At 40.3% G+C, this 120,550-nt stretch overlaps 3 protein-coding genes across 3 annotated transcripts; 2 read left to right on the top strand and 1 right to left on the bottom strand.

Moving 5' to 3' along the window:
• Window positions 1–28,758: 28,758 nt before the first annotated feature.
• Window positions 28,759–39,349, bottom strand: usp31 (ubiquitin specific peptidase 31). Its single transcript, XM_070923451.1, has 16 exons — window positions 38,825–39,349; window positions 38,550–38,684; window positions 38,029–38,123; window positions 37,843–37,935; window positions 37,189–37,324; window positions 36,702–36,849; window positions 36,426–36,606; window positions 36,100–36,211; window positions 35,860–35,954; window positions 34,826–34,903; window positions 33,607–33,736; window positions 33,058–33,177; window positions 32,308–32,533; window positions 32,020–32,178; window positions 31,578–31,730; window positions 28,759–30,251 (listed from the first exon to the last, which is right to left on the bottom strand). The coding sequence occupies exons 1-16, from the start codon at window positions 39,347–39,349 to the stop codon at window positions 28,759–28,761; spliced, it is 3,879 nt and encodes a 1,292-aa protein (XP_070779552.1).
• A 13,598-nt stretch (window positions 39,350–52,947) lies between these two features.
• On the top strand, window positions 52,948–75,374 carry baiap3 (BAI1 associated protein 3). Its single transcript, XM_070923239.1, has 33 exons — window positions 52,948–53,084; window positions 60,573–60,660; window positions 61,801–61,884; window positions 62,053–62,160; window positions 62,737–62,796; window positions 64,099–64,165; window positions 64,420–64,633; window positions 64,874–64,918; window positions 65,482–65,559; window positions 66,266–66,371; window positions 66,475–66,582; window positions 66,662–66,754; window positions 67,585–67,688; window positions 67,779–67,896; window positions 68,068–68,192; window positions 69,246–69,336; window positions 69,770–69,826; window positions 69,923–70,020; window positions 70,157–70,208; window positions 70,302–70,453; window positions 70,609–70,732; window positions 70,930–71,070; window positions 71,218–71,313; window positions 71,584–71,799; window positions 72,339–72,407; window positions 72,508–72,587; window positions 73,364–73,472; window positions 73,943–74,014; window positions 74,107–74,190; window positions 74,476–74,596; window positions 74,674–74,797; window positions 74,877–75,082; window positions 75,271–75,374. The coding sequence occupies exons 1-33, from the start codon at window positions 52,948–52,950 to the stop codon at window positions 75,372–75,374; spliced, it is 3,531 nt and encodes a 1,176-aa protein (XP_070779340.1).
• A 31,943-nt stretch (window positions 75,375–107,317) lies between these two features.
• On the top strand, window positions 107,318–113,991 carry gpr146 (G protein-coupled receptor 146). Its single transcript, XM_070923981.1, has 2 exons — window positions 107,318–107,377; window positions 112,652–113,991. Exon 2 carries the CDS (start codon window positions 112,692–112,694, stop codon window positions 113,691–113,693), a length of 1,002 nt encoding a protein of 333 aa, XP_070780082.1. The 5' UTR covers window positions 107,318–107,377; window positions 112,652–112,691; the 3' UTR covers window positions 113,694–113,991.
• The last annotated feature ends 6,559 nt before the right edge of the window (window positions 113,992–120,550 follow it).

The following is a 120,550-nucleotide window of genomic DNA, read 5'->3' as shown; positions in this document are numbered from 1 at the left end:
AAGTCCTTATTTAACTGAGGGAACGTGTCCGACGGCGTGTTCAGGAGAGCACAACACAATAAGGAGCTCTGCCAAATGATCACCACTTGCCCAAACTTTTACCACTTCTGTCATTCTTGCCAAATCCCAGAGCCTGCAAGCCTCAGCTAGAAGCAGCTCAAGCACACAGATCCTGAAACATTTAAAATCCCAGCAGGTGGTGAAAATGAATAGCACTTCACACTGAACACTGAGAGTTCACTTAACTGCTACGGTGAAAAAAGCATAAGTAAACAGGTAATCTGAATACCATTACCAAGAGTCACTTAGCTGTCATGCACTTGTTCACAAGTTCCACATACAGGTGCAGATATTTTCTAGTTGAAATGCCACATTTTCCTGAACGCCTCAGGTGCACGAGCCTCTGTGGACATGATAAGATAACAAAAGGTTTGCAGAGACTTACAGTATTGAAACCCTCATCGTCTCTGTGTTACAGCAGTGTATTACAAGACAAATGCTTCTGTTTGGCTTTTTGATTGATACCGCACATTTGTGTTGCTTATTCAGACGTAATTATTAATGTAAGGTTGGGATTTATGAAGGCGTCTCTAATGAAATGGAACCATAAAGCTGTCATGATTGTTTTCAGGGTGTGAAAAAAATGCCAATCAGTGTCGTAAACATGGATGGAGGACGTGCTCTGTTGATATAATGTCTCATTGACCCTTAATGTGTGAGCATTTTGGAAAAAAATGGTGAATCATGCTTGAATATAACTCTCTGTAATTGTGGAACTAATGGCCTTACTTTGGAGAACAGGAGACAATAATCAGAGCAAATGCAAAACCAGTGAGATTGCTTCTGCCTGCCCGGGAGAGATTCTCAGAGGGAAATGATCATAGATTGTAGCGAAGCTCTTTGCAATCACACTAGCTCTGGTTTAGTGTAATGTGACTTATCAAAGCATTTCCATTGTGTCATTACTTTGATGCTTTCAGAGAAAATGGGCTCATTCAGTCAGCAGCAGTCTGAGTCCTCCTCTTGTCTTTTACCGTCTCCCCTTACAGCAGCCCTGAACTCCCAACCCACATGCTAAATATTTTAAGATATTTGCTGCTCACTCCAGCCGGCTCTCTGCTCTGATTACTCTGTTTGAGTCTATAAGTCTTTAGGTGAGGAAGGAGAGTCCACATGTATGTTTCTGCAAAAAGGAAACAGCTAGCCTGGCTCTGTCCAAAGGTAACAAAATCCAACAACCACTGCTTCAAAAGCTCAAAAAAGTGTAAAAACAACAATTTGCTGTTTTACAGGAGATTATTGTTGTTTTTGTTTTTATTATTGTTGTCAGACAACCAGCAGAAACTCCAGGAAGTCACTGCTTCCAGCCAACAAATGTTGTTAGTCATTTGTCACCGTTTGACGCTTCAGTTTTTGTACGGATTAAACAAACGAGATAAAACATTAGTGAGCTTTAGAGGTGATGATAGGTGGATTTTGTTATCGTTGGGCAGAGCCAGGCTAGCTGTTTCCACCTGTTTACAGTATTTGTGCTAAGTGAAGCAAACAAATTTAGCGAAACACAAATGCTAACTTTCCACAAACTTTGAAACTTATGACTGGTGGAGGCAAGTTTAGAATATGTATATCAACTTTATGACTCAGCGGAATTTGTGTTCTTCTCTGTTTATGTTTTACATAAAGACAGACAATTAAAACAAACAAGGAAAAAATTAAATGAACGCAAAGAAAAGTAGACGAACGAATAGTACAAAGAAATAATAATTCTAGTACAGTTTGGGCAAAGTTCAAGTTTAATACAGAAAAGTGCAGCAGAGAAAATTAATCAATCCAGGGCACAGGGGGAGTTTTTAATTTAGATTTAAAAGTGGCTGAAGTTGGAAAGTTGAGACTCATTTAAGATCATCAGGAAGTTGGTTATACTACCCAATTCAAGGAGAGAGAACTTGAAGAGTGAAGCGTCACTAAATGACATTTTGAGCTGTCAGCGTGGATCTACTGCGTGCCTTCTAAAGAGGGAATAAGATTAATCCAGGGTTTGGTCTCAGTATTATTTAAATTAAGTCCTGCATCGGGTCTGGAATTTTCCATTGTTGCATTTCTGGTCACAACACAATCATTGATTTTACAGGAGACACTTTACCTTCGGCAATGTCAAACGTTTTGTTGTCAGGAAATTATTACCACCCCAAAGATGGGTGATCTGTCATCCTAGACACGCGGATCTTTCAAAACGACATGCTAGGGGAGAGAAAACCTGAAAATGGTGTGTTAATGCACCTTGAAAACAACACTCTACCAGCCTGTCATCTTCTCACTAAATTAGAGAAAATCACTCACTGAACATTCACCTCAGTTTGAACAGTTCTCTTCTTGTGGAAGTACAGTAATTTACATCTGAATGACTTCACACGCACCCTCGAAATCTGAGAAAGAAAGGTAAAAGACGTAACGAGGCTCATCTGCTCTGTCGGCCTGTAAAATGGGCACAGCTTAATGGCTTGTGATTAGCAGAGACGCTCTAAAGCTGTAGTAAGGCAACAAAAGAATCAATCTGAAATGCATGACAAGTTGCACTACACAGGTTCAAAATGCAAAAGGATTATTAATGTTTACTGACATAACTGGGACTTACAGTGAGCTCCACTCGAATTGTCAGCCTTTGTGTCTTTCAGCATCAAAACTGTTTGACTACTGAATCATTAAAACAGGTCCATCAACAATATTCAGTCTGAATCAATTTAGCTAAAAGACCTTGCTTTATAAACCCAGAGCAAGAAAACCATGGCAAGTATATAGTCAATATCAAGGGCTTTAAGAAGCGGACACTGGCACGTTTTCATCTTCAGAGGAAATGTAATCCTCTGAAATGACTCTGACATCAAAGTTCAGACTGCAGTCATTCATTTAGGACATGTTCAGTTACAGTGAATAGCTGAGCAATTACAGAGACCTTTGTGAACTCTTCAGTAAATAAATGTTGCACAGAAAGAGACCGAAAACAGCCGACAGTATAGAGCCGCAGCTTTGCACTGGATTTTCCTGAGACAGATTTTTATAATGTTACCATTGCACTTGTGTGTTGGTGTTGATTTTGAATACATTTCCACTTTCTGTGTTATCTGTAAGTGTCGAGTGATGACTTACCACAAAAGTGTCAAGAACAAGTATGTGCAACTCTGTTTGCTGATTTTTTTTTTCTGTTTCTTGAAGTCTTACTGGTGCTTTGACACAGACCGAGATCATTGTTCGACTTTGAAGTGAATGTCTTTTTCTTTTATACACGCCAACGCTTCCACACTTCTTCAAGGAGCCGAAGCTGAAGGTTTCCGAATGTGTTTTTCTCTCACTCAAAATAAATGACTTGTGTGCTGCATCCGGCAGCAAGAATCAGAACAGAAGAATGTTCTGATGCCGCTTCAAAGTTCAAGGCCTACACGGGAGTTTTTGCCTGTTTTAGGTCATTAAAGTACAAATCACATAATTATTATTACTGTCAACTATTTTCCGAGATTGTATATATTTCTTACTTTTCAGACAGCCAGTGGTCTCAGTTTAAGTTAGTTTGGTATGAAAATAAACTTTTGAGATGGAGTTTAAATAATTTGAGCTTGAAGGTTCATGTTTTTGTCAAAGTTACATTGTTAAGCAGATGAAAGCATGCAGGTTGTCATATCTGTTGGATTTCCGTTCATTTTAGATGATTCCGCACCTTACAGTTCATGTCCAGTGAAGAGGTTCAGTGCAGGAAGTAATGTGCCCTTTATGTAGAAAGGCGGAAAGGAAGGATGTGGTGGTTGGTAGTGGATGGTCATGTGGTGCATCTGACTTTTAAGCAGGAGAGCAGAGAGCGGTCTATGTTGCGTCCAACATAGACCAACATTTGAATTTTTAATTAAAAAACATTTAAATGAATGTTAAATAATGTCATTGAACCTAATCCAGAGTCCAATAGCACAGTTCTTGTCTGGTGACAGGGTTGTGATTTTTACATGGTGCTAGCACAAACTGATTTTTTTCCTTCAAAATTACATTTGAATTTTATGAATGTTCTCACCCACAGCCCCCAGTGTACAGTAAGTGCAATCACCAACATTACAAGCAATTAAGAAACATGAGCAAAGGTGAAGTTCATTGTGCTTTAACAGAATTTATAGGACAATGATGTTAAAAAGAGGTTCTGACAAAAAACATTGGAGCAAAGCACTGAGATAAAATGTGTTTTCTTTTTTTCCAAACTAAAAACACACTAGAGCAAATAAAGGGGGATGATGTGGGTGGACAGGTGTGATTCATGGGGCCAAGCAAATACAGTGTGTCTTAGCTGCTTGTTAAATGTTCTGAAAATGGATAGTGGCCTTTCAAAAACCCCAGAACTCTGTCATGCATTCTTGCACTGAGGAGAGTTGAGCCTCTTTGCCAAAGACTCCCAAGACAAAACGATACGTCAGAACTGTGGCCCGACATGATTCATCATGTAAAGGTCACACATATTGCTGCATGGAGGACCAGATGAGCATCCAGAGAGAGAGCCCATGTCAAGACGACAGGAGCCGCGATTTAACTCTGAGTCTCAGTTTGGTATAGATTATTACAAAACACTACTCGGTCTTAAAGCCCATATTTCACACTTTAATGTACGGCCTTATCCCGCTCTTTAAAAAGGCTGAGTGTGTAATTTCCCCATTTGGTGACCTTGAGCTGGCCTGCCAACTCAGTCACAGATAACACACCAAGTTTACCCTCAGCTTAATGGGTTACCAACTGAAATGCTGACAGTGTCATTATTCGGCTCACTCTCACACAAAATATGAAAAGGGCTACATCAGAAGCATCCCTTGAGACAAGGCGTCATGTGAAGGATCAGTTCACCAAAAATACAAAAAACATCATTTACATGGTTATGTGGAGTGCTACAGTATCTAATCACGCTGGTAGTTTTGGTGTGAGGTTTCTGCTGTCACCTCAACACAACACAGCAAACAGCAGCTGGCAAAAATGTTTTTATATCTGGGGAGAGATTTATGTTTTCAAAATTACGTCTGATAACCCACAGACCTGATCATAAACAATTGCATTAAGAACTATTTCCAACCAAAGCACGTCTACCAACTGTCTACTTCCTGGTGGCGAGGATGCTAACGTGCGTTGATGATGACACTTTCCAAACATCACACCAACACTGTCTGAGAGGAGAGACAGACGTGAGTAAAATATGAATCTTAACGGAATTAGTTTGCAAATTGGTGCGCAAATATAGACATTTGAAGGACACAAAATGTTATATTTTAGCCATTTAGCTGACATTCGTAATGAGAGGACTAACTGGTAAAATATATATAAACAAAGCAGTATGCAAAGAACTTGTCTACCTATATCAGCCATGTTATCGATAGCATAAGTAGGGATATATATTGTTGCATATTCACAAATAGATCTCACATACACTTCTTACCAGACGGCTTATACTGCAGGAAAAAAGTCCACATATATTATGTTTTTATCTCAGGAATCAGAATGTAAGTATTGCATACGAGAATGAACAGCACAGTGTTTGTAATTTGCCATCCTTGTGGTTCTTCGTATTATTCAAAATAGATTAGAGCGTGATAATGCACTGCAGGGGTTATAAAATGCCACTGAATCAGCAATGTTTGAAATCAGGAGCCTTCAGCAGAACTGCCATAAACTTCAAAGGGTATCAGCGCAGCACTGTAGTTTTTGATCATTGGAGACAATTGATCTTTAGTGTTCAAAGAACATTTTCGCTTCAGGCTTCCCTAAGAAACATTTCAAACAACCTGCCACGAAGTGTGTGATTGTAATATCAATGCCATGAAAGACGCAAATAACTCCCCCCGATAGTACAGTACAGTATGTGCTGGGATGTGTCTGTTGTCCTACAGTTACTAAGCCGTTTCCTGTACAGTAGCAGTCAGTCCCAGACTGTCTGTGGATTCAATCAGTTGGATGGATGCTTGGCAACACCTGCAGGTACAGTTAAGGCAGTAAAGGCTTTATTTGTATGTATAAGCTTACCGGTCTGCTCCACTGAAATTCATGCATTTAGAATAAAGTCAAGCTTTGGGACAATTTGTGTTTTTAAAATCCTCTTCCATACACTATGGGCGGACTGATCCTTTCTCAGGCAACTCAGCAACATACACAGGAGTTCCTGACCGACTCAGTCCGCTACATATATGAGTGAAATAATGCTACATGTGTTTGTGTAAGAAATATGTTTAACAAACCTTCATAAATGCTCTCATACACAGTGCTTCTGGACAGGCCGCTTTGTCTGTAATTTAGCAACAACAGGTGGAGCACACCTTCAAAATTATTCTTCCGGTGAAATCCTGCTGTTAAAAACCCACATTTGTTTTTGCTGCAGAGGCTGTGAACTGAGAAGGCATTTCAGACAAATTTGAAAAAAAGAGCCCTCATGACTCTTGAAGGAATAACGCATCCCTCATTTCTCCACAGCTCTCATTAACATCCGTAAGTATCTGTTTAAACAACAGGAAGAGAGAGTTGATTCTGTAAATCACAGTCACACCAAACTGTGTGAAAGTGAGAGCGTAACAGTGTGTGAGAGTTATTTCAGCGTCCTGTGTGAGAGGAAAGTTTGGTGTCAACTGAAGTTTTTCAAGAGTTCCCTACCTTAACTCTACCACTGACTGATTTGATTTTCAAGTATGTAAAATTGTCCATCCTTTTTATCCTAAACATATTATATTGCAAGTAACATACCACACTCTGAAATGCACATTTTAGATGAAGAGACCATGATTTATTTATTTGTCTGGTGAAGTAGAACAATACAAAAACAATTGACTGAGTGAATGGTGAAATTGTCGTCCCTTATTGGCTACTTTCCCCTGTAGTTTGAACCAGTCCAGTGATGTTTTTTGATCGTTTTAAGCCAGTTAGTAACCTCTGTGCACTAGCTGGTGGTAGATGACAGTGTCATCAGTGGCAACAGCGGCCTTGACTGGGGTGAGTGAGTGAGTTATAGTATCTTCAGAAAGAGTTTCAAGTCAGGGTCAGACCTCGCTCAGTCCAGATAGGAACTCTAGTTCCTCCACAGAGGTCACTGAACGCCACACAGTCAGCAGAGTCTGTGTCCTTTTTGGCATTGAGTTGGGCTTCGTTTGGAGGCTCCGTTGTGCCTGAACCTTGAGTCGCCTCATGTCCAGAAACAAAGAGCTTCTGGCAAAACTCCCTGACAGTTTGACCATCACTCTTCAACATGTTCAGAAAATGGGACGGGCTGGAGGAGTTGTAAATCCACTCCACAGTCTGTGCACCAAACCTTTGCTCCAGTTGGTGTGAATGAAAATGTCTCAAGTTGAATGAAAGCTTTAGCCAGACCTCTCAGAAACCAAAGACACTGTCTTATCATTTAGCTCAATTAGGGGACTGAATGGTATATTAATATTGGAAAGAAGGTGTTTTCTGGACACACAAAAGCAACACAAAGAGACATAAAGAGGTCCATAAAGAGTGGACTGGTCCTTGGTTTTAAATGAATATCTGGTCGATGCAGATCCAGTGAAGACGAGCTAATCTGAGGGTAATTGAATATTTATGTGTCACACAAACTGGCCTGGAGGAACAATCAGAAGGCTCTGCTGCAGGAATCAGATATCAGCCCTCTGACTGCACACCAGCCACACACAGGCTGCTCATTTGTGCTGGCTTCACACTTCTGATTGCACAAGTGGTGTGACTTGCAGCGTGCATGATGAATTTATGTGTTACCAGTGTATCCTCACAAAAATCACTGGCATCCTTCCTGCTGAGAGGAGGGAGGGCTGCCGACTCCCACGGAGAGGAATCCAGAGGCCGAGAGGACAGAGAGTGCTGCGAGGACGTGAGTGAACGGGGCGCTTTATTATGTACCGTGAGACCCCAGACGGGCCGGAGAGCACAAAAAGTGGCCATGATACTGAGTGACGATTCCTGATACTTATCCTCCAGCCCCCGTACTCTCCATACCGGGAATGGTGGGCAGACATTTTAACAAGCATGTAAGCTGCAACTAGGAGAGGAGTGGAATATCTTTTTTCTCTTATTGAGCACCTGTCGATTCTTCTCTGAAAAACATCTTATTGATTGGAGAAAAAAACAAGAGTGGAGAAAATAATCATCCACATCAAACATCCATCACTCCAGAAAATGAACGTCTCAGGAAGCTGATGGGAATTCAACATCCAAGGTCACTTTCTGTTCAAAGAAGTTTGTTTTTCCACCAGTGAAGAAGAACTCTGCTGGCTAGCTGCTCACTGATGAAGATTTCCTCTTTGCAACTATAATCAAACTGAATTCATACTTATTTTAATTTTCAATTTCCAGAGGCTAATGGTCATGATTGAGCTTAATCGACCAACAAAACGAGCAACACTGAAGCATTTCAGGCTTCATAGTTGCATTTAATTCAAGTGAGATTTTAAATTCCTCAATTAACCTCCCACTCATTCAGTCTTTAGTAAATCACTATACAGCAAATGGGCCTTGAAACGGTTTTATCATCATTAGTAGAGATATATTTCACTTTATACAGAAGCTGGAGTCAAATACTAAAGACACAAGCAGCATATAAGCAGTTCATGCAATATATTATTATTAATGATTTGTTTATTAAACCATAAATACTGTAAACTAACTAAACAAACTGCTCTTCAGTTGACCAAGAGTTTGAAATAATGGCCACCCAACAAGCATTCATGGAACAACACCGATATAAGCATTTCAGTTGTTGATAGTTGTCATAATGTAAAATATGGCCTCATAGGAGAAGTTATAATTGTTGACAAATATTGTCCATTCAAATAAACACTTAAAATGTCCTCATGTCTGCTATGTCTGCTGCCACATTATAGTGTATTAAATAAAACCATTTATTACATTTGCATATACTGCTTATAAATGCTAAATTACAGCTAAGCGTTACCAAAATAATCACTAAATAAATGGTAAAACACAATCAAGAGGAGCATGCAAAAACAATGTCATTTAGAGTTTAGAGAAAGTATCCGCCTGTAAATGAACGGAGCACCACCTTTCCTCCAGTGTTTCCTGTCTGCAGAAGCATGAAGAAACCGTCTCACACCATGAGGCATGAACCCTCATTGAAACCAATGACAGTGAAATTCTCTGACTGCTGCTTCAGGCGATGTGGGCAGACCCTTCACAGGTAGTAAAAACACTGCCTGCACGCCACAAATATCATTATTACAATTGCGATTATGAATGTAATGTTTTGCTTTGGTATCCATTTACAGTAATTATTACTGATTAACCTGTGTGGCTGCAGGCAGTGTGTGTGGTTTGACAATCATTAGCAGGAGCAGGAGATATTTATTCTGTATTGTTATTTTGTAAAGGCTTGGTCTAATGCTTGACAGGCATTACGTCTCTTTTTAGGAGTGCAGACGATGAGAAAACACTTCTTTCTTCCACGGGACGTCTCGCTCTAGTGTAGCGTTAAAGAACAGCAACAGTCTGGTAAATAACATGTCCAAGTGACACGCTGTTCGATGGCGGGGCGTCGAGCGAAGGCGGATGGGCCGCTGCCCTCAGAAACACTCGAGCGAGTCCTCACCTCAGCGCTGTCAGATTGGACCTGAAAACAAACATGAATCGAGAAACTGAGGCAAACAGTCTCACAGAAGTTTGTTAGGTAGACTTGGGTCTCCTTTTCATTGATTTTTAATCAAGAGTTTGTGTCTTATTATGACGGGATGAGAGATGGGTATTGTACAGAGGATTTGTTTGAACTGACATGTCCAAGAGGTGTAAACCGGCTTGTTTGATGTTCAGAACAGCCTGCAGAAGGATATTATATGTTCTACTGCGAGACTAATACTGCGAGACTGACTAATTGCTGGCTATAAGTGGAGTGTTTGCAGGATTGAATACAGTCTGTTTTCTCGCTGTAATTGATAGATTCATGATCATTACCTTTAATATATCTTACCTTAAGCTGGGGACATAAGGTTTGGACATTTACACATCAGCCAATTGTACTGTGAAAAAAACATCCTGAGAATATTTAAAGACACAGCTGAGATTCCTGCTGCAGTCTGCGTCCTATTGCAAGAAACAAACTCAAACAAAGACATTTTAAACAATCGGCAGATGCATAAAGCATCAACAGCTTATTGGAGAGGCTGTAAAACTTTCCTAATGGTACAGCAAACTTCCTCCAGCTTGGCAGATAAAAAGATGTACAGCAGCTTCTAATTCACATCACAACCTCGTCCAAACTGGCTGCTCTCCTTATTCATTATTGAGTATGATGGGCACCGCTTTAATGAACTATGAGCTATGTAAAGTTTTTTTACTACATGCAAACCGAACAAAAGGCAAATCGCTGCCTACAGAAAATAATCAAATAGCTTCTGCTGAACCAACACAGTCAGACGATAGAAGCTGTTTCACTGTGAAATGATAAAAATAATCCTGAACCTCTGCAGAAAGGAGAGAAGATCAATAACAATCAAGACTCTGATTAGACGAAAGGGCCTATCTTGTTTGGACTGCCTTACATCAGATCTTTGGAGTATTCGAGCCTGTGTGTTACCAATGTTTGAACAAATAAAACCAGACATGTTGACTCTCTGTCAGCGGTAACTGAAATAAAGTCTCTCTGCCTTCAAACAAAGGTTTTCTCATCTAAACCTCCACGCTCACTGGGGAAATGGTATTTTTCATTATTTAGTGAGCTTTTTCTGGTGTTGAGGTGTAGTATTTTATAAATCAGTCATATAGCAAGAGAGAGTATGTGGGTAAAAGTGTAGGTATCTCACACGCTCACCTGTCCTCTATACAGCAGAGTGTGAGGATCAGTTCATCCATAGCTGCTGAGCGAGGAATATTCTCAGAGATCCAGGACAACTTTAAAGATGGTGGCAGATCAGCCGAGAACTGCAGATGAGAGATGAAAGAAGGAGGGAGAGATAGAGAGGGAGGACTGGAGGAGAGACAGGAAGAGATAGAGTGAGGCGAGAAGTTAATATTTCCCACACGACATATCCTGCATATCATCCAAGTGAAATAACAGCAAGCCCATCAATGCAAATGCGCACAATTACCGCAAGTGTTGAACTACTTGATATTTTAACCATGTCACAGGGATTTTCAGCGTGAACCTGAGACTGTGGTAGAAGCCTGAGAATAACCAGCTGCTGTCTCGTGAAAGGATAATAATCTTCGTAATATTAAAAACGCATTCATTATTCTGCGTAGTGGAGCAGGAGAATCTGGCCTTAAACAGGCTTGCTACTGAGCAACTGATTCCCAATTCAAATGAAAAAAAAAAAAGCTCCCTGCAGTCTTTCCTAATGTATGAAAAGTGTTTTGAAAACTGCTCAGTGATTTCAGTGTATTTACCGTCCTGTCCTCATTAGCATTCTTTTGCACTCCTTAAGCTGTGGGTCATTAAAAGACCTAACGGTAAATCTTACAGCACATTGTGTTCTTCAACAGATTTAAATAAATAAATTGCTGCAATTAAACATAAACACCAGTTCGACTTCAGTCCCCAAGCTCCGAGCCATATGTCATGCTACATTCATCTATTTGGCTCGTGTGCGAACAGAAAATAGATACTGTATTACCATGTGCGGCCATATTGTTCTCAGCAGCACACACTGACCTCCATGTGCTCAATATCAGGGTTTATATTTCAACAATATCTAGCTGCCGACTCAGATATCTACAGTGTGATGAGGTGTTAAATGCCGTAATAGGAAGACAAAATCTGATTAATTAAAAATGACACAAACATCTGCTTTTCTAATAAAGAATATACATGAATACAAACCTGATTATAGAAGCACAGCAGTAACGTGTCTCCTTGGAGCCATGCTGCTGTCATCTCAGGATCATTCTTTGTGCTTATATTTGATCATGAAAATATTGCTATAAAGGCGCCTTTGTTGTGGTGATAATCATAAAGAAGCGAGCATACACTGTTTCAAAACATATTTCTCTGCTTTCTTTCTGGAAACAACATAATAAAACCAGTGGTGATTTATGACACCATAAACTACCTTGAAACAGACTAAACAAGGGTTTATAATCATTGCCTATGGAGTTAGATAGCAGAACAGTCAGCAAGCATAATATCTTAAACTAAGGTATTTCCACTTATGCATAAACCAGGATCCCAAAAGATGCCGTAAATCATTCCCACAGCCTCTTCAGTTCCCCTCAATGACAACCGATTGTGTTCAATTCCCTCCTTTCTTCATTATTGAAAGACCTGAGAACAGGACCAACCTGACAGCAGACCAATCTCTGAAGCCTCCATACAACACCCTCCCCTGCCACTTCCTGCCCCTAAATTAAGATTAATTATAGAACAGGCCAATATGATGAAATGGGAAATTATATGCTCCCAGGAACCAGGCTCTATAGATGCTCTGTCTCAGTTAGTGGAACAGCTTTTAGATTGCACTCACATATCCTTATGCTGAGCACAGCAGGCCTGGGATTGACTGTCTGGCTGTATTCTGTGGGCTTGACAACATGTGGCAGAGGGGTCTCAGGATATGATGGCACTGATTAAAGCCTCTTTTGTTGCATGTCAGGTGGCATTGAATTCCTCTTATCTTTCTAATCAGTCGTCATGCAGAGTGAGACAACACACCACACCCCTCTGCGTGATGTGATGCACATCTGGACATCTAACATACTGTACAATGCAGATGTGACTGGCAGCATTTTACATTTTGAGTCTTATAGATCACTCAGATATGTGGATTTGCTCTTGCTGGAAGGATGCACCACTTCGCTGTTATGTCAGAGCCTTTATTAAACCTGTAAATTATTTTTTCGGCCCACGTAGGGACGGCAGAAACAAGTTGTGAACACAGCATGGACATAACATCAAATTTTACAATGAATTGGAGACTTTGCTGGCAAACAATTGTTTGTTTACCATTTAACATGTAAACAGTATTCAAATGTTGTAGCTGGTCAAAGTGGAGCTGATTATAACTACTGCATACACCGTCGCACTGTCGCACTGCTGAAACAATTAGTTAATTAATCAATTAGTAGTATTCAGTTAGTATATAAAGACTAAACAATCAATGAAGATAGTCAATAAATTAATAGATAATGAAAATCTTCATTAGTTTTGGATGATTTTGTTTTGGATTTAAACTCTTCCTCAATAAATGTGATGAGAGAAATACAGAATGTTTGTTTCTGAATTGTAATGGAGTAGACATATTAAGTAGCATCTCAAGTACAAAAAAAGTTTTCACCACTGGCTTTCAATCATCTAAGGTGGAAAGTTTTGTTCAGGGCTTTTCTGTCTGTGTAACTGTCTTCCATGGAAACATAACTTCACTTTGTACTTCTATTTTTTGGTCGTTTTATTTAAGTTTTACATTTGAAGATAACTGTCGTAAATCTTGCATCACATTGTACAACAGGATTAGCTGCATGTTTTTCATGTTCTTTAAAGTCAGTTTTCAGGCATTTAGCTGGTGCTTTTATTCAGACTGCTACAGTCCAAGTTCAGAATGATCATCTCACCACAAAACTGCTTTTGGTCAACAACTCTGTTTCTTTGTTTGCACTACAGAATTTCCTACTTACATTTGACAAGTAGCAGCACTGATACGTATGAATACAAGCATAACATTTCTCTTTTTTTTCACATACTATATATATCACCAGCAGCTACTGACTGCAGACTTTCTTTTCCTTGCAGTCGTTACGGTACGAGCATCAAAGGCCCTCCATGTATTAGAGGAAAAGCTTTGACCAGCATGGACCGACTCAGCCACACGACCCCCCGCTGTGAACATCACCAAAGGAAAAATCATGCTGAGAAAGCCAAGGGGGGGCAGGGGAAGGAGTAGCACCTGGCATGTTATGTAATGTAAAGACCTCATTGTTCAACATGCCGCTCTGTGTGTTGTGCTCTGCAATGTGTGAAGCATTATGTCCTGGACTGTTTTCAATTCTCTCACCAAGGATGGATGATGGGCAGCTGGTGGCTGCAACATGCTTCTAAACTATTTCACACATGCCAGAATCTGACACAGTTTTAATACATTCAGCTCTGAAGAAAGAAGAATCCGCACACTTGTGAACAAGGCAACCATTTAGAAATAAGTATCCTAATATCAGTAAACATTTGACAAAAGGAAATCTAAGTGGGACCAAATACCCGTGCTATGTTGTGCAGGTGCACATGGGAAATGCAGTTCTTCCTCCAAGATGGGATCCAATCTTGGGAACTAGAAATGTATTGCACTGCATTTCCCATGTGCACTTATGCAACATAGTACTTTTTTATTGCTTGAATTTGCTTGAATTGAAGTGTAACGAGCATTCATGGCTACTTATTTGATTATTGGTTTGCACCTTAATATGATCAGAAAACTTAAATTCTAAGAAACTGGCTGCAGAAAATAGCTGCAAGAGTAAAATTCAGCTTAGTTACTCAATGGAATATAAAACTATTTGTACCAGCGGTGGCACCACTGCAATCAAGTACCTGAGTATATTATAAGGTTCTGAATTTTTTTAGATGTTTTCCTCAGAAATCACATCAGAAAGTGTTTTTTTACATTCATTAAAAACACATTACATTAAAAATGATTTAGGTAATGGGTTTTTTTGATAAATGCTGCAGGTTTTTGACCCACGCTTTTATCATTTTCATTCCATCATAGGTGGAGTGAAGTGGAGAACCAACTATTGCCAACTTCTAACATCGATATCTAGACACTGACATTCAGTGCAGACAGCCGAGTGCCCTACAGATATCAATCAATAGCCTGCTGATTCAGAACAGTAGGTTTCTTACCAATTTCACAATATTCTGCTTCTGGCTTCCACCTCTTTGCATAATAGACTTTCTTTGTTGTTGTGATATTTGTTTTGAGAACTGATTTATATAAGTAAGTACTGTAGATCAAAGTGAGAGCTTCCTGGGTTAGGTTTGCAGGATTATAAAAGTACTTTATGAATTTGGTTAGAAAGGCAGGAGGAAATATATAACATAGGCATGATAAGAATATCAATATATTACAGAGGAGTAGTCAACGAACACAGCCACAACAAGTTAGAGGACAGAGCTCATGAAGTGTTGTGCAGATCCTCAGAATAAAGTGAGAATCACGAGCTTCACCCCCCTCTTTCTGCAGAAAGAGCTTATTTTGCAAGTTAGCACCAGAAACATCTGAGAAGAAGCCTGTATTTTGGGTAAAATTGTACACAGGTGACAGAAAAGCCATTTGCACAGTTTTTAGTGCCATGTCGCTCCAATTATTCTAACAAGCACTTTCATTGGACGACCAAGAACAGTTCATCACCATCATTGAAATTTTAAATACCCTGACAACAACAGCAATATATATATATATATAATTAATCTCGTCATATTTAAAGCATTAACACCCCAACATGCACCGTTGCTTGAAAGGACACTCCACCTAGTACACCTCACTATATCAAACTCCATCGATTCCTGCTCACTGCTACGTTCTAAAGAGATTTACAAAAGTGATTATAAATTAAACATTGCCGTGAGTCTCCCAGCACCTCTTGGTGTTGTTCAGCTGATATATTCATTCATTCTCTGGCCTTCAATATTTTCAGGACTCGAAAGGCGCTGTCAATGTCACAAATCTCACCAATACTGTTGGTGCACGCTAATCAACAACATAACCCCATCCTGACTCACTGCTCCGGCATTAATGGCGGATGTTGAGTAGAATTAAGAAGAATGGCCCCATGTCAGCACCAGATATATGTATCAATCATCTGATGATAAACGATGCGGCAGAGGGAAACTGAACGGGTTCTGCTTCTGTGTAAGAGCTGATAACTCTCTCCAAACGTATCTCGTCCTTCTCTAGAATGTCAGAGTGGACCTGTTTCAGAGACAACATAACGCAATGATTAAATTCCTGCCTTCAGCCACAGAAACTCAACACTCAGGAGGATAACGTGAGCCAAGGTCATTGCATTCACATTCCAAAGCAAGGCTCCTCGGGTCTGTTTGCTTGTTGTTGTTGTTTTTCCTCCAAGCTCTCAGTGAAGAAATATGAAAACGTGGAAGGGGAAGGGATGCTGGAGAAGGATCGGTTGGAGAACTATGAACGCGGTGGACTGTAATCTATTACAATGACGTTCCCAAGGATCAAAAGCAATGAGCTGCTGACTGTTTAATAAACTGCAAGCTTACGCTGCAGTATGACCTTAACTATGATTTATTACTGTCACTGGATCTTCTATAAAAATAAAAGAGGCACCTGAAGGGACTGCTGGATTTCAGACACACTAAATTGCTGTAAATTGCCTCCACATTACATGTTAAGACTTTTTGTGGAGTTAATTTTGGTCTGTTTTCTTTCCCTTTATTTTACCACCAATTAAAAATGCATGAAAATAAGAGTTTTAAGATCCTCGTGAGTTGCCATGGGGGATTTCAAGTTTACATACTCAAGGCACAGTTTGATATTTTATTCATTAATGCGTTTCCTTACATCATAATTATAGAGGTAGACTTAAACAGCTTGCCTCAAAGTCACGGCTGACATTTCTTGCTTGATGAGGAGCAAACCGCAGTGAATGTTCTCCACCTCTTGAGGGCTTCATCTCGTCTCTTTCAGCAACATGAACTCTTTAGGACACTCTTGCTCTATAGAGAAGATAAAAGGTGTCATAATGAGGTCAGGAATCTGTAGAATGAGAGGTAATACATTTCTTATCACCAGGGAGGAACATTTTCCACATCTTAAATAAAATAAAAAAAAACTCCAATATGAAATTCTGTTTTATGTCATCCACTGAGAATCTGAAAATGTTTGTTTTAACCAAAACTATGTATCATTTAATTATGCATTTTCATCTCAGGATCTATGTCTCAAGACTTTCTGGTTATTACAAAGGTGGAATTAGCGTTGTTATTTGCATTTTAAATAGCAGAATTAAAAAGCAAAGGCGGTGCTTATCACTGGAGAAAGGCTGTTTGGAAGGCCAGCCAGAGACTGGTGGGAATTGAAGGAGAGAGCTTGATACACAACACACACACACACACACACACACAGCAGCAGCAGCAGCAGGTCTCTAGTTTAGGGTGCTGCTCTGGTTAAAGCAGACGCTTGGCTGACTCATTACAGCGCTGTGAGTACACTCATTAGTCCGTTTCTGTGGGCACTGAAAGCAGCTGAAAAGTGCCTTTAAATGGTCACCAAAATGTACTGTGTACTAAAGTGCTCATATTATTCTTCAGAGTATTGGACGATCTATAATTCATTCTGCTGTTCTGCTTGTTATTCTCATTGGTGAAAAGAAGAGTCTGGGGAATGTGATAGGGCCTCCTCTTACTGTTAATTAGCAGAGCGTTAACATGACACAAGGCCATTAGGTGGCTGGGAAATTTGACTCATTGCGATATCGCTGAAATTCAATCTGTAGCTCACTTCTCCTTTTTTCATTCTTTCACCAGGGAAATGGTACCCAAAGGTCAAAAAGAGGCAACGAGGCAGGCAGCGCTTCAAATGTTTAAGACCCTCTGAGATCGCTCCAGTGTGTATTCATGGTCGTGTTTAATTGAGGGGTTTCAATGATGCATGGAAACTTCATAACAGCATAAATAAGCACATCTCGGTACACAGAGGCACTTTGTTCCTGCATTCATCCACATTAAACCAACACACAGAATTCACCAGAGATTGTTATGTAAAGTAAAGCACTTTTAAATTTATCTTTATGTCAGCCACATCTCTCCTCTCCAAGTGTGCGAAAATGGTGCTGCGGGAAAGTAATGATGAATCCCATTCAAACTGAATTAAGCTACCAACTCACTCCCCTTCAGCGCTCTAGATTATGTTTGTGATGTAAATTTGTGAGTGGAGACACAGGATTTACATCAGGGTCATTAAGAAATGCAGATGCTTCCGTGTTTTAGTGGCACATTATGATGGAAGGAACTTGCTTTTTTCCCGATATTGAAACGATCATTTGCCAGATTCACGGACATTCCTGCCTTCATGCGCAATAAATAACGTTTGTGCTCTTGACAAGTATCATCAAATGTCTATTTCAGTTTGTTTTTATAATGCAGTAACTGCAGGTAATAATAATAAAAACATTTATGTGGATCTTAGTACCTCCACAGGCTCAACTATCATCCGCTGTCAGATTCCGCTTTTCACATCTTAAGAGGATTCTCTGTATCGTAAGGGGGTGAAAAGAAAAAGAAATAAAACCACATGATAAAGTGTTACTTTTAGAGATTTGACAGGTAATAAAGAATCCCAGACCAAGCTTAACAAATACATTAGGCCATTTTCCTAAGCCCAGGGACATATTAGTGCAGTTGGAGAATATTCATTCATAAATAAATAATGGTGAAACAGCTTATGGGGGCATCTGGCTTTATATTCGTATTAGCTGCTGTGCTCATGAAACCATGTATCATGATAAAGAGGATTCATGAGCACTGAAGCCTCTCTAAAATATGGTTCTGTCAAGCCTTTTGTTCCTGTAGAAAAGCATAACATAAAGAGCCATGCACTGTCTCTTTTTCTATTAATCCCATAATGTGTAGGTTTCTTTGCAAAAACGTAGATATAATTTACATTCACAACGTCCTCTGTCAGGGTAAGAAACTGCAAACAGCACGAGAATATTCTCATGTTGGAAACTCTCAGAAATACAGTTTGTAAACGATTTTATACTTGGAAGGCCAGTGTGTGCATACTTGTGTGTTACCTTGACAGTTTTGGCTCTACTGTCTTCCTCATAAACCGTCCAACAGGTGTTCAAATAACACTAATGGCTGGAAATTGCAAGACAGTGACTTTGGGTGCTGTCTGGAAGCTTTTTCAGCTCCATATACCAGGTGTAGGAGAGCTGGTAAGGCCCATTATCCCCGTTTACAGTCCACTGGGTCCATTTTCATTTTCTGTTGCTTCCTTAATCCAGCAGTGGCACTTGTTGCTGTCAGATGTGACAGTTCTGGACCCCTCTCAGTCTATAATGTGGTTTCGCTCTCTTGCAAATTATCTTCAGGTTTTCTTGACTGGCTTGTTGTTTATGGCTTGTTGCCTTTATGCACTAATATTTGATTAAATTTCTATGTTCCAAAAAGTCTGAAAAGGTCTCACAAACAAGGCTACTTCTTCTTGTTATTATTTACTTTACTCTATTTCTCCAGTATAATCCACTCAGTATCAATACTGCTTCCCAGAGAGTCCTGCGTCAAGGTTCATGAATCTGAAGAAATGGTTCACGAACATAATCCTCACGTTGTATTGGTATTCCATAAATGTATGCATATATATATATATACTGTACATATATATGAAGCACTCATGTAGGTTGACCTGCTCACTGACAGGTTCAGGCATGTTATATCCCGCCTTGATGGAAATGTGGCCAAACAGAATCACACTGAAAGCACACTGAAGGAGCTGTCAGTAGAAATCATAGGGTCATTACAACCTGTCTGATTCTGATCCGACAACCATAACAACAGGGAATGGGATTCTTAATACATACTGAAAGCTAATGCTGTAAAATGCCTGGGATTCACAGCCATGCCAACACAATGATCCACACTGCTGAGCTTAGAAAACACACATATAATATTTATATATTTATATTTTTATATGTTGTAATGATTTCACATGTTATGAGATGAGTGTTTCTGTGATTAATTCCATTTTCAGCAACAAGCTACTTGCTGAAATAATTAATAATATTTGTTGTAAGAGATGCACCGCACCTCTCTAAGCATCTGAAGACTATGAAACAATGTGCAGACCCCCACCACACACACACACACACACACACACACACACACACATACACATACACACACCCTAAAGTGGAGCGTGACCCAAAATATCAACTTCTAAAATCGTTATTGTGATAGTGGACAAATCATTTTTTATAAGCATGTTATTTTCATAAGAGAAGAGAAATTGGTGCGACACCGTAACAGCACTGTGATTGGATGTCCATGTGTGTTCGCATCTATATTAAAATCAACTCACCGTTCAGATGGCTCTGATCACAATCAGGAAGAGTGAGGATTTCTCTCAGTTTTAATCTTGTGTATTTGCTTTGTCTGAAACACTAGATAAAGAAGGAAAGGAAATGACAGCAGAGAGTAATAAAGATTCAATAAAGAAAACAAGGAACAAAAAAAAGAAGGAAAAAACAGGTTCCCATTTTCTTTAAAATTTCACTCATCTTGAACCATTGATGGGTCCCCAGGTGCTCAGATCTGTGTCTGCAGGTACTGAGTACCATTCAGCAGTCCCGATGACAGGGAGTACATGGCCTTCAGCAGCCAAAAGACCACACACACACACACACACACACACACACACACACTTCACTGAGAGATACATCACATCTGCAGCCGCCCCACCTCCACTCCGCTCCGCTGGATCACTGCTCATGTTGTCCAACACTGTTCCGCCTGGGAGAGATCTCCACTGTCAATCTCCAAGCTGTCAGCCACGCTGACCCACCGGACCCCGGACGAATCCTGCAATAGAAATCAAACAGCCCTTCCCCTCTGTAGTGAGAGTCTGTTGCTGTCTTGTCCTGCTTTGAACGTTACCCTGCGAAGGTCGATTGAGGGGTCTGGGGGAAAAAGGGATAACAAACAACGGTGTGAAAGTGAATGTGAAATGAAGCTCAGCAGCAGATAGTAGGAAACAGGAAACTAATTGGCTGCTACAAGGAGGAACATGACAAATGAATGCTGATAGTGTGCAGCAGGTTTGCTATTGGTACATTATTTCCCACTTTACTATGAATGTTAAAAAAAACAACAGAATATTGCAGTCTTCAAGAAAATGATTTAAAACAGTCTCCGCCGTTGGCTGCAGTTGAACACAACCCACCTTCCTCTTTACGGATTAAAAAGATTTACAGTTAACAGGCGGCATCACTGTTCACTGTTGCCGTTATTCTTATCTTAAATGTGAGACCTCAGTAGCTGTGAGGCCTAGACACTTCATAATCTGTTGTTACAGACAGGTTCATGTTGGTGACCTTTAGCTGTGCCAGCACATGCATATTATGCTTAGGGTCTGGCACCTCGCTGCAAGTACCTCTCTGTCTCTGTCTTCCCCTGGTTCTTCCCTTGAATCCCAACCGCCTTTTCTTGCCTTCTAAAATCAATTATTATTGATTTTTCTGCACTCTCTGGGGTGGAGTCAAAAGAGGGGACAAAGGAGATAAAACCACAGGCGAATTGCTAAAGTAACTCCACTGTACCGTGTGGGACTGATATTATCACTAGAGAGGAGTCAGACGCTGGTTTGACTCCATTTAAAAGCACTGGAGAATAAAAGTAAACTGCATCCTCTGCTTACCAGGAAATTTCAAATGATTCATGAGGTGAATCTCAGCCAAGAGCGGACTGGCTGTCCTGTTTCATGGCATAAACCAACATGCTGATGTCAATCAAACAGACGTAGAGAGAGTGGGACTAAAATACTTTAAACTTTGGGCAAAGATAAGTTTATATTAGTACCGATTTGAAATCAGCTGGGTGGTGATGAAGGCAGATGCTACAACATTCTGGCCATTTTGCCCCCTAAATATATTTCCAGATGATCTGGTCCTACATGTTAATGCATTAATAATAAAAATCCTCTTATGTAAATGTAAATCTCTGATATTTGTGAATTCTACGTGAGTACTATTACTTTTGATATACTTTTACTTGTGTTACTTATGTAAAACATTGAGAATGCAGGACTTTTACTTGTAATGGAGTGTTTTAACATTGTAATATTATTAATTATAATAGTAATTATTACCTAAGTAAAGGATGTGAGGGCTCCTTCACCACCATTCGCTGGTTTCAGCTTCAAAATAAGTAATTTAAAGCACTGTTGAGCACCTCTCCCGTTTTTATTTCCTGGCTGGTTGAAAGAAATTAATCTATCTGATCAGATTTGTTCAAAAGTAATAGACAAGTCCTAGAATCTAATCTTGATCCAGCTAAGAAGAATGTGCAATTCTTATTTCTTATTAAAAATATTACTAATCTAACAATTTTTCAACTGAACAAATCAAATGTCACTGTCGTTGACGTTAACCAAAGGTGCTAAAGTATTATGACAATGGACTCCCCTCTTTGAGTACAAACTGAGGACAGACATGCTTGCATCTGCACATCCCGTCTCCTGCACCCCCTATATCTTTATTCTGCAGCCGGGAAAAGCTTGAAATAATAATCCTGTCCAGAAAGTTAGAGCTGCTCATGTATTGCTCAGCCTTGAGGTCTCAGATAATACACATTCTCTGCAGCAGTGAGACAATGAGCAGCAGATTTGTATGCTCACACACTTGCTTGCCCAACCCCAACTGGATCTAAACTGGATAAAAGAGGGATCTTTGAACATCAAAATAAAAACGCCTTCAAAATGTGTCTCATGGTGCTGCAGTAGAACTTGTGACAGACGCGAGAATACAAACCCTTTCATGGAGACACACTGTGTCAATAGACAGACTCTTGCATATTTGAAAGCTGCACAATTGATTGGTCACACTCATTACTGACTCAAGGTGAGATCAGCGGCTTCTCTGACATGAATCAATCTGATGTTGTGAAATAGTTATACATAACTTTAATGTTAATTTCACTTTATTTATTTTTTTATTGCTGAATCAGTGAGTATCTATAGACTAATGAAATCCAAGAGCTGCCTGTTCAGCTTGTATGTTGAGTCAAGCTGAGGGACAATTTGTTAGAGAAAAGCTCCCTCTAGTGTCGGAACAAATACAAACCTTAACAAGACATCACTATAACTGTTTCAATATTTTTAATCAGATGTTTTCATTTTGGACTTGCATGGGTAAACCAACAAAGTATATACACATTTGTCCATATGGAGAAATAAAAAAAAAAAAAACATCAAAAGTGCATACATGATAACAAAAGATAAATAAATTAACACAGAAGACTTTGACACAGTCTAATGAAGTTGAAACTACTGAATGTCAAAACACGTATAAAAAATAAAAAAATTAAGAATAAATGAAATGCTGGAACAGAGGCCCTTATGTAAAATGAAATAAAGGCCAGTTCAGACAATGCAGATGTCAATAACAACCTCACCAACCTGGTACAACAACAAAAAATACAGTAAAACGGCCTTAATAAGTAAAAAAAAAAAAAAAAACTATTTTCAATGAACGCCACTCACTCTGTTTTATACAATTCTTTAGGAATGATGAAAAAAATCTAAAGTAAAAGACTAAAAAGGTCAAAGGGGAGATGTGCTATGTATTTAGCACTATAGTGTTCTTTGTTTACTTAAAAAAAATAATGAGACTCATGACATTCATTCATTCATTACACCTTGGTTTCTGCATCATCCAAAGAAAGACACAAACTATTCATTACAATATGTTTCGCTTAAGGCTTCTGCAAAGTTTCAGTTTCATCTGTTCGTAGTGTTTTCGTCTGAATAATGCCCTCAAAAGCCTCATCTACTGTATGCTTATTTTGAGTTCTTTAATATTAAAGGACAAATGCTGTAAGGTCCATGCAGCTATATTGCTGTAGTACTACTGTAGTAATACAGTATCTTAAGTCTGTGGCTCAAATGTAGGATTTTGGTATTTCTGTTTCAGTGGTATTGCAACTTTGATTCAGTGGTAAAAATGTTGCAGATAATGGCATTAATTAATGGTTTCACCTTGAAAAAGTGGAACTTTGTGCGACTCTGTTAACAACAACAAAACAGCTGTGTCACAACAATAACTCAATGCAGGATCCTCTAATCTTAATTAACTTCTGCAGGGGACTCCATGCATTTTAATAACTACAGTGATTGATGTTTTCTACCCGCTACCAGTTATCAGAAACAAATAGTGGTGCTGCTTTAAAGCTTGTTTGGAAGATGCTGTTTGTTTGCTGATAAACTAAAAAAATAATAAAAATCACATCATGATTGAAATTATTGATGCCGCATAAATACTAACTGAACATTTACATTTTAATGTCGTTCATTACATACTGTAATACAAAACTACAAATTAACTATCTTTCTTTATTGCATTTAGCTATATATATTGATTTGAGTTGCCTTTATATTAGAGACTGCCCACATCTTTGATGCAGCTAAGAACATTTCAACAGGGGTTCACTAACTGTTATCACTGAAGTGAATTAATGGAAGGCCTTTACACAATACATACATACACACATACATGAGGCTATTTAGTAACCACATAGATTATCACATCCATAGTGTTGTCTCTGCTGATGTACAACAGTACACATTAAACATCTCGTCAATAAAAAGACAGTAACCTACCAGTTTGGTAGGAGCACCCAGAGAGCACAGATCAGCAGAATATAAAATAATAATGAGGAAAAAAACATTAAATGGTAGAATGCTAAAAGCAATTATGGCATTAAATAAATTTTTAAGTAGGCAAGATTTTTTAAGTTTCATCCTTTTAACTGTACAGATGAAATATTCTGTAATTTACAATTTCTAAATATTGGAGTGGTGTGCAAATAAAGCAATGGAGTACACCAGCCATGCTCTGCCTTCTCCGCAGACTTTTGCATAGTTAATGAAATACATGCGTTAGCGTTTTCATGCAATACTGCATTCCTTAATCATTCTCAATTCTGTACATTGACAACAAAACACAGACAATAACTGCAGTGAAGAAAGCTAGAGAGGAAAATCAATTCTGTAAAGATGATTCATTTTCTCTTACATTTACATTGATTTCTGACATCTTGTTTCAACAGGTATGTATTTGGATTAATTGGATATATATATACTCATATGGATTACAGTACTTGTCTGGTATTCAATGGCCTTTTGAGCTCTCAAAAGTCAGCCATGTTGCACTTTTTGGTAATTCAAACCTCAGCTTCCTTAATCAAACAATGAGATGAATATTGGATTATTGCTCTACTACTAGTATGTTGGCCAAGGCATAATAAAACAAAAAAAAGTCATTTTTTAATGATTGGAAGCTACTGAAAAGTTTCATCTTTGTCACTGAATGACAGCAGGTTCCTGTGACATCACACAGGACCAAAGTGATACTGTAGACATTCAAATAGTACATTGTACAGCTCTGCGATATACTAGAGACTTCTTTAAAGAGTTACTATTACTACTAGCTACTGCATGAGCTCACTTACATGTAAAGGTAAAAAAACAAACAGTAATGTAGGCAATGTGGTGGCTATAAACACAAGTGTTATGGTTGAATGAAAAATGGTTGGAAAACAAGAGAACAGGCTGCAGCTTTCAGATTCTGTGCAGAAAAAGAATTCTTTCATTTGCATCATAAAAAGTTTGGTTGGATACAAAATGATCTCAAATTCTGACCCTTATTTAAATATTATATGCAATATACAGTATGACTCACATTGTCTCCTGGTCCTTGTTTGCAATGCCCCAAATCCAATAAACTTCCTATTTAGCAAAAGGATGAATGGACAAACTCAAAAAGAGACAGTGAAAGCCCAAATGACATAAAATTGTCCTGCTTTTGTCTAAAGTGCCACGCAAAGGTTCCTGATAGATTACAATGTAAAGTAGAAAAGAGCAGCTAAAGGAATACCACCACATTTAAACAGCAGTGTGTTATTTCTACGGCCAATGACAGGTTGAACACAGAAGCCACTCTCTATTCTAATGGTAGGACATTAAAAAGGTCCCACAAAGGTTTCGGGGACTGGGCTGCTGGTCAGCTTGTGAAAGTGATGAGTAAACAGAATCACAGCACTACAGTAACACCTACAGTAAGGACAGCACACAATGTGAAGTCAGTCAAAGGACACGAAGATAAAAAAATATCCTGATACAGAGAAGAATTTTAGTGTCATTCATGTTACTCACTTAACAGGTAAACTGACTTTTCCTCTACACGTTTTGGAGAGAAATGTATTCAGAAACTTAGTGAACTAAAGGCAGGAGTACACAAATACATCATGTATGTTTGCCCTGTGTTTTGTCGTTTCTATGTCCTCATTAGTATTCTCAACAGATCGCTGCTGAATGTAAATAAAACATTGCTGGGTAGAATTTGGGTTAAAAGTGTAACCATATAGCAATTTTACCTAATGCCAATAGTGAATTGATGAACAGCTTGTTGTGAATATTTAGTTACAAATAATAATAAAACAAGCTGTAGCAATCAACAGCTACTTTTGCAAAAGTCACCAGAAGAACATGACGCAACTGTGGCCTTCCAGCCAGGCACATTAAGGCTGCTGACCTGCTCAAACCCTGCACAGGCCATTTAAATAACATACAGAAATCTTTCAATTGAGTGGTACTTCCTGTGAAACCATCTGAGAACCAATGTAAACCTGGTAGATGCTACAGAGAAACAGTAGAAATACTGTAAATCTATAATTCTAATAATGTTTAAAGTAAAAACGACTTGCTAATGGTTGGACTTTAATGGCATAACCACATTCATTCATTAAAAACATACACTATGCTGGTATCTAATGTATGAATATTGCAATTGCAGATGGGCTATTTCTACAAATCAAGCTGATTGTTCAAAACAAGACCAGCGAGCTTCATGACAGCTGCAGTGATAATATGCTGCTTCTGCTGCTGCCATTTTACTGCAAAAGAAATATACCACTCAATGTCTGATAGTCAAGCCTACATATCCATATCCATTGGACAACAACTGCTCAGAGACAATATAAATGTATTTCTATGATAAATCAAATGGCTCATTGTCAAAATTCTGTTCCAGCCTGATGAAGAAAAAAAAAATGGCAAAGTATTGTCTTCTCCAATGAGGTACCACAGGTTATTTTAATGCTGCCAACAGGTTTCTGGTTCACTGAAGTGCGTGGTCACAGTTCTGAACATCAGCATTTGAAAACATGCTCATTTAAGAAGTATCAGTGCCAGAGGAGCGTGGGTCTGTTACAGCACCAGGTGTAGTAAAGGGGTGATTTCTTAAAATGACCCCTGAAACGTTGAGATGAATGTACCCTTTTACCATTTCAAGTCTAAGGCCTGACTCTACTTTACGATATGTCTTGAAATCATGAACAAACATATCAAAAATGAGATAATTACATTGTTAAGTTAGTGTGTATTTATATATATATATATATATATATATATATATATATATATATATATATATATATGTCTGTTCTGGGTAAAAGAAAACTACTTTATCTATACAAAGTGCGAACAATACAACATTCCTACTCAGTGATGCATACAGTAGTAGACTACAATGTTGCCAAAGGCAATTATTTGTTTCCATGTACAGTATAGAAAGGCGCTTAAGATCATTTTCATCTTGCTCATGGAAAGGAAAAAATGGGTTATATACTAAATACTTATCAATATCTGTACAGACACATATATATACTGTATGTTTTTATATATTTTGATTTTAAAGGGTTTCATTCCAAAACACATCATCACTTTGAGAAAAAGTAGTTAACTTCAATAAGCATTTGATAAAATACATTTCTATCGAAAAAGTACTTGTATTAAACAAAAATAAAGTTTTAAAATATTGGAAAACTTTGCAATGCGTGTACCGATTCTAATTCTTTCTCATCTCAAATCCTTTTCTGTTTTGGTCCAGAGCCTGCCATCCCCTCTGTATTTCTATTCTTTCAATGATAATGATTTAATAATCAGGTAGTTTAAAATTGTCTCTTACTTTTCAGCTATGTACCAATATCAGTACATATAGGCTACTAATGTCTTTTCCTCCACAAAAACTACCCGCAGTACTCCCATTAACCAACCCATAAGGTGTATGGAGAAAGTGTTAGAAAAACAGATTGCAGGTTTTACTTAAAACAATGAATGAAAATTGTTACGAATGCTTAGCCACAATTATTTCGGAATGAAACTCTTTTGTATGTGTGTGTGTGCGCGTGTGTGAGCGTATCAACTCAGTTTCAGCATTCGTCCGGAGACTATTTTTGATGTTACGGTTTTGTTCCCACTGCTATTGATTTCAAAATGTTTTTAGACCAGGAGCTTTAAGCATCAGCAGGCAGCTTGTTTCTATCTTAATTGCAAGAATGTGTCTACAGTTCAAAGTGTCACTCTATAAGACACATTATGCATTGTTGTTGCATACAAGGTGAAAATGTTTCTTACCCCCTTAATATCTTTGAATGTACACGCTGCTGCATTCAGGTTTTGCCAGCAATCTAAACTTAATGTTTGCAGTGATGCAAAGCTGTAACAAGCCTCTTCCCTGAAGGAAAGATAATTGGATTTCAAGATTCCAATTGGGAATTCTGTCAGCTGTCATAAAGGCCTCCAGTACACACGATCAAATAGGATATATTGCACAGCTGAATGCATATGGCATGCTCACGTACCCTCCATGCCAGAAAAAACATCTAATGTGTCAAGGGATCACCCTTCACCCATTTTCTCACTCGCATTAAAATCATATTTAATGCTCAAAGGTGTAATTAGAAACAATTTGTATTTATAAAATAGAACTGGCAGCATACCAGGCCATACCAGTGTTTGGCACCCAAATATGCAGATGATGTTAAGTACTTTACTTTTTATCCAGTACAGCTAAAAATACTCTTAAGCTGGCGGCCAATATCCAAAGCTCAGAGCCAGTATGTGCATCTGATTCCAGTGTACAAAACCATAACATCAAAAAATGTCTCTTTACAAACTGGTGCTCACTGAAACTTAGGCACAAAAAATAGCTGCATTATGTAAGTTCAAACTAACTACTATGGATATATCATTGAGGCCTCTGTGTTGTACGTGCAGGAGATTGCATGCTTGATGACAGCTTTCGGGAAGAAGCCATCCGTTCAAGAGGCTTCTTCCCGTTTGTGGGAGACTTGAGACTTACTTCAGAAGTGGAAGACTTGGATTTGCCAACGTTTAATAGAGTGCGACTGAGAGAGCTGGGGGGCTTGGAAGACGCCTTTGTCTCTGGCTTTGTCTCACCTCCATGAGTCTCAACAGCTTTCTGTGAAAACACAGCGTCTCCCGTCTTTCCATTATCACCACCCATGTCCTTGGCTTGTCCATTCTGCTTGCATGTCCTCTCTGAGGCCTTTTTGGCAAGCAAGGTGCTCTTTCCTAAATCAGCCGACCGGCGGCTTTCCCTTTGTCGGAGGGCACTCCTGAAGAAAGACAATCCTTTTTCCTCAGGTTTGCTGCTGCGCTGCAGGTCTCTGGTGGATACACTGGGAGAGCGCAGGCTTGTGACAGAAGAGCTGCTGCTGGAGCTCCTCACAAATCTCCTCTCAGGCCGGTTGCTTTCTCCACTCTTGGACAGTGAAGAGCGGGCTACCAAGCTGCCTCGGAGACTGTCGACCAGGGGGCTAGTGTGCATAGAATCTCTGCTATAGCTCCTTTCTACCAGCTTTTTCCGACTACACGTGGAGCTTTTCTCAGTGACACTGGAATTCTTCTTTGCAGTTGGCGATGGAGAAGCTGAGGACTGAGGTGTGGAGCGAACGCATGGCTTATGTTGTGGCGTTGCCTCTGGAGGTTGAGTTGTCTCCTTTGTTTTGGAGGGAGTTCCACTGGGTGTAGAGGTGCTTTTCTTGGCATTTACACTCTTTTCTTTAGTATTGCTCATCTTTTTGCCTTTCACGGGTGTGCTGGAGAACGTCTCAGAAGCGGAGGCCTTAAGGGTGGAGCACAAACGTTTTTTAGAGGTTTTCTCTTGCTCCACTTTGCTGGAACTCTTCGTGGAGCCTGAGCTTTCTGCCTTTGAGGCAAATCCTCCAATACTGCTCTTGCGTTTCTGTTCTTTGGAGGGAGTAGCTTGGGTGGGTAGAATGTTTTGGTCTATAGCTGTTATCTGGTTGTTGTTTTCAGTTGGCTCATTTTTGGTGCTCTTCTTTTCCACTGGAGTGGGAGCTCTGCAGTACATCATGTCGAGGAACCTTTTATTGTTGTCCTGGTCACTTAAGTTGCTCTCCATCATAGACAGGGGAGACCTGCTGCCAAAGTAGCGTTCATGTCTACTATAGCTGCCAAAACAGGAAGTGGAAACTTTGTCATCACAGGCCTCTCCTATCCTCTCTAGAGGAGGAGAACATCGAGAGTCGAGGGAGAAACGTGAGGGCGAGTTGGATCGCATGTGCAGCTTCGCAGAGAGAGACCAAGAAGGTTTTATCCCACTGTCGCTGAAGGCTAAAGGGCTAGCAATGGAAGACCTGGAGGACAAGCTCTGACGCTGAATGCTCCTCACAAAAGGGCGGACCGAGAATCCTCCTAAAAACAAGGACACATTTTAGAAAGAAGTGTATTTTTTGTCCTGAGAAAATTGAAAATGAAAAATAATAAGAAAACCTGTCATAAGCCTCTTTTTTCCCATAGATTGGGTTTTACTGATTAAAAGGGGGCATCAAGCAGCAAAAGTCAAATATTGTTTTTATGTAGACATTAACAATCAATAGTTGTTTTGATTCACACCTTTGACTGCATCAGTGGATCAACCGCAGCAGCAGTGTTGTCTTTTACTCGCTCATGTGTTGACTGACTAAATTATATTTACCAACTACACTTTGTAATATGTGCCAAGATATATTTGAGCAGCTTTACATTAACAAGTGTATAAATAAATACACTTGTTAATAGTGACCACAAATGACTTAATAATAAAATAATCACATCTATTATGATAAGTATTGATGCCAAGATTAAATGTTTAGGGATTCAAACGTATCGTATTCTTCTATTCAACCAATGTTTTATTACTAACATCATTTGGAAGCATTATCCATAGTGAGATCTGTGAAAGTTGTAGTTAAATACCAGTTTGCCCGGCCAACATATTTGGGGACTATGCCGACCCTATATTCTGGAGGGTTGAACAGAGCCTACATTTATATTAACCACTAACAGCAGTCCGGGCCAACATCTGTCCCAATTTGGATTCACTCAGCATGTGAGGTTTCCCACAGTACAGAGCTCTGTCAGGCATGTCGTCTTGCTCGGCCCAGTCAGATGAGACACATGTCACTTTCTGCCTTGTCCCTGCAATATTCTCCCTCTTTAAAATGTAACAATGGATTTTTGGAATTTCGGCATTAGTAAGTTCATGTGGGAAAGTTCCTGACTACAAAGAACTCTGAGAAACCATGGTGGTATCTTGGGTTTCCTGTGCAAGGAGTATGGCACTTTGTACAAAGGTTTGTGTTGCTCATTTCAAAAGGTGGAATACACTGAGACACAATGAAAGCAAAGCTGTCTCTTTGAAGCCGTTTCCTTTCGTCATTTGGGTCCATAACTCATGGTTTGCCACATGTATTCTTTTTTATTACTGGTTTTGGTGTTCTGATTTTAAAAAGGCCTCATCTGGTGGGTGGATGGAGTTACCAACGGCATTATTCTAACGTAGTATTACAGCTAAAAACTTCAAACAAACTCTTACATTGTGCTTCTGTTAGAACCTGAAATTATCTAAAATGTGAGTCAGAAGACAGCAACAGTTCATGTGCATGTAATGAAAATGTACATAAGGCAGCACCACAAAGAACTACAACCTGACACCTGTAAAATCAAATAAATGAAGACAAATGTAAAGCATTGTCTCACCATCATCTTCACTGCGTTCTCCTGGAAACTCTACTGACTCAGCTAGTGATGCCAGAGAGGTGCGTCTGGATGAGGCTCCAGAGGCCAAGCTAGCAGGCCTACTGCCAGGTAACCTGTTGACCCAGTGGTCACACAGGGATGAACTGGTGGAACCTGCGTAAAAGACAATAAAAACTATAGTTTCTTTTAAAGGTTTAGAGCCACGGTGAAGCATATAATCTAGTTAGTTTCCTGGTAGTGTGGTAGGGACATGCACATCAAAACGACAACGGCTATAAACCAGAGAAAGGCTTTACTCGAAGATGTTTACATTGGTTGCTTTTGTGGTATACGTTTGTACATATGTTCCTGCAAATATTGCAATTAAACTACACTTTACTTTCACACTAGTCTTCACCACAATTCGACACACAGCAGATATTAGACAAACACAAATACTGACCAGCAACAGAGCTGTTGGCCGACCAGGAGGGAATAGCTGTCCTCCGCTGGTAGAACAGTATATAGGCCGTCTGCTGACACACATCATCGTCAGCTACTGGTGAAACCTCACTGTCATCAAAGCAGTACCACTGACCATCAATGGAGTTCTTACAGTAGGCTGTGAGAGCAAAGCAAAGGGAAGAATAGATCAAGATGGATGACGAACACATAACTTTACAGTCTAATTCTGTATCCTGATAATTCTCACATACAACCTTTGAACTAGAAAAATTGTGTACAGCATTACCTGTATAGTGGCCTCCGTGCATGTTCCCATGGTGGTTGCACACAGCATACAGGTCATACAGGTAGTCATCTGGGTTTCTTCCCAGGCCGTATGGCCGTCTCCATGGCGACCAATGGGAAGGTAAACTCCAGCTGCTCTGGCTTCTCTTAACCACATGAGGCGCCATGTCCATGCCCATCAGCGGGAACTTCACCATGTTCTGCATCTTCACCCTCCGGTCGCCCTCCTGAAACAGAAGCCAAGACGAACTGATCAGCATTTAAGGAACAACCCCGGCCTACCAGCCTGCTGCAGCCTACAGCACCTGTGGTAGGTTTATACGTTATCCGTTTTCAGGCAGAACCACGGAGTGTCCTTTTATTTGTGCTTTCATGAAAAGTAAAAGTAGCTACAACCATTGGGGACTTGATTAGTTATTTTGATTGCCAGCCAGCTCTTTTCTTACATTGAAGATCCATTTAGTCAAACCAACAAAGGATGCATGCTTCACAAAATACAAACAACAACACCTGCACTGAGGCAGGGTATCATTTAAAATGTTTCAATATTGGTGCAGACATCTGACATTGTTTCAGTACTGATATACCGTAAGTGCCTATCCTTAACGACAATTAACATTAAGTCCAACACAAACACAGATAAAGAAAAGCAACAACTTCATGCAAAATAATGATACTTGATACTCAGAAAGTAGATCAAGTTTCACACTTATTTTTTCTATTTGAAAAGTGTTTGATTGAGATGAAATACCTGTCTGAACCTCTTGAGATGCAGTATGAGCACATCCGGCAGCGTCCACAGGCTGAGCTTAATGCGGCCCTGCTGCAGCTGCTTGCAGTGGGGACAGCGCCAGGCATCGTCTGGGGCCAGCTGAAACACACACAGCCCCGGCAGCAGCCATCAAGGACAAGCTCCAACCACACTGCATATAAAATAGGCCTCACACAGGATGAGGCCCTGAGTTTTTCTCTCTATTCTCCTCTAGAGCAATCGCAGGCAAGTCAAACCACAATGAATATGTAGGTCTGCGCTCAGGACTTAAGAACTTACTTTGGAACTTATTCCAAACATAGCATTAGAGGTCAAATACACAGTAAAACCACTGAGTGAAAGGCTTTTTGAACTTCAGCAGCAGAATAATAAACCGGTAGGGAGGAGACAAATGTGAGGCTACACTTCAAAATATACTTACCAATGACATGTGCCAAGGCAAATCTAGGATTATTTTCTAATGTCAAACTACTCACGGTGTGTATTTGTGTATGAGTGCCCCGGCTATGTGTGCGGCCAACATGTTACCTGCTCCTCCTTAGTGTAGAGCTGAAAGCACTGAGCTAGGGTGCAGGCCTGCGGCTGATGATGATGTTCCCTGTGCAGATACACACTCTCAGCATCAGGAATGTACTCCTCCTCAGTGTGTCCAAACAGACTGTGGGAACATGAAGCACAGTCATCCATTCATTCAATAGCAAAGTCATGTGAAGATCATCATCCATCATCTGCCTTGAGACTCTGGTCAAACTGCTCTCTATGTCAAAGTGTTTGTTTGTTTGTGTGTGTGTGTGTGTGTGTGTGTGTGTGTGTGTGTGTGTGTGTGTGTGTTGATTGTGTAGGCAGAACTTCAGGCTCTGGTGTTTACTTTAAAACCACAACTGTTTCAAATTAGCAAGTTTATTTTTCAAAAGCAAATAATGTGATTAATACGCTTTAGGGAGACATAGTGGGAGGCACCTACATTCAACGGCTCAAAATAGGTTTGGACCTGTAAAATAGCCCGTGTTAAGTTCGAGGTGTTGCTTAACTTGGCAGTTAGTCTTTTTAGATATCTGGCACAATGCGACGACTGTCACCATCAATTTTACTGAAATGTTGCCTCACCTTCAACTGCAAAGCTGTGTTCTTAACTGACACATGAAGGTGCAGTGATGTGTGGGCGAGCTTATTTTTGTGACAGTGGCAAGCTGTTGCCTTCTAAGCCAATGAGCAGCCACATTAAGTTGAGAAACAGGTATGAGGATTGGATGACCTCATTGACCAATAAAGGATTCAAAACTTGGCAATTTCAGTTTGGGCCTTCAAATGCTTTCAGGTCACACTGTTGATTGTTTTTTATAAGTAACATCTCATCTCTGTCATGGCTGACACATACCACTGCAAGAAGTATTCAACTTAAAAACAGATCAATCGGTCATCTAAATTGTGCTTTCTACATAATTGCCAACACAGAGAAGCTTGTTAGCCTGCCCGCTAATGAATGGCTTTCAATAAAATTACAGTAAATTACACATTCAATGTCATGTCTACAAGGCAAGTCATCAAAATGAGTGGCTAAACCCGTTCTTCCAAATCAACACCATACTTTAATCAAATGTCATTTGGTGTATGCATGTCTCCCAAACAGTCCAGTTTTTTGTTCCCAATGAAGATTACAGCAAGCAAATGTCAAAATGTCTGAGCAGCAGACTAAAACACACTGTAGATAAAACAGACAACACACTCTTGCAGTTTTTTCACTCACTAGTCCTTGGTCTCTTTGTCCCACTCTACCACAATCTTCACATGTGGTGGCCCCCCTTGTCCACAGGACTTGTACGCTCTGTGGTGGAAACAACAATAGTGAGAAACAAACGAAGTCATTGTCAGGCAGATTTCATTCATGAATGGGATTTTATACCCCTTCATTTATGTCTCTGTAGGTTAATGTGAAAAGCTTTTCTGGGCAAAGTTGTGTGCCACATAATACATTTGCCCAAACATAAAAATGTGGTCAGTGTGAAGGAATTTTCGGTTAATCTAATGTGACTGTAAAAAAAGAAATCATTTAGTTTCTCACATAAGTTGAAAGTTGAAATATATTTCATGCACCTCTTCAGAGCAACAATGTTGTGACTTGTTTTATTGTTGCAATCTTAAGTAGCCAAACATGCTAAACTGCCATTTTAACAAACAGTCAAACTCATGTCAGGGCATGTCACCTCAGCAGGCTGAGAGGAACAGAACTGACGGGGCATTGAGAGCAGATTAAAGAACGAGATGATGTAATTTTGGCCCGTCTTCACCTTTGTGTGCAAATGTTTATACTGTGTTTGCTTTGATTTCAGCCTAGCTCACTTTCTCTGAAATCAATGCTGAGAAAACGCTCTCGGTTTCTAATATCTGCATTTCCTTGGCTGAATTCCATTAAGCGAAACGTCTGGCTGACTTGCTTCGCAGGAAGATGCAAACAAGTAAATATCTTCCAAACATTTGATTCAATGCCAATATGCAAATTCAAATGGGCTGTCGTAAAGAAATATAGTATTTTATAAGTCTGTGTATATCTGCCTACTAACATTCAAATCATATGACAGTTTTTCCTCCTTTTCAACATGAATGGCTGTGAAAGGCATAATGTCATATACTGTATGCACATTTACTTGCTGCATTAAAGACTTTAAAATCACACAATTACATATCATTCAAAACAAACCACAATAAACATTTTTTGGTGGTAAGACTCAGCCCTAATTAAGCCGAAAACAGATATTGTATAAAACAGACAGCACAACTGACCTGTCCACAGTTTGGTGACACAGTGGTCGCTCATCTTGAGGAAGGAGGTAGGTGATGCCAACAACGCCAACCACCCGAAGACTGAAAGGTCCAACCTACACACAGAGACACCACTGTCATTACCTCTGTGAGACTTGGTACATCTGGCTTACTTATTTTTAAACCGGCTAATCATGTGCAGCATCAACGTATTTATTGTACGTTCAATATTTAAGGCAAACTGCTGGTTCCCCTTCTCACCTGAATGTAGACCCCAGGCCTCAAGAGATGACGCATTTTCTCCAGGATCTCTTTCTGTAGAGCATCCCAGGTCACAGTGCGCTCCATGTATAGTACAAAAGGGAGTCCAAACCTAAAACCACATAATGTGCAGGGTTTTGTTAGTGGTTATCAATTTCACCAGAAGTTTTGAACAACAACAATAGCCCATTAACCAATTACTGCCATTATATCGGTTATAATGATACCCCAGTCTTTAGTATCTACAAGAACATGAGAAAAGGCAAGACAGAGAAAGGGGACAAGTTAGCATCACAGAACATAAAATACTCTTGTGATTGTAGTACCTCTTTCCTTGGTGGCCGGTACAAGCTCTGTTACACACCAGGAGGATTATTTTTTCTGGTCCCAGGTTTTTATTGGGCGACGCAGTTAAAGGAGTCATGGCCCCCTGCATGAAAGACGGAGTCCTGCTGATTTCTGTCCCATACTTCAAGTTGTTATGATTCAGGTTTGCCAGAAGACTTCCTGTGACAGACACAAACAGGTCTCCATAGATTCCCTTCTATTCACTTAATGTGAAAATAAGCAAAATATTTGCAGAAATATGAAGTATGATTTACCTCTTTTTGTGCGTATGTTTTCCAGTTTGAAGGTCTCTGGTGTCTCAAAGGCAAATATGGAATCACTCTCTTGAATGATGTCAAGATCATCATCATCATCACAAAATGAACGATGAAAACCATCATAGTACATTTCGGTCAAAACAAACTGAAAAAGAAAAAAGGAGTACATTCAAAAATTTGTACCACTAATAGTTTCATCACAATATCACTCGTTATCCTGCTTCAGCCCTCATTTATATTTTCATCCTGCCAGCTTAAATTAGTGTTAGCACTCAGTTGTTGCAGCCCTGAGGACAACTGTGTTTAAAAATGTCTTACTCTCCAACTGTATATTGTCCTTTTCATAAAAAAAACTGGGTTTATGATAAACTACAGTTCAGAGCCAGAGGTAGAACTGGCTTTAGGAACAGTGAGCTAACATTGTGTGACTGTAACATAGTCTCACTGTGTCAGACCCTGAGCTGATAAGAGACAGGAATAGCACCTGGTCCATTGGGATCTTGGTCTCACGTGACACAGCATCTCTGAGGCGATAGACAGTGCTGTTGAGGGGAACAGCAACTCCAATCCTCATACAGTGAGAGTACTTCCCCTGGTAGACAACCGTCACATACAGGGGCCTGGCAAAAACAGATAACACAAATAAAACTTCTGACATACTGTCTTAACATACTTAACTAGGTAAGCAGCCATGGTCCACATTTATTATAGTGTAAAGATTTTGGATTATTTCCAAAATCCACACAATCCACACAATCCACATTTTGACTATGAGATTTATTTAGACAACCCTAAAATGAACCCATTGTTGTTTTGGTTTGAAACTTTAAAGTGCACACGTTTGCTGCTCCTCCTGCACCCTCAACCCGCCACACACTCCTCTAACACACCAGGTTACATTCCTTCTTCTGTAACCACTGTAAGGTGTCATGCCTTAGACGGTAGAAAAACAGGTAGAACAAACATACCGCAAGCTTTTTGAAGGCTTTATTGCACCAATACATGTTTACTTTAGTAATGCACAAGAGATTACTGTATAAACCACAACAATCATCTCGTAACGTGTAAAAACCTGTCAACAGATCACTGTTAACTGATCACACCCAGTGCTGTAGCACAGCTGAAGAGAGTAACTCACCGCGTGTGTGGCAGTGGGATTGGTAAGGAGATGCAGAGGAAGGGATCAAACGTATTGCTCTGCTTTTGGCAATGTGGACAGGTGAGAGAAGACCTGTTGGGAAAAAAATGAAATCTCTTAATATGGCAGAAATATAAAGTGGCCATACTGGAAAAACATGGAACTTTAGCTGGACATAAAGCTTACCTGTACTGAGCCTGAAACAGTTCTTGTACAAACGACCCAGCAGAGAGGGGAGGAGATGGCCCCTCTATGCTTTGGTCATCTTCTTCAATGGGTGGCTGAACAAACACAGACAGGCTTTATTAGTCAGATTTATCAGTAAATAATATCAGTCTATCAGTGTTCATAAGCTATTGTGAATGCTGTACAGCCTTCATGTTTTCCAAGGAAAAAAGAGGAAACAAGACCAGGCAAGCCTTGCTTAGCAGGACTGTGAATTCAGCTCACATGTAAGATACACTGAGTGACAGAATCATTTAAATACCTGTGAGTTATAATGCAATGTAACAAAATAGCCCTGCAACAAAAACTGGAACACCTGTTTTCAGCTTTCCATAAGACTATATGGCGGAGCAACAAAAGGGGAAATGTCCAGTTATCTATGGAGCTTCAGGTCTGTAATGGTAGACCTCATACATTCAGTGTTTTTTAAAAGAACACCAAACTATGGCCGTATCAACCCCCCACAAGTCCTCCAAATTCACCTTTATAGCAGGCCTGATGTTGGGGTTGACTGTGTTGAGGTCCTCGTGTACTCTGTCCAGCAGCCACAGTAGAAACTCTTGAGCATCGTGCTGAGCATTCCCTTTGAACTGGGTGGCATTTTTTGACACAGCATTCTGCAACAAACAGCACAGCCCAAAGGTTACAATGCATGCAAGACTTACATTTGTTGGTCGTGAAGTTTCCTTAGCTGCAGATCCTAAACATCAGTTGTGTAGCAGTGTTGTGGATGAAGAATAATGAATAATGAATTTACCTTAAAATCTCTGCTATGCTGGGGAGTATACTCAAACGTCCATAAAGCCCGCACAAGTCCTGACAGTTGCTCTGTAACCTCTCCTTTTGCCAGAGGACCCTTCTTCTGCAGATGTACGCCATTTGTCTTGGGTTTGTCCTCGTCCAGCTCCTCGTCTTTATAGTGCTCCAACACGAGGTACTCAGCAAAGAGTTCAGTGTTACTGAGGCACTGCAGAATTGCATTCATGAAGCAGGTATTCCCGTGGTTTTTGAGACCTGACACTCCAGGAACTCTCTCTCCACACAGAAAGCCCCCGAGGTCCCCATCATCCATGGGCACATCTTTACTTCCAGATTTAAAAGTGGAAAATCCTCCATCATCTTTGTCATCCTCTGTCTGCACTTCAGATCCAAAGTGGGATAACGCTGTCAGTGTCCTCAGGACTCTGCTCATAAAACTGCCCACAGAGCGCACAGAGCCTCGCCTGAACAGCTTCTTGCTGAAGCTCGACTTCTTGTCCTTGGTTGCAGCTTTACAAGACATGATTTCTCTTTCACAGACGTACAACTCAGACAGATATGTTGTGTGGAACGAGAGCCATCTCACTGGCTGCTATCTGCTGCTCCATCTCAAAACATGTAGACAGCAATCACGCCAACTAGTTATCGTTAAAGTTTACGCTGCTGCCAGCATTAAGTGCGCTAGCTTAATAATAACATTTTAAATGAAGCGTCTTCTTCCAAAGCATGCAGCGGCAGATGTTTGATTTCACTTGTCTAATAACGTTAGCATATCGTGCACTACAACCTTGCCTAAAACACTGGCTAAGGCCAATTACGTAATGAGTAACATAAACATTGCTCAGGTCAGTTGTTTATGCCTGCAACTTGCTCCAGAGTTACCTTGTTTTTGCGGTTTACTGCCCCGCAGCAATGAACCAACCTCGGTTATGCTGAGAACGAAGACATCAGTGTTAGCAAAATTAGCTGACGCTACCGTTAGCTACAATAACAACAAGAGCACCAGAAACAGCCACAGTCCCTTTCGGCCGAGATGTCCATGTCCAACAGAAACTGATAAACCGCCATTGTGAGCAGGTACTGGCAGTTGAAGTGGAGAATGTGCCCCAAATGTGGTTAACCTCACATTTGTCACATATTTGGAGGCACAAGCTACCAAAGAGCAGAATCGTTTTACTTCTTCTTCTTCTTCTGTTCTTTTTCTTGTTGTTTGTGTTGGCACCTTGTAAGTTATTTTACAACCACATTATCGCCACCTACTGGAATGGAGGTAGAGCAGCAGCCTGGCAGTAAAAAAAAATGTTTGTTTCTTTTAAGTAGTTTGAATATAGATCTAGTCAGCCATTTTAATTGCTAATGATTCAATTGCACATACTGGTGAAACAAACAAATGTTCTCTTTTAAACAGCTACATTACTTTAAGGAAGGAAATCTGCAGCACTTGCTCACCGGAATCAGGACAATCTGTGAATATGAAGAACATATCCACAAAGAATGTATCAGTATAACTTTAAACTATTCTCCACACAAATAGACTCAAATATATCCTATTATTTCCAGCTGCAGATAGCATGCATGTATTCTGCCTTTGCACTGCATTACCTATCAATAGATGAATTCTAATATATATATATATATATATATATATACCATACTCTCAATATTCACGTGAGCATGCTGTTGTGAGAGGGAAGGTTAACCCAGTACACAAACTTTAGGCTGACTCTCCTCATCATTAGTGGAATTTCTATCATTTCAACTTATATTGCAGAAACCCATGATTTAAATGCACCACTATCAAGTAGACTACACATTCATAGGTGATACAGCACCTATAGTGACAGAAGCATACAGCTGAATCTACTGAGTGAAGCTGTGGAGGATAAGCAGACATCACTGTGTGTGTGTGTGTGTGTGTGTGTGTGTGTGTGTGTGTAGATTTTCTTTCAATTTAGCTCATGTATGTATGAATGAGGTGATAAGGTGGCTTGGGGAGACATTTACAAAAGATGTGAGATTTAATCATGGATGGTCATGATAAAAGACCATGCATGTGTCAAAACAATTAATAATTAAAAGCAAAAAAATAATGTAACAATTAAGAATTGTCACTGCTCCTTGTCAGTTCACTCTTCTGCCTGAGGGAGGCACAATGAGCATGGGAAGAAGAAAAGAGACATCAGCGACAGGATGTGTCTATATGTATATATACTGTATATGTATATGTTCAAAGACGTGTCTAAATATAGAATACCTCATTGCAGTGGTTTTAGAGGGTGATGTGTGCATATTTTTGCATGTGTGAGGGTTTTTCTTATGGTCATGCTACAGTGATGTGTGTGTACAGTGTGCATATATTTGTATGTCTTAAGAGAGTGACTTGGTGATAAAGTGTAAATGCACTACTTTATTTGTATGTCCGTGTTTTTGCATGTCTTAAGTATGAAACAAAATGGTCCAAATATTGCTGCCCTAATGGCCGGGTATGTTTGATTAACTTGAGAGTGTGAGAGTAGAAACACTGTGAGTCAGTGATTTTCCTTTTCAGGTAAGTGGGTGGAGAAGTTGGATGAAGATAGAAGAGAGAAAGGGAAATGCAGCCCCGAATATCACAAAGACAATTGTCAAATGAAGCTAATGTGGAAAAAACATAGACTTTGCACTTGTCTTTTACAATCTACTCAAGGTATAAAATCTTATTGATGTAGATAAAAAACAAATGATCAAGTAAGTGATAATCCCAAACATTAAGGAAGAGTCGTGTCATGATGGGCTTGTTGCTCCACAACAATAGTTCGGATGCCTAAACTAACACAATCTTTCAAGTGTCCATGTTTCCAGTTCAACATACACGGCATGCAACATATTTTGAATATGCCCATAATGTCAAGACTTTCAACATCATATGCTGCTGTTGTATTATTGTTAGTTTCATCACTGTGTAACGGCTCAATTGAAGAAAGTTTGCGTGTTGTTAAAGCATCGTTGTTACGCTCATCATGTCAGTAACTACACAGCACATTTTCTGGAGATAATAAGCTTTGATTTTTGAGTGACAGTTGGTTTGTGTTGTCAAGTGCTGATGAGCTGCTTGTTCTCACTGATGGAGTGAGCTGTATACTGTAAACACTAAGTAACACTGATTCATTGTGTAAAAATAAACCTCTGTCAGATGTCATTGAGCGCTCCAACAGTTTTCAAAACAAGTAGAAGAAAACATAATGTGCAGAAATCAGACTGCACATGAGCTGAACGCAGGCAGCTCAAAGTGGTCATGAGTGTGAATGTTGTGCTTTACTTTGTTTTGGAAACATAGAAGTAACTACTGCAGGAGTGATGCATGACAGTGATTTGTGTGCCCCCAGAAACGCATCCAGATGCATTTGTTATATATAGCTGTGTGCCAAACACTGAGGGTACAGCACACTCACACTACTCACCACTGGGTGGCTGTACTTGCATTTCAAACTCCCTGTCTGTTCTGGTCATATGAACTGTTGCTTTGGAGATTTAGAAACAAAAACACAAACAAAGTGGGTCAAATCTGAGTGGGTCATTCTCTGAATCCAGTTTGATGATCAGAACTGGAAACGTGATGCTGCAAGTCTGGAGCTGAACTCAGATTCGAATGGCAGGATCAGCAGAATGTATTGATCTGTAATCTGGGTGGTAAATGCTGGTGAACATGCAGTAACTTGACATTGACTGGCATTGCATTTTTCATAGGATGGAGTCTGTCAAAGTAGTGATAAATAATTGAAATAAATTAATAAAAAACTGCAGAAATAACCCAACTACATAAAATAAACATTACAATAATTACAAAATATAATTTCCAATATATCTACTGTAATTGTTCCATTATGTCACGGCTGCAGGACGTTAATCAGACTGAGTGTCGGACTTGAAAGTCAGTTTTGCTTTTCTTCTTGGTTATAACTAAATCCTTCACTTGTTATTTACCATCGACACTTCAGGCAGTTGGGGGCCAGCTGGGGAAGTTCTCCAATGATGTGTCCATGGAAACAAGGCAAAGGATCACATGTGTCTTATCACTCAACACGGGAAAAGCCTTCTGTTCAATTTTGCTGAGATTTTGAGATGATGTCAAAACATCTCAAAATCAGAGAAGACGTCTACCTTTTGTTATTCCTCATTAGTGAATTAGAGGAGGTCTCTGATGTAATTCTCCAGACTCAAGCTTTAGTCTCCCTGTCAGTCTGTTTCTGCGTTATTTGTGTATGTGTCAGTCACACAGGAAAATCCCCTCTCTTAACATGCTTTGGTAAGAAAACATCAAACAAAGTCGAAAAACAAACAACTCAAGCCCTAAACATTGGCCGTTATCCAGTACGAACCCACCAAAGGATCAAGTATTAATTAGTGTTGGCTTTGAGCTTAAAAACAGTGGATGTAAGATTCATTTTGAACACTGAACTGCAGCTTTTATCTTCTTGAATGACAAAGTGTTTGCCCAACACACAGCTGGAGTGTTGCGCTATTGTTTTGACTTTCACAGGAATGTGAAGTAGCTCCAAAATGGCTTTTAAACCTTCAGAGCAGTCAGCAGGGATTTGCAATACTACGCTACATTATTTCCATGCAGATTTGATTTTATGTTACCGGAGTATTATAAACAAATTTCACTCTTAGCAATTGATTTAAATTGTTCATGACATAATTAAAGCCTCAGAATTGGCTCTTGTGTCGATTATTGTAGGTAAACAGTGATAAGGAAACTCCCTAAGCGCAGGACGCAGACGAAGCTTTGACTTTGTTGATGCTGATGAAGGGTTCCATTCATGAACTGCCAGTCCTGCAGTATGAGATGGTGCCTGATTGCAGCTTCTGTTATAATGGCCATGTGTGAAATTATTTCTATGCTTAGAGAGAGGCACCTCTTCATCACAAGCATATAATTAATGTTCCTGTGTCTATTTAAAGCATTTGTGCACATGCCCTTCCGTTCATATGTCCTAACGTGTAAACAGACGAGTGAGAAAATGCCTCCGATACAAGGGCTTCACAGTGCTGTTCATCATCTGCTCAGCCTTATTTACATGTGCTGCCAATATCACTGTAAGAGTGTCAGCGAAGCAGTGACAGAACATATTGTCAAAACAGATGTCAGTGCCATGAGGGAGTTTAGCACAAGTAGCATAAAGGAATGAGGTTTTGTTTCTATGATTTAGATATTAATCCCTTGCTCAATCTTGTATTAATCCATTGGAAATTATGGTTCTCATCTCCAATGGCCAATGTAGTTATGAGGAGGATTTCAAATAAGCCATGTACCATTTTCTGCTTAGTACTGTGGTAACATGGAGACCCACATCCAAAGGTATTTACCGTGGTTTTATTGCTACATGTGTCAGCTGTGTAGAGCAGTACAATATATCGGTGTCATTTTTAATGTTTTGTTATATAAATAAAATAAATAGTAAGCACAGTAAAACAATGAATGCTTAACCTTGCTTTCAATCATTGTTAATAAGAATAATGAAGTAGGGAAGTTATATTACATCCAGCCAGAACTAAATGTACCATTTACATGTTGTCACATTGTGAAAAACGGGAAATATTTTTTGTTTGTTTTTCTGTTAGGGATAGACACTGAGACAAAGTGCACTGTATGTAAACCTTGTGATGGCTTTTTGGTCTCCTCAGCAGCTCACTAACATATTTAGATGCTTCAGTGTTAACAGAATTAAAGCCCCGGATGAGCTCATTAGGCAGAGCAGAGTAAAAGTACATGAATCCCAGGCTGACTGACAGCTGAACCTGCTCCCCCTCATCGCTGAGAGGATTCTTCTCGGCGACACCCCTCAGCAACAGTCAAATGATGCCTTCAGGTGCTCACTGTAAACTCCCTGTCATTTCATTGAAGTGTCTCAGAAAGTAATAACCAACTGTACTGAGCAACCCAGGCAGGGAAGGAGAAATAACTTTGCAGTTATTTTGATGAAATAACAGTCAAGTGAAATTATGAAACCTTTCTACAAAAGAGAAGATGTCTTTCTTTTTAATTGAATTATAATACAACAAAGGGACATAATGTGAACAAGTCTCTTTAAATGTTAACATCTGGCCAGCTGGTCTAATTATCATTGTTCAGCTTACGGACAGAATACAAAGTCTGTGCTCTGTAAGAAATGCACTTTTAAAAGTAAAGCCACCTACCAAATATGCACTCCCAAAATCTTTCAGTTATCAAAAAGTTATTTGACATAATTTACATCACTGCAATTTTCTGCTCATCGTAAATTAGTAAAAATGATTTTTACTGTCGCTTACATTCATTAATTGTCATAAATTTAAGTTACCATTTATTACACTGAGTATCAAACTCTAGCGAGTGATTTGAATAAAACACATCAGGTCCAGTCCAGTCACTTAACTTCATTAAGTGCATTTAGAAACAGCACATTTTGACCAACTATGCTGTCGGCTACAAATAGGCTGGACTGTATGTTTATGTAAAGTGTAAACACAGCAACAAGCAGTCTACACACAAGTATACACTAACATTTTAAAATATGGCTTTAACATTCAGTTGTCCTCACAGCTCCTCTCTCTTCACATCAGAAGGCTTTTCTTTATAAAAAAAAAAATCACAATTTAGCATTTAGCCTAAACCTGTCTTGTCTCGTGCGATCAACTCGAAATTGCGATATTTCCGACAGTAGTCGAGGTCAGTGAAGTCCCGCTGCACTTCCTATGGCCATATTTGGGTGTGCATCGGTGGCGCGTGAGCTCAGGAAGGCATTTCGAAGGACCAAAATGAGCTTTTGTCTGTCGTCTATCACAAGAAAAACATCCAAACGTTGTTTTCACCTGAGTTGATTTGCGTCGCGTTCACAGAAGAAAACAGCGTCCTGCTGCGGTGACACGAGCTTTGATTCTCAGGAACTCTGACTCACGCAGCAGAAAAACATTTCACACTGGACAACTGTCAGGAGACACAGGTAAACTGGATGATTTATCATTTAACAGCATGCAACATCACCTCTTTGGTTTAGAATAACTGAAGCAATAACAGGCACCAGCTTTGCTGACTCTGCTCTCAGTGTTCAGGAGGTTGCTTGATTGGCACCTGTTGATCTGAATTTCCATGTAGTTGAAAATAATTTGAAATGAGCCTTTTCTTGACGGTGGATAAAGTTCTGCTGATGCCCACAAAGCATCAATGTATGAATGAACATATGACATATGGTGGAGCTCGTGAGGATTTATAACTCACCAATCAGATCTGCCAGAAGTTCCCCTTCTGTTCACCATAAAGATCTTAAAGACAGAAACCGGATCACTGGCTCAAGTTGTCTCTGTGTGAAACCAGATTTAGGCAGACAGGGCTGACACACGTTCTGGAAATCCATTTCAGTAAAATGTTAGATCACGTTGGCTTTACCTGAACTTGACAGGTGGTAAAGGTTGCATGGTTTCACGTGGTAGTTGATTTATTGTTTCACCATTTTGTGTGTGTGTTTTTGTTGAGGTATTAGGTTATGCAACCTAATACTCACATTTCAAAAGCTAGAAACGCCCCACACCCGTCAAGAATCAAAACACACACTCACACACACATATAGATGCAACAGAGCAGCATCACATCAGATGAAGCATAACGTTGGCATGTTATTTTACTTGTGAGCAATGGTTACAAACATCTGGAAAGCACTTTTTGAAACATTTGTAGGCTTGTGTTAGAAGATGTGTTTTACTCTGCTCTCCAGATTTCCCTAAAATAACAAGCTACATCTGTCATGAGAATAAAGGCAGGTTTAGACCTCTTGATCTTGGTGTGTTTTTAACCCTTTTAGCAGCTTGCTGAGCTTCATACTGTGTATAAATCAATATTGTGATTGTGAAGCCCCCCCCCCCCCCCCCCCCACACACACACACACACACACACACACACACACTCAGACATCTCAGCTAGAATTATCTTTTCCCTCAGTGACAGCAACAGCAATTCAGAGCCTGTAATTTACCTGTGCTTTTAATATTGCCAATGATTAAATGTGTAGCAGATTAAAAGGGTAATAAAAAGGATTATGTTCCGTTATTCATCAACTGCGTGAAACTGCAGTCTAATAGAAAGAAGCTGGTCGGTGCAGAACAGAATCATTGTGAACGTCTGAATCCTGCAGATGTGACCTTTGCCAGTTTTGTTCGTAGTTGAAATGATGTGTCTCTGTGTGGCTTCGCTCCTCTCTCCTGAAGAAGCTGCCCGCCGCAGGTCATAACTCCACTCTTAGACTAATCGTTATGAGTCCACTGGTCATTAATTAATCATTACCTCTTATTATTATACAGTAGATAAGTGAACCGGTCTGTTTTCCTCTCGCCACACATTCAAAGAGACATCATAAAGAGGTTATGGTAATTCTGTACAAATATAGTAGTCAATTGTTCAGTTCGGAAGTACGCCATTAATTACAGCATGTGTGAGCAGTTGTATGACTTCAGAGCATCACTTGTGTTGTAGCGCAGTGTCTTGTAGATGCAGATTGATGTTTTTGCGTAAACTATGGAGGTGGCATTATTGCCTCTGCATAAAGACTCAATGGCTGCTATTTTTGACAGCAGTGTTGCTGCTGGAGTGAGTGTTTTCAGGGTGACAAAGGACGTATTATCTCTGGTATAATAAGCAAGCGTTTGTGCCATTGTTTTAAGTTTTATATTTTGTGCGTGGCTGTCAGTGGTTTCTGCTGCCTGGCTGTGGTGCAGACGCCCTTTACAAAAGCTCACAACTGTCAATTCCTGGGATTTTCTCCGGCAATCAATTTCCAAGCCGAAGTGCCTGTCATGTGCCTTGACAACACAGACACTGGGAGCTTTTGGGAATAGACGGCTGGATGCACTGTGTTTCTTTGGGCCAGAGCCTGCTGGATTATAGATTATGTGTTATCTACAGGTGCATACAGTATAGATCACAGTGATGTCAACACTTTTCCACATCCAATCCACTGGGAGGCTTGTTAAAGAAATGGCAGTTTGATCCATTTAGCCTTTTTCTGTCCCTGAGGGCCAGTCACATAATAACATTGATGGCCAACGATGAGGCTCTTCATTCTGTCTTAAAGGTTATCATCTTCCTGCTTTTTAACATCAGCGAGACTACAGAATAATCTACTTACAGTTATGATATGAAAGTGTCTCCCCTCAGGCTCATGTGGTTAAATTAAGCCCTGAGGAATATGGAGGTCAAAATGTGCCGTCGTGTTTGAAGACGGTTAATATTTTCATTTCAGGAGGAATGTAATGAATTCAATTTAAGCTCCTAATTACATTGATTATAAGACAAATAAATGTCGAAAATCTTAATCCCCTCTCCCTTTCTGTCCCCCCCCCCATCAACGACTCTCTATAAAAGGAAGCTTTCACGCTCAAACAGACACACGGCAAAAGACTAATGACTTAGAAAGATGTGTTATACAATACAACACAAGGACTAATCTTGAGGTGTCTGTTTGAAGCTGCTAATGACCAACGGGTGCTGAACACATTGTAAACCTTGTTACTGTATTGACCTGCTACTGTGTCTCTTGCTGCCAAACAGGAAAGGAATGAGAAGTACGAACAGTAGGAACAATAGTTAGAATGTACAAGCTCATGAGTCACATTGAAATATTACCCACGACTCTGGACTGACTGACACTGTCGGGTTAAACAGGGACTGACATTGGCAGATTGAGATACTATGTTGGGGACAAGGTGTTATTTGCACCTGGAGGACACAGTTCTGTGAGGGGACACTGTGAAAAGATTGTAGCCTGTTGTGACTACTACACTTGTCAGTATGAACTGTGTATATGTGATGCTCTCCATGATTTGCTGCGTCAACGTGAGCACATTATAACATCAAGGGACTTTTCTTTCAGCCTTTGTAGAATTCCATTTACCTGTATTTACAAGCTCCTTTTCCTCTGCTGTTACCATAGAGACGCTCCATCCCTATCAGCAAAGTGCCTTTGGCTGCCGGGCTCATTGGCTCTCACAGGAGAGAGACACTGGTGAGCAAGTGTTTCCCTGGCACGACTTCGGCACCAATGTAGCGAGAAAGGCATTTACTTGGCTTTGACGGTGTTTCCTTGGCAGCCGGCGCCCCACCGACGGTGGCATGTCGACCTGTTTTGTCACTACGGGTTGACGGCTGAGACAGAGTGAAATCCAGTTGGGAGAGATCCACTCTTGTAATTGAAATGAGTTCACCTGGGAGACAGCTGCTCTGCGGGGCCTGTTAGCTGTCAACAGTCCCTGCTCACCAGCCTGCATGTAGTGGATATGATGTGATGCCTGAGCAGCTTTTTCTGTCTGTGACACCGTAATTTGAAGTTGGAAAACATTTTTCCTGTTTACCACGGCGAGAAAACATGCCTCAGATATTTCAGCAGCGTAGCCTTTCAAAGACATCAGCATAACACCGTTCAGTAGAAGTGCCCCCTTAAGTAGAGCATAAAACGGTGACCACTTTCTCACCTTGCAAAGCTGCAGCTTCTGACGTTCAGTCACACAATGCACTTAAATGCAGCGTTGTGTTAGAAGTCAACCTGGAGGCCTGAGACATTGGGACTTTCCATGATTGGAATATTGTATAAAATCTATAGTATGGATAAGAAATAAAACTGCCTGATTAACCCTGGTGATTTCTTGACATTTCCTGTGGCAGGAGTGATGTCCCACAGACCCAACTGATCTGTTTGTACAAAAATAATAATAATTACAAAATCATCAAATTTCTTTCTTTTAGATATGTATTTTTTCTTTTCCTCTGCACTCATTAAAAGTGGTAAAAGTGGATCTGTACATTTCATGAATGTGACGAAATACTAGAGGCAAGTTATTACACAAAATAAGGAACTATTTAATGTTTTATATGTTTAATGGGCTATGCATGAACAAATACAATATTCATTTTGTCATTCACAGACAACAAAATGAACAGTATACTACTTAGTGAAGTTACTTCAGTCGAGAGAGCAGAGAGGTCGAACTCCCTGTCAGACCTCTTATGAACAAACATCAGTAAAACAAATGCAAATAGACCTATTTGACCCCAAATAGAAGTAACATGTCATTTTCTGTAGCATACCTCTGAAACATGTCATCAGTTCAAAATCATATTTATATAAAATGTCATGTTATATAAAAGTCATGAAGCATCGAGTGTTTTTTAATCTGTTGAAGGACAACAGGTCAACAGAGCAGCTACGATTCTTTCATAACTGTGAGATATTTTGCAAATCTGGAGACACACGATCAGATCAGACAGATCAAGAGTTTTAACCTAACCTCTTATTTCAATGGCAGAGGTGAAGACAGTCATGCTGATTTGTATTCCTGTGAATAAACATAAGTATCTACACTCAGCCATTATACTTATGTTGTTTCTTTATGACATATTTCCAGTTCAGCTACAATGGAGACTGACAGCTGAAAGTATCAACTACTCTAAGATTCACATATAGGAGCATATAGAAAATCACTATCTGAAGTAAACATTGAGGTGTTTCCCACTGGAGCACATTGGAAATGACACATTGATGATATCTGACAGAGAAGGACTATCGACACTTCAGTCTAATAGAGTAAAGTGTGGATACTCCAAGTGGATAACAGGTGTCAGCCTCCTGGATCGATGGCGTACTGTCCTCTGGCTCAGCCAATGATTCAACTTGTACCATGAATTTCTGGCCCACTCCGAGCTGGAGGGCTGACCGCTCTCTGTGCAATTGACCTGGAGCACTGAATGATAGCAGTCACACAGGCAAATGTGTTTCATTTTCTGGATCCATTTGGTGTAAGTACTGTAATTCAAAACGGGCAACCTTCAACTGTGCCATCCCAAAAAAAAAAAGCATCAGCTCAGAATATCTGTCCGCAAGCACACTGAGCTAATTGTCCTCTCGTGCAGTTTGGTAATAACAGTGACTATTGTGTCTTTTGCCGGCTGGAAAATCAGAACAAGCTCCCAGCCCACGGTTCATTGCTTCTTTTTCACATAGATGTACAGACACTGGCTGTCAACTATTGAAAAGAGTGTCTGACTGTCTGAGTCTGTCTGACTGTCTTCTGAAACAACTTCTCCATCAATCAAACCCTCCCTCTTGTGCCCTTGTCATTCCTCTTTTTTTTTGAGTGTTCTGTCTCTTCCTTCTTCGCTGCTGTTCATCGTTTGCTCTGACTGCTGGAGGCTCACAAAAAGACTCTCAGTCATCCAGGTGGAGCCGGTATCACAGTCCCAGTTATGTGATCCTCGCATCACAGTTAAAATGCAGTAAATTGGACAAGCGGGGACAAAAGTGACTGGATTCTGTAAAGACACTCTTTGATTTGACAATCAGCTTCACTCTCTTCCTCAGTTGCTAGGCAGATGTGTGAGCCTCAAGTGTTTTGTTGTAGAAACTACTGACATTTATGTGATTAATGACCTTGCAATCAGATCATTTTCATGCTTTTTTTTTATGTGAAATGAATAGTGAAATTAAACTGTAAGCAGTCTTGCTGCCACAGTGGCTTGAAGTGTTACGTTGTGCAGCTAATAAATGTATTCTGTTCCTGTGAGGGTTTAGTGAGCGACTTCATTATTGAACCGCAGGTATTTATAGACGCCCAACCTTCTGTCGAGATTTAAAGGATTAACGCCTAATAAAGGGCAGATATACAGCCGATACAGTACATAATGAGGTTCAGAGTCGGACTTTTGACACAAAAAGCTCATAAGAGACATTGCACTTAAAGATAGTATTCATGCCAATTATGTGGCTCTTGAGTTAATCAGTATATTCCCATTAAACCTTAAGTTTATATTTTGGCTTCCTGAGCCTACAGACTCAGACTGCAGACTCTGCTTCGGTCATAGTTATTAGGCTAAACTGAGCTGATATAAAAGCTTGAAATTGATGCTGCTATTGCAAAGAAACGATAAAGTCTGCTTACTTTACGTTTTCTTTATCTTTTTTTTCACACTTTTACTTGTGGAAAATGCCAACATGCACAGTTTCATTAAATATCCCTAAACAGAGCAGTTTATTTTATTCTTCAGCTCTTCTTCTGTGGGGAGCACTGACTGTGCACAATATTGTTATGAGGTCATACAATTCAGTTATATTTTAAAGACACCATGAAGCCAAAATGAGAGTTCACTTTATGGCGAGTGGCCCTGAGAAAGACTCACTCAGTCTCAGCGAATTGCTTAGCAACACAGTGCCAATCTCTCCAAGGTCACCAGATAGGCTCATTTTTCTAAATTCATATTCACGATAACCTCAGTATACATTTCCCTACAAACACTTAGATAACACTTGTGCAAGTGAAAAGTTGTAAGAAAGAAATGATTTTATGTAATGTTAAAGTTATTACTGAATGTGCTTCTCATTATACCTCTCTGGCTTTGTCCATTATTAGACTACTTCTCTGTAAACTTCTTAACTAAAATCAGCCCAACATTTAGCCATCTGCAAGCCCACATTACAGCACTTTACATTGCATTACACTTTCCCTACGAAAGAAATCTGTACATATATAATATTCTCTGTTTTCACATCATCTGGCTTTGACTGAGCTTTTTTTTGCAACATTAGATCCTCCTATAGGTTTTACCCTGCAGATGTTCCAGGTCTGCGATTAAGACATTCAGGAAAACATAGCTTTTACTTGGCTCTCTTCTCTTCCCATTTTATTTTAACCGTTTTTATGACATTGCTATGATGGGGCTCTTGTGGCTCTCAGCTCTGCGAGGCTTCTTGATTTGCATATTCTGTGAAAAGTGTGGTCCCAATAATAAAGGTGGATTGACACTGAACTGACCAGACTAAAAAGGTGGAAGATAAATTGCCCACCCTGCGGCATCAGTCACAGAAATAGAATACACCTTCTGCTAAGGAAGCGTATAATTATGTTTAAAGAGTGGGGGGGTTATGCAGCTGATGAGACCAAAATAATCCCCTGAAACAACCGTTTTTATAAATATGATCCCACAGCTGGAATTAAATGTATTTCCACTCACTTCCCTGGAGTAGAGGCTGTGAATAACAAACACTGACAATCGGGGGTCGCACCAGAGTCACAGTGTCTTGATGTTTGCTCTTTGTGTGTCTCTTCTGGCAGTGAAAGATCATGACGACGCTGCTGGACCTGAAGAGTAGCGTGCTGAGGCAGGTGCAGAGGAGCCAGTCTCTGAGGAGCCGGAGGGAGCCGCCGCCGCCCACCGCCGGCAGCCCCCTCACACACTGTCCTGACCCCTTACCTCGCAGGTGAGTCACACACTTGCACTTGACTTCAAGTACCGTAGCCGGATTCCTGTTATTTTGAAGGCTCTTCATGGATGTGGCATTTGTGGAATTTTGCAGACTATTTTTTTGTACTTGTCATTCAGAATTTACCTGAAGAACATTTAGCAATTTAAATCCGTCTGGACACACTGGGTGGCAGAAGCATACAGCCTGAACTTTGTGTCTCATGAGGGTTGTGATGCACTCTACTGCATTACCGTCAGACACAAATTAAGCCTTGCTTGAGTTTGAGCAACAAGCAGGAGGCAGGCTGTTTATCCGTATATTACTGTTTCTAGAAAATTACAGTTTCTAGCTACAGTTAATATTTCTTTCACTGTTGCCGTTTTTTTTTAGCTCGGAAATATAATGGCAGCCTTTCAGAAACAGCGGTACAAGCTCATAAGCAATAATTCATGTCTGTTTGTCATTTGTTTTCACTGGCCGTCCAGCTGAAGCCACAGGTCATCATCTCTTGACAGAGTGTTTTAATGTGGTTGGCATTTATTCCAGAGTTGTGACTTGCTGTGAGCGAGCCACGAACAAGCTGCCTTTCCCCCAAGGACACATCAACCACACTATTACATGCACAGTCAGGCTCTGACTGGGATCACAAATGCTGCTTTCTTGTATATCAGTTTACACCACATGGTTCTGCACCCCAGTACAGCACACTACTGCTTTACTTGAGTGATAAAGACATCTTGCTGCAGCATAAATCAGGAGAGCAAATCGCCTCATATTTTAGTTTCTGTATGTATGTGTTTTGTGTGAATTCATTATACATGAAAGTTACATGTACTGTATATGGGTTTAGATGAGTGTGTGTGTGTGTGTGTGTGTGTGTGTGTGTGTGTGTGTGTGTGTGTGTGTGTGTGTGTGTGTGTGTGTGTGTGTGTGTGTGTGTGTGTGTGTGTGTGTGTGTGTGTGTGTGTGTGTGTGTGTGTGTGTGTACATGCATCTATGTGTCAATACATGTATTTTTGTACGTATGTCAAACATCAAAAGTACAGCAAGACATCGTCCTCCACATACACAGCCAATAGTGAAAACAATCATGACATTGTATACATACCAATTAGCTGTATAGCAGGAAGAAATAAAGAACCCACTTTTGCCACAAGCCTTTTTTCCTGATAAATAAGACAATTTAGTCGATCAAAAGAAAACAAATCTGCTACGATTTTAATTATCGATGAATCTTTTCAGTCACTTTTCAAGCAAAAATGCCAAATATTTGACCGTTGCAGCTTCCCAAATGTGAGGATTTGCTGCCTTTCCTCATCTTAAATTCTAGTAAGATGAATATCTTTAGGTTCTGCACAGTTGATAAAACAAACAACAGACAAAAGAAGCAAGCTGAAGATGTTGCCTTGGGCTTTGGGAAATTGTGATGACTATTTTTCAATATTTTCTGACATTTTATAGACTAAACAATTCATTCATTAATCAAGAGCGTTAAATAAATCCACATTTTATCTTCCAAACATGCGGTCCAGATGGTGAAATAGATCTCAGCTGGGCATATGAAAGTGTAGATAAATGGTATGAAACATCATTCTTTCTACTGTATTTATATTTGATCATAATAAATGTACACAGTTCTGATTTACTCCAGCCATTATACTGATTTACTTTCTTTTGCATTTATAGACAATACATTTGTAAAACAAACTGCTCACTGTGTGACCCATTGATTTATGTGTTGTTATTATTTGTTACGTGTTTTTATGTAAATACTTGTACATATACATATGTATGTCTGTATATATTTGTATTTATGTCCCTATGCTGTATATTGCATGCATGTACGTATTTATATGTAGATATGTATTTTATATATATGTGTATAGTTTGCTACATGTACTGTATGTATTCTTATTTTTGTTTTCTGTCATATGTTTAAGGTTTCCTTTATAATATAATGTCTTGATTGATGTCATGTGTTCCCATTAGCTTGACAGCACTGTGTTCTTGGGGGCATGAAGAATAAACAGCGTAAACCTTAGTGCATTTCGTACCTTGGTCTTGATCTTGTCTGATCCCCCCCAAAGCTTTATTCCTTTTTTTTTTATTCCCGTTACATGTTTTTTTATTTTTTGTCCTTGCCCGCCTCGTAGCAACAAATAAAGTGGCACAGGTATAATCAGTCATCTGATTTTTTTTCCGGTCTTATTTAGCAGCATTATCTGAAGCCAAAGGTAATAGTATGAACTGTGTTACTATAGCAACCTAAACACAGGCTGCTGCCACTATGTGAACTTATACTTGTAATGACGACCGTCTCTATTTTTAACGTGGAAGATAACCTCAGATGCCGTGTTGAACACAAAGACTAATTCTACCCACAGAGGACTTTTTGGACCCTTTCTTATGTATGCTTTCATTTAATGCATATTATTCATTCTGTCTATAGAGTATTTTTAATATTTTTAATGCAATTTAATGTAAAATTGAACCAATAGACCCTAGTTGTGTTCTTCATTAAAGAGTGATTTGAACTGTGAGTATCTCACCTTTTTCTCATTTCCCATGCCAGCTCCCTGGTGCTACAGCCTTCCCACTGAGCCTCAGCCGTGCACATACCCAGAGCCCTCATCATTAGAGGCAGGCTGTTGATCTTTGTTATCCATTCAGACTGCTGCTGCCCTGCCAGCACTCTCACTTTAATTGAGAATTTGCAAATGAGGCCGGTGGATTTGAGTTGCTCCGTCCACAGTCGTTGACCCAGTAGTACAGTCGGCTGTCAGAGCTGAGCTCTCAGAGCAGAGTGGCACATTGGAGGTGAACTTTTTAATTCAGTCCAGCAAATTATGTTTTTACCTCTGTGAGCTGGTTGTTAAGTCTGTGGCAATGCACAAGACACTGTCGGAGATGAGCTTGACCGGGCGTTATGCAGCGTAAGAACCCACAGGGATTTCATATTTAAAATTAGATTTTGTTTTATTATTGCTTATTTCACTGTTCACTTCCATCTCTGTCAACAGCAGCGGACTTCCCTGTGTTTTGAAGTGTGAGCTCGCTGCAGCATCATTAATGGATGTGACTCCTCAGTGTCAATGTATTGAGGCTCTCAATTTTAATTTCTGCAGAATAACGCAATCAATTAAGAATGACATTAAACGTTAACTTCTAACGCACATGTAATTACAGTAATTACTGACAGACAAACATTTAGCATACGTACACAACAGACCTTTTAAAGGATGAAGCTGGTGTTATTCTATATTTTTCTTATTGTCAAGAAATCCCATGAAAACACAAAAACCAACAATGTGTTAAATGTGTAAATATTTGCCTGATCTGGGGTCAAATTTATAAAACAGTGCGTAGGATCCATACTAAAAGTGTACGTAGTGTTGGCGTGTGGCAAAAAAAAAATCGGATTTATAAAACCATACGTTCGCTCACCTGCAGCCACAGTCTACCTGTAAATGTGCACAGGTTGATCGGCCTCACATCCCGCCCTCTACACGCCCACATTCAACCGTAAATGGTCAATGCAAAGCACCACGTGAATATTGCATATAAATGCATATAAATGAGCCTGCTGATCAAAGGTAGGTCTGGGTGAATCATGGCAGTCCATGTGCAGGTGATGAAGATGAGCCGGGTGAGGTGACTGGAGAAGGCGGAGTGTTTGTGGAGCCAGCGCGGTGTCTTGATTTAAGATTTGAGTTGCTTATATCTTTTCAAAGTGAAAGGTGTTTATGGAATAGTTATGGCTTACTACAAGCATAAGTACAAATAACACTGCTGATTTCAGTGTTTGTGGATCTATAATTTACGTTTGATATTAAGTGAAATTAAATGTGCGAGAGGCATCATTATACAGTCTGGCTTCAATTCACCAACTGTCTGTGTCGTCAATTTCCTGTCTCCAAAATGTTCGTACGCATGGGTCAGAGTTTACTTGCAGGTGTGAACACTCTCATTTTTATAGATCACAACTTTTGCATGGGAAGTGGCGTACGCCTCTTTCAGGCCCCGTTTTGTGCGAATGCAGCGGTCATAAATGAGACCCCTGGTCTATATCACTCAGCCCCAAGTCTGTTTGTTCCTATCGAAGGTGTTTTTAAAAATCTTTAAAAACTGATGCTGTGTAATTTAGTTTCCTAAAAAGAGTCCTTTTTTCCCTTTTTCCTAAAACAGATGGGCACTGTAGTTTTTTAGCAAACGTTACTCATTGTTGAATTGTTGGGGACTGTTTTTAGTCGCGGATTGATACACATTTGGTGCTCTTGTCTACCTGCACCCCTCATCACAGGTTTCAGATGTCTATTAGTTTTGAGGAGTTGTGTGATTTCTTCCCCCTAAACATCTCAGATTGTGCTGTTTGTGTTTTTCAAGCCTCTAACAACTATTCAAAGATCAGAGAAGCGTTCCAAATAATTAATACAAATACTGAGCATTTACAGCACAAGAGTGGTTTATGTATGATTGACTTTAAGTGAACTATAGTGCCTGCGTTCATTGTAATGAAGGAACATGTCACCCAGTGCAACAGTGTGACTCACTGATGTGTTTTCAATAGTTTTTAAACAGCAACGGAGTTCTGCGGTACAGAGGAATAAGATGTATCTGTCTTCTGCTACACGGACAATATTTCAGTCGACTATAAGAAAAAATATATCATCAGCCTCATATTTTAACAGACAACCGCTAATGTAGTTAAGGTCATCAATGCTGTACATTTAATCCCTGAGGAATACCCACAACACTGGTATGACTCCCACTATATGACCTAATACTGTCAGGAGTGAGTTTTTTTTTGTTTGATGTACATATAAGGAACATAAATCAGGCATTATCTGTCTTGTAGTCATGCAAGAGCTTTCAGTTAGAGTCACCTGTTTAGAAATGGGTCATATCCTCAGTTAGCTATTCACCCGCACAGTGAAGAAGTAAAAACTGTGAAACACAATCGTAAAGCACCCCAGACAACCCAAGTTGAAAACAATTTCACACCAGGCCACTGTTCTGTCTGTCAGTAGTTTCACAAGTTATTGAACGAAGAGATTCCATCAGATCATATCTCTACGTGAGAGTCTTTTCAGCCGCAATGTTTTGTTGCTTAATCAAATGTGTAATTAAGTCTTGTGTGTAGTATTGAGGGGGATCCTTGTCATGGAGATCCTCGGTCCTGATAGGAGCCGCAGGCTGATATTATGCACTGACAACCGTGATGAATCAGATTTAAAAAAATCATCTTATTTTATTAGAATGCATACAGACATCACATTGTCTTTCATGCTGCAGACAACAGGGATGTCTGCACTATTAATTACTATGTAGGCACTGCCATATTGTATTGAAGTTTGAAGTGAGGGGTTGCTGTCAACTTCACACTCCCAATTAGTCACATTTAAACCAATTCTGGCAGTGAGAGGAAGTTCAGAGTTTTTATTTATGTTTTCCTTCTGATTTACTCGCCAGACAGGAGATTGAATGAATTCTGAAAATATATTAGAATAAAATGACAGTAAAAGAAAAAAAGGACTTGTTTCCTAGCAACATCAAATCAGTTTGTTATTCTGGTGGCGCACGTGTGTGCGTGAGAGAGAGAGAGAGAGAAAGGTTGAAAGATATCAGCATCATTTTTTTGTGTATCAAATCAGAATTGACTGGATTTGCATCATTTGGGCATTATTTCTGCTCATAAACACGTCATCCCAAAGCTCGGAACAAAAGATCCTAGACTGTCTGGACAGATCCTCAAGCTGTTTCCCTGATGGAAATACGAGAGTGCGCGGGACGATTGAAGATGGATGTGGAGAGAATTGAGTGTCTCATAACATAACATGTATTACAATCAAATGAAGCTTGTTTGTACTATACGTGCAAATGAAAACTGTACGCTCCAAAAAGCAAAGCCTCCCCATCTCCTGTCAGCGGAACAGGAGTCATTCTCAGATTGTCGACTCGTTTTGTGGTTTCAGGCTTTCAAACACTGACTGAGGAGTTTCAGATAAGAATAACAACTTGTTTCTGATCAGCATTTGACAAAATCAACAAGCACACCAGTGAGCCTGAAAACTGTCTTAGTTGCAAAATAGTTTTAATGCTAATACATGAAAGGTTAAAGTCCACCCTTGTGTGAAAATACAGGGACTTTATGTAGAGCTGAGGAACTGTTACTGGATTAGTCTATCGACAGAAAATGATCAAATAATCAAAAGTCTTTTAGTTTTAGTTAAAATGCCCAAAAATCACTGGTTCAAGCTTCTAAGATATGAATATATATTTTCTTAGTTTTTTATGATAGTAAACTGAATATCTTTGGGTTTTGGACTGTTGGTCAAACAAAACAAGCAATCATGACAAAGATGTCAACTTAGGCTTTGCTAAATTGTGATTGGGAATTTTATGGACCAAAAGATTAATCGATTTGTCGAGACAATAATTGACAGATTAAAGGATAAGGAAAATAATTGTTACCCTACTACAAAGCAAGACTTAAAAAGGCTGGTGGTGTGTGGTGTGGTATAGTTTCTACTCGAAATAGGACCTTCTTTGAAGAATATATTGTGTTTTATGGTTAGTTTGGCATCGATAAAAGATTTCAGCCGTTTTAACTCAATAAATCCATCCTCCAAGCTTTACTGGGTTTGACGCCAGTGGAAACCTGACCAACTCTCCCAGCATGGCTGCCATTAGTCCTCATCAATACCTCAGGGGTTTGCCATCCGCTCCCCCACCATGGTGAGAGTCAGTGGGTGCTGGGATGGGCTGCCACACGCCTGCTGTGATGCGATGACGCTAATAAAGGAGCGTGACAGGGCCTCTGTGGACGGCTCTTCTGTATAATGTGACGGGATTGGCTGAGAGACGAGGAAGGAGAGAGAGGCTGGGGGGGGGGGGGGGTGAGGAGTTCTGGGCAGACGGCATGGCTCTGCTAGAAGGAGGAAGATGCCCAGTGAAAGATTTGGGAGGGGTGAGAGTTGAGGGGGTGAAGGGGGTGGGGGGGATTCCCAAGGTGTTCAGGCAGCTACTCCCTCCCTGAATGTGCCTGTATCACCATGACAACTGGGGCCAGCAGGAGTCCGGGGATTCACTCACACCTGGAGGAAGCAGAAAACATAATTTGCATTTTTGCACACATCCCCGCTCATCATAATAGATTAACATGGTTCATGCAGAGTGCAGACATGTTGGTTTGCTGAGAGCTTTGGTCCCGACCTGCTTTGCTTTTTAGTGCATCAGATAAGACGGCGTTTGATAGCTAATAAGGAGCTGAACTGCAGGCGATGGAGTCCAGTAGTTCAACATGAAAAGGAATCTTTATTTGCAAGCGGTGCAGTGTGATCCCACCAATGTCACTGAATCCCTCTTTGTTTTTAATTACGAGGATGTATCTGTTTACCATACAACGCATTTCACCTCACTTTTTCTCATAAATTAACATATTTTCCAAGTAATTCATCTCTATTTTTAGAGATGAATTGTCAATCTGCTACCTCTTCTTGGCAGGGTTTCCGAGGAGAGCGTGGAGTTCTTTGAGCGGGTGAATGCCATCCTTCAGAAACAGGAGAACATGCTGCGGGCTGCCCAGGCTGAGGTAACCCCGACCCAACTTCCACCTTTCCATCTGTTACATGTTTGAAGCACATTGGCGTAGTGAGTAGGCCTCAGTGCTGTCATTTAGCCCACCGTCGTGGCCAGTATGACGTTTGCAGACAGAAGGGCCGGGTTGAGTTGGATGCTCAGAAGACTGGAGGCTCAGCAGTGACAAGCTGGTGGAGATGACAATGTTCAGCTCCTCCTGCTGCCACTGCTAACAAGGCAATGATGCTGTATTATCATCTTTGCTGAGAGCAAATGTCTTCATTTCCAAATTGCTGTACGACAAGGCAGTAAAAAAGAAGCTAAGAGCAAAACACAGGGATAATATCATCTTCTGAGGACTGAAATTGTTGTCTGTTTTCCTTATTGTGGATGTCTAAATCTGGAATGAGTCTTGATGAAGTGGCTCTGAAGGCAGCAGTGGTGGCTTGTACTTTACTTGAACGTGTCTATTCTATGCTGCTTTATATTTCTACTACATTGCAGAGGGAAATATTTAACGTTTTACTGCACCACATTTATTTGACAGCTTTAGTGTCCAGTTACTTCTCATAAAGAACATGATAAGCTTATAAAATACAATGCATTAGAAAGGCAAAAAATCTGCGTCAAGTTGGGACCCTTTGTCACGTTTTAGATCAAGGAGTGAATTCCCCTCTAAACATCTAAATGGTTTCATGTATTTCAGGCCCAATGATGTAAAAACATCCAATATTTCACAAAAAGTGCAAAAAATGAATCCAAATGTGTTATTTCTTCTTTCCTACCCCATTAATCATCTCACGTAATAACAATCTAATAATGTCAGATATGATAGTCACACAGGTTACTTTTACTTTTGATACTATGATTGATATATTATGCTCTTAATACTTCTGTACTTAAGTAGGATTTTGAATGCAGGACTTTAACTTGTAATGGAGTATTTTTACATTGTCGTTGTTGTACTTTTACTTAAGTAAAAGTTCTGAGTACTTCTTCCACCACTGGAAGCCAAACAAAAGGAAATCAGTGGAAAGGTTACTCCTTCCAAGTGATGATTGAGGTTCTACTGTCAATAAGTCCAGTTCTTACTCAACACATCCTTCAGAAAAGCAGGTTTTGTTTTGGCTGAACTGTTTCCGTCCCCTCACAGTGCCAAAGAGGGGCCTGCACGGTGCCGCCGCCTCAAGAGCACGTGGACCAGGCGTTCATCCCCGACAGGATCAGCAGGACGGAGGTGCGTCAGCTCAGCTTCTCTGTTTTCATCGTATTTCAGCAGGGACTAAATGTAAAAAGTCTCAATAACTGCGTTTGATGTGCAGCAGAGCAGAAAGCATGAAGGCAAAGGAGCGTGAGCTTTTTATGTTTGAAGGGTTGTTATTAAGTAGAGTGTGTTTTCATGTAGCTGGACCTACTTTATGAGGAAGCTGTGTACACGGTGGTCAACCGGGTGGGAGTGCCTTCACCAGAACATGTGAAAAGTGACGAAGAGCTGTTTGCTTATCTGCTAAAGGTATCTATCTATCTATCTATCTGTCTGTCTGTCTGTCTGTCTGTCTATCTATCTATCTATCTATCTATCTATCTATCTATCTATCTATCTATCTATCTATCTATCTATCTATCTATCTGTCTGTCTGTCTGTCTGTCTGACCCTAAAACTGACTCTATTTCCTGAGCTCCATTAAATGTTCTCATTATATCTCTGTTAGTAACACTGATGATAGCCACATAGAGAGTGTTATTTGTTATGAGCAGGCTGTACGAATCTGAGCAGATGCTCTTGGCTCAAACCTGATTAAACATCAAAGCCCAGTCACACTGTGTGCTGATATTCGGCTGTGATATTACATCTATTCAGATGATACCACGCTAAGGATTGTAGCTTCTTTTATGTCTTCTTTTTTCAAGATGTGTTGTGTTCCTAGCTGGTCAGGTGCTGGCAGAGGCTCTGACTGAACCAAATATTATATAAAGGAATTTCCATGGTGTTGTAGTGGATTTTTTGTCAGCTTTAGAAAGCACCGTTTCATCTGTTCAGTTCTTATATTTTGAAAGGCTGTTTTTATTGTCTGACCATCTCTCCAAGGTGTTTGATATGGGGGAAGAGGAACATGACATCATTCTCCAAAAAGTCCAAGAATCCAAGGTGAAACACTTTGTACGTTATTCGCTGTCCCTTCAGATGCAGTCATAACAATAGCCTTCAGATATACCGTGGCAGTGGAAGCTGACAGCTGTTATTCAGCCATTTTCTATAGAGGAAGAAAAAAATTTGCCACTAATCATGTACATTTCCAGTCTGCACTGACATAATATTATTGCATTGTTGACTATATATATAAGTTTTCATGTAAAATAGTTCCTATTTTGTGTCCATTAGATTTCACACAAGTGTAAAACAGAGTGGAGGCTCATCAAGATGAGAACAATGATAACTGAAGGAGCATACCAGTATTTGTGCAAGATTTAGCCACTTGACTTAAGTTTATGTACACTTTGCTGAATACTTTTGAATGCATGCTGTACAATTTAAGATTTGTATGTATTTTTCCCTCTCTTCCAAACAACCTTTGGTTCAGTAATTTCAGGATAAAAAATAGTTAACTCTTGTTTGTTAACTTGCTTGTTTCATCTTTAAAATTGTAATTATATTGTACATTAGGTACAGATTGAACCATATGCTCTGCGAAAGTACAGGATTCAAGCAAATTTAAAGTCTCCAAATATAGTCATATTGTGTAATACAGAAATAAATGGAAAGCATTTGGTGCATGCAACAATAGAAAACATACTTACATGGTTTGCAAAAGTATACAGTATTTGACTTTGTGGTAAATGTGCTAAAACATGCAAAACCTCTGGTAGAGTCCTTTAAGTTATTATCTTCTTCAGTTAATAAAACACACAGTAGAATGAACTCCTCTGTGGCCACAAAGTGCAGATTTAGAGGCATCACTAAATCCTCTGTTGTGCAGCGGCTGTGTTTTAGTACATTTACTGATGTTTTCTCATGCTCATAGTTTGAAAAGTGCAGTGGTAATAAGGTGAAAGCATGGCCAGGAGGGCCACAGCTGGAGCGCACTGATGGAGAGTTGTGAGATGAAAGACCTGTTACTCTTAAAAGCTCCATTTTGTATGATTTTGTGTCTTTTATTTGACGCCCAGGGACCTTTCAAATATCTCTGTTAAGAACTGTGAGCCCTTGTTATAGACTGCTGAAAATGTGGTGACCAGAGTGAAAATATTTTTCCATTTAAATATTCTCATATTCACATTTGGATGTTCACCTTGTGACCCATTAAGCCGGTATATAAGATATCTGATGACTTTTTACATTCTTAGATTCAGGAGAGTCAAGTTAAAGAAATACATTGTGATGTACTCAACGCATGACCTTGATTTGTTGCATTTACAGTTTCTTACTGAACAGACGTTTCTTTTTTCACAGCGAGCCAGTTTTTCCTTGAGGGTCTCTGTTATGAAAGCAAAAAATCTGATGGCCAAGGATGCAAATGGTGAGACATCGCAAACATTAAATTTTTCTATTGGAAAACAAAACAAGCCCATTGTCAACCTGTCGCACTTATTACACTAAGGAGAACTTTGCCAAAACACAACACTGATTTAATCACAAATGAGCCCAAGCCGGCTGTAACAGCATCATCAGGGTGATATACCTTGATTGTAGAACTCCTTCACTTGTCTGGGTGATACAAGCAGTTTCATGTGTCTGATAACCTTTTCTGTGTGTCACTCTGCGGCCTGCCAGGGTACAGCGACCCCTACTGCATGCTGGGAATCCTGGTGGGCCAGAGCCCGCGGGAGGTGGAGGAGAAGAAGGAGAGAAAGTTCAGCTTCAGGAAGAGAAAGGAGAAGCTGGAGAAACGCTCCAGCACCAAGGAGGTGTTACCTGCCAAGTGTATCCAGGTGACTGAGGTCAAACCAGAGACCCTCAACCCGGTGTGGGACGAGCACTTTGTGTTGTGAGTACAGGAGTTTTACTTCATCAGAGTCCTGGACATGGTGATATGTGTGACATGCAGGATTCACAGTTTCATTTGTTTCACACTAACCCCAAAGCTGTTAGTTATGTGACCAGTGCAGCACAGTGTCATCGCTGTGGAAGGACCGCTAAAGGATGGAGGTGTTTATTGTCAGTATTTACTCATGGAGACGACAATTCAATTAATGACCGTCCTGTTTTTGGGTTGTTTCTTTCACAGTGAAATAGATGACGTCCACAATGACCTCTTACATCTTGACATATGGTAAGATTAGTGCGCAGCAACACCATGAATTCCTTCACCATGCCAGAGGGACAAAGATGCTTTTTTTCTAACGATTTTTATTATATTAGATTAGATTAGTCTAAATGTTTTTTTCTTGCATCACAGATAACAAATGAAATGCATATACTGTATATGCAAACAGAAAACACACACAAAAGAGTCATCCAACAGATGTTTTTAGTTGTGGTACTCACAACTCACTCATTTTAAGCAAATAAAAGGTCTTTTTGGTTGGATGAAAAAATGATTTGTTTTGGTTTGATCATACTTGACAATTTTATCCATTATGTCCTTACGTATGAAGATTGAGCCACGTTGCGTACCAGGTCGAGGAGTCATTATTCAGCTGTTATAGAAACTTGACTGACTCTTGACTCCAATAAAAGTTGAGTAGGATAATGATTTTGTTGAACTACAATGGGTCTTGATTGTAGATCTCCTTCACTTCTCTGTTCTGTCAATCGTTGTGCAAAGATAATGCAACATGTTCTTGCTGGAGATGAGAGGTTGTAATAACCTCTGAATTATCCTCTTTTCTTCAGGGATCATGACGATGACGTGTCTGTTGCTGAGGCCTGCAAAAAGCTCAATGAAGTCAGCGGACTCCGAGGAATGGGAAGGTAGAAGAAACTATGTTGTGTCATCCTGAATTACTGTTAATGTAATGATGTAACTGTCTTAGATACATCTTTGGTCAGAAATGCTGGATATTCTTTTAGCAGTGTTGTTAGTGTTTTTTTGAAGGGATGAAGTGCAACTGACGCACTAATTACGATTTTGTGCACAATATAAGTTGGTAATTAGTTCATTCATGGCAGTGAATAAATTAGTCATTCAACCTGTAACTCAAAGGATCATTTCCATCTGAATTAAGCCAAAAGTTGCCTACATTTGTTGAAAAATACTGACACCTGCATGATAATTTCAGGGGATCATTTGGTATTTGTCCTTTAACCTTAAAGAAAGGCTGACATACAGGAAAGCCCTGTGCCAATAACACTGTGCACACAGTGAACACAGAGAGATCAGCCGGGTCATGGAGAGACTTATAAATAGCAGACATGTCTAATGAAAACCTGGGAATATAATAATCCTATGGGGGAACATGTGCAATTTCCATTTGAACAAAATCTGAGTAATAACCAACTTTCATTAGGAAATGTAACTCATTCTGCCGATGCTGTAATTGTAGGTCACAGTGGATAAAAGCATTGGCTAAACGCCTAAAAAAACTGTTAGATTATAGCTCTCCCAGTACAATTGAACATGGATTCAAACTGTGACAAACAAGACTCCTTTCCTACTTGCACTCCGCTTTTTCTTCAGGTATTTTAAGCAGATAGCAAAGTCAGTGCGGGCCAATGGATCCGCAGCATCAGGCTCGGAGGAGAACGCCGATGACTTCCTTGGCTGCATCAACATCCCTTTAAATGTGAGCTTTCAAAGTGTAAAAGTTCAAAACAAGCTCTCACTAGTCAGAGGTGTCGAGCCACTGTGACGAATCAAACACAAACTGGCTGGTTTCCTTCTTGCAGGAGATCCCAGTTGTCGGCTATGACACCTGGTTTAAGCTGGAGCCTCGATCGAGTACGTCTAAAGTTCAGGGAGAATGTCACCTGATCCTGAAGGTCTTCACCAGCCAGGTCTGTACGGTATAACACTAATTCAGTATACAGTTTACACCTCTAGCATGACTTTTAATGTCTCTTTTTTTTCTGTCAGAGAGACACAGCTTTGTCTAAGAAAGACTCAAATGTCTCCATTCACAAGAAACTGCTGTGTCAGATTGTGGAGTATGAGCACGCTCATGTTAAGGTGAGTTTCTTCCAGATATTCATTCAAAGCAACCTTTATAATGACTTATAACAACCTTCATAATGAAGCTGTTGGTGATTTGTGGCAGTGAGAGAGTGGCAGTACTCTCATGCAACAGCTTTTATTAAGCCTCTGCACTGGCGATAGGTTTTCTGTCTGTCTGTCCCATTCTTGTGAGTGCAGTGTCTCAGGAACGCCTTGAGGGAATTTCTTCCAATTTGACCCAAAGGTCCACTTGGATTCAAGGATGGACTGATTAGAATTTGGTGGTCAAAGATCAAAGATCACTGTGACCTCACAAAACACGTTTTTGGCCGTAACTCAAGAATTGATGCGGAAATTATTACAAAATTTCACACAAATGTTTAATGGAATACAACAATGAAGTGATGACATTTTTTACTCAACAGGTCAAAGGTCAGCTTCACTGACATCATAATGTCCTGGAAAAACGCTTTTTTGTCCCGAGCCCTCCTAGCAGAGCTAGGACTCAAGACCTCAGTATTTCTAAGATCCTGGCTACGGCCCTGAATATGACGAAAGTGTTTTGAAAGGACAGACAGAACATTTCAGCCAGACAGAACCACCACTTCATGTGGGTGAACTCTGATTCCAGTCTGGATTTGTTTGTAAAAAAAGATCCTGATTTGGGCTGCTAATTTTAACCATCTGTGATTTACATTACATTTACTTACTAAGTTAATTAATAGTTTATATTTTGCATTATTCGTTGACTGTCTGCCATTTTGTAAAACAAAGTTTTTGATGATTTCTCTTGTGACACTTGTCAAAATATGATTGAACTGACCATCTACCACATGTAATTCTAGAGAGAGCCCTACAACTGGAACGGGCAGGTCTGTCCCCCAGCATGGACTGTGCTGACTCACCATGCTGTGCAAACCGATCTCTCACCTCTCCAACAGGCCATTATGTGAGTATTAATGGAGGAATAAAATTGATCAAATCAAATATGAAAGCTTTAGTATCAGGTAAAAGGTGCATGTTTTGTTTTTTAACACAGTCGCTGGCAGTGCTACAGCAGCCACCATCGGACCCAGAGGGTGTGCTACTCCCTGCTGCTGCGCCTCCTGAGGACCATCGATGCAGAGTGGGACCCCGCCGCTGTGAGGGGCGACCTGGTAGGTTCTCCGCCATTGGCCTCTCAGTAGGAAAAAACCTTTCATCATCTGGAAACAGTCACCTCATTAGCTCAGCTTGTCACTGACATTCATCAAGGTTTTTGGTTAAGCCAAAAATGTCTCACAGCCAGTGTACTTGAAGCTATAACTGAGGGCCCTTCCTGTGTCCAGGAGAGGCAGCTGTCAGACAGCTTCAGGCTGTACACAGAGCACTGCCTGTGCCTGATGAAGAACATGCGTCAGGTTTTCCCCTGCACCAGCGCTGCTGCCATTACACGCTACGAGCTCATGCTGAGGTAAAGTCCCACTGCCATTACATCAAATCACGCACTCGCCTGTGCTGCCATACCAGGAACACGCTCAACATCTCACCCCAACAGACACAGCGACCAGTCAGTCACCCAAACTCTGCAGAGGCTCCTTACTCAAACAGAAATATCTTAATCATTCCTCATTACTCATTAAAAAAAAATTGTTCCCAACCACAAATTTTATTGTATAAAATCTGAAAAGTAGCTGTTATTCTTGATGATGTTATGAAGGCACTCAGCAAATTATAATAATTATAGATTTAGATTATAGATTTTAATATTGTTTGTGTACATGTGGAACTTTTAGCTTCAGGAAATCACCAAATCATAAGCATTCATCCTTTTGAGAACATGAATATCCACAGTGAGCTTCATGGAAATTTTTAGACACATTGTCATCAACCAATGTTTTGGCCATGGGGTGTCCATAAAATCATGAGAAACAATCCATGGAAGACCATGGATATCTGCACTAAATTTAATGACAATCTGGTCGGTATTGCAGAGATATTCTGCTCTGAGTCAAAGTCTTGGACAGACCATCCTTTGGCCTTAGCTTCGAGTTACCATGGCACAAAAGAAGGAAGTTAAAGCAGGGAAATACACCAAATTAGAGAGGCTGTTCCACATAAACGCCAGCCAGGAAAATCAGCTAATTATTGAAGTTCATGTTGCTGTGTCGCACTAATTTGGAGGAGAGTGTTTTTTTATAGAAACTTCCCCAGTAAGCCAGCTCTGCCCAGTGATCAACACCTCGAGGGAGATCTTTTCTACACCTCTCAGAAACACACACACACACACACACACGCACACACACAGAGTGACTCACCTAACAGTTAAAGTTGCATCTCTCCTCTCCTGCAGAGATAATGCAGGATCCTTCATACAATTAGAGTGGAAAGAATGATGTGAGATTGTAGCTTTTGTGCTTATTTAATTCTCAGAACAATATCTTAGTGTAAAATGTGAAACCAGCATTTACGTGACCTGAAAGCAGTCTTGTATTGTAATTGGCTTTTCCCTGTCTGTGTATGCCAGGGGGATTGGCTATATGCAAAACATGCGGGCGTTTAAGACTGTATGTCCTCTTCGAAATGAACTGCATTTGGACATCACCACTGCTGTCAAGGTAACAATGAATGTGCAATAAAAAAAACATTTGTTTTACAGTAAGTTCACTTACAGGCACCCTGTGGAGTTTTTGACCCCTAGAGGTGCAGTACTGTAGATGAAGGTCTTGATGGGCAGGTCCCTGCATAGTTTGTAATGCATGAAAGCAGCATGCACGCAAAGACGCGCATGAACATCATGAAAACAGGGCTGACCTGACATTTCTGCCAATTACAAAGTAGCAGTTGGTGTTATTGTTGGTGTTAAAGCAGAAAGTACCCAGAAAAGAGGAAGACATTGGTTGTGAATGGAGCATTTTATGTAGTCGTAAATTTATTCAACCCTATAAGTTTTAAGGATACAAAATCTGAATGTAAACAACATCAAATACTCCACAGGACACCTTTAATTCAAACATTTATCCTCCTGAATTTGTGTAATTATCTAAACAGAAAGGGACTGCGGAGTGGTACGAGAGCTTAATTGCACGATATAAACCAGAGGACGGGGTAAGTGTATACTGATTAATATAAGTTTTAACTTTTACTGACTGTGACTTGAGAATTGATATTCAGGGTGTTGTTCATTGTGTATTGATGATGTAGACTCTGGAGGACCAGCTGAAGAAGCTGGTTCAGGTGGTCGATGCTGTGTGTGCAGACGTACAGAGAGCCCAGAACATGTACAACAAACTCTTCTACAGGTGAATATCAATGCTGTGCGTCTCATCAAGAAATAAACAGTGTAGAAAATGTTATGCTACCTGGCACAGAAACATTCATTTGCATTAGTTACTGTTGGACTGATTTCATTTAATCCTTGTTTGTTTGTTCTCACAGTGCAGTGAAAGTAGATTTCTTCAGCATATCATACAGGCAGCTGGAGAAACAGGTCATTGAAACAGATTTCTTTGATTTATTTAGTATTGTTGTTGCTTATTTTGACCCAGGTACTAAAACACAGTCGAATTCTTCCATCCATCAGGTAGCTGATGATGTAAACGTAGCGATGGAGCGAGTTTGTGGGACTCTGGAGCAGGAGAGCTCCAGACTGACTCAGACAATGGGAGAGACCATCTTTGAGCTCTTCATGTCCTTGAAAATCCTCAAAGGCTTTCGGGAGTTTCTGCCTCTCAAGTTGGTTATCAGTTCGACTCTAATGACTTTTCATATAGCAGCGTAAAAGGCCCTGGCTGGTGGTTATTTGTTTGAAATGTCAGCAAGAAGATGAGACTTCAACCTTTTCTTCAGCTTTGAATTTATTAACAAAGACGTGTGTTCTTCTCTAACAGGGATGCTAAAATGTTGGCCTTGACAGGCTTTCATAACTGGTTCAAGTCCTCGATTCATAAGTGGCTGCAGATCGTTCATGACAGATCCTGTGACAGAATTCGTAAAGCCGTGGAAACAGACAAGGTGAGAGGCTTCTGCCCTCCACATTATGATATTTATATATTGGCTTATAACAATTATACAGTGTGTAGTAAAGCATTTATTAACTGTTAATAAAATGCTTTACAACAACTCCACAGTGTGTTGAAGCATGTTCCCTGTTTTATTCACATACTTTGCACTATGCATGTTATGTGTTGCACGTTGTGCTTTGTGAGCAGCTCGAGCCGCTGCAGCAGGCCAGACACAGCTCCTCAGCAGTGGAAGTGGCAACATGCTTCAGCCAGGTACGCGAGATCTGGCTCCAGCTGGCCTGGCCAGACTCTGCGGGGGCCTTCATCTTCATCACTCGTTTGACAGACGTGAGTGTGACTTCCAGTGTTGCCACACTCCTGTACATCCTACACACATAAAAAAAAACATGACTCTGAGCAGAGTCACATACATACACATAGGATTAATAAAAGGTCTCACTGTAACTAACAGGACTGGTATTTTATCTGTCACAGAATTTCTGCAGCGAGGCTGTGTGCTACTCAGAGATGATAACACGCAAGATTGAGAGGAACCAGCTGGGCCGAGACCACAAGAGCTTCACAGTGCAGGTAACGCCTGTAGCAAGACAGAACTAGGGGAGGGCACACAATGACGTGGGTAGTAAATGTCAGCAAGTGTTCTCCCTGGCAACACAAAGGGCTCAGCAGGAGATCAGATATGTTTACACAAAAAAAAAAGCAGTTGCCTCTTGTCGTCGTCAATCATTTACACTCGCAACCCGTCCCTCCACTTCTCCGTAGCCCTGCTTCTTTTCCTTCTTTGTTTCTCCACCTCCACCCTCTGTTTCTCCTCTTCTGCTCCTCCTCGCTTTCTGCTAGCTCTGCATTGCCCTGAACAACATGGAGCATGTGCGTGTTTTCCTGGGTCACCTGCCCCGTGACCTGGACTGGCAAGGTGTGGAGCGGGCCATGGAGGAGTCCTGCGGGGTGGAGGGGAAGGAGCAGGTTTACAAGGCTCTCAATGGGCAGCTGTTCAACATGGACCTGGACCTGCAGAGAGAAGCCAAGCGTCTCATCACACTACTCACCGACAAGGTGCCGCACACAGAGCAGGAATACCTGCAGATCAACTACACTGTATGAGACATGGTGCACATGAATAGTGATGCCTGTGAAAACCTTGTAACTGTTGGTCATTTTCATGCTTTAAAGGGAATTGATTAACCTCGACAGGGTGAGGTTTCTACAAGCAGTGACTTAATGAAATATGGTCAAAAACTGTTTGTTTTTGAAGAATTGACATATTGAAGGTATAGGAAATTATACTATTAGAACGACTGTTCCAAAATCACTTCTGTGTAACTTCTACTATACCTGAATTCATGTGTAACTTGGAATTTGTACACCCAATTTGGCCACAATGGGCTTTCGGTAATATTAGTAACTTCATGACGCATTGCTGCTGTTGAGTGTGGAGTGCAGAGGACACAATGGGCTGGGTTTTTTTGCATGGGTCAAAAATACACTGCGTCATTTTATATATTTCTGTACCTGTATATGCATTATGCACATGTGTACATACTTATATGCATGTGTACCTGCATGCAGAATTATATGAGAATATTTCTGTGCAGATGCTGCCTGAGCTGCGAAGGTACATCCAGCACATCAGCCTGTCTCCAGACTCCATCAACAATGATGACGTAAGGCCTAGTAGTGATTTTCTACAGCATTCATTCTTGTATCAGTGGTGTTTGCAGCCACAATACTTAGATAATGAGTGTTAATATGACAATCTTCCAGGCTGTGTCCCCTCTTATGAAGTACCTACAAGACACTATGGTCATCCTCACTGAAAACCTTGTGAAGGAGAATCTGACTAGGTAATTACTTTCTCCTCCTCCCTCCTCGCTGTAGATACGACTTCATTTATTTTGTGTTTGAAAGGGACAATACAAATTAATTTTAATAACTATTCTGAGTTATAATAAAAGTTCCACATTCTGACCACAGTAATTGCTTATTTCCAACTGGTGTGCCTGTGCAGTTAATGATACAATTATAAAGAAAACATTCGGTACAACATAAGGAAACACAAACTCGACAGAATTCCCCACATAAACTCACAAACAGGCATATGTAGCGCGCAATACATGTATATTTAAAGCAGGTATATATACAGCAACTCTTGCAAACAAGCCATTAAAGCCACTATGTAAAAATCAAAAAAGCCAGCTTGAAATGTGCATTGGCATAGGGCTCCTGTCTATTCTGTTGACTATTTTTTTGCATACACATAAAACAATGCATCATCAGCATACCGAAACTGACTTTTGTGGAACTTGAATTTGACATATCTTTATGTCAAGTTACATAACCATACTCACTGTTTCCTCCTCTCTAATAAGATTTCATTTATTTGATAGTAGCAGGTGAAAACGGTGACAGCTCAGCAAATAAGATGCTGCCATTGTGTGTGAATGTAAGCTTTGCAATAATAATAATAATAATAATACCCCTCAGATATGTTTTGTGTTACAAGTTATCATTATCAAGCTATTATCTGTGAAAACATACATGAGGCTAAGTGAGGGTACAGGGGTGTAATTGGAAGAGCTGGCAAACGTGTGGGTGTCTCATTGTGTCTGCTGCCTTGTAGAGTTCTCCAGAGCATGTGGGAGCTGCTGCTGCGGATGATCCTGGATGCAGTTGCAGAAAACAGGGGTGTTCAGGTGGAGTTCTACAACCGCTTCCAGTACACAGTGGAGGTCAGTGATTACTCTTTATAGCTATTTCCAGTCTAAGAAGAGTAGTCTGCTAAAGAAGACGTGTCAACTCTGTAAAGATTATCACCTCTACTGTTCCCATCATCCTTAAATTAGCTCTGTATGCCTGCTGCCGTGCAATCATTAGCATATATTAGATATTTATGCCAGTCACCAGGTAGTAGTTCAGCGCCAAAGTGAGTTCCCTCATGAATGACAAAGTGGGAGCTACTGTATATTCGAATGCCAATTTAACCAGCTGGCAGGGAACGTGACTGATTTGCCTGAAAAGTCATGGCACGCTACACAGTGGGTGAGTTTGGAGTTTGGCAGACAGATATCTAGTGTTTGCCTGTCAGAGGTTTCATGCTGTTTGTGTGAACAACACGACTCTCTACTGTGCTGAGACTACTCAAAATCAGAGGGATGAATGTGATGACAGTTTTTTTTTTTTTTTTACTTGAATGCTTTAGACCCTGTTGCAGTTCTTCCATGCCAAGGGAGAGGGTCTTTCCCTGGAAGATATGAAGAGTGGAGACTACAAGGTAGGACATCTTGCCATCTCTAGGATTTATGCCTTCCTACCTAAAGTGTCATTAATCTTTGTCCCTTTCTGATCGTACTCCTGCTGCTGTAGGTCGTGGATGAGGAGCTCAGGCTGAATAAATGTTCCTCCTTTGAGCTTATTGAACAGTACTATCTGGAGAAGATTTCCCAACAGGTATGTTTCAACTGACAATTTCATTTTAGCTCTACAGTGGACACAGGTGTATTGATTGGACAGCACAGCACTCTGTCTTCTGTTGTTTTACCTCTGATTGAAAATATGCCTTCTCCTGGACAGCAAGCTGCTGTCAAGTGATGCAACATGTAGACTGATATATGCTGATATCTTTTCTTTTTTTGTTTTTTTTTAGCTTTTACATTATATTGTTATCATTCCAATGTTACTGCACCTTTACATTCTGATTATAATAATCCACCCCCACTGTGTTTAATGTTTCAGAAAACACTCAAACACACACGTTTTGGTCGGATCAGTGTGAAGTGCTACTACGATGCTCCCGAGCAAAGACTGACTGTGGAGATTCTGCACGCTGCAGACATAATTGCACTGGATGCCAATGGTAAAAGTGTAACAGTTTAGAATAAAACACAGGTTGTTGTTTTAAAGTTTTCACTCACATTTTATGGTCCTCCTCAGGTCTGAGTGACCCATTTGTCATAGTTGAGCTCTGTCCTCACCACCTGTTCCCTATGGCCAAGAGTCAACGCACGCAAGTGAAACTTAAGACACTGCACCCAGTATTTGACGAACTCTTTACCTTGTGAGTACTATTTCCCCCTCTCCCTCGTCTTATATGTGCATATCCTAAGCCTTATCTGTTTGGTTCCTGTGTCTTCCAGTCACGTCAGTCCTGAACAGTACAGACATCGGTTTGCCTGTTTGACCTTCACTGTGATGGACTACGACTGGCTTTCCACCAACGACTTCGCAGGTGAAGCCGTGGCTCCTCTCAGCGACTTCTGCTGGCCGGGGAGACCGAACGCCTCAGCAGCCGGCAAGAGCGTCCAGCCTGTCATTCTCCACCTGTCTCGCAGTAAACCCAGCGGTACATGTAGCTCCAGGCTGTATCAAGTTTTTTGTTTTACGCAAACGTAATATTGGCTTCTTGGGAGACCAGAGGGTGTAGCTCTGGGTTTCCAATTACTTCTCCAATACAACATGAAAGGCCATTCAATCTAGTGATATTTGTGTCAGGTGTAGGAACTACTCTCATCTGTTTGCTCTCCCCTCCAGAGAAGCCAATCATGAGGATGCTGGACGCTCGCATCGGAGACAGGGAGGCTCAGGAGTTTGTCCGCAGGCTGAAGGAGATTGAGAAGTCAATGGAGGAGGAGTAAAAGCTGTCAGCGCTGCCTGTTTTGGTGTTTTCTGACCACGTCTTGCGATATGTGCTTTTGTACTGGTACAATGTTTACAATATTTGAATTTTTTCCAATGTTATTGTTTGTTCAGTAATTCTACCGAAATGAAAAGAAAAAAAGGAAAACACCGAAGCTTATCGCAGTTTTCTAACTGGGAGATGAACATCCTGTCACTGTGCAACCCTCTGCTGTCTCAGTTAAACTATATTTTAGAATTGAATGGATAGTTGATCCTAAATGTCACTAGTCTATATTTTTTGTAATGAGGTACTTGTTATCTTTGTTGTATGATCTTTGATATGATAGATTTAAGATTTCAGAACTATTTTGTGGAAGTAGCTTACATATCCAATAGTATTCAGTCAAAGTCTAAATCTATACCTCAGACGTGCTCATTAAGTGTCGGGGAGTTTAACAGGTATCGAGACTTTTCACGTTCTCCGTGGACTTTGTGGAGATAAATTGCATGAAAGCCTATTTAAGATGTGAAAGCTTGAACCCACATTGATTTTCCTGATCATACAGTGGCTTACTAACAAATAGTTATGAATATAAAATACCAGTGTCATGGAGGAAATCATGAAGACACAAGACATAGCTTTGTGGAATTGCACTTTCTGAGACCTGGTGTTTTAAGGCCAGTCAGACAGATCAGCAGCAGGGAGGCCTAACACTCCCCTGAGGCACGCGCCACAGCTCGGGTTCATTCGAGTTTTCAGATTGCTCTTCACAAAGCTCATGATGGGTCATTGAAGAGGCCAAAAACCGTGTGGTGGGAATTCTTTTAAATCAGTTTCCTCTAGCTGTCTAACACCAGTGAGTCAATATCTCTGCACAAATGTATGTGACAGTTTTGCTGGCAGCAGCGCACTTCTTTAAAGTTGTATGAACTCAGCACCTTGACGGAAACAAATTCATCTGTCATGTAAAAGAGGAAAATGTGTTGAACAATGAACAGGTTCATTTAGAAAACTGGTGAGAAAATAACTGACATTTGTACAATTAATGAGCTGCTAATCCCTATGTTAGCAACTGAGACTTAATCGTACAGCATTGCAGGAGCACCATAAAATAATAGGCATGTTTCAGTGTCATCATGAGAAGACACCACTCTCATGTCTGTACAGTAAATAGGAAGTGACCGCCAGCTGCTGGTTAGCTTAGCTTTGCACAAAGACTGAAAACAGCTTGTCTGGCTCTGTCCAAGGGTGACAAAATGCACCTACCAGCACCTCTAAAGCTCACCAATTAACATGTTATATCTAATTGATTTAATCCGAACAAAAAACGAAGCATATTAATGACACGTTGTGGGGTGTTTTCTTTGGCCGTGTCATTTTTATGCGTCAGTTTTTGGATGGCTTAAACTCTCAGCAAGAAAGCGAATAAGCATATTTCCCAAAATGTTCAATTGTTCCTTTAAAGAGTTGCAACAGGTTATTTAGATTTTATTTGACTAATTAATTCAAAATGTGTTATTTCGTTTTGAAAAAAATACAACTTTTGTCAACTTCAACTACTCTGTAAACAAGAACACAGTCCAACCAAACAAATGTAATATTTTTAATTTATTCATAGGGTTCAAATTAATGCTTAATTTGTGATTACTAGCTTTTGTACCTTGCTTTTCCTCCACCTGGAGCAGAAGCTTTATTCAGAACCATTCATACTATTCATGGTTATGGAGATACACCAGGAGACCCTGATGCCTGATAATTGAAAGCGAGAAAATACACCCTGACATCCCCAAAGATAACAGTGGCTCAGTGGGTGGCCTTATGTCCAGATGGTAGCTTCAAAAGCATTTATTAGGAGAAACCCAGCTAATTGTAGTTAACGAGCTCATGTAGCGCTCAGAAAGTTCTGGAAACAGCCATTAAACATGGCAAAGCATTTGTTAACCCGACTTTAAATCGATGCAGACTCGTCACAGGCTTTCTACAAAGACCAAAGTTTGAGTTTATGTCTCAGTGTGGGGCCTTATCTCTTGAGGTAAAGAGATAGGAAAAGCATAATGAACCTGTGCTGTGGCATAATTATACTTAAGGGGATAAGGCAAGACCTCGCTGCCTGCAGCAGCTCTCATTGGCCTGACGGCCAACACCAGCTCTCGCCAGCCCTCCACAGCTATGTCTCTTGTCTGTGACTGAAAGGTTAGGATCTTAATATTTTGCAGACAAAATAAGGTTCAGACTACAACCTGGAATCCAATTATCATCTTGTGGAGAATATGAATTGTTATGCAATTGAAACATTACTAAACAACTCAAAAAAGCACAAATTCTGGTAACAGCTTAATAATGGAGTAGCCAAGATTTTACTCTAGTAGCGATGACTTAGCAAGCTAATATTATCGTAGCAAGTCTAAAGGCCCAGTTTCCTGGACTGGGTTTGAATTCAACCAGGATTTGGTTTAAATCTAGAATAGTTTGTCATGTCTTAAAAGTGACTTTCTAAAACAGTCCTGGACTAAAAAAGCTGAATTTCCATCAGCTGTCCTCTGGTGAGAGTGTACTCACTCACTGACGAGGTTAATATCCTTGTTAGAGCTGGCCTGACGGTGCTCATGAAAACTGGTCCCAAAAATCTCATAATATAGTGGAACTGAAAGCATAGAAAGAGACGAGACAATGGAGGCATAAAAAGTAGTAATGATGGAAGTTTTCATGTGTCTCACCTGACTGATAATTAATCTGACCTTCCAAACTAGAAGTTTGATTTAAACCTGAGTCCTTTTAGTCCTGGAGGAACTTTAATCTTCCCTCAAGAAATGGGTCCAGTTAAGAGTTAAATGTAGGACTATTCTGAACCAAGTCTGGGTGAAAAGGCCACTTTAGTATATGTAGGATTTGATTTAGGCTTAATTGTTGTCTAGGAAACTGGTCCTTACTGTCACAAATGTAGCTTAAAGTTTGCAATTGGTAAACATATAATAAAACAAGGCATTTGGGGAAATGCAGGTACACTACCCTACTAAAGAAAAACAGGTGTCATGATGTTGAGTTCAGTCTGCATGTTAAAAAAAAAACATGTTTTAAAAAGGCTTCGCCAGTCAGGCCTTTAGTAGATGTTAATGAATGTTGCCAGTTAAAATTTGGCACTTTTATAGTAGAAGTAAACCTTAATATCAAGACAGCAGGATCACAAAATAGTAACAGATCAAACACTGACAAACACTGTAGCACGTACCGAGAACTTAGCACCAAAATGTTCACACCGACAGCATTTTGATAGTGATGTAACTTAACAGTAGCTGCTTGTGTAGTGCTTTGTCGTTACCCTGTGGAGTTGTGAGGATGAAGCACGCAAAAAAACACATATCTATGCCTGGAGAGTGTGCTGCATTACAGGGATTGTTCAGGTGTTCAAGAGGCCTGCGTTACTTAACAGGAGCGAGGAATCCTCTCAGTGCATCTGAACAGCAACTTTCCTTCATGTTTTATTTTTGTTGTTAGCGTTGTTACTGAATTCTTTCCATGTTAGTATATCAATATCACCTGCCATTATAAAGATATATATAAAAGTGTGATATATACATAGTTAATGGGTCTATTGAAAGAAATATTCTTTATTTATTTTCACTGTGGCAGTTATATTTTCTGTGCGTTACTTTAAAACCAGGTACTCTGGCCACATGTTTACACAAAAAAAATCAACCTTACTTTGAGTCTAACAACCATCATATAGTCAAATAAAGCTGATATTAAAAAATAAAATGTATAATAGCTTCACAATAAAACATTCAGAAGTCATTTCCATCTTTCTAACAGTGTTGGAAGGTAAATGAAATATAATAGAGACAGAAATATAAAAGAGACAGTTAAAAATAAAATCTTCTTTATGTGAGGAAAGTGTGTCTTTTCCCATTAAATACAATTGTCTATGTTCAGTCACAGTATTGTAGACGTCCTCATGTTGCCCTTTGACAATATGGTCAGTATTAGTTGAGTAAATTGATTTATTCTGGTGATTTTCAAATTCAAATAAAGTGTTTTAGTCTTCATATGTTCAGTGAAGTCAATAGTATTATCACAGTATTCATGTTCTACAAAGTACATTTCATAAAAGACTGTTGGGGAAAAAAAAGGCCTCAGAATCCAGTTTGTAAAACATGGCAAAGGATATCAGACTGTGAATCAACAAAATACCATCACAATTTAGTTTCATGGCTGTCAGTGGTGACATGGACATATTTCATTTAAGGTACTAATATAGAAGTATTGTTGAGTATTTTGTTTGTCGTCTGCCGTCCAAATTGAAAGGCAACAGCTGATGAAAAGCGTCTTCAAGAGGCAGAAGACCTGAATTTGTTATTGTAAAAGTGAATTATTTGTCCTTGAATTGTAAATGCCTGTGTTGCTGTTTATTGGAATATACATTTGGGAGATGTCTATGACCTTGAATAAAGATTGTATTTAAATTTGAACTCGGTACCTTCACTAACATGAGCATAAAGCGTTTAAATATGTAGCATGGATGTATGTATAATAGTTTGAACAAGTGGAACAATGCATGCACCTGTTGTTTCTCGGCTGTCATGCAGCTGGCTGACACTGAGCAGTCTCCCGCATGCTCCTACTCTCAGTAGTCTCTCCGTCTTTCCTCGACCTTTAATATGTTACCTCCCCTCTGCAGCAGCTACCTAGAGATCAAACACATCCTGTCACACCACAGCAACCCTGGAGAAAGACGGAATACAAACAGTGAGAAGCAGCAGTGTTTATTATGTCCAGTGTGAGATCAGAGGGCCAGAGGACTCACCGTGACACAATCATTTTACTGCTTCTCAAAGAGCTGCTGTGATAGCAGATTAGACCAGGCGTTCTCATAGCTGGAGGACATGAGAGTCTGTGAGTGCTTGTACTCTACTGAATGTTAGTCGATACATTTTAAATTATAAGCCCAGTGATGACTGAAGGGTATTGAGTTGTGTGCTGGCTCAGGTGTGGAGAGGACACCATCTAATGCAGACATCCTGCCCTCTAGTCAGCGCCTGCACACACTACATCCATCGGTGCACCTGACAGCTCTCTGCTACTTTAATGTCTCGGTGCAGCTGGCAGCCTCATATGGGTTAATAACACTCTCATCTGTTCTGGATTGTAAAATACAAGCTGCATTCAGTACATGTCAGATAAAAAGCATGTGTGTGTGAGAGAGAGAAGATTTTCATTTGGGACTTCTGATTTTAACCACTAGATGTCCTCGCAATTTTACAAATCCTTTAATGAGCTTGAGTCCTGCTGGTAGTCCCAGTCGTTCTCTGATTCATCACAACATGCCACTCAGTCTCGGCCGCACAGTGCTGCAAATCAACACTGTGTCCCCTCATGGTCATCATCCTCCTCCATACGTCTCTGATTGTAGAGACTGATTTGCTGAGGTAGAATACATTTACTCAAGTACTGTACTTTAGTACAATTTTGAGGTACGTGTATTTTACTTGAATATTTCTGCTACTTTATACTTCTACTCCACTAATACTCAGGGGCAAATATTGTACATTTTACTCCACTACATTATTTCATAACTTTAGTTTCTAGTTACTTTGCAGATTCAGATGATTGATAATATTAAAATGTAACCAATAATAAACTGATTATGATGTATTGTTATAGGTTAAGATAAGACTTTATTGATCCCAGGGGGGGAATTCACAAGCTACCCAGCAGTAAGGTAGTCTTTATCATCTTTAACCAGCGGCAACATTAAAGTGATTAATGCATCAATAATTATAATCCAACAATATAAAAAACATTATACTGAAATGGGCCATTTGAATGCAGGACTTTAACTTGTAACAGAGTATTTATACATCATGGTATTACTACTTTCACCTAAGTAAAATATTTTCTTCCTCCGCTGGTTATTTAGAGCCTTCAAATGGTCAGGTCTAACAACATCCAACATATTGTGGCACTATACTACAGCTCATGTGGTTGAAAACTATGACTAATCTTGTCATATATGTGGACAAACTACAATAGTGCACATTGAGGTCTTTTTTTGAATTTATTTTCAAACCAGCTACAAAGAAAGCAGCTTTTATTTTGGGGTTCTATCCTTCTCTGATTAATTAATTCCTACTCTCAAATGAAGTGCAACTCTTCAGGAATAAAAGGTACTGTGTGTGAGAGGCTACAGTGAGAGCTACAGCTTCCCTTATCAGGTGTTCTTTAAGTTTTGGCAGCAGGGCAGAGAGGTGGGAGTCTTCAGCTGGTGTTGATCCCCAGGAATGTTGGCAGAGTCTCTGCGTTGCTGCTGCTCTTGTGCTGCTCTGGCAGATACATTTAACAGCACTGTGATCCTGCGGTGTCTTATCTCCCCTCAAACAACCCTAATCCTCCACACAGAAATGTTACCCTGCAGAGCCCATCCCCTCCCACTGTAGCAGCTCAACCTGGAGCTCCCACACAGACAATCCTTCCACTTTTTTTATGTCTAAGATTTTAGATTACACACCTGCAGATTCCTTGACGTGGCGCTGTGTGGCTTTCCTGGGAAGACTGACATTGCAGGTTTAGTCGTGGCACTCTGAGCACCCTCATACATTTACTGTACATCTGCCGAGGAAGATCGTTAATTCAACCTGTGTACCTGTATGTGCTTGCTTGCATGCATGAAGTTATTTTTTATTGTCTTCAGGGAAGTTCAAGGAATGGAAGGAATGAATACATCTGAGGCACTCCCAAAGAAATGTCCTCCTTTGGATTTTCAAGTGAAATGCGATTACATCAGACGTACCACATAATAAATGTCTGCTACTGCCAAGTCTTGCAGAATAAAGGAAGGGGCTTTGCAGACTAATGACATAAACACCTGTTGTCTACAGGTGCGTCCTTTGCTGTGGCTTCAGCATAATTAAGCACTTATGAAGTCGGCCTCCAGCAAATGTGATGAGGCCAGGGTGAGGAGAGGCCAACACAGCAAGTCCTTTGTGGCTTCAGGGGCCTCAGTCGGAGTAGGCAGAGATAATGTTGGACAGCTTGCCCCTGAGGAATGCAATTGGGACAGTGCTTGGGCCAAAGCCAGAGACTCCACTGAGCCTTTTAACAGAATCATCCCTTCAGCTTCACACAAACTGGTCTCAATACAGTGACTAAGTGAGAGGTCCAATCCCAGTCCATCGACACGGACACACAGGCTTTGACGCGTTCTGATTAGGTTTACCACACTGTAAAACCAGTGAGTGCTTGAGAGCTCCCTCCCTTATGCACACTTTCCATAAATCTACAATCCAGCAGTGCTTAACGGAATTACCCACAATTCATAGCATTGTTACATTATAAAAGGGAATGACAGGGGAAATCCAGACCCCTGTTGAAAAGAGTTGGCAAGAATTGATGTACGATCATTATGTAGTTGTGCCTCCAATAATAACAATTTCCAAATGTTTTGAGCCAACAACAATATGATTTTGCTAATATACTTAGATTGAAAAACAAACATTCATATTTAACTACATATAAAATATGAGCCCCACTTTTTTGACCACAGAAATGCCTTCGCTCCGTTCATTAAAAAGTGCTGCCCTCGTCTCATACAGGTGCAGTGGAGTATTATAGCTGGCGTCAGTTAAAGTCCATGAGGGTTCAGTACTTAAGGTTAAAGGGTGAAGAGCGGCAACCACCATGGCTGACTGATTAGCGACTCAAATAAATCATTTTATATTAACAACATATCAAATGTGTATTGTGAAAGGACTCAAAGCGACCCGCAGAGAATTACCACCCAACTCGGTCCTTCAGCTCTGCTAAGTGTTTTAACATCTTTTAGCTTGTTTTGGTTTTACGGGCCCTCAACTTTACTGTTTTGGTTCAGTCTCACTGCTTATTAACCGCATTTCCTGCAGCAGGCTGGTGAACAAAGTGTAGCATTTGGCAGCTAAAGAGCCAGATATTTACATACATACATACAGAAACACAATTCAGAATGAATGCTAATGTTGTAACTGCTGGATATGTAAATAGTCAACTTTTTTCGAACAAGTTCCTCATATCAACTTAAAAGATGTCAGATTTGTGTTCACAGCTTGTTTCCGTTGCCTCCCAATGGCCAAAAAAATCAGTTAATGTAGTTATTAAAGAGTGAATGAGTGAGAATACCCATACACAGCACTGCTGCTTCACACTGATACGTTCCAGTTTAGCTCGGCTGCTTGTTGCAGAGCAGTCGATAAACACCAAACACAATTCTTCTCTTCTCTTCTTTTTGTTCTTTTTATGTTTTCTCAGTCCACAGTTACATCACAGCCCTCGGGATACTGCAGTCATAATTAACTTCTTCCCCAGTCTTCCCTGGAGAGAGTGAAGTTGGAGCTAGTTTCATGAACAATCGAGCGGACATCCCACTGTTAAGCTCCTGCCCTGTTGGTGCACCTGCAAAGTTTGGCTCCCAGCCTTAACTCCATCTTTCTGTGCATGCTCTCCTTCAAAGGTCTTCCGGGTGTCTACACGGTTAATCGTGCTGTAAGCTGTGAAGAGCTCTGTATAATTAGTTATGACAGTTGCACAAAGTAGATTATGTACAGCAAAAATATGCAGTACATAAGGAACAGTATGTGCTTTACAGACTTATAACCCAAGAGCTTATCACATGAGTGTCATCTGACTCCCTTCCACTCATTGATACATCCTTCAGAGCCCAGAGGAGGTTCTTTGATTCCTCTAAAAACACTCATCATTTTGTCATTGTTAGCTCTCCAAGACAACTGGACACCCTGTTTGTGAATTTACTCTCTTGTTGGTAGAGGATGAATGGCTGTGTCATCGCAGGAGGGAGGTTCTACAAAAACAGAGCATGAAAAGTAGAGACAAGAGCATGCAATGGAGGCAAGCCAACACCAGCCATAGTTTGATGTCTGAGAGGGATGTTCATTTTGGGACTTAAATGAAAACAGAACACAGAGCCCTCTGTGAAGAAGTCACTATTGTGGCAGGGCATGTCCACATGAATCCTCTGTTTATCCACTCAGCACACTAACTGTGGTTCCCTCGGTTGGTCCCAAACACGCACATCCATCCCTGGCTATTTCTGAAACAGCACAAAAGACTTATATATTTCCTTAGCAGTATGTACTCCCTCAAAGACAAAAAAAACAAATCACAATGGTGCAAAAATCTGAGGAGCAGAATTTTGGCTCCAGTTCATGTTTGCCTTATTTGGTTCTGATGACACCAGAATGCAGTGGAAATGATATTTGTATGCATGTGTTTACTGTGATTACAGGATTGGAAGAGGGCATTAGACGTCTTTCATCAGCTCTCCTGGTATTCTCCTGTCTCTGGAAAGTGTGAATGCACTTTCAGACTTTCTTCAGATTTTCTCTTGGCAGATTGTCTTATGTGTGTAAGGGGAGACTAAATGTTCCTAACTTGGCTGGTGGTTTTAAAGTGAACCTTTACCTTACCTATAAGAAACATCTACACATTTTTGTTGCCATGGTGAGAGTCTACATGCAAGACTGGCTTCAGAAGCTGCAGATTTCCTCAAGCACACAGGAAGTTGTGACTAAATTTGAATGTGCAGCAGGCAACACTTTGTCCAAATAGGAGCTGTAAAACGTTCAATAACTTTCCATGAAAGTTTGAGACTGAAAAAGAAGTTAGCATGAGAACATGCATGCACTAGAGTATGCTGCGAATTTCAATGTGGAATATGATACTGCAAGAAAAAAAAGCTACTGTGAATGTCCGTTTCATTGGAATGGATGTGATTATAATATCACATTCAAATACAGGAAGGATGATTTAAGGTTGTAAAGGCATAAAAGAATTTAGCTCATCATGAGGACTTTCTTGTATCTTTATACTTACACATACATAGAGCAGTGACTATTTCAACACTGTAAAATTTGAGTATTACTAAATCTGCTGTGTCGTATTCCTGTACTTTTATGCACACTGTTTGCTTTGGCACTGTAAGATGCTAAATGGCACACTTTGAGGAAAACTGTATTTAGGGATCATGCCAGTAATCTGGCCTTGATAAAACAGTTCAAACGGAATAATTTTCCTTCGGCACAGCGTCTATTTTTCATCACATTAGTCATACGCTGTGACACAGTTTTACTTCTACTACCAATACACAAGCAAACGTAAACCTTCTTGGTTTTTGGCAAATGTTGACTGCACTGATGGATGTAATAAAACTTTCTTCTCTGCCTAAAGGAAATACACAAAGTGTATCCACTCTAATTACAGCCAGAAGCTATGAAGGTCACAAAAGGTGAAGACTGGAGCAGAGGGAAAAGACCACTGCTAATCAAAGCATGCTCACCATTGCGTCAATGACTGGGGTGACATTAAAGATGACATTTTGACCAGAGCTGTTTAGTCCTATTGTTATTTATTCCTTGTCACTGCTGCCCTTTTAAAAGGAAAGAAATAACAGAGCCAAAGTCTGAATCCTTCAAAGTAGCAGCCACCCAAAGTCAGTATTAATTGAATCTAAAGGACCACCACCCTAGCATTTATCTCTGAATGGCCTGTGTATTCTTCTCTCTTCGTGCTGCAAAGGCTAATATCCTCTGGTGTAGAGCCTTTTTTTATCCCCTGACTGATTGTGGTCGGAGTAATCTTTAGTCCATTTCCATTACAGCTCTCCACAAGCGGGGTGTCCGAGGGTCAAGTGGTCAGTCGCAAAGCCAAAGTGTTCACAGCTCTGTCTTTGAAGTCTTTGATGGCCACTAACCAACAAAGACGACTGTATCCATGGCCACCAGTGGTGAAAGAGGGAGAATGTGACCAGTTGCCGCAGATAAAATCTGCCAGTTCATTTCAAGGTCAGCAGACTTTTCACACTTCCCAAACTTTGTTGGACAAGAAACACATTCTGTTCCAGACCCCTGAAGCACCTTTAGAAACCGATGTTATGATTCATTCAGGAAACCTTGGCCTCTGAAGCAGACTTCAGCGCAATGTGCTTCCTCTCTTGCTCCTTCCATGCTTTTGTATTGGCTGCAAATATTTCATAAAATGTTTGCGAGTGCTGCGAGTCTTCTTGTTGTTCAGTGCCTTGGAAGATTTCCAGTCAGTTCACATGAAGGCTATCATGCCACCTTTCATTCCATGCTTTCAGTTCATTAAAAAGCAGTTCATTAAAAGTCTCCACAGTCAAAGTTCACTGGGTGGGAGGTACAGCTGTATGTAGCGCTCTGTCTCCAAACTAGAGCCTTACATGGAGGCTGTGGGAATGGAGTGTAGGAATCCTTCCAATAGGGAATAAGGGTGAGAAACACAAATCTTAAGAGAGCCTCTGTGGTCACGGGGCCTCTGTGGGTGCAGTATGTGAGTCCAAGGAACAGTGTATAATGTCGGCTTCTCATACCCCAAGACCTTCACATAAGTCACATCAGTTTTCTCTGACAAAGCCTCTCTCTGGCCAAACACCACCAGCGGTACATCAGCAGTGCTGTGCACAGCGCACACTGGAAGTGTGTGTGGGTGGGGGGGGGCAGTGATGGGGTGTTGGCACTTTCAAGTTGTGTTTTTTCAGGACAGGAGCAGCTGTTAAAATGTTATCCTGCCATTCTGTCCAAGCACACAGTGTTTCACAACTGGCTCAGCTGTCCCATGTTTTGTTTCACTGTCGCCTGTGATCTTGAATTTAACTTTGAGAGCCTCAGTTACCCTTTTAGAAATGAACATGACACATTATCAGAGCAGGTGAGAACTGAGTCTCTGCACACAACCTTTCCTCAGCCCTGACAACACATCAGGATGTTGTATACACACTATATTCTAACTCAGACCGACCCACATTTTCTTTCTTGTTTTGAAATATACAAATCACCAGCCAAAGACAAATTGAGGGCCATCAAAAGCAGTTCTTTAAATAGTCCTGTTGTTTCCAGCACACGTCTCTACTGTGGTGGATCTTGCCTTTAACACTGTTGTATCCGAGTGCTAGTGTGTCAGAAGAACAAAGATGCCACTGCGGGGATAGGCAAACAAATTGAATGTGACAGTTTACTGCAAAGCAACCCATACAGCCTTCAACATGCCAAAATCCTCTACACCTAGCCAGGCTTTAGCCAAAATCCCACATTCAGCCTCTTTAGTCTGTTCAAAGCCTGATGGATGTCGTCGTTGAGTCTCTGGGACCACCATGGCAGCTGCCAACACTCACAGTCTGCTCTCATCAGCTCCCACACAGCTAGTAAACTCTGTGGCCATTGTGGGTTAGCGCTGCAGTGTGTTTTTGTATCATGTGGACATCATGTGGTGAGCTTTTCAAAAGAACCTGCCATCCTGTATTCCAGCAGAACAGTAGCTCAGTGCGCCCCCACCTCTCTTTGCAAAGGGTCCAGGAGCTAATGTTCAGTAATTCGAGTGTACACTCAGTCTGGATGAAAAGAAGGGAATATTGTGAGTCTGTGTGCCAGCTTGCAGCGAGGTGACATCTCACTCTTATGTCGCCTTGTACTTGTTTGTTCTCACTAGTGAGCTTGATGAAGATGTTTTACTGCAAAGCTGGTTCAATTGAACTGTGTACACAACACCATCTGTCCAAATTCCTTTTGCTAACAAGCAAACAAATTAGTTGCCTCTGTTCTGACTAAAAATGCTTTCCACAATGAAATGAATTACAACCTAAATTACATATTCAGACTAAGCACTTTCAGTTTCTCCTTGGAGTTGACAGAACTATAAAGAAACACTGTTGATCAATCATCACTTGCTTTTGCAGTAAATGAAGCTTACCCTGCCCTGACCACAGAACCGTGTGGAAGCACTCTTCTCCCTGAGGTACATGTTATTAAAACTGGCCTTTTGACAAGCATGCATGAAATGAGTGCACGTAAGTGCGAGTACCGCCCCTCTGGTTCTAATCAGAGTTGTGTTGCTTGTTTGGCAAGCACCATCTGCTGAGGACCCGGCCCCACCGGGGTGAAATTCAATCCAGATGCCTGCTATTTGGCAACACCAGCACTGTCTCATCCTATACTCTTGACTGGCTTCCACAAACAACATGACAGACTCCCCTCATGGAAGCAGAGCAATCTGTCATGCACACGGCTTGACTTTGGTGGAAGTTCATTGAAATGATCTGACAGTCTTTCCAAAATCTGACAAATCTGAAAAACCCAGCAGCATGGGTCCAGATGGCTCCAGAAAGAGAGAGAGAGCTGTAAGAAATCAGGCTCATGATCTAAAGAGATATCTCTTTATAATATTAATTTATGGTGTAAATTAAGAATTTTCAAAACATAATGATAGACAGTAAAAGCCTGAACATGCTCTTGTGTTAGAGTTATGGTTAGGTTGTTTGGCTCAGGTCATATCTGTTTGGAGGCACCTGGAAGCTGCTCAACGTTCTCCCGGATCTGCATTCTTCATATTTGTTTACAATCCATCTATAATTTTATCATCCTGATTTTCCACGTTGGAATTGAGCTTTTTTGGTCTATTCCGTACACGTGACATCTATTGCATGTTGTTGTTGTTTTTTAGGGAGTTTTTCCATATCTGAATCTAGGGATGGAGGTAAACTTTTATATTCCACTTATACTCAAGATATATGAGGTTAACCAACCACAGTTTGCATGCATATCACACAAACCTTCTATGGAAAATACTACACAGGTAATCAGTGCATAAGCAGACAGACTGCACTTTATCAGATCAAGTGCATTAACACACACATACACACACACACACACACACACACAGCCTCCCTTCTGCTCAAATCCTAGAAACACCCCTTGGTTGTTACACAACAGCACAATCCTGTAGTGTTCCCCATAATGCACTGCTCTCTTTGAAGTGAGGAGAGATGGGTTCATGGCATCTCGGGAAGAAACCCTGCTGTAAAACCATGCTGTCTATCTGTCTATCTATTTCTGTCTATCCCAAACCTCTCTCCTCCATCATTTATATTTGTGTTCTTAGCAGGAGCAGATGTCTGTAGGCAGATAACAAATGTCTGGGGTTACTTCGGTCTAGCTCAGGATTTAACTTAACTCCATACATATCCTCCATTTATTCACAAATGGATGCCCAAAAACCTCTTAACAGTCGAATATCAGTGTATTTGATCAATTAAGACTTAAATATGCCACAAGGACCACTTACACTTAGTTACAGTAAAGAAAGACAATCGTTTGAAAAGGTACGCCAGCTTTTTTGGTTTGTATTTGCATCACAGACTATTTATAAAATAATCTGTAACATAAATCTCTGTCCATATGGTGCAGTGGCTGAATTACAGTGTAGTATACACAGTTTAAAGAGCCATACATCAAACTCTGCACCAAGCCAAAACCAGTAAACAAGCTATTAGACATAATGGCGTATTATTTATGGTAGGTCTAATTCTGGGAAAAAAGAAATGCCAACATAATGACATCAGATATTAATGGGATGGAAACACTTTTCATGACCATTTAAGTGGTGCAAAAACGTAAACAGAAATAGTTTTAAGCAATTTGTGACGAAAGCTACAACAAACGTGTAACTTTCAGTTTTAAGAGTAGAGCAACGATTTGCAAATTTGAATTGAACATATGGAAATCAGACATGGACACTATATAAAGTATATTTTGTATGATGTACTGCTGCTAATTGTATTGCTTTTAATTGTATCCATTGTACTGCATTGTTTTTTAATATCTTCCTGCCCAGCGACTGCAGATGTAAATTAGCTGTACAGGTAATTCTGGCTCAACGTTGTGCTGTGCATGGCCCCTGTTAAATAAGCTAATACACTAAACGAAGCTAAACATCACTTGAGAATAAAGCAATGGATTATTGTAGTTATTTTCAACTCATACCATAATCCTAACCCTGCCCACTGTCCAAATGTTCAAACCATAAAACACTTGTATTTTCGTATTGTTACGGTTCAGACATGTTTTTACTGTATTGCTCCACTGCTTTTTCATTCATATTAAAATATTTATTAATAACGTGACACATTAATACAGTGATATGATCCAGGTCATATTTCTCCCTTTTGTTTGTGCTTGAGAGACATATAGCAACAGCTGAAGGAATCTATTGTCTACCATTGTCATGAATAGCTGTTTGGAGGCAGTATAGATGGCTTTCTATCTTCCACCACAATGTAAATCAACTTTTTTTCTGTCTGTTGTTACTTGTGTAGCATACTTGCTTTGAATTTAATGTATCCAGGTGTAGAAAGTCAGAAATGCCCAAGAGGGTTCTAAATATAATGATACCTTTTCTCCCTGTGTGTCCCAGTAGAGACCATTAACCTCTTATAGCTCCAGTTGAATGATATATTGCGATATTTCAGCACCTCAAGATTTATTGTGATGTAACTCACACATACTGTCTGGTGCATTTTCTCAGTTGTACTGCAAACAGTGGGTGCAGGAAGGTAAACACCAAAACATAAATAAAACTAACCCGCAGACACTCATAATGATAACATATTATGTAGAGGCAGTGATTGACCCTCTGCTATCTCCATGCCATTTGATGCCACATGCTTCGGCTGGGTGGCCCATTATGTAAAGTAGATGTAGGCTCTAATCACATCATCTTTCTGTGTGATCCAGTTAGGAACAAGTGACTAAAGGCTTCCACATCTACTAAACAGCATGCAGCCTGCATCGCCACTGGAATAGGGGCCACAGATATGGAGGGCAGACAAAAGATGCCTTGTGTGCAGCAGCAAAGGAATGCTCAGGGAAGTCCATGCCTGCTCCCTGGACTTACTCTTATCTGATTGAAAGCACAGGGAGGCCCATGCATTTATTCAGGCTTTCTTATACAAGCTGGTTAAGCCTGAAGTCTGGCTCTCCTGCACAACTGCAGCAGAGTGAATCAAGTTCAAGACAAACTTTGTGGTGACGTCTTCTAGCAGTCAACCTGTCTTTATATTTCTGAACAGAGCAGAGGCATGTTCTTTGTTTGCACTACTGTCATGTGTTTTGGGGTGTGAAGGAAATGTGGCTGATGTAAGTAAAAACTGTGTAATGACACCCTTGTGGTTCACTGATCCTACCCAATGTCCTCCATGTGTTGGCTATAAACATGGAGTCCCACCTCTACATGACCTCACTATGCTCATCCCTCTACCACCTTAAATACATAAATAATGTGCACATGAGGAACATAAGGACAATGGACTATGCTCCAACAATGTCTTGATCCCAGCTCTGTGTGGGAAAGGGAGGTAGGCATGTCCAACACTCTGTCGTCTGCTTAAGTCTGCATGTCTCTAGAAAATCCTGTGTGGTGAATGTAGACCTCCCATAAAACAAGGCTTCCAGACAAGGGCGGCGACCTCAGCTCTACCTCCACACAAACCTCCCACAATGCATTAAAAAGGCCAATAAACAGGGCTGCTGGCAGGCAAAGAGTGGGGAATGTCCAGGGAATAGAGAGAGGATGGTGATATGTGATGGAAGCAGACAGACACGGCCCGTAGATTTGTCAGACGATTAGCTCTGTTTAAAATTATATTTAAAGTTATATTCAATATTGCATTTTTTAGGGAGCAGGGCAGAAAAAGTCAGAGAGGGAGATATTTGAGATGTTTATAAATAGGAAGGTTGGAGCCTGCACATCTGATAAGGGAAAGCCTCAAACAAAACACCAAACACAAGAACAATAGAGAGTAGGAGGGCTTTGGAAGGGATGGGGGCCCAGAGAGGGGCGGCTGAAAGGCCCACAGTGTAGCAGGACAGAGAGAGAGAGAGGCACACAGCGCCATGCTGACAGCACCACTCTGAAAACAGCACAGCAAATGTGTTTTGCTCTCATCTTTCACCAGTTCACAGATCAGTTGCTCCATGTTGTTATTCAGACACATTATAACAACAAAATCCAGGAACCTTACCATCAAAAAGGAAAGTCAACAACAAATGGAACAATTTATGAAATCAGCTTTAAAATAACTCTGCTTGTTCTGACACGAAACTCCACCACCCTCCATGAAAGAATTAACGCAGTTCTGACAATGCTACAGTGCAGTGAAAGGCACTCTTTTTGTCAAGTTGTACTAAAATCTGTGGTGTCGTCTACTTTCCTCTGGATCCAGTGAGCCTGCATTTGGACATTCAAGCGACAAATGCTGTGCTACTTACAGTTGCCTATTATCCATCGTGCACAGGTCAGTTGTTTAATAGAACATGTCCTCATCAGATCCTAAAATCTAAATAATGGAAGTCAGGTTTGTTCTGGAAAGATTCATCACTGGGTTTTGCAGAAAAACACAATAAATGTGAAACGCTATGTGGATATATTAATCATGACACGAGTACACTATTTGCTGGTTGTCCATCATGTGTCATCATGACACATGTTCCCTGGTTTAAGCTAAGCTAAGCGAACCCCATTGCTTCACTTTGTCAACCTTTTGAGGACAACTTTCATGTGACAAACTTAGAATGTTTGTACTCTACAAGTTGACCGACCTAATGGACTGTTATTTTGAAGGCTAGACTGTTTCTTTTGTGGAGGGTGTACAGGTTCAGCCTGGCCTTCAGGTCCTCTGAAGGACCCACTTTCACAGGCTGTGTGATCCAGTCCCTGAATTAGGACACAGGTTACTTACCATCAAAACGGAAAGTCAGATAGACACATGTGACCCATTAAAACAAACAAACAAATAATACAGTATTCCCCTGGGCCAATAACTTTGCCACAACAAAGTGATGAGGTGCTCAGTTCCCTCAAGTTTTATCACAAGTTTGTCTGCATGATCAGAAATGACTCCTCTAGAAAATGTTTCCATTTCAAATCTCACACGGTCCCAAATTATCGATGACAGAATGCCAGGACAACATCAAGACGAAATGCCCACAGTGTTATGGTTGCAGTATGTTTAAGACAGAATTCTGACAGATGCACCAAAAAACAAAATGTTTTCTTACTATGTCATAGAGGCATGTCACAGATTAATGACAATAGCCCACAGCGTTGGTGCCTTTTCCTTGTGGCTGGAGGCGGGTTACAAAAGATCCTAACCCTGCGGCTGAGAGAGGCAAAAATTCTTGTTTTCTTTTTTATCCTAATGTGAGTCAGAGCAGCATTGTGTACTTCATAAAGAAGCTGATGATTAATCTTTTTGAAACCCACCTAGTCTTTAATGAATACACCATGATTGTTACTGATGATATTCTTACATCTATTTGTCTTCCTTCAACTACTTTAAGTGCAACAGTTTCCTGTTTGAAAAACAAATATATATAAAAATATTGAATACATTTTTGAACATCCAGAAATCTGCAGAAAGGGCACCTAGTCTTTCTCTCATTCTGTGTCTCAAGCTGGAATAGGTGGTACAACTGTTAACACATCATTCACACAACAGAGGATTTAATTTGAGTCATTTGTGTGTGCTAATACAGCCTTTCAGCTTTACACTGTACTGAGAGATTTCATGTGGCCAGTCAACCATATAATTTGCATCAGAGCAAGATCAATGGACTTCATGCGCGTGTAGTTTCATATTCTCTGAGCTCTGCAGTACATAGCATAACCCCAAAGGGAGAAAAGGCACTCTTTGAACTTTAGTGCAGGAATGTGGATTATTAGTGTTTGAAGCTGGTTATATAAAAATGCAGTCCTCTATGTTCTCTGGCCTGGGAAAGCTTGGTATTATTTGAAAGGTAGCTCAAGGAAATTAATTCATAATGAAAAGCACCAAGTGTATTGTGCTATCAAGGATAATTGTATGGTCTGTATTCTATACAAACAGATAGTACAGTATGGGTTTGCAATAATACACTGAGATGTCCTGATGTAGGAAAATAACAGACAAGGTAGAGGCAAAGAACCCTGATGAGAACATTATTTTCTACATTGTCACACATCAGAGAGTATTGTGGCTTTTATACCATTGAAACATACCACAAGAAAAAAAAAGAAACTATGTCTTAAAGGTCACCCATTTTTCAAAGTCTGTTCAAAGTTTGTCATTTTAACCTGTTTCACCTGTGACGAGTACAAGTAATTATTGGACACCTGCCAGCCAATTAGAAAGTGTTCATAGCCTTGGTAAAGTATAGTGCATATTACATTATCTGACAGGTTTTATGCCTACCAGTGCTGGGATTAATGAAGGAAAAGAGGTGACATAAATATGTAATTTCAGGCCACGTTGGCATACATCTGCTAACACAGTTGAGGTCTCTTTGATGTATTTTATATCATACAGTACATTTTGCCCATCTAGAAATCATGACTTGAGCTGTTGCTATATAAATACTTAAACATCCAACATATACCTTATGTGACTGTGAAACATGTGGTCCTATTCTGCAGCTTTATTATCTACAAATGGCTGGTTGACGTTAGATCTCCCACTGGCTGCCATTTGGTACACCACAAGGAAGTAGAAAGATAAATCTCTTAGAAATTGTGGGTTTTTTTTGCCTGATCTGGTGGTGAAGCTACAACATGAGCCATAACCACAACAAGAAGGTAAAGAGCATTTTGATAACAATACATGTGGACGTCATATAATAAAACAAAATTGTTGCCTCTCAGAAATCCACACTGGGCGATAAAAAGGAAGGAGACCACTACTCATCAGCAGGTGTCAGAAACATTTTTGCCACCGCACTTAAAAAGAAACACCAAGCTATATTACTTTACTTTCTTGACTAATATGGGACTGACATATTTTATATTCTCGAACACCAAAAACACACGTCTGGAAAATCTTTTCTGCCAGTTTTGTGAAATGAGTTCAAGAGTAAAGTTGTTTTGAGCAGTTAGGAAAAACAGTTTTCAAAAGGTGTAAACATATAATTTGTCATCAAGGAATAGTTGGATATTTTTCAATGTCTGTGGGATAGATGAATACATGACTATTTGTCATTACCATACAGGAAGGTCCCTCTCAGAGTAGTCTAGGCAGCAGACAAGCCTTATCAGTCGCAGCCATCTCATCAGGCTTGGTAGTGGCTGAAGAGGCTTATGGGAGGTGAAGGAGAAAAACAAGAAAGGTGGGGGTGTTCTGCTCCATTAAGAGCTACAGCAGGAGGTACATATATGCACCGTGAAGGCTGCCGCCAACCGTCCCTTGCCTTTAAAACTCATTATCTTTGATGACAAAGTACAACCTTAAATGTTTAAACACACACAACTACACACAGGTCAATGACTGGAAGATACCAAAAAGATCGATAACGTTACAACAAATTAAACAGACACCCGGATGTGTTCTCAATGGGACATATCAATGTTAGTGAGTCATGAGAGTCTGAACGAAGGGCGAAATTGGGAAACTATTTTGTGCCAATAGTTTTTAGAGTGAGGTGAAGCCAAAATGTTCTGGATCGTAGAAAAGAAGAATAGATCAAGATTAGATGGCTTCTCAACTTCTGCGTTTTCTCATCTCTTCTTCACTAGAACTCCAAAAGACCTTTTGACGTCAGGCTTCCCCAGACACTCACTCAGATTCCTAAGTGTAACTAAATCACCCCAAAGGTCATGTGCATCTATCAACCTGAAGATATATGTACTGTTTATTGCCCATAAAGATCATTAGCATTTCTTCCCCTGCTGTCAACCGTTCCCTTGTACAAACATCCACACCAATTCAATTCTCCACACTCAGAGAGCCGGGCCTGATTCACAGTCAATAGCTCAAACAGCCATGCAGCAGAGACAAACTCCATGTGCAGATCCTAAACGCTGAGGTCCATGGGCTCTTTGTTCTCCATTCAAAGAGTTCCTGACACTTGTTCACTTCCTTTCTCTCTTCCAGTCGGTCCCCACACAGTTCCTGTCAGTCTCCGGTTCAGATATTCTAAAAATGCTTTCAGAGGCAATAGGCCTGAACTTCCTTCAGGCTTCATACAAGCACAATAAAAAGACACTATTGTCTTCACAAACTGTGTGTCTCAAAGAGTCGAAGAGGATCCTAGTCAAAATGAGAAGAAAATGTGTGGGTTTTGAAAAACCACATCACTTATAAACAAAACTGTGTTCGAGTTTTTTCAAGGTTGTTCATGTTCATATAACACATTATTAGGCGTAACATTGATGAAGCATTCAGTGTTCAGCTAAGCCTGTGGAAAGGTATTGTTGCATATTATTTGAGATATGACAATATGACAAAAAATATAGACAAATCCAGTGGCTGATTTATGCCTTGTATTCTCAACACCATTACTGCAGTGGAACTGAACACTGACAGTGAAAGCAGAGATAGCAGATACATCCGACAGATGAAGGAAGTCTGCTGCATAAATATGGGGAAGTTATTCAGTCTCAAAACACTAGTCTGAAATTGCTTGTGAAACAGAATTTGCTTTGTGGAGTAGCTAACCAATAGCAATTGATTGCTAGCTTAAGGTTAGCTTAAATCATCAAACTCCATGATTCCTTGCCTTTTAGTCAGAAGTAATGCATTATTTAGTAAAAATGTGAAACACATGACACTGTAAAAGCGGCATTGCAGCCAGGGAACATAGTACTCAGCTAACAAGTGATATGTGGGGTAGCAGCTCACCATCTGAAAAGTGCTTTGAAAACATACATACATTACAGTGTTAAACATGGGTTTACAAGAAAGGTGCCACCACAGTAATGGTTTTTTTCTGATTTTTTAATGAATATCAACAGGCTGTCCAGAACATAAAGCCTGTCACTCCAGTCATCATTGCTCATACAACAAGGTCTTCCTGTTGCAGATACAATGCATTTAAGGCTGCTGGCTTTAGGGAAGTGCAGCAGAAGTTACTTTATCCAACAAAGTGAATGAAGAACACTTTTAAGAGCTCTGCACTTACATGAGCAGTCAGCATAGAATGCGACTCTGACTGTGATTAAAGATGAAGGCTTTCATTAAAAAGTAATGAATATCTATGTACGCTCCTCATCCTTCCATTAACAGGCTTATAAGCTGACTGCAATATACTGTATGCTTCTGCATGATGAGTGGAATTGAAAAACATCAGCTGACTGGAGGTCCGTTGGTTATTGCACTGGCTGACAGCCAGGGGCTCACCCTTGTTTCCAGGCTGAACAAGCCCATTTTACAGATAGAACAACAGTGTATAGCAGAGACAGTTTATTGTAGAATGTACAACACTTGTGCATAAAAAGAAGTACATACACACAAACATTAGAGGATGGATACTTGACCCGAGCCCACGGGACCTGTCCGGACCCGACAGGTTGGGCCAGGTTCAGACAAAAATTTTGAAATGATGTTCAGGTTCAGTCACGTTGGCTGGGCTAACCTGGTTATTTTTAGTGAAAATATGGTGTAAAAATAAATAAAAATGATGGACCCACTCTCTGTGTCAGGCTACTTCCTGTTCTGTGCTGGGGTTTGTTATTTACGTGACAATGCATGAACGCAACACATACGCTATTTCAGGTGGTAAATGTTCACATAGCCTAGCTAAAGATGAAGGACGTCAAAAAAAAAATTGTCATCAGGGAAGTTTAAAATTACCAAAAACCATGCAGGGAAATCGACGGTATGGGGGCATTTTGATTTTCTATTCCTCCACAACAACTCAAATAAACCACGATGGTTGAGTTATGTCAGTAGTTCATTTAACAATGGGTATAGCTGAGTTCAAGAGTTGACCATGAAGATGAAGACTTGACAATCGTCAATGTTAAGACTCTTCAGAGGACATTTTATTATATGTATAACTGCTGATGACATTGCATAATGTTGTGTGTGTTAAAACAATCTATAGTCTTTTACAATGTGCCCACACATGTATAATCAGGGTAAACAGGCAAGCTGTAACCATGGTAACAACAACTGCGTGACAGGGTAACACTAACTCAGTGCTTCAGCTCACATTACCTGCATCAAGCTCGGGTCAGGTTCGGACATAAAAAAAAACGCCTGCCGGGTTCGGCTCAGACTCAGTTACTACTCTCTCGGACTCGGGTCGGGTTCGGACAGAAATATGGGGCTCAAGCCGCACTCTAACACACATACAGGCAATTGCTGTAGTGGATGGTAGACCACAGGGTGTAGGCAGACAGCCAGCGAGTCAAAATGAGGCCCAAAGAAACCACTCTGAAATGAACGCTTTAGAGGACAGCCAAACCACGACATCAAACACACAGACACACACAGAGAGTGAGAGGAAAGAGACACTGACTCCAAACAGTTGTTAGCGATGTTGTGTGCAGACTAAGGCCTTCAAGAAAAAAGTTTGGAAGGACAACAATTTCTCCTGACCGCTCCACGTTCCGATTTATTGGGAAAGTGTTTTGAGAAAAAGGGCAGAGAAAACAATGCGGCCCACGCCACAAACTCTGGGTCAACAAAGTAATGAGATCAGACAGCTTTGAACCAAAGTTGCTGCTGGGTTTTGTATCTGTGCTCCTATCTTAGTTTCATGATGAGAAGTAGTTAAGTGTAGTCAAAGCAGAAAGTAAGCAGCTTCTTGTAGTGCTCTGATTAGAGCCACAGAGCTTTTAATTAATTCTCACTTCAGTAAGTAACTTTGTTTGGTCATGTTTAAAAGTTGAGTAGGCCTGGTTGGGTCAGGTTGAGTCTTCCAAAAACTCCATAAAATCCACAAAACTATTTCCATTTCACATACCACAAGTGTGAGAACACTGTTTTTATCTACAAAAATGAAAAACGTTTTTTAAAATCTTTCTGTGACGACATGATTTATTTGGATTATGCTGTTTTCCAACACTTGTAAAGCCTATGATAAATGTAGCAGTGTGTTTTATATATTTTACTGAGAGCATTTTTTTTCTTCAATGCTGGTATGTTGAGGCATTTCTTTCCATGAGACATTTATCATCTGACATTTTCCACCAACTCTTTGTCCATGGGGATTGTTTTCTGTAAATAGAAACTGTCACCAGCTAACAGTGGCTGCCATGGGGACTTGAAATATGACCACAGTAACTGAAAGGACATAAACACAATTTGGCAGCTTCACCTGCACAGAAGCAATTGTCTGTGCCAGCAGGGGTACCAGCATATCTAGGAGCAGTTTCTCAGGCCCAAACAAGGAATTCTTTCTGTATGAGAGGATTATTTAATCGTAGCCAAGACTCACACTGACTCATTGTTCAGCAAACATACTTTAAAATAGTACAGCAGTGGCTTATATCTTTCCCCAAGAAATCACATTCTGAAGCTAAAAGACAACACTTTCAGATGATACAGGTTGTCTGTCTGAGCACTTCTCTTCCACAACCCTTGAGGGAGAATCGTGTTTCTTTGAAAGCTTTCATGCCGTTCCAGAAATTTCGGAGTTCCTGCTGTCTGCAGTCCGAGAGCTCCCTGAACTGTGAGGTCAGTGGGAGGGAAAGGTGGTTCAGCGGTGAAGCCAAAGCCAGAGACAGGCCAGAGGCCAGAGCATTATGAAACACACAAACACACAGCTGTGTGTGGACAGCCTCCCACTGTTCTTGCCGATCCACCACAACAGCCCACTAATCCCCCTTAGATGTGCTCATCGCGACCAGACAGTGCCCATCCAGTGGCGCTGCCGCATCTGGTGGAACCAAACAGCGGAATAATCTTGGCTTACGGCCACAGCAGAATGGAGCAGGGGGCCCATGAGGCGGGAGTCCTGGGGGCCCTCACCGGATCTCCTGCTGCCCCACCACTCCTCTCAGTCCCACTGAGAGAAAGACAACATGAAAAATGAAAAGATGTCATGAGGACATATGAGCCTCAAGCATAATGCTATTAGTTGTTGTTTTTTTCTTTCTTTGTTTCCCAAGTGCATGTAAGGATAAAGTAAGAAATATCAACCGAACTGATTTCATGAACTAAATATGATTGTGTGTCAAAGTTATATTTACCTTCCAATTATAAAATATAGAAAAGAGCAACAGAAAACCCACAAGACTCTTACACAATAAAAGTATTTAAAACCAACACATTCTTAACTAGATTAGGAGCAAGAGGATTTGCATGGCCTCCCCAGACTCAGCAGCTCTAATAAAGGCACATAGCCGAACAGGGCTGCAGACTTTAATGTAACTTAACCCACATGTATTGGGCAGTGTGATTGCGTTTACCTGCACACATTAATGAAATTATTGTCTTTGTCTCTATTGATTTCACTTCATTAAATCGCATGTTTAAAGTATGCGCATTCTTTTGACCACTGACTACTGACAGGTTTTCATAAACCAATCAGGTTTTGAAAATGTTATCTAATGATTTTTCTGAAGTTGTTTGTGCAGCAAACGTGTTTATCCACTCTTTTTTTGTTTTGCTTAGTTTTTTGAGTATGACCTTCCTGCAAGTTGAACAAATAAGTTTCAGCGATACAATTCCATAAATTAGCCTTTAACACTGATACCAAAAAGCACCAACAGAGAGGTGCTTAGTTACCTCTAACCAGTAACTTATAAGCAACCCAAAACATGGCTGTGATGTGCACAACACTCCAAATATTGCTGATGACAATGCTGATGAGTGTATCTCGATGATCCACCAGCAAAAATCACGGAGATGATTATAAATTCACCAGCGAGAGACAGAGCACATGATCAGGAGGCTATTTAATCACTCACATTCCTAATGGAGGTCACCCCAATCTTCTGGATTTACACTAAAAGCTTCATGCGAGCTGACCTTATGTGGACTCATATTCTGTGACAAAAAGCAACAAATGAATTTCCCTTGAGAGACAAAGAAAATCCCAGGAACGTGCCATAAAACTACTGTTTAAGCATTCGGCTGAGGTGGATGTTATTGAAAAGGATACATTACAAGGTTGACCTGACGTCAGTGCTCCTTCTTTCACTGAGGACAAGCTAACAGCAGAGCACTGGGTGGAAACAGCTGTCTGCATGTTTTTTCTCCCTGCTTTTACCCTGCATCCACTTTTTAAGCACGCCTTCTACCAAAACATGAACTGTCCTCTTCACTTACTCCAGGAATGTTACAAAGCTATGCAGGCCTCTCTGCAGCTATGTACTGCAGGGGATCGTTATATCTACATGCTGATGTGGGCAGGGTCAGGGTCAGTCGTGATTTACGCAATAGTAAGACTTGGGTCACATTGTGTTTGTGGGATAGAAAGAAGAAAACACAATGAGTTACTAAGTAACATAGGAAAAGTAAAGTAATTCACATAGCACTTTGCGAGCACACATCGCAAACCGCTTCACAATAATATAAAACAGATATGAAAACCAGAAAGGGATCCAATATAAGATATCCAATTTAAGAAACAGCCTCTGTGGCACAAAAAAGAAACTCAGGTTTTCCTGCTTTAAGCTGCAAGAAACTCATCTTTACCCTTGATTTAACATGTAAATCTATATGATAAATCTATAAGATACAGATACACCTTTTAAAAGTATAACTTTTCTGCCCAAAGAGAAGTATGAACTAGGTAAACTGAAAGGGGCCCAAAGTGGAGCTCTGAGGCACACCACAGGGAAGAGCAGCAGTTTCTTCTGCAGTTGTTATTGATTTACACACAGAACTGACATGCATGCTCTCACTCAATGGAAAACTAAAAATATAGTATGTCTAATCACTTAACAGCTTCTGTATGAATTATAATGGTTGAGTTTTGGAAGTTTCCAAAATGATCCTTCATTGCACTAGCTGTTTTTTAGTCTAGAAGAAGTGGTTCCAGTTTAGCAGATGTGCTATTTGCCATCTTCAGCTCACTTGAGCATAAACAAAAAGGAGGGCTGTGGGCCAGGACAGAGCAAAAAGCACTACTGCCCATGACATTATTCAGCTTGAAAAGCCCAAAGGTTAATGAATCTTTGGGGGGGAAATGGTAGGAGACAGACAGATGGGAGGGGAATATCAAAATTCATCATCAAAAATCTTTCCAAAGCATCATTTGTCCCAGCAGGGAAACACACACAGACACCAGCTTAGGAGACAGGCTTACGTAGTGTTATATTAATCCAGGCTCCACTGCTATTCTCTCTCTGCAGCAACACCATCATTTGTATATCACCTACCTGGTTTACCATTTAAACATTTTAATACTTTTATTTATGGTCACATTTACATTAGTAGACCACTGACATACACACACGTAACCAGCACACACATGCACTCCCTCCATAAGCAGTCCTGGTGACACAAACACACTTTGCTACATGGGAAGCCTTTTTCCAGCAAGCCGTCTGACAGGATGACAGACCTCAGTGTGGTGCCGAATCAGTCGTGATGGCAAAACAAAAAACAAGCTGCAGGGTTCTCACTGATGTTTATATTATGAACTTGTTTGGGATTATCATGGGAGCTCACCATGTTTAAGCTTTTGCATTGCATTTGTTTGTTTTTAGTAGTGCTGGTGAGTGCAATCACATTATGCATCATATTTTAGGTGGCTTTTCCATCATTAAAACATGTTTAATGATTTGATCTAAATTAGAATGGTAATTTCTATCAAAAGGCAGAAGTCTTCATGCTGTCTAATTTCATATATTAATGAAGCATGCAGGATCCTGAGATTGCCATCTGTGTGAATTGGAAATGTTGCCTTGAGAGTGACGAAGAGGAGCCCTTCCACCTTCATCTATCCACTTTCTCCCTGCCATCTGAAAATGAGGAGACATCCCAGCCACTGGACGCTGGTGCCTGGTCTGTAACACACCATAATCTCCACCACAGACTTAATGAGCTTAATGTGCACTCCCCGGCCTCTGGGCTTAAAGGCATGTGCACAGCATGCACTGCACTGCTGTGTTGCACTGGTTGCCTTTATTTGTGTGCATATAATTCTCCACATAAAAAATAAATAATTTAAGTCAGGTACACAAGTAGCTGGGTGTGTCTGCTGCTGTAATTCATCATAGCTTTCTGACAACATCCTCTGTCAGTACAGTAACAGCTCTAGTATTGTGGCAGTTCTCTGTGAGAAAACTTGACTTGACTTAACATCATAATCTGATGAGATATTTCAGAATTTGAGTGTGCCCACAGACACTGTGGTTTAATCATTATCATTAGACTCACATTACGTGTCTGTGACCATCTGGTGCCAAAGTGACTGTGCAAACAGCTGACATGCATCCGGGGCTGACTGAGGCCGACCGTAGACTTTCATTTGTAAACAAGCCATATGTCGTCACGCAGCCTAAAGTCTTTAGGGGAAAGTAAATGCAGACCAGAGCCTTACAGTGGTGCTGGGGCTTCCAAGAATAGGAACAGATTTCAGAGCTTGATTGGGGATAAACTGTGATTTAGTCCTCAGACCCACAGTCCACTCTGCCCCTGCCGCAGTAAAAGACCACATCACAAGCACTGCCACGCAAACCAGCATTAATCAACATTCGCTCCCTATTTAAACATGCAATCCAGACTTTGTGTTATATAGATGGCACTCAAACATCAAATAAATTAAAAACTAAATATACTATAAACAAAGGATTCAGAAAATATACCAAACCACTAAAAGCATTAATTTAGCAGTACTTTTTCTTTCTCATGGTTGTCATATTATAAAGGCTGTCAAAAAACATATCCTGATTTATGGCAGTATTATCCTCTAGTTTGATACTTATCATATGTGACCAAGAGCTATCTGCGAAATTTTGAATTGTATTATAGTTCTTTGAGATAAACACCTGACCCAGCTTGTAGTACACGTCATACAAGCTAAAGAAAACTTTAAACTGTGCATAAGCATATACTGTAGAATTAATCTGACTAGTTGTCAGAAGATTATATGTGAGGGATTATTGCATTAACACCCAACCTTCGCACACAACTGACTCAGACTGAGACTGTAAGTGATGAAGAGTTTGCTATTGCTTGGGTATTTATTTCAGGTCATCTTAATTCCTTAATTAAACAAAATATTCAATCTCCTCTGTCAATTGAAACCCATATCTACCATTTAATATAATTCCATGACAAAATAATGTATGTGTACCATGTAATCCTTCATTAGTTTTATCACTTTACAAAAGGTTGCAGAAGTGATACGTGCATGAATGACCACTTTGTATTCTTCAATCAACATGGCAAATTCTGAATGGTCATGGAGATGAAATGTCGTGTCTGATAAGATAACACAGTCATCAGTATAATTGCTGGAACACCTCTAAGCTCTGTCTCCAGGGTGATGCTTTTGCAGGAATCAGAAACATGTGAGTGCTGCTCCACTGCTGTACATCAATTAGTGGAAAAGCAGAGATAAAAGACAGAAATCTGTCTGAAATCTAGCTGGCCAGGAACAAGACAGATCTTCCTGTTATGGGGACTTTAAATTCTATTTCATTATCTGAGTAATGATTTTCCATCTGGTTGTCAAACTGCGGCGCTATTGTTGCTGTTTTGTCTGACTTGCCTCCACTGCTTTCTGGCTTTTGTCTTGCAGCTGCCATTCTGTACGTATCTTTCTGCACAGTCAAAGCCTAGCAAATGTTAAAGTGTTCAAAGTGTTCAAAGAGTTCAAACTTACCCAGGAGCACTGACCAAAATACACTCTCTAAGCCTGTTATTGTGTGCTGACCAGACTCATAGATCCGATGCTCCTAATCCTGTCATACTGGCCCGATAAACTTTTTGTCTCAGCTTATTAGTTGGTAAAAGGTGTTATTGTAATAACTGTTGTCATATCATCCATACGGTATACCTTGTAAGGGAGATCCTGCAGAGCTTCATACTATTCTTTAACCGTGCTTGCTTCTGATTTGGTTCCATCAATGATGCAGCTGTGGAAAGTGTAGTGTTTGACATTTAAGACTCACTCCTGAGATGCAGTATTCCTTCTTGCATAAGAGATCACTATAACACATGCAAAAGGAAGTATTGTATGTTTCCACTGCATTAATCTCCTGTTACTGCCATGCTGTAAAAACTGACATATTTTCCTCATATATCGCATATTTCTGCATTTATACTTTTTAAAGATGATGTGACAAAGTGAATGTGTGCACAGAGCTCTTACTTGGCTGATTAGATACAATGATATCTACAACCAGGGAACATTTTGAGTTACGGTTTCCTGAAGTGTCAGCAACCAAATTGGGCAATATATTCTCAAACTTTCCTGTGAGGAAGACGCTAACAACTGAATCTATTAGACTGAACGGGACTCTGGTTACGCAAACTCTTAAATATAAGATCAGTGAAATATGCTGCTCTTGAATTATTCCATTCAAATATTTCTACTCCAGTTCTTTCAAAGTGGCACAGGAGACTTATGTTCAGCACTCCTACGCACTCTCCATAAAGCTCGAGAGCGCTCGCTGAGCCATGGCAAGGCATTTTGTTTTGAAACTGTGCATTCCAAAAACCTTTCATTACTGTTTTTCATTTTTATTGCCGGCCTAGAACTAATCCATTACTTGCAAGGAGAGCTGAAGGGGCACGGAGACATTTCTTAAGAGTTTAATGAAATATCTGCTTCCAGGTTCTTTTAACACTGTGGACCTTCAGGGTTTCACTTTAGGGCTTTGTTGCTGTATCCCTCCTTCCCCTCAGGTGCTGAGCAGGAAATTAAGGGATGGATCTGTATACAGTGAAGCACTGATTAAGACCTGATGTTACCATGCTGCATGTGCCATGTTATCTCAGGCCCACGGATAGAGCCTAGCAATGATTAAATAAGGTTTTATCTCTGTATGACTCATCAGCACCTAAAAGTTGTAGTAATACCATATTGTAAGGATTATATATCGCTGTGGGACCTTGAAATCTATGCGATTTATTTGGGTCATTAAAATACAATATGCTCTCAGGCTATGCTGAATGCAACATGAAGAATGTGTAACCAGCAAAGCAAGAAACCAGAAAATCTATATATGAGAAGTTGGTCATAAAATGCTGCAGGTATTGTGACAAAAACAGTTGAGTTAGTGACTAACTTGGCTCATTATCTGTACGGGCTATCAGCGTAGTCCATGGTGAAATTAGCTGCTATTTAAACACAGACAAAGACAGATTTAATATCATCTGCTGTACAACATTGCTCTCTATGTCAGGATTATGACATGTGCTATAAACTGTGAAGAACATCATAATCATAATCCTTAATCATCTGAGGAAACTTCAGTTGCATAATTAAAGACTCCATTGAACAACACAAAGTTGTTTCATTATTCTAACATACTGTATTTACTACAGTACTTCCCAAAGTGATTATCAACTGTGCTTCATTACAAACGTTTCCTCATTTTAGAAAGCCACCGTCATTCTTCCTTTTTTTATTATTAATCTTCTTTCATTTTGAGAGGCAGGAACTTTGTTTGCCTTTCGACTGTAAACTTTCTGACTTACAAACCTTCAAACTGGAAACCTGGATCATATTTCATATCTCACCAGAACCTGAAACAACACGACCCCACCGACAAAACCCCTTGAACCCCTTGAAACAGATGGAGGACAGTGTATTTTGTCCCCCTCCATCACTTAAATTAAACTGATTTGGAAACGGATGTCTTCAAGCCCAGTATGAAAAGAAGAAATAATTAGAGCAAGCAAAACCTGTCTTTTTGGTTTGGGGTGAAGTTAAGGTAGGGGGAAACACATAATAATGGGGACACAGACTTACACACAACATGGCTTTAGGTATCTGATTAGCCACACCAGATGTTAAAAGCCAACACTGATACTTATATTTACTTAAGAAACATTGTTACAATAAATTGCCAGATATTGATGAACTTTTTTATGTGTGTGTGTGTGTGTGTGTGTGTTCCCCTCGGCCTCCCTCGCGCCCCACCTCCCTGCCTTCTGTCCAATCAGAGTAGATTCGGGCCTCGAGACCGTAGTGCAGCAACAGCAGAGAGTGGAGCGAGGAGACAGTGGGGGAGGGTCACGTGTGTACACACTGTAGAGCTCAGCAGCACTCCAGCAGTAGTAAAGTCTGTAACGGACAGCCCCTTTACAGAACAAGCTTCGTCCGAAAAGTTGATAGATGCAGCCAGTCTCTGCAGACGTGACGTAAAACGGTCTTTTTGGCTGTTTTTAGGCGTTAAGAGCGCGAGGACAACCGAAGCGCGTATTTCAGGACGCCTGCTTGTCAAATGAAACGCCTGAGAAATGCCAGTGGAAATGCTACATCCAAACCCTATGCCTCCGTAGGTTTGTCACCGACCCAAATCTATACGTTTCTGGTGAGTGTTCCTCTCTATTCTATTATTTTGACCTATTAATGTGATGGGTTTGCCTTTAATTTTCATCTTACAGTGGTAGGAAAGTGAATTTTCCCCACTGAAGGTGGCTAGATGCGAGAGAGAGTGGCTGCAGTTGTGCCAACAATAGCCGCAGAAATGGTAGAATAATGGTAAAGCCGTGACAGCTATCCACGCTTTGATCTGTGCAGTCAAGTGTGATGGAGAGACACAATGTCCGCAATAAGAAATGCAGACCGCGATAGACTGGTTTGTTTTCTTACCCTTGTTCAGCTGCAGTAGCTCTTCAGTTTTAGCGACGCGTTTATATTTGGAAAACAACACCTGAAGACGTTTCTCACGGGATCAGCTTTCTCAAGTGCTGGGGGGGGGGGGGGGGGGTTCTATCAGTTGAATCAGACGCCTCTGAAGTTAAAGGCCCCTTCACTGGCAGTAAAAAGGTGTAGTTTTAAAGTTGTGGTTGACTGAATAATAGCCCGTATCTTGTTGACAGGACATCTGCCATTGGCACCTAATGGGATGTCTTAGTGAGTCTGTTCATTTAACCATATGCAATGTTTATAACTTGTAGTCTACAAGATTATGGCAGCCTTACTCACTGGATCAGTGAATCTACTAATATGTTTCCTTAAATCTCAGGCCATCAATGAGTGATTACTACTTTTTAAATATATATGTTTAGACTTGCGATGTAAACACATTCATAAAATACAAGATCATAAACTGCTTAAAGCAAAAAACAACATTAGATTCTTATACTCCACACAGGCACATGAATATATTCTCCTAGTTTGTAGTTTTCTTTTTAATCCAGTGGTTTCAACACAGCTTGACATCTTTGTTTTGATAAATGATATCAAAACTTTTGATGAGCTTTTAAAGCAACTATTTGATAACAGATATTAACAGATGTTTCCCCTAGTTACTAATTATGCACCACTAATTATGGCCACCCTAACCCACCTGTCCATATTTCACATCAGTGAAACTTTTTGACAAAGTGGTTTTGCTCAGATAAGTCTTACCGCTCTCCAAATTAAATGCTTCTTGAGATTTCGGATGTGCACTTGCTGTCGTCAACTTCATCTATGTGACCGAAGGGGACATGAGCATGTGGGCCATGGCTTAATGGCCGTAAGCCTGCTTTGTGCTGACCATTGAACTCTGACTTTGTTGATTCCTGTGACAGTTCAACCTGTTGCCGAAAAGACGCTGAGGAAGCAGTCAAGACTGACCGTGACCTGTGTTTGACCAGAGTCTCTTACACCAGGGCTTGATATTAGGAAATACAGTTTTTCCAAAGCAAAGTTTGCAGAGAATCCATTCAATAGGTTATCTTACCCACAGAAAAAAATCAAGCGCTGTGACTCAATTCTGTGGGGACTGGTAATCATTTTGGGAAAATGTTCTGATTTCTATAAAAACCCTTCCACAGAAATGGAGTTGATGGCAAGTATTTTAATCACCTCCGGGAGCTTAGTCATTTTAATTTGCAAAATGTTATGCAGCATTAGGATGCACCTGAAGTCAGATCCCTCATTAATACTCTCAGTTAATGGGCTGATTTCCAAGAATAATTGAAGAACAGAACCAGAAAAGATTTAGGGACTTTCTTAAATGATCCATTTACATCTTAATAGCCTCTCATGCTGAAAGTAGTAGTTCTGTGGGCAGCTACTTTAAATTATACACTATTAATTGCTGCAAAGTCACAACATGTGTAAATGTGAGTCATGTCATCTTATTTTCTGTCTGTAGTATTTCTGCTGCCGCTCCACTGCACGCTGCTGCAGACACCAGTCATGTGACATCATTCAGTACTTTCTGAGAAGAGCCTGTAAATTCCAGTTAGGATATATGAGGGGTGTGGGCCCAGCATGTCACACTGCTCCCATCAGCCCGCGGGATCTGGCTTCAAAACGCTGAGACGTTAAGCATGTGGGCGTCACTCTTATGAGATCATTCATGTTTGGTGGGGCTGAACCCCCCCCCCCCCCGGAATATTTAATTTTGACATGAAGTAGGGCAAAAAGTTCAGATGGGGCTTAACCAAATCTGCAACTTCAAAGTTGTGCAAGGAGAACTCAACAGATTTGTCCCCAGGTTGTCCTCTTTTAACAAGACCATAGGCTATTCTTACTTAGCCACGTCATTTTACGTATGTCACCTTTACGGGGAGCAGCTAGCAAGACGCCATCTTTCTCCTGGTTTTATTCTCACATATAAATACTTATAGCAATAGATTTTGTATACATTCTGTATTAAAGAGACAATACTGAGTAATAATGTAGTCAAACTAAAGTCCTTAAATTACTTAGTCAGTCTGGACAAATGTCAAAAACTCAAATCTTTGCATTTGAGAAACAGTGACCAGCAAATGATTATTATACCTGACAAATTACCATAAACCTGACAGACGATAGCATTTGAAAATTCAATAACTAATTTGCTGCTTTGATCAATGCATAAATATTGACTTGAAAAGAGAGACAACTAGTACAGCTTCATATGCCTCAGGTAGTACACATGCTGTAATATCAACTGAATATAGTGGCTGAACAGCGTATCTCTGACCTTCACTCAACCCCAACAAGCGGAATCTGAAATGGACTTGAAAATGAAATGGTCGTCATCACTGTGAATAGAAAACAGGCATAGTTCATACAGCATGAGGTTGCAGAGCCTCCAAGTCAAGAGCAAATATTTTCTTTCACCTCTCCTGTCCCTCAGTTGAGTTGAAAACTAGAGATTTCATTATCACGGGCTGCTGACAAAATGTGCAGAGCTGAAGTGCACTTTCACACTTTCACAACACCAAAGTTTCCCAGTGAATTGATTCAAAGAGTGCAAAGCTGACAGTGGCTTTTCACAAGCTGAATATGAAATTGATTTAAAACATTATTGGGATGCACAGACAGGCGGACAAATTTCTCCCTAATATTGTAGTAACTGGCATTTTATTGTGTGGCAACCATGCCGTGATTGGTTTGGCCTACTTTTAAAAGAGTGAAATCCTGCGGGTGTGATTTTAACAAGAAGGGCCTGATGGTTCAGCATGAAACAAAATATGTGTGCGTGATATCACATTTCTGTCACTTCCAGTAGGTAAAAGTAGGAAAGATTTCAGTTTCCTCTGTTTACTGTGGCGTTAGTTTTCATCTCTACTGTCAGGTATGAGGCTAATACTGTCTGTAGAGGTTTAGGAAACAGGAAACAAAGTCTTAAGTCAACAGTTTAAGTAATTAAACGCCACTAACCCATGACTCGTTTTTTTATGCAGAATTTTAGGTGCCCTGCAGCTATCGGAAGCTGCAGAGTGAGCCAATGTGGTAATGAAAGGGTGGCAAAAATGTCTGTATACTGCAGGTGCTAATGAATGGGGACATCCGGCCACAATGCAGGATCTCTCTTTAATTATCAGCAACTTCTCTTAAAGTCATTTTCTCCTCAAGTGATCAGAGTTTGTTGAAGGAGTGAAGGGTGAGCACATAATCTATGGGAGAGGACCACAGCTAATTATGTACTTTTGTCAAGGCCTGATTTAGTAAATGAGTCACCTAGCTGCTTGTGTTTATAAGAGGTCTGACCAGTGCTTACGTCTTGGTGAAGACAGGTTTTTTGTAGAGGGTTTCTTACTCCTGATCCAGTTCCAGTCCAGCTCTGAGCTCCAGCCTCCACTATAGTCTCATTACAGCCAATTGGATTAGTAAAGAGGAGGGACTGAGCCCTTGTGTTTGTGTGTGTGTGTGTGTGTGTGTGTGTGTGTGCGCACGCGTCTGTGTCTGAGGCTTAAGGCCAAAACAGCCCCTCTGTAGTGGTGTTACGTAAGAGAACGGAAGAATGTTTCCCCTTTACTGGCATCGTTACTCATCTTCCTGAAAACAAAACTGCCTTCCTGCACTTTGTTCCACAGAATTTTCACGGGGAAAGTTTCCAGAAAATTCTGCACAGATTAGCACTTACTGTGAAATGCATTTTCACGTTAGAGAATCATTCATTTCAAAGCAATTTTGAGAGTGAAGCCAAACTTGAAAACATAACAGCCAAATTATCATTGAGGAAATAGAGTACTGTGAAGTGGGGTGACTTATCAAAGCAATTCTGCAATAGCCTCATGATCTCCTTTTTCCAAAACCAAAGCTATTTGAATGATTTATTTAAAATGATCAGAGTTAATTATGCAAGACAGCATTACATAAGCTTTTTGAAAACTTGCACCCCCATCAGGCTTGATCACAAACGCTCCTGACATGCGTGTGGTCATTTTCTTTGACCTTGCCCTGAACTCCAACCCCTCAACTCGGTCCTCGCTGACCCTTCACCAGAGCATGCTTCACATTTCACTCTTTATAAATCTCCCTATCACCACGTGCCCAACCCCCGGTCAACTTGGCAGTAACCTGAGCAGAAGGTGCATGTGCTTTACTCCTAGCAGTAATGCCAAAGCAGTCTGTAAAGTGTCAGGCTAGAAAAGTGTTTTTCTTTATCTGGCTGCTTGATGTGTGAAAAGCACAAGCCCTGCATGCGTCTGTGACAGAGAAAGAAAGAGGGGCAGAGCAAGACAGAAAAAGCTTGCTGAGGCGTCAAACACTTGCTCTGGCCAGTGTGGCTTTCAAAGAGGAGAAATAGTGGATTTTGAAACATATTGTGAGGCATTCGCATTCAGCCAGTCAGGTGCAGTGAAGTGAAATTAACAATCTTACCCAGGGCATAATAGCTGTGCCGTGGCTGACGTGTTTTTGTGTCAAGGCCTTGCTTGCTTCTCCAGCTCGCACAGAAACCAACAACAGAGACCATTGAATTCTGCTCATGTTTTTTTGTGACTTCCTCAAAACGTACTTATACTTAATGCTAGCAACAGATAGAATTTGTTAGCTCTAGTGTGATGCATGATCACTACTTCAATAATATAAATCAACATGGTAATAAGGGACTAATATTGTTTGGGATTTTCAACTTTCAGCCAGGCAAAACACAGAACATGCACACAGACTTGCACGTAAAATACATACATAATACATAAAACCTGAGTCCACATAAGCCCACAGAAATATAAAAAAAGTGATTTTGGTTATTTTTAATTAAATTAAAAACTAGTAATTTTACACGAATTATTGTTACATTGTTGATATCGGTCAATGAGGAGTAAAAAATATCACGATATTTGATTTTTATCAATATTATTCAGCTCTGATTATTACTGGTAATTGATAACAACTGCTGTAACCTTCTTCCTCTCTAACTCTCTGCCTGCAGTCGACCTGTTGAGAGACTTGATCCGTGTCAGAGCCCAGCGATGTGGATCTGCATGGTTTACAATGAGACAGACGCCAGCGTGGACTTCCGGCTCTGCCAGGACTATGGCCTCATCCTGTCAGTGTTCTCCCTCATCTACCTCCTGGTGTGCTTCCCTTTGGGGCTGTGCTACAATGCGTTGCTGGTCGTGGTCAACCTCTCCAACAAGGTGTCCATGACAATGCCGGATGTTTATTTCGTCAACATGGCCATCGCGGGTCTCGTGCTCAACCTGGTGGCGCCTGTGGAGCTGCTGAGCTCCACCTTCACCCGCTGGCATGCGTGGGAGTACAACAACGAGATCTACATCACCCTGCTCATCCTCTTCAACATCACCTCCCTGGTCATCATGTACTCCACCACGCTGCTCAGCCTGGACTACTATATAGAGCGGGCGCTACCTCGTACATACATGTCCAGTGTGTATAACACCAAACATGTGTGTGGGTTCATCTGGGGCGGTGCGGTGCTCACGAGCTTCTCCTCACTGCTCTTCTATGTGTGCAACCACATCTCCACTAAGATGGTTGAGTGTTCCAAAATGCAGAACAAGGAGGCAGCCGACGCCATCATGATGTTCATCGGCTACGTGGTTCCTGCTGTGGCTGTTCTTTATGCCTTTGTGCTAATTTTGCGCATTAGGAAGGAGTCTACACCTCTGGATCAGGACTCAGCTCGCTTGGACCCTTCTATCCACAGACTGCTGCTAGCCTCAGTCTGTGTGCAGTTTGTACTGTGGACCCCATACTATATGATCCTGTTGGTACACACCATAGCCGGTGCACCAGGGTACATTAGCAACGTACATTACTTACCTACCTATTATTTCTTGAGATGTGTGTCTAAACTGCTGGCTTTCTCTAGCAGCTTTGCGATGCCTCTCATGTACAGGCAGATGAACAAAAACTTCTCCAACAAGCTTCAGCGGCTGCTCAGGAGGCTGCACTGCGGAGACCAGACCTGCCCTCATGAACGCTCAACAGTGCAACAAGTGGTGACGTGAAATTACCAACGCTCCTCCCACTCCTCCTTTCCCATCTCTTGGCCTAGCCGGCACTTATCTTCACCCTACAGAGCCAGTATCTGACTGGGTTCCCTCGCTGCTCTGGACTGTGTTAAGAGCAACGTAGCTGACTGTGGAGTTTCCTGTCACCTTCCAGAACTTGATCTAATCTATTTAGCTCTGCATTAAGAGGACAAACCAAGAAGAAACCACTAAGTGCTGTTATTTTTTTGTCACAGAGTGAAGCTCTCCACTAAGACACTTGGGCTTCTAGTTTGAGGGCGGTAAATTGGCTGATAACTACCTAGCGCAGTGTTTTCTCTGAGTTTTACACAAACACAAACAAAATATCCTGTTAGCAAGGGACTCCCAAGCACAACACCATTGCAGTGGGTGCAGCCTCCCTGATACGGGTGAGTTATGAATATTCACAGTGCAAGTTTGTTTGTTTTCACTGTAAAGTCACAATATGCTACTAGATCATTTAAGTCCCAACAAGAATCATTTACAAATTATGCTTTCCCCTAACATACAAGCAGAATCAATAAGCTATTAACTTAAACATGGTTATTTTATTTCTTAAGAGAATATCTGCATTGATGGATAATGGCTGGTATATCAATCACAGCTAATGAACTTGCATTGTGTGTCCACATTGCAAACCCAGTGAACATCAGTGTTCACTGCCCTCAAACTAGAGGCCTTGATCACTTGAATGAGAAGACAGTTGTACCTTTTCAGAGCTGATTTTTTTTCTTTTACTTAAATGTGCTTTGAGTAATTCTTCATTATCACAGTAAATGACCTTCACATTTTAAAGGTGGAGACAACTGATTGTCTCTTACAGAAATTGTAGCTTCATTTCAAAAGCTATTTGCTTTCTCGATGCCAATACTACCCTGTAGCTAGATGTAGATACTGGTATGACGAGCTGTTCTCATTTCACTTTTATAGATTGAGTTCTGAGGTTTTGATCCACTCGCAAACATAAAGAGATTATTCTTGCATATGTGAAGCTCTACAACAAATATCATAAATTAATTAATATACATCCACACCACTTTGAAGTCACACAGAACTACATGAAATGCTTATATAAAGCTTGTATTCAGGGTTCAAACATAACCGGTATACCTCTTGTGATCTCTGCTGAAATCACATCACCTGTTCACCATAAGCAGTTCAAATCAGCTCATTAATTATTAATTATTATGAATTATGCATGGAGAGCCTCACATAGAGTCAGTGAAGTCCCCGCAGGGTCACAGAGAGGGCCCTGAGGAGGTGGCATGTACATTCCCTAAATTGTATGAGCATGAGTGGTTGGGAGGATGTCCAGTGGAAATATGAAGCCTGACTGGGTCACTCTAGAAGCACTATCAAAAACCTTCACAAAGTATAAAAGACTCCTGCCAAGCACCTGCAAACAGTGTGTTTGACACAGAGTTCGAACTGTAATGCTGCTCAGATGCATCAAGATAATCTGCACATTTTTGGTGAAGCTGCTTTGCTTTCTTGCCCACCGCTTAGTGAAAAGTGAACAGACAAATAGTGATATAGTTATAAAATGAAAAATAGAAACGTGTTGTTTTTGCATGAGGTCTGTTGCATCACTGCATTCGTTTAGTTTTGTATTTGCTTTCTGAATGAGAGGGCCAGTTGATAATCATCCTGTGAACAGATACACCAGCGGGGTGGGGCATTCACTTGAAGAGAAATGGAAGGTGAGCACACTGTTATATTCCACTCACAGACAACAATCAGCAGTCACTTATCGCTCTTTAATTTACACCTTCAAATAAACAACTTTACGTTAATAATGGCCTGCTAAAATCTTTTGGCTATTTCCATGTGTGTGCTTGGCTTTCACTGTTAAATTTAAAGGATTACCAGATATACTAACACAGATTTGATGTTTTTTCATGCATATATGGATTTATTATTAAGATTATAACATTATATCATACATACTGTAGTTTTTTAAACATCTCGTGACCAGACATATTGTTTGTCTACAACTGAGGTATGAAACAGTGTCCAACATTTTAACTTTTGCTGCATAGCCCCACCATCGTTATGTGTATCTACAATCAGTCAGTGAGAAGTACTGTTTATTTTCAACTGAGGCTGTGTGTTTACATTATGTGCTACAGTATGTGCTGCCCCATAAAAAAAGCTTGTATGTGTCATGACACAGTTAATCATTATTTGAACTCGGCTCAAAGTCCTGATGCTTAACTAAACTATATACTGTCAGAGATTGTAGTTGTGTCCACGTTTATTTTTACCAAAACTCCAACTCTTATTTAATCAATAGGTCCTACAATGACACTTAAATTACAGTGAATAGAATTGAATGTTTTTGATTATTACTATGTGACAGTAATCTAATCTAGATAGAATTGATGTCAATTTCACATTAATTTCGTGAAGAGACATCCAACAATATGGCACTCAACAAAACTAAAAATGTGTTATTTTAGAAGACTGCACCAAACTACCCAAAGTGAATGACAATTGTGCAGATTTTTGGAGAATAGCTAAATAAGAGTTGTGACCATTAAACTTTTAACATGTTGCTGCAGCGCCACCTGTTGGCAAAATACCTTCAAGTTTTACAAGATTGCTTGGAGTTGATATGCGGATGAGCCATCTAAATTTGGTTGCAGTTACAAAAAGACGGCCTCACGTTTAACACCAAAATCTGATTTGTTTGCCTTAGCCCATGCCCTAACCTTTCACCAAATTTCAGTGAAATCCGTTGAGTTCTTTATGAAATATCTTGCTAAGTAAGAGACGGGACCTAAAACAAACTCCTTGGGCGAGGTTATAATTAGCAATCACCACAAATGGACTGACTGCACGATGCACACAACTGGCAAGTAAAGCTTGATCAAATTGGGCTTAAAATCACACCCAACTCAGATTACTGCTCAGGTCTGGGTTTGGTTTATTATTCCAGCGGGGGCAATAATCCCACATCAGTAAGAAGAAATCACTGAGTTCAGTTACATTGCTGAAACAGACCAAGTGTAAAAACACCCTCAAAGTTCTTGTGTGTCGAATGTATGCAGATGCATTTTAGCTATTTGAACGGCAAAACCTCAAAAGTCCAGATGAATCCAGTTTCAGATGTGATGCTTTTGTGACTGTGTATGCAAGTGTATATGTATAATACAAAATAATGTGTATATATTGTATGTGAGAGATTTACAGGAAGATACCTTGCTCTTTCGAAACTACAGTATTATTTTCTGAGAGATATATTTAGATTCTGTAAGTAATCTACTCTATTGTCAACTGAGTCAAAGACTGATTAAATGGTAAACTAACATGGATATTGCCACTCATTCTTATCTCAATGAAGTCTGAATACTTACTAATGTGAAAATATGTTGAAAGTTGAAATGGAAAAATAATATTCTTTATTTTTTTTTTGAAAAAGGCTGCTTGACTAAAGTTGTAGGTTTTGCTTTTATCTCAAGTATACATGAAAACTAAGTACTGTTAACGAAGCTCTCTAACCCTGTGATCAGGTCAGGATCATGGGCAGGTTGTCAAGATTCTGCCCTCTGAGCTGCTGTGACAGTGGGAGTGACGAAGGAGGCCACAGCTCTCCTCCTGCTCGCCACACTGCTAACAGCAGATTGCTTGTGGCGAGACCCTTCAACCACGCCACTCAGACTGGGTAAAATAGCCACATTCCAGGCATTCTGGGAATTGTTATGTCTTCTGTGGGTCTGACAGTCCCAATACTGCTGCCATTCTCAATGAAAACAATGTTGTGTAGGCTACATCTGATAACAAAGCGGCACACTGAGAGCTGTGTGACAGCCTGGAAGTAGGAGCTGGAAAAACAAGTGCTGCAACAGGAAGCTAGCAGGACTGAGATGATGAGGTGATGGATCAGATCTAACTTTATAATTAGATGGCTTACAATTAAAGCTCAGCAGACAGCCATGTTGCAGGGAGGAGTAATCAGAATGTATCAGCTGTTGCCACTACTACACTGTTTCATCTCTTACAGTCAGACCCAGCAGCAGTAACAACATTGGATTGCACAATAGTGTATGGATTTACAACATCTTTAGAGCTAAAACACTGAGCAAACACAAGAGGTCCAGCGGCAGGAGGGGGAGGTCTTGAATTATATGGACTACATCTGGAAATGATATGATAATTGAGTGAATTGAACATGGTTGTCATGGTTGCCATTTCCCCCTCTGAGGACTGGAGTTTCACAAGGCTTTCACTTGGTTCTGCTAGCTCAAGCAAACAACACAAAGGACACAAATCAGCAGTCAGTCAGTGCCGTTACTGTCTGTATTTATGTGCTACTTTTCATTTTTGAAGAACAGGAAACTAATAATGCAATGGGATTTGATTTTTCTAAGTAAGCTGTAAAAGTGAGGCATCATTCGTCTGTCTGTCAATGCACTGATCACAATAGGTAATAGAACATTTTACATACAGTTATACACTTTTATTACAAATAAGGTGCAGCACAAGTCACTGTAGACCAACAAGAGCCTCTCAACAGTGTGTGTGGCAACACTTGTTCTCAATAGATAAGAAGGGAGAGAGAGCGCATGAGAAGGTAAGTTACTCTTAAATAGGTAGCTTGGTGTTCTAGCTAGCAAAAGAATAGAATACAAGCTAACTCAAAATTACCTTTGCGTCTTTACTGTGTAATTGTTGCTGTGTGTGCTTAGTAAATATCGATGCCATTCTCTTGTCTGTAAGGTAGCATAACTTAAATATGAAGCTAACGTTACAGCTAGAGTGAGGTTAGCTGTTTCCCCCTGTTTTTGTGCTAAGCTAAGCTAACTGGCTGCTGGCAGTAGCCTTATGTGTAATGAACAGATATGAGTGGTATCAATATTCTCATCTAATAATAGTTTAATATTTTTTTCTGTAATGTCAAAACATTTTTTACCTCTTAATATACAAGCGGATATCTGGTTTAGATCGTTTGTTTAAAATTAACAAAAAGCAATGAACTGTGTGTAAAACTACAGGTTTTGCATTGTTTTCCTCAAGTTGCACTGAGAAAGTAGACTGGAAAAGCTCTTAACTGTACAAGCATCTGTCTGGGAATGGGATAACGCTGACCAAGCACAGTTTTTAATGTGCTACATTAGTCTTAATGTTGTTTTTCTCTTTTAGAGGTTCAGCCAGACCAAAAGTATTAGGGTCAACTTCAGTCGAACGTACAGCATCGCACATCAGACCACCTATGTAGCCAGAACATTTGGCTTGTGGCTTTAAATGTTTTATCTGGCTGTCAACCAGATTTCACACACACACCCCTAGACCACAGTTGTTTTTCTCAATGTGGGTCATGTTGGGCTGCAGAATGTAAAGACGAGACAGGTTACAGTTAGTATTTTAGAAATCTATCTCACACTGTGATCCAGAGTGTCAGGAAGAGGGCAGCAGTGGAATAAAATCCTGATTCCTTGAACCATCTAACAGGAAGAGAGTAAAAGTGTCATACCCCTAGAGGCAGAATAATATTCCTGTAACAAAACTGATAATTTAAAAGAAATCAAATAGAATAGGTTGGGAATCTTGAGAGTACACACTGAAAAGAGAACAGGGGGAGTGATTCAATGCAAAGAAGCCATAATGAGATCAAATAGAAAAGACCACATGCTGTGAAGCCAAGCTGGTTTTGAGCCCAGGTTGGATTTAACCAAGAGCAATAAAATAGGTACAAAACATTTGAACTGATTGTTGTTCTGCATCTTGAACATACTCCTGTGATGGTGAACAGAATAACACAGATGTGGCCAATGCCTTCCTTGACGTATTTGAAAGCTCCCACCATATGAACCCTTAAAGCACAGAGCAGAGGCTTCAGGAAGGAGCCTTCATCTCTGACCCACCACATCACTTCAGCTCTGGGGAGACAAGCTGACCCGAGCAGATGCTTTCAAAACAATCCACCCTTCCTCTCCTGCCAATCCTGGTCTTTGCTTTTTCCTCTTCAGAAATGAGAGCAGAGAATTAAAAAAAATACACTAACAATAAAATCCCAGCATCAGCTAAATATCAAACATGGCCCTGGAAGCAGCGCAGAGGAGCTGGACTGTGCAGGATGTTCCATTCAGAGGCTGTGGTTGTGGCTCTGGGAGATGTTGGATGGAGCCAGAAGCACATCAGACTGGTAAGTGGAGGCAGATGAGGGTGTTGTACCCTCCCTCCTCTAGACCTCCCACATTCACTCCCCCAACCACAAGCAGTTAAACCCCACAACTTCCCATTAACAGCACTGGTAATGTTGTCTTGTTCATTAGAAGTCACTGGATGGGAAGTATTGTTTTTCTTTCTTTCACGATGAGCCTCTTTTTCACACTCATACATGTACAAGACAACAAAAGTTGTCACAGTTATGGTATGATTTCATGGTCATCATAATAAAAAACCGAGACCAAAGCAAATGTCTCCTTGTCATTTACCGTATAATTCAATTATTTAGCCTTCAGCCTCTGAAAGTTTTAGAATACAAAATGAAACATGTTGCTTTCACCTGTTAATGTACTTTGTGCAGAAAATCACTTTCATGAATTATCTTCTTAACCACATCAGTTGTTTCTTATTCAGCTAAAGCTTGTGCAGTGATATTCATATTTTCTTCACCTTGCCAAACATTATTCACTGTTTATGCCAGTGGGCCACCCAGTGGACATAAACAGGGAGTGCATCCTCTCTCACATCCCTCAGCAAATTAATCCTGTTGGAAAGGTCTCACAAAGGAAGCAGCTGAAGCACAATATGTAAACTCAGACTCGCAGAGATCACAAAGAGGCAAAGAGGCCAGTCTAGAAGGTAGGAGATGACATGCTTACATTTTA

Source organism: Enoplosus armatus, chromosome 17 (assembly GCF_043641665.1).
Source record: "Enoplosus armatus isolate fEnoArm2 chromosome 17, fEnoArm2.hap1, whole genome shotgun sequence".
NCBI classification, from domain to species: domain Eukaryota; kingdom Metazoa; phylum Chordata; class Actinopteri; order Centrarchiformes; family Enoplosidae; genus Enoplosus; species Enoplosus armatus.
Note: the sequence above shows the minus strand (reverse complement) of the source record. Positions and strands in the feature narration are given on the sequence as shown.

Bases quoted from the DNA above. Each gene is read 5' to 3' on its own strand.
- usp31 (XM_070923451.1), bottom strand. From the start codon at position 39,349: ATGTCTTGTAAAGCTGCAACCAAGGACAAGAAGTCGAGCTTCAGCAAG. The intron at 37,325-37,842 runs GTGAGTTACTCT...TGTTTTTGCCAG, and splicing joins ATCCCACTGCCACACACGCG to GCCCCTGTATGTGACGGTTG. The intron at 32,179-32,307 runs GTAATGCTGTAC...TTGCTCTCACAG, and splicing joins GCACGGAGGCCACTATACAG to CCTACTGTAAGAACTCCATT.
- baiap3 (XM_070923239.1), top strand. From the start codon at position 52,948: ATGACGACGCTGCTGGACCTGAAGAGTAGCGTGCTGAGGCAGGTGCAG. The intron at 62,797-64,098 runs GTGAAACACTTT...CTTTTTTCACAG, and splicing joins AAAAAGTCCAAGAATCCAAG to CGAGCCAGTTTTTCCTTGAG. The intron at 64,166-64,419 runs GTGAGACATCGC...GCGGCCTGCCAG, and splicing joins GATGGCCAAGGATGCAAATG to GGTACAGCGACCCCTACTGC.
- gpr146 (XM_070923981.1), top strand. From the start codon at position 112,692: ATGTGGATCTGCATGGTTTACAATGAGACAGACGCCAGCGTGGACTTC.